The sequence below is a fragment of the Thamnophis elegans genome, chromosome 15 (genome assembly GCF_009769535.1).
Source record: "Thamnophis elegans isolate rThaEle1 chromosome 15, rThaEle1.pri, whole genome shotgun sequence".
Lineage (NCBI taxonomy): Eukaryota > Metazoa > Chordata > Lepidosauria > Squamata > Colubridae > Thamnophis > Thamnophis elegans.
The window spans coordinates 29,392,854-29,537,032 of NC_045555.1; the positions used below are offsets into that span (position 1 = coordinate 29,392,854).

At 40.5% G+C, this 144,179-nt stretch overlaps 4 protein-coding genes across 6 annotated transcripts in view; 1 reads left to right on the top strand and 3 right to left on the bottom strand.

The window, feature by feature from the left end:
• Positions 1–1,550: 1,550 nt before the first annotated feature.
• On the bottom strand, positions 1,551–5,058 carry CHCHD1 (coiled-coil-helix-coiled-coil-helix domain containing 1). The gene is made up of 3 exons (XM_032232330.1): positions 4,884–5,058; positions 3,407–3,525; positions 1,551–1,924 (listed from the first exon to the last, which is right to left on the bottom strand). Exons 1-3 carry the CDS (start codon positions 5,026–5,028, stop codon positions 1,820–1,822), a joined length of 369 nt encoding a protein of 122 aa, XP_032088221.1. The 5' UTR covers positions 5,029–5,058; the 3' UTR covers positions 1,551–1,819.
• A 3,707-nt stretch (positions 5,059–8,765) lies between these two features.
• On the bottom strand, positions 8,766–16,049 carry FUT11 (fucosyltransferase 11). 2 transcript variants are annotated; one of them, XM_032232312.1, is made up of 3 exons: positions 13,799–16,049; positions 10,466–11,094; positions 8,766–9,178 (listed from the first exon to the last, which is right to left on the bottom strand). In XM_032232312.1, exons 1-3 carry the CDS (start codon positions 14,522–14,524, stop codon positions 9,031–9,033), a joined length of 1,503 nt encoding a protein of 500 aa, XP_032088203.1. In that variant the 5' UTR covers positions 14,525–16,049; the 3' UTR covers positions 8,766–9,030. The 2 variants fall into 2 exon arrangements, with proteins under 2 accessions (XP_032088203.1, XP_032088204.1); XM_032232313.1 differs by having other exon boundaries at positions 10,469–11,094; positions 13,799–16,048.
• Positions 16,050–22,226: 6,177 nt separating this feature from the next.
• Positions 22,227–69,713, bottom strand: SEC24C (SEC24 homolog C, COPII coat complex component). 2 transcript variants are annotated; one of them, XM_032231672.1, is made up of 24 exons: positions 69,373–69,713; positions 58,507–58,710; positions 56,406–56,489; positions 53,527–53,671; positions 50,158–50,336; positions 47,475–47,939; positions 46,067–46,197; positions 43,045–43,156; positions 41,269–41,396; positions 40,851–40,989; positions 39,003–39,118; positions 38,102–38,226; positions 37,638–37,829; positions 34,573–34,666; positions 33,963–34,079; positions 31,807–31,977; positions 31,250–31,346; positions 28,121–28,266; positions 27,493–27,631; positions 27,041–27,159; positions 26,328–26,507; positions 24,945–25,136; positions 24,403–24,492; positions 22,227–24,195 (listed from the first exon to the last, which is right to left on the bottom strand). In XM_032231672.1, the coding sequence occupies exons 2-24, from the start codon at positions 58,679–58,681 to the stop codon at positions 24,055–24,057; spliced, it is 3,477 nt and encodes a 1,158-aa protein (XP_032087563.1). In that variant the 5' UTR covers positions 58,682–58,710; positions 69,373–69,713; the 3' UTR covers positions 22,227–24,054. The 2 variants fall into 2 exon arrangements, with proteins under 2 accessions (XP_032087563.1, XP_032087564.1); XM_032231673.1 differs by lacking the exon at positions 56,406–56,489 and having other exon boundaries at positions 69,373–69,712.
• An 18,848-nt stretch (positions 69,714–88,561) lies between these two features.
• SYNPO2L (synaptopodin 2 like) overlaps positions 88,562–144,179 on the top strand; it is a 64,659-nt gene continuing 9,041 nt past the window's right edge. The window contains exons 1-3 of the mRNA XM_032232258.1: positions 88,562–88,672; positions 117,656–117,807; positions 122,886–123,538. Of these exons, the coding sequence (XP_032088149.1) occupies positions 88,562–88,672; positions 117,656–117,807; positions 122,886–123,538 (916 nt within the window). The remainder of the gene's footprint in view (positions 88,673–117,655; positions 117,808–122,885; positions 123,539–144,179) is intronic.

Below are 144,179 nucleotides of genomic sequence, written 5' to 3' on the forward strand. Positions count from 1 at the left end.
TTAAGCAACTCCGTGGGCCGAATTCAGCTCATGGGTCTTGAGCTTGACATCCCTGTTCTAGAAGCCTGGCACTCTGACAAATCACCCATCAATAGACACATAGACATTAACAACATCTGTAGATTATGCAAGAGAGCCAATCAATTAGCCCAAGAGAACAAAGACTCCAGCATTTCTCCACCAGTAATTACCAAGATCAGCATAGATTAACTCCCAAGGATAACTTCAGACCAAAAATCAAGTAAGTGGTCCTCCAATCAAGAAACTGCCAAATAGCCATCAGTAAACAGACCAACCAAAGAATCTCTAAGACCGCTCCCACCCACACATGTGGCGCGTTTTCAGCCAGCAAAGTGCTGCAGGGGGATTTGAATGGACTGGATTACAATTATGTGGCCTCAAGTAAGTGCCTGATCTAATAGAAAACAAGCAACCTTCTATATATATATACTAATGCTACACTATACTACACTACAGTTTAATGCTGGGTTTTACATATTGTAGGTCCATTTAATCTTCAATCCACAATCTATACTTGACAGCCATTTCTATTTACTATCCTGGAAATTGGCCTCTGCTGTTAGATCTGGTATTATGTTACTTATGCTATTGTATTTTTATTATTAGTTGAATAAAAAAATACAATAGCATAAATAGCTTTTCTGCCTGGAAAAACAATTTATTATTAAACAGGGTATAAATTTAGAAACAAAAAGTTTAGTGGAGTATGAAGAATAAGTAATAAATGTTTGCCAGTAATATCTGGTAGAAGAAATAGGTAAATGCTTATAATAAAGAACCGTGGAAAGAAAGAAGGGGGAAAATGCATTTTGAGCCTGTGTCCAACACCCACTCCGGCCACGCCCACCCCCGGCCACAGACACAGACTGCTCCTCGGATGTCAAACATAGCCCTAATGCCCTCAATGACACCCCTGATCTAGATTATTTCATTTGGACAATTTTTCACTGGTTTAATTTGGTAAAAAGTAATATTATTGGTGCCAGTACTCATCACTTTCTACCATGACCCACACAGATCATGAGATGCCTATTATATTAAACATGCTTTTGGTTTGAATGGGTACTAGGATGCAGCATAAAGATCTTACCAAGGGCTTTTCCTGGGCTCTGGATATTATTAGGGAGAATCAAAGTGCCTCCATTCTCAAAGCCTCATTCCATAAATGTCAAGACACTCTTAGGACTTAGCAATGGGTAATTTTTGGAAGCAGGACTTATAAGAGCTGCTGGTTGAGAGTACTTTCAAGCAACAGCTCCTTGGGGACTGGATTCAACTGTCAGTCACATTCCCACTAGGAAAAACGAAGAGACAATCATGATCTAGAGAAGTGCTGCTCCCAAGAAAGATCCAGGAGAGAGAGGAGGGAATCTCATGGAGAGGATAAGCGGATTTATGGTAGTTATCTTCATCTAGTAGGCCAGAAACACACTTTTAGCCAGGGTTAAAAGAGAAAACTTCATTATCAAGAACTTGAATATACATGAAAAACTATATATTTAATTTATAATTTAATTTTAGTATCTATATAGCATGTTTCATTATAAGATTTTATTTCATATAACTCAATATGACAATAACTGAACAATCTATAAGGAAGTTTTTTGCTTGAAGAACCTTCACATCAGAGAAAATGTAAGTTTGGTCTTACTGGCAGCAGATCTTTTTAGACAAAGTCACTTATATCTGGCAATTCTGAAGATTATTTCTCCTCAGTTTTAACAAGTGGGGGTGGGGGAGTTTTCCAAACTTGATCTAATTTCAGGTTTTAATCAGATATTTACAGAAACAATTTTTGTTAATAATAGTGTGTAATATTTGGGAATCGTCCAAGTAATTTGTTGACTTGTTGTGAATTAAGAGTTCCCGAAGATTCTTCTGGAGTTGTCTCCTTTTTCTTTGCCTGAAAAAAGCACAAATAAATTTATGCAGTTATTGAACTGCACTGTAAATTCCCAGTGATTTTTCCAACGTTACTGATCCCAATCGTTAAATGACTAGAGTTAATTTTGACAAACTGAACTGGTATTGTCAAAAGTCTATTTCTTATTTATTACTCAAATTAACAATTAATTTTATGGCAAATGTAGAGTAGTTGAAATTTTAAAATCTATCCCTAGGAGTATGAGAAAAATATATTATTTTGGTCATACTTTGTGACTAGTTTGGTCTTAATCTTGTTAGTTGTTTTTTAAGAATCTATTATATTCTACAAATAAATGTAACAGAAAAAGAAGAATTAGCAATATGACTTTTATGATGCATTCTATATAAATTATTATGTCTTTCTATAACCACAAAGAAAACAATGAGAAGCAAATATGTAATGTATGGACCATTCGGCAATTATTTTTCTTTAAACAAGTTTCCTTTTTTACAAAGCATTATGACTACTTCCAATTTTAGGATTTAATGAAGCATAGGATACTTTCATGGTACCCTTAGTATGGGAATAAGACTTAAATGCAGTCTTCCAGATATCGAAAACCAATTTTGGGGATATGGCATACTTCCAACTTTTTCTCTCAATTTTATTTTGTAACAATAGTTAAACAATTAGGCATATGCTACCTCCATTTTTATTTATTTTGTTAGCAATAAAGTTAGCTGTTTGAGTATTGAGCATTGTCCCTCTGTGCTATTCTTCTCCTATCTCAAGGAGCACGCTCCCAATAACAGGGTCAATTTTAACTTGTTGGTTCTAGAAAAAGATGGCAGAAATCAATAGAGTTTCAAAAAAATGCAATTTGGACTATTTTTTAAGTTTCAAGCTTCAATTGGGATGTTCCAACATCACCAGAAGCAATGTGATCTCATCATGGCTCTATTCAGAGGTCAAAATAAGCATTCCCAATTGAGTCATTTCCAAGCTGAATCAACACAGAAGTATTTCAAAACTGCACCTCCCAGGGTTGTTCTGAGTTCAAAATAGTTTGCACAGTTCTTTGGCTTTTATAAAAAAGTGGTTCACGAGTGAGGATAACAAAGAGTTAAAGCAGACTCATTTCAGAAGAAATGACAATAGTGGTAGTGATGTTATCCTAGTCTTGTTTCTCATTTTAATAATGTAAATGCCAGTATTATGGAATCCAGCAGTATCACCACTGACTACTTTCCCTGGCTGACAAGTATTTTAAATCAATTCAAGAGCAATTTATTTAGGATTTCAGATGCTAGTACCAGCAGTTTGAAGCATCAATTGTCTTTACTTATATTTGCTAAATTATCATTGCTGCCCATTTTAATTAGATGAAAGTTTATTAAAGAAATTTTAAATAAAATGCAATGCAATTAAAACAATTGGTGATTCTAAGGCATTACAAACTCAATATATATGGAAAACAATTTCTTTATAGAATATTGGGAAAAAATAAAATGCAATTACTTCTGCTTTTGCTGCACATTCAAAAAATGTTGTAATCTCCTTAGCACAAACACTGTCACTGAACTCATTTGCCTTCCAACAAGCCATCATCAATGCCATCTCTGTAACACAACTTGCCTCTGTAAAATAAAAAGTAAGTCCCATTATCCAGGAGTATTTTATAGCTTCTACCAATCTATTGCAAAACACACAAAATGAGGAAGAACATACAGCAGACACTGATCACAGCATATTATTCCAAGAGGCTGTTACCTTCCATTGGAATTGAAAATTCTTAAATAGTATGTATAATGGGAAGGAGGATCAGGGGGAAAGTCACTGGTCAATGGAAAGACTTCAGATCAAGGTGGGCCAGATCCCTGTTGTATGTAATGCCTGGCACAAGAGAGATATTCGATCAGATAAATTTTAGCAGAATCGGGAGCAGCTGTGTGAACCAGTACATACATATAGAATGTCAGTACATATGTACATGGGGTAAGCTTCCCCCTCTAGCCCAGTGCTTCCCAAACTTGGCAACTTTAAGACTTGTGGACTTCAACTCCCAGAATTCTCCAGAGTCCGCAAGTCTTAAAGTTGCCAAGTTTGGGAACCACTGCTCTAGCCTATACCAAGGAATTATGGGAGTTGAAGTTTATATGCCTTAAAAGTTATGGAGGTTGAGAAATTACAGCGTACGCGGATAATTCTTTTCAAATATATATATACTTGTCATACGCCCTTCAAGGAGCCCACAGAAACGTAGGTGAAGTCAAGATGATCCGGACCACACCTAGAATCCTGCATCCAGTTTTAGTCACAACACTATAAAAATATGTTGAGACTTTAGAAAAAGTGCAGAGAAGAGCAACCAGGAGGATGAGGGGACTGGAGGCTAAAGCATACAATTAACGGTTGCAGGAACTGGGCAGGGCTAGTCTAGTGAAGAGAAGGACCAGGGGAGGCAGGATAGCAGTCTTCCAATATTTGAGGGGCTGCCACAGAGAAGAAGGACTCAAGCTATTCTCCAAGGCACCTGAAGGCCAGAGAAGGAATAATGCATGGAAACTGAACAAAGAAAGATTCAACCTGGAAATAAGGAGAAATTTTCTGACAGTGAGAACAATCAACCAATGGAACAGAAGTTCCCTTCGGAAGTTGTTGGGAGCTTCATCCCTGGAGGCTTTCAAGAAGAGACTGGACTGCCATCTGTCAGAAATGGTGTATGGTCTCCTGTTTGAGCGGGGTGGCGTTGGACTAGATGAACTCTAGGGTCCATTCCAATTCTGTTAATCTATTAATGTTACGGGCACGAAAGTGACTTGCCGCCTCCGCCTCCTTCCTGGCGGTTCCCCCTTTCCCAGCCATTACAGGCTCTGGACTTCGAAAACCACCTTCGGTTCCCTCCACGACCCACCACAAACCAAACGCCCGAAATAGGACGGAAAGGCGGGTTTGTTGCGCGGAGGACCGCTGGGCGCTGCCCGCCTCCGCCTACCTCCGAGCTTCAGAGTCCGGTTGGAGACGCGGTCGGCTAGCGCCAGAGGCAGTTTGGCCTTGATCGGGCGGCGCCTGCCCGGGACCTTCACGAAGTCGCCACAGTGGCTCCTCAAGAAGGAGATTCCGCCATGAGAGCCCGCCATGGCACACCGGAAGAGCGGTCGCCACGTGATTGCCCGCGTACCATAGAGCCGCACTTCCGGTGCTCAAGAGCGGCAGCCACTGAGATCCCCAGCGAGTGTGCGCCAAACTCTCCCGTTGGGCGGAGATGTCCAGCCGGGAAGCCGCGGACTTCTTGGAGCTGCTCCCGTGTTGGAGCGGCCGTGGTCGGCCGCGCAATCCCCGACATTCTGAACGCGGGGCTCCCCGCCAAAGTGACTCGGGAGGAGGAGGGTTAGAAAGAGTAGTGCAGGGGTGTCCAAACTTGGAAACTTTAAGACTTGTGGACTTAAACTCCCAGAATCAGTGTCACTGTTTAAAAGTTCAGTGTTTAAAATGACAATTTTTGGCTTGTTCAATGAAAGATATGGTTAGTTTTTTGAACTCTGTAACAATGAGATCGATGTAATTTAGTTCTGCATTAAGATCTGTAGGATCATGCTGTATTGGGGGCATATGATTAAAATCTTACCAATCCACTGTTCTTCCAGTTAAATGAGACTGTCTCTTATTTCACACTGTAAGAGTTCTGATCTTTGAAAAGAAAAGCTGGCATTTATTGATGCAGCCATTCAACATAATCAAGTCTCTTCCACAAACCATTTATTCATAGCTTAGTGATTTCATTTAAAGAGCTGCTAAAACTTATTTGAAGAGTCCCAGGATGCAGAACATTATACCAGAACATTATACGTAACTGCTTGAAATCAACTGAGGTGCAAAAAACAACCCAGAAAGATGATGATCTCATTTTAGCTATGAGAGTGGATATATAGCTTTATTCTTGCTTTCAATAGAAAATTTCTGTATTTACATTCCCCAGTAACATCCTGGTCTAAATACTTATTGAAATCTACATATGAACCCAATAATGTGTTTTAAAAATACCAATTTGCTACATTTATTCAGATTCTTTACTGATGGATTTATTCTGTTCCATCATAGAGTCATAGAGACTCAAGGGAACAATGGACCTGGGAACAAATTTAATGTGATTTCTCAGCTAATGTATTTTCCTTTCTGTAATATACAAAATGTAGTTGCTTAAGAAAATTAATTTTTGTTTTAGAGGAACCATGTGGCAGTTGCAGTCGGAGGTGAAACAATTTACTGATTCTGAAATTTGGCTTTGAAAATTTCTCCTTTCCTTTAATAAGTACGACATATGTAGCCAAGCCTGTTAAATGGCTTTGTAATGAGGATTTTAGAATTATAGGACTCTTTTGAACTTGCAAATTTAATGAATGCGAATAAAGTCAATTTCTCATTGTAGATATATTCTATTGATCTCCTTTTTATCAATGTATGCTTTTGCCAATCATGAATAATTTCTTACATGAAGGTACCTTTGGGTACCTTATTTTCAATACCTGTCTTTCTATCCATCCAACTGCACTGAATATTCCGACGAAAACTTTACAGTAACCAATTGTGGTTTCATGTCATTCAACAGATTAGTCTCACTATTTTTTTCTGGCTACCAGAGACCTCTTGGAGACAAATACCATTGGCTGCCATAAGGTTCTGCTAAGATGCTGGCTTGGGATTGATGGTTTCTATATTTTTGAAAGGGTTTGCACACCTGCAACAATTTCAGAATATGTCTAATGCAGCCTGAAACAATATTTGCAGTCCTGTCACTATTTTCCTGTTCAGTACTATATCTGTAATGTCCTTAGGCCTCCCAGTGCCAGGTATGACATAACGTCTGTCTCAAGCGTTTAATGAGCAGTATGGACCATCTTGGCTCAGCATCTGCATTCATTTTATGTCTGATAAATTATGATATATATGATGTTTTTTAAACAGCACCAGAAAGTCTTCCTCTGTAATTCTTCTTGAATTCTATTAGATTTAGTTATTAACAGGTGAAGGATACTTAAAATAATTGCTTTTCACATGGAAAAATAAGCCTATACATTAAAAAGATATGGCTAGGTATCCATTCACACTGGGGGGAAAAAACAGGAGGAGGAGGGAGTCAGGCAATGTGCCTCATGCTCACATTGGTAAGATGTAAAGCAAAGTAGTTGAATTTCTTATTGTTTTTGGAACATTACAATATTAAGACATTTTGACCTTTTTGTTTAAATTAATTATTTAAATTATATAAATAATGGCAGTGAATGTTACGCTCTGGATATTATATACCAAGTCTTAGCAAAAATTGGTAACAATTCTCACAATTCTCTTGCACATAAAACAGTTATGGTAAATTCCCTTTTTTCTAGCTAGCTATCACCTTTGTTATTCTTCCAGATTTCCCACTGTCTTTGGATTATACTTTTTTTTGTGCAGTGAATTGTCTCAAAACTAAAACATAGAATCAGGATTGAGAGGGACCTTGGAGGTCTTCTAGTCCAGTTCCCTACCCAGAGCAGGAATCGTCATACCATCCTGAACAAATGCCTGCCCAATCTTTTCTTGAAAACTTCTGTGATGAAGTATTCATGAGTTCAGGAGGCCGGCTTCCCCACAATTTAATAACTCATGTTAAGGAAATTCCGCCTTAGTCCATGTTTTTTCAGCGATCCCATGTAAACAGGAAACATGATTAGATGAGCTAATTCCACCCTATTTGAAGCTGTATTAGCAGAATTTTGCAAACTTCCTGCCACCATTTATAACTGAACAATTAGGGTGGGTTCTTCCTAAATTTCTTCCTTTGACTATTAATGAATCGGGGGCTCTTCTCTTGTCTGATCACTGCAGATGTTAAGTTAGCAAACGGTTGTTAAATGAATCTGGCTTCCAGTGGAGGGGTTCCTACCGATTCGGCCCAGTTTGGCCAAACCAGTAGTAGCTTGGGCAGCGACCCATGCCTGCCAGGCTCCCAAACTGGTTCTCTTGACAGCGCCATAGGGGCCACCATCTTGTTTTTTGCTTCTGTCCATAGCAATTTAAATTGTACTGTGCATGTGTGCACGCACGGCGCGTGCCTGAGTGAACCGGCAGTAGTCTGCTGGAACCCACCCCTGACTGTAACCATCATAAATATGAGTCAGTTGCCAAGTGTCGGAATTGTTTCTCTCGTCTTGCATGTGGGGGCACCTCTAGCAGATAGAGCCATCCTAAAAACATCTGTTCAGATTTTATGAGCTAAAATCAATAAAAATATTATAGCTGTATCAGAATTAAAGCAATAGCAGATTCTAGTACCTTCACTGTTTCAGCCCATTTCTGAATCATTCTAGGCTTTTTTTTACCACTCTTTTTTCTTTTGTTAAACTCTCTTTTCCGCTTATTAAAGCCCTTTAAATAAATAAGCCCAATGTAATTTTTACCTCTTTAAAAATGCACAAAGCCTGCTGGTTACCTAATAGCCCATGAACGGTTGTAATACTACATTCAGAGCATTTCAAATTAAAAGGGAAAAGGTTTCTCTCAGAGCCCCCAGTTTATCCACATACATTCCCTTGAATAATTTGGAGGCAGAAAATTTGAATTTATCTCTAATCTTAAGTAATTAGGCTCTGAAAAGTAGTTAATTAAAGATTTATTTGATTTGTATTCCACCCCACTTCCTGGCGCCCAAGGCAGCTTTACATGGGATCTGCCTTCATATTTATCCCCACAACAGCAGTCCTGTGAGGTAGGCTGGGCTGAGAGACTGGGCTGATTCAGTCAGGAAACGAATTTCCACCATTAAGGGATGACTTGATCCTAATTCTCCATGGTCCCAGAACAGCACATTAACATTAGTACACCGTTGCATTTTCAATTCTCAGTATATACAAAGGACTTTTATTTACATAATTAAAAAGTATATTTAATGAATTGCAGTAGTCACTTTTTAATAAAAATATTTTATAAAAACAATTGATTTGATTTAATTCTAATTAAAATCAGCAGAAATGTTATTGTCTTATTCCTGGATGGTATATCTGGTATCTGCCTGATTAACACATTCAGTTGTCATGTAAGGCAAGTTGGTAAGAGTACATATTCTGCCCATTGTTCATATAACATGAAAGAATCCTAATTGGTTAGTTATGCTGAGTTCTTTTCAAGAAGATTTTATGCATATAATCCCAAAACTTCCCTTGATGAGTTTCATTCTGATGAATCATAGCTGTGAGAGCTTCCCCTTGATCAAGACTCTGCCAGTAATCTTGAAGCCACATTTCTTTCCAGCTGAAACATAGAAGAAAAATATTCTTTAATTTTTTTGTCAGATAATAGATCATATGGTCAAAATAAAGCATGATTTTGCAACTAAATGGGAAGATAAAAACAAAGTAGGCTGTTACTCACTTGCCTAGATATTGGCCAACATTTTGGTATTAATCTGGAACTTCATGAAATATTTATTTCTAAAGTTAAACCACATATTTTCTACAGAAATTAATAGCCTTGTTGAAAGAAAAATCTGGAAACAACTTTAATATATATGGATCAGGTAATGTAGAAGTGATGATGAATAAGCTATTACAGTTATGATCTCAAACTATTTTTGCATACAGTAAAAATCAGTAAGACTAAACATAATTGTAATAGCAATTGTTTCATCCTACATATTTATGGTTATGTTGCCTCTATTGTATTATGCATCTAATCACCCGCCTATGTTCTACAAACTGCAACATTTTAGGAGAAGCAGATTTAAGACAAGAAAACCTCCTCCTCTTAGCTTTCCTGACTTTATTGATGAGTTAAGCTGCTTTCAAAATGAAAATCCCCCTTTCAGTAATTATGCAAAAGTAAATGAAATTGTTCCTTCCATTAAATTTGCAGTTTTAAATTTTATTAGAGCTTTTTGCTTATCATCAGTTTCATATTATAATACTGTAAGTTTTGTTTTCTTTGACATACAGCTTAAATGTAATTATTAAAAGTAGTATATTTTTTCTTCCCTAATACCCCAGTGAAATTATTATTTTTATTCAAGGGTTGGGTGTAACACAGATGCATGTTATTGTTTCAGGTGGTCATGAAACAATATCTGTATCTTGAGAACTCTTGTTTTAATTAGTGGAGGCTGCTGTGTGAGAGACAAATGTTGTAGCACGTTAACTCTTCATATTCTTCTATTAAAAGCACAAACACTGGGATTGGTTGAAAAGTTGGCATTCTATAGTTTACATATTCTGCAATCCTATGTGATGTCTGCATTGAGAGAATGATCAGAATTACCCATTCTTTTAAGCTTATTTTTATAGTGAGAATATTAACTACATAATTGTATTTAAAATTTAATTTAAATCTAGACATTCAGTGTAATACTAGGTTGTCCTAAAATGGCTCTAGAGTACAATGTATTTAATAATATAATTGGATCATGTCTTTCCAGTCCAGTTTCACTTATATGGTGCAATTTTGCAAACAGCTACGTAAGAATGCATTCTATAGTTTAGTTAACTCAAAAGATAAAATTTAAACACAACAATGAATTAACTTTATATCCTTAATAATAAATACAACTACCTGTCTCCATCAGGAATGTCTTCAATATTGCCATAACCAGGTGCTGGTGAAGGACATCCCATGTGTGTATTCTGTGCGATATGAACTTCTGGAGCTAGTGATTTCCCATGAGTTTTTTTGTGTTCTCTCTCTGCATTAAGTCTTGCATTTTCTCGGTCACAGACGAAGCACTCAAATCCATTTAGATAATTAGGTAGGGACATGTCATTTACCCCCCATTCACGCTTCCTCATGTTCTCAAGCAAGAACTGGTTTGTAATACCATGTGGACTCTTGTACTTCAGATATTTCAAATATTCATCTGAGTTCCTGTCCAAATAATCAATATATTCTGCAAGTTCTTTAGGGCTTCCAAAGTCATCAATAAGAATAATGGAATGATCAGCAGGCATCCAGTCTCGTACAGATGGTGAACCTCGATATACAGGGATAGCCCCTACATGCATTGGCCTCCAAAGTTTCTCTGTCATATAATCAGGACATATGGCATTCTCCATAGCCAGGTGAAATTTGTATTTAGAAATAAAATTCATGAATTCAGAGTCCTCTGTAGTGGCTGTAGAAGTGTCCATCAATCTCATATTGGGAAGTTTTTGGTTGTTCAGGCATCTACCATAAGAGTCTACCTAGAAGAGTGATGATAATAATTTGTTACATTTTTCCCCATCTTCTCTTCTTCCCTCCCCCAGTGCATCTTTGCTATAGAAGCAGCAGCTAGAAAATTTTAAATATTCTTTGTCTTTTTTCATTAATACCCAGCCATTAACCTATTATGTGACAATAACCTGAGGGGGGAAAAATCACATCTCGATAAACTAATAACTTCCTCAGATAAATTCTCTCCTAGTTATCTAACATAGACTTGTGTGGGAAGTGCACCCCAAAAAGACAGTGCCAGGAACCCCTGAAACAGTGCAGACAATAAAAACAGGCTTATCCTTTAGCAGAATAAAGACCAGGAGGGAAGCCCTCAGGAGATAACTGCACATCAGGGCAGACTGCCAAAAGCTATTACTAAAAATAACAAGGCAGACCTAGAAAATACTCAAACCTAAGCTAAAAATAAATCACCAAGCAAAACCAATACTCAAACCTAAGCTAAAAATAAATCACCAAGGCAAAATCAAAACTCCTTTTTTCCTGCTCTGATAGGATTAACCCATTATGGCAGGAAGACGGCTTCAACCAAAGACACAGATCAAAACCCATCAAACTGTTGGAGCTTCAAAGGAAAATCAAGTATAAGAAGGCATGGGTTTGCCAATCTGCTTGCAAGCCAGAATGCTTGAGCTGTGTCATGTCTGCTTCTTGCCTTCCTACATTAAAAGAATTCCGCTTTCTGGCAGCTGGCTCCTGAATCCATTTCTTCTCAGCATATGTGGCGTATCCTAGCTGAAGAACAAACCCAGGAGTTTTTCTTCCCACACTTGACACTCAAAGTTCAAAACATAATTATGACAAACAGGAACTTATCAAAAAATGTGGTAAACTGCTTGCCATAACTATTGGTAGGACCATCAGTTTAACCCAAACAAGCTTTTTTTTAGCAACTTGTCAGCTCTGAATCAAGAGCGACCGACTTACCTATCTATATGTCTCTGTCTGTCTATCTAACGTCTATCAATATCTATCTCATTCCTTTTTTTTGTTTTATTTATATCCTGACTTTACAGATAGTTCTCAACTTATAACCACAATTGAGCCCAAAATTTCTGTTAAGCAAGGCAGTTGTTTTACCCAATTTTACAATCCTTTTGCCACAATTCTTAAGCAAATCACTGCAGATGTTAAGTGAATCATGTAGTCGTTAAGCAAATCTGGCTTCCCCACTGACTTTTCTTGTTGGAAGCTCACTGGGAAGGTACAAATGGTGATTACATGAATCCAGGACAGTGCAACTATCATAAATATATGTCAGTTGCCAAGCACCTGAATTTTGATCATGTGACCTTGGTCTGCAACCGTTGTAGGTGTGAAAAATGGTCATACATTATTTTTTTAGAGCCACTGTAACTTTGAACATTCACTAAATAAATGGTTGTAAATTGAGGACTAATTGTATTATTTTGATAAAATAAAACTTAAAGTGGCAAACTTACTTAATATGCCTTCTCCCTATTTTCCTCTCAACAACGCTGTGAGGTCGATTGAGCTTAAAAAGAAGGATGCCCAAAGTCACCCAGCTGGCTTTCATGACAAAATAGGACTAGGCATCTCTCTCAGTGTGTGTACACATACACAAGACCGCTCCCCACATTCATTCATTTTCTCTTCTCATTCTTCAGCTATTTTGCTTTCAAGATGAGGAAAAGAGATGACTTCCTAACTTGGTGCCATACTTATAGATACAGCATGTGGACTACTGGTCAATGCTTTTCACATGAAGTAATTCTCAGATCATAGGGAAGAAGCAGGTTTCATACAATCAAATCTCAGTGAACTTTATTGAATGTCCTCCTAATCTATGCAGAACCACACAGTTCCACTGTGACTTGCGTGCAAATTGTAAGACATAACTTACAATATAAATGATTAAAAAAGAGGATAAGCAGTTATAAGATGCTGAATTCCAAAACAAAAGTTTATTGGTGAAGAATTGAGAAAGCAATGTAGTATGGTTAAACAATCTACGGGACCTAATAATATTTGAATATAAAACCACCAGGAAGTAAATTGGACACATGGACCTATTTATGTAGACACCGATATCAAACTCTAGTAATTATAAGCGACTAGTCTGGCAAAGAAAAACACTTCCTCTATTTAGAGTAAATCTGTTTTTTAATGTCAGGGAAAAAACCTAAGCAAGTTATTTAGCAAAAGGCTTTTAAAAAGCAGTGGCTGAAGTGCTGCACTAGGGACTTCCAGCCCAGTTCCGGGAAGGAAAGCCAACTTCCAATTCCTGGAAGACTTCGCTCTTCTCACGGTGATTTTGCGAGAAGAAATAGGTACAACGAAGGAAAGATTGGTGTGAATCTAATAAATAAAATAAGTTTGTTCTAGCTTTGGTATTCAACGACAGACCGTTATATGGAAGACCTTGAACCACTTGTTCACTAGGATGCGTGCGAATCCCGCCTTGAGCGCAGCTTCTCATTAGGGGCAATGGTGGCCCCGACATCAAAATAACAACTCCCGATGCAAAGTCCGGCGGCTCCGCGCCTGGCTCGCCTTCGTCTCTTGTGAATCGACCCACCAACCCTCTTCCCCACCATCGCCCTCTTTGCGCTATTTCAGCGCCGGCTCTCCAGCTCTCCGCTTCCCTTTCCCCAAGTGCCCCGAGGCCTGTCCGAGCCCAGCGACGCCCCGCCAAGACCGGAGCCCGCTTACCTGGATGTACTTCATGAGCTCCCGCACGTACCGGTCGCGGTCGGCGGGGACGTCGCAGTGAGATTGCAGGTAGAGCAGCGGGGCCAGACCGTCCCTGCGCAGGCGGTCTTTCTCGGGCAGGCCGCGCAGCGGCGGGTGGCGCAGGTAAGTCAGGTCGGGCAGCCACTGGAGGCTGAGCGGGAAGTCGGATTGGCGGCGGAAGGTGGCGGTGTGGTTGAAGAGGCGGATGCCGGCGCCGTGCGAGAGCAAGTAGTTGTTCATGGGCGACTCCTCGTGGAAGAGGGCCCAGGTCTGATGCGGCAGCCGCGGTAGTGGGGCCTCGTAGGCCCGGAAATCCGTGCCGTAGAAGAGCAGCGACCGCGTCCGCCGGTGGGCTCGCACGCGGCGCTGCTTGGTGGCCAGGCAGGAGCCCCGCGGGCAGTCGATGCGCGCCGTCTCGCCGGGGAAGTGCGGGAAGAGGCCGCCGCTCCACCATAACAGGATGGGCAGCTCCCGGTTGGCGCGCCGATCGCCGTTCCCGGGCCCGCGGAAGGACGGCGCGGCAGCCACCCTCAGTCCGGCATGCAGCTGCGCCGGCTGAAAGAAACGGGCCGCGTTAGCGGCGTCTCCCAACTCCTCCGAGGCCTCCCCGGGCCCCGGGGGGACTCCCGTGGCGCCGCTTCCCGCGTGCGGCGGGGCCAAGCAGCAGCACCAAGCGGCGAGCTGGGCCAGCCGGAGGAAAGCCATGGCCGCTTCGCCTCAGCGCGCCCCGGGGCGGCCGTCGTCTCCGGGGCGGGTCGCTGGCGGGGGGACATTTCCCCGCTCCGCCCCAGCGTGGAGAGAAGGTGGCTGGGGGCTTCCGCGCCCACTTCTTTCTTGGCGCTGAGGAGGCTCCTCCGTCTGATGTTCTCCCCTCAAATACGGCCAAGGGAGCCAGCGGCTCTGGGCCGGGCCCAAGAAGAATACCGGGAACCCCATTGTCCCGCTGCCCTGGGTCGCCTTGGCCCGGCCGGCCCAAATATTAAGGGAGAAGGCAAGACCATTCCGAGAGAGACAGAAAATCGCTCGGGTTTTTTGGGTGTGTGTGTGTGTGTGTGTGGATGAGAAGCAAAACATCTTCAAAGAAAAACCAGAAAGTCCAGTTGCCTCTTGAAAAAAAAAGCACCTTTTCAGAAAAAGATTATTTGCTATTAAGACCTGAGAAGATTTAAGAATTAAGAAATATTAAAGATTTAAGAACAACAAAACCATTGTTTTGTTCTATGGGGTATTACAACTCTACTCAAACGATATCCACTCTGTAGAAAAATACTGCAATTTGGAATCCTTCAACACATGCCAAAGCATCCAAATGATGTCAAAAAGTATTTTAATGGGACCATAAAACTTGATTGGGAGTAAACTGATCCAAAATGCAATATCTGTCTTAGTCCATGAACTTTAAAAAGATTTACAGTGTGGTCAGTAATGCCTAGGTCATGATCAGAAATATGATTTTAGGATGTTTTTAATTATACTGATTTTTTTGTCTTTGTTACTGTAATTCTCAAGAAGTCTTGCAATTGTGCCAGGCAGAAATTAAATAGAAAAAAACAAAAGTTTCTAGATGGTATTATCCCAAAATGTAAGTTTATCAAAATGAAAGTTTTGTTCTAGAGTTTGCCAGCTATACCTTGCAATCATAATTGTGTAACCACAGCTGAGTTTTGACTAAAAGAAAGAGCCATGCTTCTGCCATGATATTAAAAAGAATTGTAATTTCTAATTGTTTATAATGGCTTTTTATTTTTATCTATTTGATTAAATTATGTAGACCAATTTAGAGTAAATGACAATAAATCATTGTTTAAATAAAATCTCCAGGATTGTTTTTCCCAGAATATCTTTAATTATTTATCAGTCTGCTTAACATACATATTAACACAGGAAAATCTCTACATGTATCAGTTGTGAAGTAATTTTCTGTTTGATCTGATGGGAGAGGCATGTTCCAGATCCCATCTACTAGAAAATTCCATGGAAGCACCTAGGAAGAGCCTTTTTCCTGATATTAGTTTTGCCCCAATCCTATTGGCCTTTTGGAAACCTGGCTTTGCCATCTAACTGGGAGCACTGGCAGTATGGGTGAGCCTATTTTGTGGCTGATCTGAATGTGTGTTGTCATGAATATTATAGGTAGTTAGGTATAGGTTATTTATGTAGACTCCAGAAAGAGTGCAGAGAAGAGCAACAAAGATGATTAGGGGACGAGACGAGACTAAAATATGAAGAACGGTTGCAGGAACTGGATAGGTCTAGTTTAATGAAAAGAAGGACTAGGGCAGACATGATAGCAGTGTTCCAATATCTCAGGGGTTGCCACAAAGAAGAGGAAGTCAAAGTATTCTCCAAAGCACCTGAGGGTACAACAAGAAACAATGGGTGTAAACTAATCAAGGAGATGAGGAGAAATTTCCTGACAGAACAATTAATCAGTGGAACAGCTTGCCTCCAGAAGTTGTGAATGCTGGAAGTCTTTAAGATGTTGGATAGCCATTTGCCTGGAACTGTATAGGGTTTCCTGCCTAGGCAGGGGGTTGGACTAGAAGACCTCCAAGGTCCCTTCCAACTCTGCTATTGTATTGTATTGTATGTTACTGTTTTTTTTTTTTAAAAAAAAGTTGTCTTATCCTGCATTTGTTTTTAATGTTACGTATATGATATGTGGCCACATAAACTTGCTAAATAAAACAAATACATGAAAATTATGGTAAATCATTTGTCTTCTATAGGGGTTGTAATTTTGTAAACAAAACTCAATCTGGTAGAAGTTGGAAAAGAGAGTAGAAAAGATGGGGAAAAGTGAAGAAATACATCCAACATTGTAAGGAAAAATCTTAACTGAATTAAAAAGGCATGGCTGTTCCAGCCAGTAATTAAAGCAAAATGCCTCTAGAAATTTTGGCAGAATTGTTTAAAAATGGAATCCAAGAAAACTTGAATGTATTATCCCTGTGGGGCAAATCAGGCACCTAGCAAATGGTAAAATAATTCCTGTGAAAGATGAAATGTGAAATTTCCCAAAGCTGAAATTGTTAAACTATCAAATTTCATTTAGAGGTGAAGGTTAGGCAGAGATGTAAAGTTTCTACACTACATCTGTTCTTCAGAGTTTCCATTTACTATATTGGGGAACACTGAATTCTCTAGCTCAGTGGTTCTCAACTTTCCCAATGCCGTGACCCTTTAATACAGTTCCTCATGTGGTGGTGACCCTCAACCATAAAATTGGTGTCTCGGTTCCTTAGACCATCGAAAATATGTGTTTTCCGATGGGCTTAGGCGACCCCTGTGAAAGGGCCGTTCGATCCCCAAAGGGGTCCCAACCCACAGGTTGAGAACCACTGCTCTAGCTGCATTAGCATCTTCTCATACAACTTCTATTTCCTTTTTTGAGAGCTAGTTTGGGATATTGGCTAAGGCACCAGGCTAGAAATGTGGACATTGAGTTCTTAGTTTATTAAGGAATTAAGCCAGATAGGTTACCTTTGACCAGTCATTCACTCTTAGCCCTGGGAAGAAGGCAAATGGCAAAATCTTGCCAAGGAAATTAATGACTCGTCCAGGCAGTTGTCAGAAATCAACAATGATTCAAAGAAACAAAAAGAAAAATCCTTTTGTTATAATTTTTAAAGTTTTACAATTTGGTCAAGAAGTATTTGCCTTTTACTTGTGTTGCATGAAATTAAGGGACTCAGATATCGGAATCAAAAGAAGTGGCTTTATTAGTACCAGGTTCAGAGCAAATTAAGGCAAGACAGCCGTTTGAACATCTGAACAACAACTTACAGAAAAGGCAGTTCTTATATATCTTTCAAAAGCAGCAGAACACCAGAATATAACATGTTCCTGTTACTAAATATCTTGCGTAACTTGTTCCAGTATGGAAACAAGGCGGAGGCGGGCAGAATGGGAACTGGTATTTCCAGGGGGAAATAGATCACATAATCCTGTTGAGGATCGAATTGAGGGCCAAATTGGGAATCAGGGTGGCTGAAATGGCCGTGGGCACTTTTCATATGTCACCCCCCCCCCCCAAACGGGTAGTTCTTAGAGGGGGCAGAGGTGAGAAGGTGACTTTCTGTTGGAAGAGGTTGTGGGCAGAAGGAGAAATACTGCAGGTTAGTTTTATGTCCATAAGTGTCTCTCTAGGGCTAGGGTATACTTCTGGTGGACATTGCTCTTCTGCCAAGTGACTCCACAGGAATGCCAGGTTCCTGATATCGTTTGACACATAAGGAGGACGACCCTAGGACGTCCACACCAATGGCTATAGGACCAACAATGGGAAGTCAGCTCATCTCCAGCCTTTTTAATGCATTGTAAAAATCACCTTGTAACTTGGCTTCTGCCGTTTTGGTTCTCCATCTACCACCCTTCTCAAGGACCACTGTGCCCCTGGTCTTTACCCAAAGGTCTGGCTCTGCTGGAACAGCATTGTAGGATGAAGGGCAGCAGATAAGCGCAGCCAGCATTTCTGGCCTGGGTCAGGGTCTGACTGATTAATATGGCTTTTGACCCAATTCCAGTTTTTAACATATAGTTTCCTTTTCACAATTGTTGCAGGGGCCCATTCTCCTTTTGTTCTACCCCACATTTTAATGGAATTGTCAGGCGCTTGTCTTTAGGACTTGGGATTGGCTTAGGTTCAGGGTACCTTTCCCATGCATAGACGATGCACCTTTGGCGGGAGCGGGCCTTCCCAAAGCGTCCACACCCTGTGACCTGATCCTGCCCTGTTCTTTGGGGTTCTCAACATCCCCGGATCCTCCCTCAAAGGCAAGGGGGGGTGTCACAAGGGCATTCTCACAACATTGGGAACTACTGTTCAGGATGTTATCACTCAGTAGGCCCTTTGCCAATAACAGCCAAAGCTTTAAAAGCTCCTAATTGTCCCTTACACAGAACCTATCCAATCACAATTCCCTTAATCTACAAAATCACCACGTCAGGAAGAAGATTGGGGTTGTATATGATCTGGGAAAGGGCAATATCAGTCTTAGGTGTCCCACAGAACCAACCCTTATTTGTTAAATACAATGTCCATAGTCCCAGGACGAGTACTGCGCTACAAAGAGCCCACTCCCAGGTTTCCTCAAACATAAGCGTCTCCAGGAGTTTCCTACTGCCCTTTGTCACAGTCAGTGATTTTAGCCTCAGCACCTGTCTTTCTTGGGAGGGGGCAATTCCAGAAGAATGACTATCCAATACAACAAATCACAATAAGGGCAAGCACATTCACTAAAGCAATAGATTGTGCAGTTATGGCTATGTATGCTTGACTTTGCATGTCCTGACAGGTGGCCAGGTTTCCTAATACATGGAACGTTGTCTTCCTCTTCCAAATCTTCAGCCATATGTAGAGGGTCAACTTCCAGGGGGTGACTACCAGTAAGGCCTCTTCTGTCCCATATGTAGTCTACCCATTGCTGGTAGGACAGTTATAGGAGGTGCTTCTTCAAGCATACCACTAAAGGACGGGCTTCGTCCTGGTCTGCCTCCCAATACTTATCAGTAGCTGGCTTAACTCGAGTCCAGTGAATCCAAAACCTGGATTCCAACACTCTTACTGCAGGTGAGAACACATGACCACAGTATATGGGCCCTTCCACCTAGGTTTCAAATTCTCTCCTTTCCAGTGTTTTACCCATACTCTGTACCCCACCTGAATGTTACAAGTAGAGGTGTTCAGAAATGGTGGACTGAGGGACACACAATATTTTTGGATTTCTTATATTTGTTTTAATTCTCCCACCATTTGATTCACCCATGAGGTCCCTATTTGACCTAGGACCACTACATGAGTTTTCAAGTTAACACTTATAACGGGGTGGTGGTGGTGTCTTCCAAATATCATTTCAAAAGGAGATAACCTAATTCCCTTTCGAGGAGTGCATCGCACAGACCAAAATGCCAGTGACAATGCATTCACCCATTTAAGGTAAGTTTCAAGACACACCTTTGTCCTTGAGTAGGATTCTAGTCACTTCGTGTGCCTGTTTTGTCTTGGTGGGAAAACATTCAGGCCACCCAGTATAATTGCACACTATGACTAGCATTGCCTTATATAGCCCACAGTTGGGCATGTCTGTGAAATCAATAACTAATGAATCTATAGGGTAATATCCCTTGAGCTGACTTCCTGGTGGAAGACTAGGTCCTTGTCTTGGATTAACTTGAGCACATGTGTTACATCTCTCAGTTGCATGGGCACATAGTGAGTGAAGGGGATTGATGTACATGTTATGCTGAAAAGCTTTTGCTAATTCACTCTTGCCCATGTGAGTTGTTGACTGAGAGTCTTACTGGACAGGCTAAATTTTCTGGTACAGAAATTCTTCCATCTGGGAGCATACCATTCTCCCTGCTTATGTCCCTTTAAATCTACAGTTGCCTGGAGTCCCTCTGCTTTAGAATATCTGGGGTTCAGTTCCCTTGGCATTTCAAATGCTACATAAGCTGTCATGTCAGGGTAGCTCTGATCATCTCGGGTTGCTGACATTTAACATTTCCTGTTTTTATGCACATCTCAAAAACAGGTCTTTATTTCTTCTGTCATGTCTTACTTTTATATCCTGATTCACATTATGTCCTGCCTCACTTGTGGAGGTATTCTAGCTTTAATTTCTTTTTGAATCACAAAGCTTGTATGTAAACTTTTGTGTATGAAATACAGGAATCTTGGAATATGTTTATGGTAAAAGAACATAAGTTTACATTCTTTGCAGTAGTAATGAAAGCTGCAGTGATTTCTATTTTGGTGAGATTAGTATTAAGATATGCTATTTAGTGTAAGTGCCCATTTTCAGTGGCTGAAATCACTACAATTTAGACAGGCTCCTCACATCTCTAAATGCAAATTCAGTGCATGGAATAATATGGGTAAGCAAGCCAGTGAAGTAGCTGGGCTAATATATAAATACACTGCCGGAATTAGCAATAGCAATAGCAGTAGACTTATATACCGCTTCATAGGCCTTCAGGCCTCTCTAAGCGGTTTACAGAGAGTCAGCATATTGCCCCCAACAATCTGGGTCCTCATTTTACCCACCTCGGAAGGATGGAAGGCTGAGTCAACCCTGAGCCGGTGAGATTTGAACCGCTGACCTGCTGATCTAGCAGTAGCCTGCAGTGCTGCATTTAACCACTGCGCCACCTTGGCTCTTACAATTACTTCATCGATCAGCTGAGATTTGGGATAGAGAAGAAAAAAATGAATATATGTAGCAGCAGTGAACTTGGAAACCTTGGGAAGGGGGTGGTAGTTTTGGGAAAAATGACACTCACTGATAGAAGCCTGCATGAATCCCATTTTCTCTGGCTATGAATATATATCAGGGATCAGCATCCCGTGGTCTGGAGCCACATGTGGCTCTTTCATTCCTCTGCTGCAGCTCCCTGTTGCCAGTCAGCTCCACAATAGATAGGACTTTTGGTTAAGACAGGTAGAGGAAAAAGGATGCTGCACTAAGAGGAGGCTCTAGGGTAGGGTAACTGGACTTCCTGTTGGCTCCAGAATTGAACTTCCATTTAGGATCTTTGTGGCTCTTTGAGTGTTTTAGATTGCAAAAATCACAGTATAGAGGGAAAGAATGGAAGAGGGAAGGATTTACAGCATTCTACAGAGTTGGGAAGAAAAAATTTATCTAGACAGACTTCCAATCAGCCCAGCTTCCTCTCAACCCCACAAACAGTAATAAAAAAAATGCCCATAGTTGTTACCTGCATTTTAATTTTGTTTTAAATAGTTAATTTTTGGAATCTTCTCTCTGATCCTTATTTATGTTTCTTGTTTCTTTTCCAAGTTTTCTTTCCTGAAGAAAGCTTGTGCAGTGAATTTCTATCACGTTGCTTCCCCCACCCCACAAGTAATCATGATTTTGTGCCTACATGGAGCTAATTACTGCATCACTTTTTGATTGGGAAGAATAACAAAAATTACAATTATTATTTCTTCCATCTCAAACTGAGAAAACAAATTGTTTTAAGAAACAATCCTTCCATCCAGTAACACAGACCTGTTAAGAATATGCAATAACACAAAAATAGAAATAGATTTTAAGAAATTCAAAATAATGTATTCTAGATCACAGTATAAAAGTTCAATTTTACAGTAAGATTACCTAATCACGAAGAAGCTTTAGGAAGGGATGTTGTATTTCAAAATAGTGCTAGCATACTTTGACTTTTCATACGATTCTAGTTTTCCTTAGCAAGCACTAATGAAAAATTCAGATTAGATTAGATTAAATCAGATTAGAAAATGAAATGCTTTTGCAGATAAGAAAAAGTTTATAAGTATCTGATAGAATATTGTTGTAGGCCATTGCAAATTAGTTTATTTGCCATTGTGGTGCTTGATAGTCAACCTGCAAACCAGTTCATTCCCCTCCAAAGTACAGGCCTTGGAAAAAATAATTAGTATTTATTTGCTAACAATGACATAAAATACATCTTTATATAATTTTTTACAAATTAAAAGATGAATTGAAAAAAAGTGAAAATACACTTAACTTTTTGAAATTTAAATTCTAGAAATTAGAATTCTGAAAGTTTCATAGTTGACTCTTGTTTTGAGGATGGATGTTGTTTATTTGTTTCAAAGATTTCCAAATTTTGGTTGGGATAATATATTTGGCAAGAGGGAGAAGGGCAATCTCAAGCACACCTGAAATCTTTATGAATCTTTTGGAAAAAAAACCTTGAGAGCAAATTGTGTAGATTTCTTGGCTATATGATGAAAGGGAAAGCTGCAATAGATCAAACAAAATATTTACAATTTCTTTCACGCACGCACGCACATACACACAAACACAAAATAGATCATGGGATAAGAAACTATACTCCTGAATATTTAATCATTCATGTACATAAAACTTTCAATTTCAAATATTCAGTCTCAACTCACAATTTGCCTAGGCAAGCCTCTTCCTTTCTGTCCCCCCACCCTTTCTCAAAATTCCATGTTGCTATTTCCTTAATACATCCTGAACACTGCAAGACAATCTAACTGTAGCCTTTTTAAAAAAATAAGTAATCTCCTTCTACAAATAAATGAGCCTTTATATTGAGTCTGTGAAATGCATTCCATTTTTCTATCAGAATTCCTTTGGCCTATTTGAAGCCAGAGCAATGGTTTATCAATGGGAAGATTGCCTATCAACTAGGCCAAATTTAGGACTGAGCCTGAAGACTAAAATTCAGTTATGACTATCCTACACTAACGAACCAGTTTGTCATTTTACCAATGACCAAAATCATCTGGAGCTATTAAGAGCCTGAACATCAGTGGCATGATTTGAACTTTGCGGTATGAGCATTTCTTCTCTATGGAGACCTCAGATACTTCAGTGCTTCTTGGATACAACTCAACCTAGCCATCTCCAAGCATATTTATATGCCACTTTTTGACATCTTGTTATAAAACATTTCTTTTAAAGGAGAAATCATGGTCATCTTCTTCAAGATACTTAATTAAAACCTAGCATGCGAATAGGAAAAAAAGAGACAAAACAAGACACTGGCAAAAAGATGCTTCTTTTCTCAAAGGAGTAATGGCAATACCAGTTCACACCAACCAAAGAAAGATTTAACTTTCCTAGAGACAGGACCTGCTTGTTTCCATTTACTTATTTCAAGGCAAATTTGTGTAGCAACACAATTACAGAGTAAAGGCATGTCAATTTTTCCCCCAGCTCAAAATTTGGGATTTTTTTTTAAAGAAGACACCATTCTATAATTTGATTACAGTATATTGCATCCTCAAATTTTAAGAAGTTGCCACCCTATCTGACATCCACCTCCCAACTGGATAGGGCCGACCACCCATCTTTCTCTATTTGGCTCATTTTCTTTTCATAAAGACTATCACATACACAAACTTTGCATCACCATCTAATTTTGGAGAACAATTGCTTTTTCTTCTGATGCAGAATCACGTACATTAACTCAAAGGAACTCGAGTGTCAGGAGAAAAATGATGTAGATTTCTGCCAATCTTAGTAAGTGATGTAGGTTTAGGACCCAGAATCAATGTTTTTCATCACCCTAAGTAGATGTTTTGACTGTTCATGTCTCTCTCAAAGGTTTTGGGAGATGCTGAAACTTTATGAAGTATATTAAAATTATGGAATTATACAGGTTTTTCTATAGTCCTTCCAAAAGGAGATAGGGTCGCTTTATGAGGCAGTCAGTGAACCTACAGGTGTCAAGTGCTGGCATCCAGCATAATTCTGACTCTAGCTCAGCAATTGGCGAATTTCTTTGTGCATGTGACAGAGGAAGTCCACATATGAAGCCCCCCCATTCATGCTCTTATCTTCCACCAAGAAGTGTTTGAACAGCAGATCCAGTTTGTCTTCCTGCTTCACAATGATAAACTGAAAGCAAAAAAAAAAAGATATATAATTTGCAAATAAGTCTTTTGCCTTCTGCATTAACAGAACAATCCATGCCCAAGTTTGAACCACCATAAGTCCATTTAAGATGGCTACTGTTTCTTTTAAATCAGGTTTTTATATACTTTTTAATGCCTGGGTATCATAAAAGATAATTTTTGCTATAATCATAAAATCAAAACTAGTTACCTTCATGTAGCGTGATCTTTGAGCCTGGAATAAATCAATAGTGGATCGCACTCTTTTTGAAAAGGGATTGTCCAAAACTGGTAGTGTGCACTGTAACAAAGTTATGGCACATGAGATCAGGGATCATTTAATTCATTAATTAAATGAATTTTAAAAACATGGTAGTGTGCACTGTAACAAAGTTATGGCACATGAGATCAGGGATCATTTAATTCATTAATTAAATGAATTTTAAAAACATAGGTCAACATCAGTTACATTACACAAATCATATTACAAAGTTGGAAGATGCTTGAAACAGTCTGGAATGTTTCACAATATTGAAAATGAGGAAGGAGAACAGCAGAGCCTTAGTGAAAGCTAATATTTCCTCAATGCTCGCCTTTCATTCCCTTGATCATGATCCTGCCAAAATGTTGTTATTCATTTAAATACCTTTAAATTTTTAATGTTACTTTGTAGAAAATGGAGATATTCAAGGTCATGACATATGACATATTCTAAGATTAAGGCAATTTTCTCTATATCCAATCCTAGCTTACCATAGAGCTGTTGATCTGGCTGAAAGATGAGACTCCAAAGAGGTTTTGGATCAGCCCTTGTTGAACGTTTACTCCTACCCACAAAAATATATTCAGGCCATTTTCTAGTAGGTATATGTCACCCTTGGAGAGACGTTCTTCTGAGTTTCTGATTGCTATTGGTAAGGAGTCACTGCTGTAATCTATTTTGGTCTGTAGGACAGAATGGAAGTTACTATCTCCTGGGTATATATAAAACACACACATACACATTTCACAATAGCACTTACCCAGGAATAATCCTTAGCATGTAGCCATGCAACTTTTGAAAATTAGCTAAATAATTCTCAGGGGGCCCCATTTAAAATGTAAAAGACATTATAAGAATTAATTAATTGACAGTAGACTATTCCCGTGAATGAGGAGTGTGGAATATGCATCACACATACTTTTTGTTTTTTTACGTGGAATATTCTACATAAATTCAGATGCAAAACACAAAATGATTATTGGTCAGCTGCGCCTGATTTGGTTTGGCACCTCACAGTCATCTTGATATCAAAGGCCGGGGGGAGGATGAAAGGATAATAAAGCTGTATGTGTATGTGATGAGAAATTGGGAGGGGGGGAATGGCTGTGGGTGAAGCTTTTTTGTGTCTTGCAAGGCGCAGAAGAATTGAGAGCTGGCTTGACTTGACTGCAACCAACACCATTTGGTTAAAGCAAATTGAATCATAAGTCTTTTTTTCCTAAGTGATCAGTTTGGGGAAAGTCAGTCATTATTTGACTATATAATATATTCCAAGGGATATGTATAATTCTAATTTTCTTAATTCTGGACTCCAGTTTACCTCATGATGGTACTCTCTAAGGAAATATTATTCAGAACTAAATCATGAGGCTTTCATTTAAATTTATATTAAATGTCAATCAAGTATAATTTACATTTTAGCATAATTATACCATATAAAATGTTTGTGTTTTTAAAAAAAATAATGTTGTCTTTAGTTCACAGACTGACTCCTGTTGCCTATATACACTTACATAACAAATCTATAAAGAAATATTAGCATAAAAATGTCACCAGCCTCTTTGTGGACCATGTTTTTTCCCCAAAAGTTTTAAATTTTGGTGCTCCTCTGTGACTGTAAAATGTCATTTTAAAATCTTTTTTCAAGAGCATTCATCATAGGTGAGGTCAAGTTGCCAACTAGCGAAATAGTACATTCTGCCATTTGGCAAATAATTTGAATGAGAATTTTCCAAAATAACAGTAAAACAGCAATTTCCCCACATTTGTACTACCCCACCAAATTAAAATTCTATTGAATGACATTAATTTTTAGTTGAGTCTATACTTCAGACTTAGATAATTAAAACCCGTCTATATTTAGAAGCACTCACCAGTGGTAACAGTCTAGGATAAAAGAAAACATGAGTTTCTGCAACATCCATAGAGCTGATTAGCTGGCGGATGTAGGCGCGATCATCAGTGGTGACCTCGGACCCAGGCTGGAGCACATCACTTTTCAAAACACAGTTCAAATACACAGGGAGCAGTTTCATGCATTCAGGAAGAATCAGCTAAAAGTGGCAAGAAATTTTTAAAAAAATCATTCTTGGGGCAGAAAAAATTCAGTATATTAGTTTTAGTTTTGTACAAATTCACCCTCACCACTCATTTTGGATTAATATTTTTTTTTTAAAGCTACTATTCAATTCAATTCTAGCCTTGCAATTTATCTCAGACTGCAACTATCTCATAAGTCTGTATTTAGATTTTTTTGAGTGCTTAGCAATTCCTGCATTTACGGCTGTTTGCTGTGGTCATTTGACCATGATTTTTTTTTACTTTTTTTTTTTTTTTGCCAAAAACTGGGCATTTATTTTTGGTTTCTTGGAAAATAAAACCCACTGTAGATTTGCCTAAAAACTGCCATGTTCTCTTAATAACTGTGGCTTTTGCTTAATGACCATGGTGATTCAGTTAACAACTTTCATAAAAGAAGATTATAAAATTAGGTGCAGTCATGTGATGAACTGCTTAACAATTGACATGATGTACGACCAGTGCCCTGATTCAGGAGTAGTATCCATCACCAAGTTGCAGGAATTACCTGTCCAGCAGAAGAAGGGCTAGCACAGTTTTTTCGATAGCATGCTAAGATCTGGGCACACTGATTGATCAATGAATCTCTCACGGTTTTGACTGGGTTGTTCAGTACTCCACGATACGCTTCAGGAAAAAAAAGTCCCTGATTAGAAAAGCATTTAGCTAAGCTATTCATCTGTTAAAGGCAATTATTAATATTGAGTCATTGGATATGAAATAGGCAGCAAATAAATTTCATAATAAATAAATAAAATAATATGGGCAATCAGCTGTTTTCACACTGACATCCACTGCCAGTATGCTTATCTCTTAAAATCAATTATTTATTTACAATTCTATCTGCAGCACTGGAAGAATCCAGCAAGATTTATTTTTGCAGTCTGTCACTAAAAGCTTTTTGTGCTCTCAAAAGACCAAGATTTCCATCCCATGAAACAATTACAAGATTGCCCTTACCAAATTTAGCCAAAAAGTTGATAAGTGTGTCTGTCTCACAGTTCCTATAAAGATCAGCCAGCTGTGTGCAGCAGTTCAGGGAGAGATTGTGAATGCGCAGACGCCTCTGTCCTGCACAACTGGTATATAATACAGCACACTACATGAGAGAGATTTATAAGCAGAGCTATTAAAATGTGTACATCCATGATTTCAGTCAACATTTAGCTTCCCCATTACTATCTATGGATAGTACTGCTTTTATGAACAAACATTAGATGCCCATGGATTGAACTCTCCATCTCTAAGTAAAACGATGGGAGGAGGACAGCAATTCTTTTCCTATGTTCTTGGGTAGGCCAAGATCATACCAGTGATTTACAGATAGCTTTCAATAAGAACTGGTGTGCCTCAAATACGTTCAAATTATTTGGCAGGGGGAGGGCATATAGAACCAGGAAAAAGAGAGCCTAAGATCTTAAACTTACCCACTGAATGGACTATTGTTAGACCCTCACACCTGTCCGCCAAGAAAGAGTGTGAATTCTGTCCTAAATAAAGTTGATTTCCATTCGACTATAGAAAAGACTATATCCTCCCCAAGAACCACTGTCTGCATACCCAGCAGCATCCCTTACACAGGAATTACCTGAAGCAAGGCCCCACTCTCTTCTCTTAGCTTGTCATCATGTTTAAATTCCACAGTGATTGTTTTGTCACAGTCTAAGCCTGCCAATTCCACATCTGTTGTATTGCTCATACAGAAAGCACCAAAGAAGTCTGTTGCTCTAATACCTAAAGAATGAACAAACAAAAAAAAAACACATTATCCAAGATGAAATCTTTTAAAGACTGAATTTGCATATCACGTTGAAGTCAACATTGGGCTTAGGATGGTGGAGAATCCAGCAATTCTCACTGTGTACATTTTTGGGAAGATTTGAGGGATCAAATAGTACCCCTACAAGGAAAGCTACGCTCCTAAGCAATGAAGTACTTGGCTTTGATGTTACCTCTGTCTGGAGGACATTACGGAACGTTAACATTCGGAAAGTGGCAGGCCAGATAATATCCCTGGGCAAGTTCTTATGAAGTGTGCAGATGAATTGGCCGGTGTTTTTACAGATATTTTCAATCTTTCATTGCAGCAGGCAAGTGGTCCTTCCTGTTTTAAGATGGCAATTATTTTGTCAATGCCTAAGAAGTTTATGGGTCTTAATGATTATCTTTAGGTTGCACTTACATCCATAATTATGAAATGTTTTGAAAGGCTGATAAAGGATGTTATTGTATCCAGCCTCCCTCCAGTATTTGACTCACTTCAGTTTGCTTACTGGGCAATCACTCCACAGAGGATGCTATTTCCTCCCCCTGAGTTTGGTGCATTTAGAGCAGGGCTGTCAAACTCCCACCCAGCGGGCCAGATGCATCCCGTGCTGGCCACGCCCAGTTTAGTGAAGAGGAAACAGTCTGGATACATCATGTGATGCCACGAGTTTGACATCCCTGACTTAGGGGAAAGAAATACTCATGTGCGACTTTAGTTTGGCATTTAATATGATCATTCCTCAGCATTTAGTAGACAAATGCTGGGCCTGTTAGGCTTTAATACCTCTGTGCATCTGGATTCTTGATTTTGTCACTGATAAGCTCCAGTATGTACAAGTTGGAACTAATATTTTTAACACCATTTTCTTGAGCACATATTCCTCTCAGGGCTGTGCCCTAAGTCTACCGTTGTTCACCCTGTTGATCCATGACTGTTATGCTAGGTTTGGTACCAACCATATTTTGAAGTATGCAGATGATACCACATAGTGAGCCTTATACAGAATGACAAGGAAGGTGCTTACAGGTAGAAGGTAAAGGGTTTGGTGGACTCCTGTAATAAGAACAGCTTGGTCTTAAACGTAGGAAAAGCAAGAGATCATTGCTGATTTCAGAAAAGACCAGCACAGTCATACCCCTCTGTGTATGAACAATTTAACTGTGGAGGTGGTTGATTAGTAGTATCAAATTTCTGGATATGCAGCTAACGAGCAGATTAGCGTGGTCCCTCAACAGTAAGATAAAGGTGAAGCGGGCACAGCAGGGTCTGCATTTTCTGCATCATATGGGAAGAACACATAGTACTTCCTCTGTCTTTACCACTTTCCACAGAGGGACAACTGAAAGAATCCTGTCGTATTATATTACTGTTTGGTTTAGAAGTATTACTGTTTTGAACAGGAAGGCTGTGCAGCAAGCAGTGAGGATGGCGGAAAATATTACTGGAGGTTCACTTCCTTCTATGCAGGACATGGCATATAAGCGCTGCTTGACCAGGCCCACAATATTTTTAGACATATTTTTTTTTAGACATTTTATTAGTATTGTCAGAGACATTACACAATCTTCTTCATGATCAGTTTTCTTTGTTACCTTCTGGGAGGACGCTTGGAGGTATACGAAGCACAACTAGATTTTGTAATAACATATACCGCTAGAACCAACCTTAACTCTCAAGATTCTTTTTCCCACTATGTATTCAAAATGGACTGGAACGTGTGTTTGTGTGTGTATGTATGTGTGTATATGTATAATGTGTGTGTGTGTGTGTGTATATATGTGTGTGTGTGTGTGTGTATGTGTATATATATACACATACATACATACACACACACACACACACACATGTACATATACATATGTACATATGTATATCTTGCGAGCGGGCTCCCAAAGAGCCGGGCACAGCAGCCACCCGGCAAACCTCCTTTCCAGCCGTGCAGAGCGCCATTCACTGACCTAGGGATATCGCCAAGCCATGTGAAGGCCTGTTTGCCGCCGCCCAGCTCTCATGGCTTGGCACCTTCGAAATGCCAGTGAACGGCGCTCTGCATGGCTGGAGAAGGGGGTTACGCGAGCTGCTGTTCCGCTCCTGCTTGCACGCCTCCCAGCCTCACAAAGCCCTGGCCCAGCTCTCCCTGCAGAACCAGGGTATCTCCGCTGCCGCCATCCCAGCATGCTTTTTTGGCAGTTTTCAAACTGAGTCTTCCGGCAGTGGCCGCTCTGGGCATATGCTCTATGGTTGTGGGCTGGCTGTCGGCAGAGCGTAACCCTCCTCTCCAGCCGCGCAGAGCGCCATTCATTGGCATTTTGAAGGCGCCAAGCCGCAGGAGCCGGGCGATGGTGAACAGGCACTCACGCAGATTGACGATACTCCTAGGTCAGTGAATGGCGCTCTGCCCGGCTGGAAAGGGGGTTTTCCAGGTGGCTGCTCATAAGCATGGTCGCTTCATGGCTGTTGTGTTGCATTGCTGCGACAGCGCAACACAGCCATTCACCTATGAGGCTGTGCACGGCTCTTTGGGAGCCCGCTTGCAAGAGAGCAGCCGCCCGGCAACCCCAAAACAATAAACCCCCTCATAATAAGGCCCAAGCCATATTTTGCGTGTAAAAAGAAAATAAGACCCTGTCTTATTTTCGGGGAAACATTGTATGAGGGAATGACAGGAGGAAGAGACAGAGGCTAGACAATGGTCTGAAAAATGAAATCTGAGGCTGAAGGAGATGTGTGTGTAGAGAAAGCATTTCAAAATGGTCCCTCCCTATTTTTCAGAAGAGCAAATGTAAGGGAGGAGGAGAGGTACCTGCAGACTCATAAAATTCTGTTACTGTAACTTTACAATCAGGATAGCATTAGTATAACTGGTGTTTCTTGTCTGGATCACTTCAAGGGGCTGATTCAGTATTTACTGATTAGATATATGTTTTTGATATATAGATATGTGCTCACCTGTGCTAGTACGTACTCTCATCACAGCATCAAATCCAATTTCTTTTTGAACATCTCTACGTAAATCATTCAAGAAGCGTTCCTGATCTGTTTCCACCTAAAATATACAATCAACGTGCTTCATATGGTTGACACACAGGTGATTTCTAACAGAAGCTGAATAGTATGCCAACTAAGTCCACTGTCTTGTACCTCCAGTTTACGTAGGATCTAAACTCTAAATCACTTAGAAACTCAGAGAACACATTGTTGCTTTAAAAAAGAATCATCTGCAAGTCCAGAACTTTTATTTTTTCACTGCAAGGTGGCTAAACTATAGAAATCCACCTGAACCATTCAAAATTATGCTGTGAAAAATAATTAACTTCACTGTCCTTTACTTTTTAAACTTGCGTAGAAGCCAAGTGTATACTGATCTCCTATTGAACTAACCTGAGCTAGAACTGGCTCTAGCTGGCTCCTGTAATAGTTTTATTACTTGCCCTCTCCTTTAAGACCTTAATTGCAGCCATAAAGTAATACAAATGAACAGGTGTTAAAGCCAAGACCATCCATACCTGAAAATATGTGTATTTATAAACAGAGCCACCAGTCTGATACGGAACAACCCCCAAGGTAGCTACATCCAAATACTGATTTGGGAAAAGGAAAAGGTCCACACAGCAGCCTTGGGCTACACAATCCTTGGCTAAGTTGTTGTAGAAATTTGTTTGAGGCTGAAACAGAGTCTAAAACAGAGAAAAAGGGTAAACAGAGAGAGCAGAAAACAGGATAAATATTTTGGAAAATCCTAGTTTAGAATTATCTCGTTTGTCCTAAACATGTGAGCAAAAATAAAAGTAAAACCAATTAGGTAATATATTATGTCCTGCCTATGAAAGCCAGTTTGGTTTAGTGGTTAAAAGGCATCAAGCTACACAGCGGGAGATTGGGAGTTCTAGTCTTGCCTCAGGCATGAAAGCCAGTTGGGTGAGCTTGGGCCAGTCATTTCTCTCTCAACTCAATCCACCTCACAGGGTGGTTGCTGTTGTTGTTGTGGGGAAAATAAGACAAGGAAGGTGTGTTGAATATGTTTGAATGGATTATTTGTAAAAATAATAAAGGAGGTATACAAAATAAATATGTAGAGTTTCATATTTCAATATTACCATATTTCTTGGTTGAATTAGATTTAAATATAATGCCAGAATCTGCAAATTACAACTTGCATCAACAATCTCACAAATCATTTTTAGAAATTTCTTAAGAAAACCTTGCAAAATGATTTAATTTTTTCTAATATAGCTTTTTCTTTTAGAATTTTTGTTTCTTTAGTGGATAAGAAAGCGACAGTTATCTTCCAATAAGAAAAGCTTCGCATTTCTTATTTTTTTCTGAAAAGACTTACATAGAATGACCTCTAGGCAAAAAAAGCAGTGGAAATACCATAAAATAGTAGTTTATTATTTATTTTAATCACACCTGGCATACTCATTCAGAAAAAAAATGCAATTTAAAAACAGCACTGAAATATGAATAAAATACTATGTTGCAAACTGTGTCACTCTGATTTACTAAGCTCAGGTCTTGGGCAAATAGATTATTTGCTGAAAGCACAGTAAAGAAGATGATTGAAAAAAGGAACCAGATGGGCTTTCAAAGAGCAGAACTCAACCTAATATTCAAAGGACTGCAAATCAAAAGGACGCATATATTTGCTAGGAAAATTACATAGCAAATGGGGGGGGGGAGCAAAAAAACAGCCCGTTTTTCGCAAAAACGGGCCCCTTTTTTGTAAAAGAAATTGCATGCATAGCCTAATGGAGGCTTATAGAGTGCTGCTGGGGTCTGGGGGGACGGCCCATTTTGTTCTCATTTCTGCCCTCCCCAGCCCCCAGGAGTTCTCTGAAAGCCTCCATAAGGGTATGGTGGAGGGGAGGGGCTTCGGGAGGCAAAAAAATGCTGTATTCAGTGTACAAGACGCACCCAGATTTTCACCCTCTTTTTCGAGGGGAAAAGGTGCGTCTTATACTCCGAAAAATATGGTAAGGCCTTTAGTGGGTCTTCTGAATGCTTACATGACAATTTCTCTTCTCTGGTGTTCAATCCATGATTTGTATTTGACCATCAGATTGGGTTTCTTTATTTGGCTATAACAGCTGGAGGAACAAAAGGTTCTAAGATTTTCCTCTCTCAGGAATTTCATTCAGCAAATTTTATTTTTCCGTATGTTATGATGAGGGACTTTAATCAGTGAAGATTTCCAGGAAGAGAGCCTCCTCTGCTGGTTCCCTTTGGAAGCCTCTCCCGCCTCTCGATCCGGAGGTCAGGAAGGTACGAAAGGCTCTCCTGGCCTCTCAAGCACATTTAAAGGCCAGGCTCTGCCAACTCATTTAGGGCTCACAGAGGGCTCACTCGCAACCTGAAGACCCCCCCCCTCTTTTTAATTATCTAATATTCAATTTTACCTATCTTGCATGTATTTTAATATTTTAATATTCAGATTTTTAGGTCTTTCATTTGTTTGCAAACCACCCAGATTCTTTCTGTGAGGGAAATGAACAATTTCTAAATGTGATAATAAACCAACAAACCTGGTTCAGGTTGGGATGATGGACAGATCATAGGGAAGAGTTGGGGGGAGTGGGGGAGGCAAAAAGCAATTAAGGAGACACAAGAAATCATAATCACACTTCCTGCCTTGGCCTACTTCTGTTGGAAGATGATCATTTACCTTTTCTTTATCAGTGTTCACCAGTTTCTTGTCATCTCTGTTCTTCAGTTTTCCTGGAGCCTCTGCTATAGGCAGCGATGTGTGAAATATGAAAAGCTTGCCAGCACAGTCTGCAGCCTGTAAACAAACAGGGAAGGGTCCTTGAAATGACTATTTGAGACGCTTTGGTCTTTAAAAGACTTGCAGGCCCCTTCTCTACGCCACCATTTATATTAACATATAAAAGACTTTTCAATGAAAAGCAAATGTAGCTCCTTATCTTTTCAAGTGACCCATCTTTTACAACCGACACTTACATACTGATCTTACTCCCAACATGCTGCAAAAAAAAGTAAATTTAAAATATCCAAATATCAACTTATTTGAAGTGCTTAACTTATCCACATTGCTCAAGATCCTCTGCATTCACATTACAGATTTTTCTGCCTGATAAATACTACCTAGAATGATATAAAATTCAATATGGTTCAGTTACCACATAATAAATAAACTGGACTCAGTACTTGATGCAGACTGCTGCCGTCTTGGGAGGTTTACAGAATACCCCCCAAAAGGAAGAGACTGAGAAAAATCAAGTCAAATTAAGGTGATGAGGAGCATAAAAACTAACCTTTAGAGCTTCCATGCCAGCCTGAATCACTGGAGCAAAGACTGTTTCTGTTTCTCTTGTATCAGCAAACATTTCTGGGATTTGATCCAACAGGCTGCAAAATGATGAAAATCAAAATCAACGTTTAGGCAAATCTCTAGCATCGATGCTCAAGTTATTTCTTATCAATGAGCACAGATGCTTTAGAGATTTCAAGCCAATTAGAACTTCTGGAGGAAAAACCCATTTATTACGGGAGTAAGAGCGCTCTAGAAGCCTTTTAAAGACTATGCACGGCCATTTTTGCAAAAGGGGTGGGGTTTCGGGATGCTGTATTCAGTATGTAAGATGCACCCAGATTTTCACCCTCTTTTTTGGTGGGGGGAAGGTGCGTCTTATACTCCGAAAAACACAGTACATTTGTATGCTAGTTTGGCAGAAGCTGAAGCAAGGATGGGAGCTTACCACACTGTGTAGAGCTCAGGTCTCAAACCTACACTGCTGGCTTTCCAGTCAACAAATCCAGCATCTTACCTGTCAGCTACCACGCTGCCCTATTTCTGGAGCAAGTCAAGATTTTTATATTTTTGGTAACTGTCTAATTTTGATCTACAGGGTAGAAGGCCATTGCTTCAGTATTTAAATTTGCACTTTTGGTCTATCAAAAAAACTTCCTACTATAAAGCAAGGTAAGAAACAAGCATGGAAATAATTAAACAACTCAGACTGTATAAGCAGGAACTGATCAAAAGCAGCGGCACTTTCCTGCAATTCTCTTTTAAACCTCCTCCTCTTCCAATTCAGAGATTATTTACTTTTGCTTGGTGGGCTAACACTAAAAATGCTTTTAATTTTAAGAATAAATTCATTTTATTTCTCTCAATCCTGTTCAACTTCAAGTTAACAGAGTAGCCACTATTTCTATAGTTCTAACAGCCCACTTTATGCAAAAGGCTTATATCCCTTCCTGTTAATTCAGTTGAAAGCAACTGATTGAACAATTCAGAAGGCACTAGTGCAGCAGCAACAACAAATGGTCATACTTCTAGCAAAAACATAATAAAAATTAAACCCACGCGCTCAAAATGAGTGTGATTCTTAATCCTGGAGAGATGACAGCACATTCTTGAAGAATGACCATTCCTTGTAGGTGGAAGAACCGGGAGCGTCAACTCTGCCCCCTCTATAGGGAGTCAAAAACTCATCTTATAACATTTACCATATTTTTGGAGTATAAGACGCACCCTTTTCCCCTCAAAAAAGAGGCTGAAAATCTGGGGGCGTCTTATACATCGAACACAGCATTTTTTGCCTCCAGAAACCCCACTCCTTCACTAAAATGGCCATGCATAGCCTTTAGGAGGCTTTCAGAGAGCTCCTGGGGGGCTGGGGAGGGCAGAAATGAGCAAAAAATGGGCTGTTTTTGCCCCCCTAGCAGCATTCTATAAACCTCCTAAAGGCTATGCAAGCCCTTTTTTTGCTCATTTTTGCCCCATCCCACCCCTCAGGAGCACTCCTAAAGGTCTGCACTCTGCAGACAAAAAAACAGGCCCATTTTCGTGAAAAAACAGGCCATTTTGGGGAGGTCTGCAGAGTGCAAACCTTTTTTTTAATTTGCCTCTTCAAAATCTTGGTGCATCTTATACTCTGAAAAATACGGTACATGATTAAATATCTTGAAAGATCTGATCTCTTTTATGTGCAACTAATATTGTCAGATCAGTATGATTCATTCTCTCTGAACATAGAAAAGTTTTGTTACATTGTCTGTAAAATTAGGCAAATCTTGATCACCCACTGATAATTTCATCATCAATGGTAATATATTACAATGCTCTGATCCAGGGGTAGTCAAGCTTTTTATACCTACCGCCCACTTTTGGTAGTAGTAAAATTTTCTAACCGCCCACCAGTTCCACAGTAATGGTGATTTATAAAGTAGGGAAGTCAATTAAATTAAAAAAAGGAAAGTGCTTCAGTATTGGACAAAACCCCTACCGCCCACCATGAAAGCTGGAATGCCCACAAGTGGGCGGTAGGGATCAGGTTGACTACTACTGCTCTGATCTGTTCAGTTCTGTCAGTTTTGTTTTATTTTAATGTTTAATTTTTTTGTGCAGATCTGTGCACTGTGCAATAAAGATTGATTAATTGATTGAATCAACTAAGCAAGCATATTTGAATGCTAAATTACTTCCTCAATCCAAATTTTTATTCAGGAACAATGTTGTATATTGCATGCGATGTGGTTTGAAGGACAAGAAATTAATTCAAATTACCTACAGTAAAATAATCAATCTCACCAGTTAAAAACAAAGCGATGTTTGATATTTTCAGCATTTTCAATTATATGTGTTCCAGCTAGTCCTTCCCCTCTTATGTTATGTTATGTTATGACGGACTTCCCCAGCGCTATTTATGACCTGTTTCTAAACTTAAAATGGCTGCACCCCATGGTCATGTGGTCATTTTGGGTGCTCGGCAACTGGCTAACCTTTACGGCTGATTGCAGTGCTCCTTGGCCACCACTCCCTCATGAAAGCCTTTTTGTGACGGCAATGCTCATGCCTGAGATGGTTTAGAGACCATTAAAAGCCTGGTACTTTCAGGTCACTAAGAACAATGAGAAGATACAAATAACAAAATGTACAGGTAGTTCTCAACTTACAATCATTGCTTAGAGACCATTTGAAATCACAAGGGCACTGGAAAAAGTGTACTCACATTTGCAACTGTTGCAGTTTTCCCATGGTCATATGATCAAAATTTGGACACTTGCAACAGGCATGTATTTATGATAGTTGCCTTGTACTGGGGTCACATGATCACTATCTGCAACCTTCCCAGCCAGCCTCTGATAAGCAAAATCAATCAGGGAAGCTGAATTTACTTATGGACTGCATTGTCACTTAACAAATGCAGTGATTTGCTTAACAACCATGACTAAAAAATTGTAAAAAAGTGTGTGATTCACTTAGCAACTGACTTTCTTAGTAACAAAAATTCTGGTTCCAATTGTGGTCATAAGTCGGGAATTACCTGCATCAATTTGTTAATGCTCATAGTATAGGTTGAGTTTTGCTTACCTGGTAAAAACTGTGCGAGACTCATTCACTTTCACAAGAAAGCCATCAAGCAAAGGTACAAACATATCTGCTATATCCGAAACAACCATCATTTGCGGCTGTGCAAGGGAGCTCTTGACATTATAGAAATGTAGAACTTTATTGTAGGTGACAAAACCCACCCGGATGGCTGATTCTTCTGTAGTTCCTTCTCTGTTTAAAAAAAAAGATGTTCAATATAGCATAAAAAGGGCTTGCAAAATCAAACTGTAAAGCAGAAAGACAGCAGCATCAACAGATGATTGTACTTTAACATCTACTGACCAAATCCCAAGTTTGAGAATGCAGCTGGGAAGTCCTCTCATTTTATAGGATACTTAATTGAAAGACTGATTGGACTGTTTCACTGAAATAGGTTGATTATCATCAAAATTTAATATACAAAAAATGGTTCACTAGAACCACTATCTTATGTCAGCAGGTACCTCGGGAGGTAATCCAGGAGAGTCTTCAGTTCTTCACATATCAGTCTGACCAAGCCACTACGTACTGCATTGTATGACACATCAATCATGAAAATAAAAGCAGGAGGGTTGGGATACTTATTATTCTGCAAGAAAGGAACACAAGCACAATTATTCATTGCACACTACTGAATTATTTTCTCATCATCTTATGTCTTGAAAGAAACAAGCTTTAACAGTATTTCTGCCTAGACGAAAAGAAGCTGCAAATGCAACTCTTAGTTTTTCAGTACTGGCTATTAGCCTCATATCAACATTAATTAACTTTGGCAACTTTAACATATTGTGAACCAACTCTCAGAATTCCCCCATATGCTGGCCAAGAGAATTCTGGGAGTTGAAGTCTACCCATCTTAAAACTACCAAAGTGGAGAAACAGTTCCTGGCAGCCCTTAATTTTTAATATATTGCCCTCTAGATTCTGCAGATCTAATTTTATAGAAATAAACTCCTCCCACCCCCCTAAGAGCTAATTCAAATTCATCAGAGCAATATTTTGTGTTTCTTGGCATATTGTAGCTGGTTCTCTTCTGTCTGGAACCTGAACTAGTTTCTAATGAGGTTTACAATAATTTGATTAAAATTAGCCTCTCTGAAGGGATCTGTGACTCCTTAATCCTTAAAGACAATTGCTTATGAATGTTAGGGATGGATGGTCTCTCTGCCCATTTAACTAGAGTGCACCACTGGAAAGCCAATAGTGAGAAGTGGTGGCAAGATTGAGAAAGTGCGAAAGGAATGTTGGATGCTACCCAGAAATAAAGGAAGAGTTCATTAGTAATTGACATTTGTCAATTAGCCTACTGATCTCTCACTGTAAATAAAGTAAATAATAAGTACAAGCATTTATACTGCAAAATACCTTGCAGTAGTCAACAGTAGCTAGAAATTCATAGGAGCCCAGTGATAATTCAGGTCTGTCATAGTAGTCCACTCGCCTGCCTGTGTGATCCAAATGCTGGAAGTAATGAGATGGCACTGGGGGGAAAAAAGAAGGGAGTAAATTTCTTTCTGCTTATTTTATTTCTTCTCCCGGTCAGACCCGGAATCTGTGAGTTTCGACTGTGAAGATGGCTCCTCAGAGTTCAGAGCAAGGGGAACAACAGTGTTTAGCCTTTATAAATGCTTCATGTAAGCTGACAACAATGCCATTTTACAATGTACTGGATCCGTCTTCTCTCCCTTGAGACTGCCTTTGAATCGAAGGCTTCATAGCTGGAACATCTGATTTTCTTTTACTTCTGTATCTGCACCTTCCCTAGCTGTACTTTTTGTGACATCATTACGGAGAATCTGGAACATTCCTTGAGCTACTTGTGGATCCTTATAAAGATATCACCCATATGGATTTTGGATGTTTTATTTTCATAGATAGGGCTATAGATCAAATTTTATATTACTGAGTGAGGGAGTAATTACTGGGAGAGGTGGGCCGGGCGGAGGGGGCCCCCATAGCAACTGATTGCAGATGCTTCTGGTACATCTGATGGAACAGGCGGAGAGACTTCTGAGGACGTAGGCAGCTTGCCCGTCAGAGGTGGCGGCAAGAGCATTGTAGGGGGCATGCCTGGGGGGGAGGGTGCCCCATAACCCAGGTCAGGAACATGGGGCTTGGAAACAGGTCTCTCAGGGCATCAGCGGGCCAAAGCGTGGGCCTTCGCAGGTTGCAATAGTGACAAAGTCTGTGCACTGGGCAGGGTGATCGCGAGGCTTGGGGTCTGGCAGTTGCCAGCACGGCCACCCCACAAGAGGAGCGGTTTCCTTTGTTGCCTCCGAAGGTGGCGGGAAGGAGTGGGCACAGCTGCTGCGGATTTAAGTGGAGGGTGCTGGATCTGTTGCCTCCAAAACGTCCGTTATATTCCTCCCTGGGCTCCGTCTCCCAGCCAGGTGGAGCGAGAATTCAGGGCCAAGCCCATTGGCCACAGCCGCCATTTCCAAGAGCAGGCTGCTCAGCTCGCCCCCAAGGCAGTCTGGGAGAGCAAAGAGCCTTGGGAGGGCCTTGGGGGGGAGGAGGCTGTTTTTGATCTCCCCAGGCTCCTAGAAAGCCCCTGGAGACTGGGGAGGGTGAAAAACGGGCCTATCTCAGATCAGTGTGTGTGTGTGGGTCCTGTGTGCATGCATTGTGTGCGCACATACATGCACATGGGGTCATGCGCATAGCATTATGGGTGTGGGCATGCCCGCTCAAGACCCCCCTGCGCTCCCCCCGCTTTTGGCACACGATCCAAAAAAGGTTAGCCATCACTGTTCTAAGACATGTTAATAGTAGCCAATCAGTAATCAATAGTAATCTTCGTGTCATTAAAATTTAATTTCCAGGTGGTATTACCTTCCAACAAAAAATGCAAACCTACTGCCTTTTATTTTGCATTTATTTTTCTTACATTGCAATTTTTGCAGAAATGTTAAGCGAATAGCGAAAAGAGTGTGATCTGTTATGCTCTACTTTCTCATTTTTTTGAAAGAAACCTGAATATACATTTTTTAAAAATAAGGTTTTCTGCATATTGTATGTTTCATTTCAGTAAAGGCAGATTTCTTAATAAGCCAATTAATTGTAAGCAACTGCTGAAAATTTAAGAACAAAGGATGATGTATAGTTTTCAACATTTAAATATAAATCTGTTCTTGGATTTTCCCATGACGATTCCTGCCTGGTAGCAGATTGTCCTCACCCTCTACAAGGCCTCTTTTAATCAGAAGCTCTTACCTTCAGTAACACAGCTACAGAAGCAACACTGGAATCGTCTTCCTCCCTCAATGAACTGCATAAAAGGGCACATGTACGCCTTGCACCTATTGCACCGAATGGGACCTGATTCTCCATGGTCCACCAAATAAGGAGGGGTCTGGAAAGAAAAAACACTGGATATTGGTGCTGTTTACACTTCCCCTTTCTTTGCCAATGCATGATACTAAAGAGTGTGTTTTCTGCATCTTGCTCTAGTATTTATGTCCAGAGCATATAATTTCTTCTTTCTGTAGAGTGAAGCATCAAAGTTAACTCTTGGGATGGGGGAACTCACTGGGTAAATAAAAAACTCAAGGGAGGCTTTTGTTTTCTCCATTGTCCATTATCTTGTAACAATGTTGCTATTTTCTCTGATGATTCAGGCTATCAATCTTACCTCTTCTGAGGGAAGTGCAGCCAACGGTTTTATGACTGCAGCAAGAGGAACTTGAGATTGTTTAGCCATATCAGAAGTGCAGGGAATATTATAAGAAGTACATCTTATGTAGCGGGGACTTGCATTACCTTTAAAAGAAGAAATCAAAATTTTTATCTATATATTCTTCAATAGCTTTATTATACACACACACACACCACTGTCTTGCTATTTTTGAAGTGGAACTAGCATTATACCAAACAATTATAAAAAGCAACTAAGTAATACAAATAACACAAGCCTAACAGTTGATAACTAGATGGACATGTTCATATTGCCTTCTAATACAGAATCAGTTTGCTATTTATTGCTTTCCTCCTGGACATTTTCTCTTACTTCCCATTCTACCCTGCAGACCAGATATGCCACGGTTATTTCTCATCAAAATAGGCTTGCAGCCATGACGATTAACTCACCAATAATAAATCAAATAATGAGGCCCTTAACTCATTCTGAGCCCTAGACCTGGGTACAAAAGACAATTTTCAGAACTTTGTGAAAGGCCAAAAGGGTTAGGTATATTATAATCTTCAAGGGGAGAATATTTCATCAGGAAGGGGCTACAGCACAGAAAGCCCATCTTCCAGTTCCTGCCAGTCAACACACTTTGGTTGACAGGATATACAGCATGCCCAATCTGTTGGATCAGACCAGACAGCTAGAAACTCTTGGAGAAAGATGGTCCTTCAGGTGACCTGGCCCTAAGCCATGTAGGGTTTTAAAGATGACAACCAGCAGCTTGAATTGTACCTGGAAACACACCAGGAGCAGTGCAGTTCACAGAGGAGTGGTGTTACATGTGCCACATAGCTGGCACCATTTATTACCCATACAGCTACATTTTGCACTGGTTAAATTTTCTGAATGCTCTTTATGGGCAGCCCCATTACAGTAATCTAAGCAGGAGGCTACAAGGGCCTGGGCAACAGTAAGCAGGGCCTCCTGGTCCAGGGCTTGTGGTATAAATGTTTTAATAAGTCCACAAAAGCATGAGGCCATAGATGTCAACATTTGAACTGCCTGTTTACTTATCTGATTTGTATCCTGCCTTCCCTCAGAAACATCTTTCTAAAATTAAATTTTATTTTAAATCAAAAAGTCACTACTTTGATCTCCTGAGGGAAGATGGGATACAAATCAGATAAGTAAACAGGCAGTCCAAATTTTGACATTGCAAAGCAGTTTTCAGGAATATGTATTTGTGCACTGGTATGTGTAGGTATGAATATATGCTTATGTACACCTGTATCATCCATCTATCTATCTATCATCTATCTATCTATCTATCTATCTATCTATCTATCTATCTATCTATTATCTATCTATCTATCTATCTATCTATCTATCTATCTATCTATCTAACTAACTAACTAACTAACTAACTATCTATCTTCTTGCACAATAAAACTCATAGCATTCAAGCTTTGAATAGGACTGACTTAGCCCGTAGTGTTTTAATGCTTATCATTAATTCAAGGATCTGACCTCCCTGTTCTTTGTAGCTATGTATATTATTCTATGTAAAACAGTATTCAGAAATTTAGTGTGAAAATACAGCATGGGAAACTTTGTAGCTGAAGAGCACAATATGAATGCACAATGAAATTCTGAATAGAAAAACTGCAGTTCTTCACTATATAATACAATAAACATAATCCAAGTGTTTATGCTAAACACTTGCAAATTTATTTTTTGATGGCGAGTTAGTTATCCTTGCCTTCCTGGATGCTATTTTACCTTGATCTTTCACCAAGAAATTTGTAGTGACAAGAGGTGGGACTTGCCCACGTACTCCTGTGATGAATGGCTCTGACCCACGGTTATTTCTGTCATCTTCAATAACCTGAATCTAAAATGGGAAGCAACAAGTTAGCACTACAAAAGATTTTAGCAAAGGTTGTGATAATATAACTTATATTTCTAATCCCTAAAGGAGGATATCCATTTTACACTTCTGCTTGTTTTGCTAGGTTTGAAATCAACAGTCCAAAAGTAGTGGTGTAGCTAAACAAATTATACATTGCAAATGTCCACTTCAATAGATGCTGTCTATAAAATTTATAAAGTCATTGCTTACACTTCTTTCTTTTTACAACTGGACAGTCAAGTTATAGCTGAGAATTTTATACTGGACTATTCCAATAGCATTTTTGTTTAACAGGTGTTTCTTCTCGCTCTCAGTATTTAAATAAACTGCTTTAGGAGTTTCGATAATCAACACAAAGGCATTATGCTAAAAAATGTGGGGGGAAATCAGCTCTCATTGAGATATGCTAGGCTACCCTAAACCAGATTGCAAGAAGAAGTCATCCTGGAAACCAAAATAATCATCTGAAGAAACTAGTTGTCAGAGAAAAGGCAAGTTCAAAACTATTTTGTACCCTAGTTTTCTTCCATCTACTTCCCTCCCTGCTACATGCCTAGAGACAGTCTTTGTATTTTGGATGCAGCAATCCAATCCCTAAAAAAGAATTCCACATTTTTGTTGCTTTTTGAAACTTGTTTCTAAAAAATCTTAGGCCAGATTTTTCAAAACAACAATCTTTTTGGCTATCAGTATCCTGCTTCACCAGTATTGCTTCACTAATACTATTCCTTCACCATGGAATTCTGCTCCACTAAAGCTATTGCAAAATTTTCTTATAGGTTAAGAAAAGTAGTACTAATAATTTGTTAGTTAGTACTACCTGATAGGGATTCTACTCCTAGTCATTCAACGAAGAGCATTGCATGCAATGTACTACATAATTACTTTCTAATACTTGGGTTATAACTATATTCCTTATAATGTTATCCAAAATAATTTGAAAGTAACCTTTTAATTTATCATCCAATTCACCTTTCTAACTGGAATACTTCAACTTCCTATTATTAGATTATTTTAAACAATATCTCTTTGATGAAAATGACTATGTGTCCCTTGATCTGAAAGACATTTATAAAGAGATTGCACAGAAAATTGAAGTGACCACACCAAGAAGACTTTTTTTGGTTCCAGCTGTAAAAAACTAAGCGAAGTTGGTAACATCACCAAGCTCTTTTATGTGTTGTGACCAAATTCAGCCCATTCCCAAGACAAAACAATGTAGGAGCAATAGGCAAGTGACATTCTTTGTCTTCATAAAAACAATAATATGAACTGCTGCTTAATTAAAATGAATTAATTAAAAAGTAGCTGTTAAATTCATGCTACGGTAGGTATTCAATACATTACATGCCCAATTTATTCTTAAATATTAATCCCAAGTATATGCTAAGTATGTAATGATTTATCCCGGGGTTATTTGCTTACACAAGTCTAGAGTTGGAAGGAAAATATATAACCTGCTTATCTTTTGTGGTTTTAAATGCCAAGCTTCTATTGCCCCTTGATTTTTGAGGTACAGATGATTTCAACACTTGTGGTGTTTTATTCTGTTTATCGAAATGTGAGCAGAAAAAAAGGAAGAGGAAAGGTGATGGACTAACACCAGGGGTGGTTAACAAGGGGAAATATTTTGCGGATATACACAGGCAGCCACTGACATGCAGACAAGAGCAGACAGAGAGACAACGCACTTACTGGGCTAGGAATTGCATCAGGATCTATTCTGTGCCTGGGTTTCTGCTGAGGTGGCAGCTCATTGAGTTGCTTTTTTGTTTGTTTAAAAGAAAAAAAGAAGTAAAATTGCCACAAAAAAGGGAAAAGAGAGAGAGTAGTAAAATAAAAAGTACCAAGCAGTGTTACTCCTGTCTATCTTTATTTCTAGCACTGTTAAATATATTCATCAGGACAGTCTTCATGCAAAGGGGCGGGGCGGAGATAATACTTGGTAAGGTTTTCACATTTTATCTCCATGAAAGTACATTAGAGGGAATCCTCTCTTGATGAAATTGGCAATTCTCATGCTTAGTGTTTTCAGAAGAATTACAGATTGAGAGGTATGTTCAAGTTCTCTGAAAATGCCTTTAAAGGAAAAGCAGAAAAGAAAGCAGAGCTGCTAACCACTTTCTTGTTGGTAAACCTCAGCTTTGCAATATAGAAGGCTGTATTTCTTTTCATCAGCTAAATTGGCATTGCAAAGGCACTTTCAGGTACTCTGGGGAGAGCCATTGCAACTACCATCGGATATTTACAAAACCCAGAATACCATCATAACATTCATTGCATTGGAGAGGATAAGTTTGTAGTATTATGAGAGATTTGGGTCCTTTGAAACTGGTCACAGATTGAATCTGAATCTGGTCACAGATTCTTAGAATCCAGTCCATAGCACTGTAGGGTTTACAACATGCTGTTATGCTAGCCAGGGTCTCCTTAAAAAAAGCAGATAAATGTCAGTATGCCCCACTTTAGTAACTGTGAAACAGCCAATCACATGCCTAGCGTGATTACTGGCCCCTATTTCAAATATGCTTTCCATATATTCAAATAATCAGTCTAAGCTATCAAGATTATTCATGTGGACAAACATGGACTAAGCATGATAGTGTTCCTATTAGTTCCTGTAATCCTTTTTGAGCTCTGGCATGATCACAGGAAATGCAGTAGGCAAATTTGTGATAATCTAATCAATATGCTATTTCTTTAGAAGCACAACTCTGGAAGCAGTTAGACTGCTAAGACGGATAAGAAAAGTAGTGGGCAAAAAAATGCCCTTTGGCTGTAGGAAATGACTATGAATTAAGCAAATGCAGAGGAACCAAGAGTCTTGGTTTTCCTTCTGCACCACTTTCTAGAATAGGATGTTAAATTCCACAAGTGATCTGGCTCACTTACAGGGCTAGGAATGGAGTCCGGGTCAAGTCGTTTGGGCGGAGGTGGTGCTGCAGGCTGACTCCCATAATTTGCTGATCCAGGGAAAGCTGCACCATACACTGGTTGAGTTCCTCTATTTTGCCCAAAAGAACCTGAAAAAAATGATACAGCTTTACCTTTATTTGAATGCATAACAGAATTTAAAGGGTCCAGAATATTAATCTCTCTATTTCTTTTACTAAACTCAGATTCCGATTATACCACTCAATGCTTCAATTTTGAACAATTTTACTTAGAATTCTAAATTAAACCTTAATTGAATAATGCTTTTCAGAGGATCACCTCTGAAATTTAAGAAATTTAAGCTGTATTAATTACTTTAATACATCTTAACAATATTTCCACAGAAAAGCTTTGTAAAATTGGAATTTCAAATTGGGGCAGAAAAGTGGCATTCAGAATCACCCATATATTATAAAGAATATAGCAGCAGAAAAAGTTGTGTTGGAATATTTGTTTCTATCTGGATTTTCTGAACTTTTCCATATTTTATCACTATGTATATATCAGAGCTTCACAGCAAACAAATATCATTAGGTGTAACCTGTTAATTTTAATGAGATAACAAATAAGACGCTTTTTCTTGGGATTCATCCCACTGTGCTTTTTATTGAAAGATATCATATTCCTGTTTTAGAAGTTTCACATCTGGGAATAATTACTTTTAGCATCCATAAGATTTGAACATTTTTTTAAAAGTACAGTTCTCAATTGTTAAAAAAAATATTGCAAAAAGCTATATGAAAAATGCTACTGGAAAAATCTAGAGAAAAAGGCTACATGTACCACAGTAGAAATACTACACTTGGAATTGTTTTGCTTAGATTTAATGAAGAAATGGATATTTTATTATATGAAATTATTATTCAGAAACTTAAGAGAAAAAAGAGATACTACCGTTTCCCTGAAAATAAGCCCTCCCCGGATAATAAGCCCAATTGGGCTTTTGAGTGCATGGGCTAAAATAAGCCCTCCCCGAAAATATGGCAACACAGCAGCAGGCATGAGGTGTCCATGCTCATTTCCCCCTGCACCTCAAAAATAATAAGACGTCCCTGAAAATAAGGCCAAGCACTTATTTTGGGGGTCAAAAGAAAATAAGTCCCTATCTTATTTTCGGGGAAACACGGTAGTATCTATTATACAACTCAAATGAAATACTAAGATTCTACCAAGCACCACCCCATCCCTCAGTCCAAATCCAATTCAGAGGGTTAAGAGGAGCCTCTGAATCAAATGCTGCAGGATAAGAAGTGTAGAGAGAAGCTCACCCACATGAATATGTCCCAATAGTGTTTGGGTGCAGCCCATTGACCTTTCCTTAGATGAAAGCTGGGGACCAATGAACGGATCATTTTTTACAACATACCATTTTGCTGCAGTGCATATCCTTGTTGTGAAGGATGGACAGGAGGTGGTCCCTGCAATCCTGTTACTGGTGGCCCAGGAGGTGGTCCTGTCATAAGTGGTTGAGGTGGTGGTGAGGTCACATGATTTGGCTGGGAAGTGAGCAGTCTAGTAACTGGTTGTCCAGGCAACAATGCACCCTGCATTGTGGGAGGCCTTGAAATCCCCGCAGCAGCAGGATAACTGGATATTCCAACCCCAGCAGCTGAAGGTGGGGGAGCAAATAGGGGAGGTTGAGCAGACGTATGCAGGGCTGATGGACCCGATATAGGTGGCTGAGCTATTGGAAGACCCTGAGACAAGGTGGTAGGAGGCAATCCATGAGATATATTGGGAGGTGGTGGTCCTTGGCCTGAATATAACATATATTGCCCAGATCCAGGTGCAGTAAAACTTCCTGAGGCTGGTGTAACCGATGTTGGAGGACCTGAGGAGGAGATGCATCAAACAAAATTTAATAACTGTTTCCATTTTGATAGTTTTGGTTAACATACTGTATATTGATGACTGAATTTTGTAATGTTCCTTAACAAATAACTTGACCTATTTTGTATTCTAGAGTTACTTTCATTACACATGTATTTTCAATAACAAAGAAAATTCAGTACATGAGATTTCAGTACATATGAAACCATACTGATTACTTCAATTACCCATATCTCTTTAATATAAAAGACATATTTGAACTAGGGAACAGCTCTTAAATTGGACTAAAAATCAAAGACTGGCAATAATGCCAATCCATTAAAGTCCAGATCAATTTGAGGGGCCTGAATCAAAGCAACAGGACGTGTTCTCCAGAGGGTTTGCTGAAGAACCATCAGAGTCCTGCTGTGCCAGGGGTGCAATTAACTTTAATCCTATCATAGCTTTCCTGGGGGGGGACAGTGAAGAGGGGGGGGGGCAAGTGGGTGTGGTTCATATTTTCCAGGAAGTAAAATGTCTCAGGAATTTTTGCCAATGGCAAGCAAGTGTGCCACAAAAGAAAAACAGATCAATTAAGAATTCAATTCAGTCATACATAATAAAGAGGGGAGGCTTTCTATACTGTATGCAAGAAAATTATAGGCTCCTAGTTTCATTATTTGTATTTCTTAAATAACCTGACCAACCTTCAAACTAAGTGACTTCTGTGAAATGATATAAAGCAATAACAAAGTCTTGACACTGAAATTTAATTCCACTGATTGATAATGCATCATCTTAAAGTGCAATGTATTTAGTCTGGATTCAACAATTATTCTACACACCTATTCTACACACACACACACACACACACACACACAGACCTCTTTCAAATTCAAGTAATATATAAAGATGGAGAACCTATGGCACGTGTGCCAGAGGTGGCACGCAGAGCCCTCTCTGTGGGCAGGCGCATCGCCACCAGCTGCTCTTCTGGTTTTCGGTGTGCCAGCTAGTCTTTGCGGGCGCTGAAGAGCCAGAAAACGCCCCTGCAAAAGGATGTTTTTGGGCTGTTTTCTGGCCGTTTTTCCGACTGAAAAAACCGGCCTGAAAACAGCTCAAAAAAACCTGGCCTGAAATGACCGAAAAATTGCTAGAAAACAACCCAAAAATGCCCTGAAAATGCCCCCCAAAATGCCCTGAATAAACTGTCAAAAATGCCCCCAAATCAGGCATGCACGCACATTCTGGTTTGGGCACTCAGTGCCATCCCTGACCTATGCTGTACTATTTTAAATCAGGAGCAGGCAAACCACAGACCACATATGGATAAGACCACAAATACAGCCACAAATTTTAATACTTAAATTGATCTTTCTCAACATGGTACTCTGAACATAAATCATAATATATGTCATAACTATCATAACTGTTTCACATAATCCATGGAAGTATCACGAAGTCTCATTTTGGACCATGCGAGCAATATTTCTTTCCTTTTTTCAGCATTAGGCAGAATACTTTTTAATTACCCATTTTATGCCTCTTTCAGCACTGCTGTTAAACCTATCCCCTGCATGATTTATTTGGTTATAACTTTGCATGTTGTCCTGCACTGTACTGATACACACTACACAAGCTTTTATTCCACAAGTACAAAACCAATGAGAGTTTCAAACAAAAGCAATGGGTGTGATTTTAAACACTGTAGCAGGGGCAGGCAATTCATTTTCACAAGAGGCCACTTTTGGGACTGTTGTGGAGGTTCACTGCTGCTCCCCTGGGCCAGACAGGGATATGTGGCCAGAAAATGCTCAGGTTTGCTCTACAGATATATCATAATATATTAGCAGAAATGTCTGCTTCAAGATTGAAAGTGCCTTGAATCGTTCTAAAAACCAGCCGACAATGTGTGTTTCAAATCAAGATCAAATCTGGGTGACTTCAAGCTTTGCCCATGTCATTTTCTTGGCAACCAAAGATTGGTGATGGCCTTCTGGGATGTTGATTTCATTTTCCAACCTATAGTCTTGGCATCTCTTGGTGGACACATCTTCAATGCCAACCACTCCTTAGCTGGTCAGTGGTCTGTAATATTTACCAGCTGCAGGATACTTTTCTCTTCATAGTATTTGCAATATGAGAAGCCACTGAGTATGTGTATGTTTAGGAGGATAATCTTTCCTGAAGAAACTTCCAAACCAAACCACCCACAACATGCCAATGTTACCACTTCTCACCATAGCCCAGTCCAGCTGGGGATGGGACAGAGGAGGATCCTCTGCCTATCTGCATTTCTGCCACCTGACTAGTCAGCTGTTGGGTGCTAGTTGGAGGCAGTCCATATTGCTGGAAAGCAGGAGTGTGAGCCATAGAAGGAGGTGCTGGGCCCGCCATGAACTGTTGAGAAGCAGATGATCTGCAGGGAAGAGAATGCAGACAGCGCTTTATTAACATAGGTCACTTAGGTTACATCATTGCTTATACTTAACCCTGGAAAGAGACAAATCAGTTCTTGGATTGTGGTGGATCTAAAGTCCTTTTTCAATTCAGAACTGGAAATCTGAATAATTGTATACTTTATGTCACTTTCTGACAATATCATGTATGGACAATGGATAAGATAAAGCAAAAAAATAACTTTTAAAGTGTTTACATCTAAAGTGTTTAAATTTGGATATAAATGTCAGGAAGTGACTTTCATAGAGAACTTAATTAGACAGAAATAATCTGTCTTTTCAGACAATGTCAATTATGTTTGTACATATAAAAGGTGTGCAATACATGAATATGTATATTGCACACTTTTTATATGTACAAATAGATTGATAGAGGCTCTGTTTCTCTTCAGATCGTATAGAGGCATTTGTTGGCAGCTCCTTAAAGAAGCCACATCTTTTCTTGAGATCCCAAAGCTATGGCTTCTGATAGATGCAATGAAACAACCATGCAGCATTCAAATAGCATGTGTTGTTATTATTTATATTTAAAGACTAGATTAAAAAATGACTTTTGGTAAGATGGCAGAACTGTGGGAAGGAATCATATTCCTCTCAAATAATATTTCAAATGAAAAAATGGATTTCATTTCTTTAATACTTCCTCCTAGTTTCTTATTCTGTTATAATTTCATTGCCTTTATTTGTAATTTTCTTATCAGTTTGCAGTTTGAGGCACAGCCACTGGAAAGAAAGAAATTTCACTTTACTTGAACAACCTTATAGTGATATTAAAAGAGTGGATATAATAATTTGTGTTCAACTTTTGCTAGTCAGATATTTTCCTGCATTACTGTAGATGCAGCCGGAGAATCTGTGCAATCTTTTATTATTCCTTGCCAATACAAAGTCTATTACATATTGGTGACTGAATCACTGACCCTCTGCTGGTTTGTTATTCATGAGTCTCCTAGATTTGTACTCTCTGTAAAGACACTCATGGTAAAAAAAAAATAATATCCTAACAATGGGATATAATATTGTTAGTGCTTGCCAATCATTTTAAAGGATTTTAGAATACTCAGGTAAGCACTCTTATCAATAGAAGAGGATATATGCAGCTCAGGGTTGAACTGTGCTTAGTTGTTTGCTTACACTCATTTCATTATCCAATTAGATGACATCTTCCACACTAGAACTCCTCAGTGCACTGAAGAAGTTACCTAATCAGATGAAACATCTGCAAGCAAACAATGAAACTCAAACAGCACCAAGGACTTCACAAACCAACTGCATTGTTGGAATGCAGTTAGTCTTCGGGGCAAGATGGTCCCCAGGGATGCCAGGCCCCTTGCACTCACTGCTTCCTGTGAGCACGCCCGGGGGCGGGGACAACCTCTCATTGGTTTCAGGGTGGCCCCACAGATCTAAGGCTGACTGCATCACGAGGTTGTAGATCAGTGTCTGGTTGGCCTGGGCTGGGCCGAGATGCTGCAGGCCAGTCCTTTGCTGTTTCCAGGGCAGCCCTGTGGGCCAGATCTAACCACATTGCAGGCCACATTTGGCCCAGGGGTCTTGAGGTTAACACCCGTGCCTTAAAAGATGAGCATTACACAACTCTAAAAACTTTCTTTCCACTTTTTTCATGTAAGAGCATAGCAATAGCAATTAGACTTATATACTGCTTCACAGTGCTTTATAGCCTCTCTCTAAGTGGTTTACAGAGTCAGTCTATTGCTCCCACTTTTCCACTTTGGAAGGCTCAGTCAATGTTGAGCTGGTAAGAATTGAACTGCCGAAATGTTGGCATCCAGCAGTCAGCAAAAGTAGCCTGCTAATGGCACCACCATAACTTAACTATTGTTGTGGTGTTATACTTATGCATAACTATTGTCACACATTATTTGCCTGCCTTCACAGTTTTCTAGACAACCAGGGAATAATAAAAGTTATTACAATCCTAGATAAAACCACAAGCAATATACTGTAACTAACAACTGTTAGAAACAATAAAAATACAAAACTAAGACAAGTTTCCTTAAAATAATGAAATTACTTAGGTTACTATGACTAAGTGTCTAAGGGGATGGCAAAAAGAAGCTAAGCTGTTCCTTTTAATCTAAAGAGCCCTGAATGGCAGCTGGGGGCAGAGTCATAATCTGCACTCAATAATAGATTCCATTTCTAGACAACAGCAGAAGTCTGCACTTGCATTATAATGCCTCATCAGGATCAGGCTATAACAGATGGAAAAAGAACATGGGAAGGATGAGAAAATTAAAGGAAGAAGTAATTAAAACATCTATGACGACGGGAAAAATAAGCCCAAGAAACATGAAAAGCAGAGACCTATTGTCTCATACCTGCGTAAACTTCACTAAGCTGAAAGGGATTTAGTTTTAAGTATATGTACACCAGCCAGGATTATAGCTGCACAATGAAAAGAAGCTGTCAGAGGTCATTCCCATCTTTTTCAGGGAAACTTAAGTTAAAAAAAAAAGATATAGTGAGGGTAAAAGTACTTTCAACTGACACTACAGAGGTATAAAGAAGCATGTTTTTAAAGCCAACATCTCCCAATTTATTAAGAGCTATTTAAGACTATGAGAATACTTTCTGAATCAGAGGATACTGTATGCCCATTATCATTTTAAAATTATTGTTTAGCAGCTTCGCATACAGGGAAAACTTTATTTATTGATTTATGGAGTGCTTTTTGCAGTTTCTTTAATATAGCTAATGTTGCATATCCTTAAAAATATGAAACACTATATGAAAAAAAATCAATAAAACACCAGACTATAAAACTAATGAGTATGGAATGAATAATTCTAATTCATGCTTCTACTAGTAGCAGCACTATTCATTATAGATACAATCTCTCACTCTAGTGTCACAAAAGCTCTTTGGAGCATCCAAAACTTCTTAAATGTTAGGAGTGAGAATGCCAAACCTTTCTCATCAGTGCCTGTTGCACAAGAGCTCCTGCAGAAAATGCTTGCTTCCAAGTTCCCCATCATCTTTCACGTGAGATAGGAAATCTCCACAAGAATAATCTAGAGGCAAATCTACAGCTTACGGCAAAAATATGCCAAAATAGAATGCCATGTTTTTTGTCTTCCCATCCCATAAATATCAGGTTCACATCCTGAGTAGCCTTTTCTTAAATACCTTTGCACGGGAACTGTAGAAACAGATATCCCATTTCGTACATCTCCTTGTCCAAACTGACTATAGGCAGGTTGTTCAGAAGGGATTAATGTTCCAGATGTTGATGCAGATGCTCCAGATGAGGTGGGAGGAGCTCTTACAGGACCTGGAAGTATTGAATTCCATTATCAGGATTCCACATCAGTTATCAAAATTGTTGGCATGACCATTCATAAAAATAACATGAAATAGACCCACAGCATTAAATGTAATATATTATCCTTTCAGGTACATTTTCATGCTACACAAGAATTTTATTATGAGAAGAAGAAAATAAAAAATAAAGATTAGCTACATATAACACTTGGCAGAGGACCCACCAAGCAACAGGAGAAAATGCTCTTGTTTAAGAGAGAGAGAGAGAGAGGGAGGGAGGGAGGGAGGGAGGGAGATCGATCTATGTTAATGACAATTTAGTCATGAACAAAAGCATGCTGTTCTGTTCAAACTCTGCAATTCCTCATGCAGACAAATAAAGCCAGTAAACTATAACTAGCTCTTCAGATCGTTTATTCAGTGTGTCATGTGCATGAGGGATTCTAGCTTGTCCCTTTCACTGTTTTACCCTGATATAATGCAATGAAAAGTAAGGGAAAGGAAAACTAAGTCTTGTTACTTAGTAGAGGAACAAAGGCCAAAGTCCTTCAGCAGATTGGCACGTATTAAGATAAATCAATCTTTATGATTAATGAACAGATCAGCAACGCAAGTTAGAATACAATACAATAGCAGAGTTGGAAGGGACCTTGGAGGTCTTCTAGTCAAACCCCTGCCTAGGCAGGAAACCCTATACCATTTCAGACAAATGGCTATCCAACATCTTCTTAAAGACTTCCAGTGTTGGGGCATTCACAACTTCTGGAGGCAAGCTGTTCCACTGATTAATTGTTCTAACTGTCAGGAAATTTCTCCTCAGTTCTAAGTTACTTCTCTCCTTGATGAGTTTCCACCCATTGCTTCTTGTTCTGCCCTCAGGTGCTTTGGAGAATAGTTTGACTCCCTCTTTTTTGTGGCAACCCGAGATATTGGAACACTGCTATCATGTCTGCCCTAGTCCTTCTTTTCATTAAACTAGATATACCCAGTTCCTGCAACCGTTCCTCATATGTTTTAGCCTCCAGTCCCCTAATCATCTTAGTTGCTCTTCTCTGCACTCTTTCTAGAGTCTCTACATCTTTTCTACATCGTGGCGACCAAAACTGAATGCAGTATTCCAATTGTGGCCTTACCAAGGCATTATAAAGTGGTATTAACACTTCACGTGATCTTGATTCTATCCCTGTTTATGCAGCCTAGAACTGTGTTGGCTTTTTTGGCAGCCGCTGCTCACTGCTGGCTCATATTTAAATGGTTGCCCACTAGGATTCCAAGATCCCTCTCACAGTTACTACTATTGAGCAAGGTACCACCTATACTCCACCTATGCATTTTGTTTTCCTTGCCTAAATGTAGAACCTTACTTTTTTCACCATTGTATTTCATTTTGTTAGATAGTGTCCAATGTTCAAGTTTGTCAAGATCCTTCTGAATCTTAAGCTTATCTTCTGGAGTGTTGGCTATTCCTGCCATCTTGGTGTCATCTGCAAATTTGATGAGTTCCTCATTTATCCCCTCATCCAGATCATTGATGAAGATGTTGAAGAGTACTGGGCCTAAAACAGAGCCTTGGGGTACATGTAGCTGCAGTTCCATTGAGAACTACATGTAGAGTGTGGTTGGCCAGCTAGTTATGAATCCATCTGGTGGTGATGCTGTCTAACCCACATTTTTCTACCTTATCTAATAGTAGGTTAAGGTCTACTTTATTAAATGCCTTGCTGAAGTCCAAGTAAAATATATCAACCGCATTCCTTGGTCCGCTAATTTTGTCACTTTGTCGAAGAATGCAATAAGATTAGTCTGGCATGATCTGTTTTTGACAAACCCATGTTGGCTTTTGGCTTTTACTTTGTTTACTTCTAGGTGTTCACTAATTCGTTGCTTGATTATCTTTTCCAGAATCTTCCCTGGTATTGAGGTCAGGCTGATAGGTCTATAGTTTCCTGGATCTATTTTTCCCCCTTTTTTGAAAATGGGAACCACATCAGCTGTTTTCCAGTCCTCTGGAAGTTCCCCGGTGCTCCAGTATCTCTGAAAGATATAGTTCAGTGGTTCTGAGATCTCATCTGCCAGTTCCTTCAGAACCCTGGGGTGTAATCCATCCGGTCCTGGTGATTTGAACTCGTCTAGAGTAGACAGGTGCTCACTTATCATTTTCTTCCCTATTTCAACTTGTGTTCCTGATCTGATTTTTGTGATGCTGTTTTTGGTAGGTTGGACTGTTTTATCCCTTTGTGTAAAGACAGACACAAAAAATGAGTTAAATAGTTCTGCTTTCTCCCTGTTGCTTGTCATCTTCTTGCCATTTTGTCCCATCAATGGACCAATTGTTTCCTTAACTTTTTAGAGGTTCTAGTACACATGAATATTGTGCTTTTTTCAGATAAATTAAACAAAGGCCAGAATTAGAATTGAAAAAATATTGGCACTGTTTTCATAGCCCACTATTTCCTAGCTTTATTTTAACTATTAGGTTAAAATTTTCTTACATTTTAGTATTCCTACTATTTTTGTAAAACACTTTTGTTACTAGAAAGTATTTGTGATCCTATTAGGATTGTTCTTTGTTGCATAAAACCTTTGGCCTACTGTCATACATTTTATAGGAAATATATGCAAATGCCTTACAGGCATACTCATTTCTCTACACTACAATAGCTTAATAATATTCAGATGAAGTGTAATAGTTAAAGCAATGCATTAGAAAGACTTTTTTCACATGATAAATGGAAAGCATTTACCTAGGAAGTTAGGAGCAAAGGAAGCTTCAGAATCAAGAGAGACAGGAGGATTCTTAGAAGGAAACCCCAAGGAAGGATAGTAACCTAGAAAGGCAAAGGTATAATAATGTGTTTGTATGTGCCCATGAATATGTATTATGCCAGATGTCGAAAATGGAAAACAAATATATAAAACAAATATATGTACATACATTTGATGAATTATTTATTTTCCCTCCCACCTAACAGTCATGTGACTGAAAAGCAGCATAGACAACAATAAAGCCTAGCCAGAGGAGGGCTTTGTGGTATTGGAATTTAATGGCTTAGCAACATATTTATTTTAAAATAAAGTAGTCACAGGGGGAAGGGAAGGAACAGAGAAAGTTTGTTTTCAAAAGTGCTTCAACAAATCAATACACATTAAAATGTTCTACTAAGACACTGAACTCAAAGTCAAAACAATCCTTTATAGTTGAATGGAGACGTGAACACAGCACCTATCTGCAAGTCCCCAAAACAGTTGTCTCTTTCACCAGTGAATGTGTCCCAGGATAACGTTGCAGGGTCCAATGTGGGTCGATCACAGAGAGTAAAGCATTTGTCTTCTGAGTTTTTGAACTCATGCTAGAGCCCATCTTCAGATAACTTCTCTTCAGCAGTGTGTGGTGTGTCTTTTCTTAGGACTGTTGTTCAATTGCCCCAAGAGACATTTGATTGAAGGAAGTGCAGACAAATGCCACATTCATACTCCTGCATGCACTAGAGCACTTTCCACCTTTCTACCCAAAGCACTACAGAGCCTGGATTTCTACTAAGTGCATCTCAAGCATAAATGTAAAAACAAGTAATTGAATACCGTATGTACTGGCCACTTCTAAATAATCGTTAACAGTTACCATGATTATTGCTCAAAAATGTTCAGGAAGGCTATCACAAACTAGCTACAAAGTTTTATTTCTACTATACTTAATAGAAAGCTGACCTGTGTATAATATTTTGCTATATTTATTATTGCTATTGCTTTATATGGTTTAATATGAAACAGGTGCTGGATATCACAGTACAACAACTGAGAATGGAGTCAGGGCTCGTTTTGTTTAATCCCTGGTACCAATTTCTTGCCAGTTAGTTTCTGGTATTACATGGAAAGTAATTTAAATAATGAAAATGGATGAAAGTCCATATGCTAATTCTAACACTAACAACCAAGGGCATCAGCTGGAAGATCCTTGTTCTAGCATTTGAACTGATAATTCTTTAGGTTTCTGATTATCAAGGGCTCATTCTATCAATCTATCAATTAAGTGCTGAATAAACTTAAATTCCTACATTTTGCATCTAATCTCCTGTCAATGCATACGTCTACGTAACAATTTAAAAAATAATATTTTCAATTTTGTAGCTTTTCTTCTAAAAATATCAAAAGTTAAAAGCTCACATTTATTGGCCAGCAATAAATATTGTTTTTATAGAACAGTTTTTTTAAGTAACTTCTCATCAGGAATAGTACAAGATTTTCAAGTAATTAGTAGAATATAAAATTTCTACAAACTGAAGGTTTCTATTCCTTTTTGATGAATATAGCAAAAATTAAGTCATCTGCAAAGACGAGCTCGTCACCAAATTCCTGCTAATTCATATCCCCCATGCCTTAAAATCCCTAAAGCCCTGCATTATCTGGCAAGTATGCAAGTACGGCAAATGTGCCACTTTTGTCCACCATCCCTATTTCAAGAACAAAAACTACTCTTCCAATAGCAAAGAACTTAATCTCTATTCCTTCAAACAGCCTTCTAAAAACGTTTTCTTGCTGACAGGCGTAATTCCCCCTCCCCACACATACACACATTTCTTGACAGGACATATCCCTATACGATGCTTCCAGATATGCTTGTAATCTGTAATATATTATTTGCAACCTACCAAATTTCAGAGAGCAGTATTGCATAATATAGAGTTTTACATAAAAAAAAAGAAAGCCACCAGTATTTCACAATGAGAAGCTGTGTTGCAATCATGAAGATGAAAGTTATTAACTTAAGATCATTACTCCTTTCCAATTCTTCAAAGAGAATGAAGAAGCCCAATCCACCCGCTAAAGGCTATCCTCTCCTCCTACCTTGGGGAAGGCCTGCTTGTTGGTATCCTGTCCCTGGGCCATTGTGAGCACCGTACTGAGAGGCAGGAACACTTTGCATTTGCTGTCCTCCATAGTCAGGCTGCATGTAATTTGCATATCCAGGCTGTGATTGCCCATAAGGAGGCCCTGCGTGAGCTTGCTGGTTGACACTCATTATGTTCACATCCCCAGGCTACTCTTCACCTGCGGGAAGGAAAGAGAACCATTTAGAAATTACTCAGACTAATATTTCTAGGAAGAGGAAGGGCTGAAAAAAACAATTTGATATAACAATGCTTACAGAACTGGAGTTTGAATTTATTATTTCACGTTATATTATTCACTGCTGTCCAGTTTATTTCATATAAATAAGTTCTCATATACACCTAAAAGAGTACGATGACTTGCCACCATTAAAGAAGATTAAGGCATAGCATACTTAAACTTCAAATTTCAATTTTCATTCATATTAGGTTATAATTCCCACAAATTTATTTATTTATTTAAGGCTTTTGTATATCATCTTATTACAGATTCTCAGAGTGGCATTCAATATTTTTTTAAAAAATGAAGCAAGAAGTATAGTAAAATATAAAGATATTTATAAAACTACATGTCAGCAGAAATAAAATAACATAAAACCTTTTGGATTAAAAAGCCTACACAAAATAGCTATTGCCCCAACGGGCTACGTTGCAAAAAATCATGTTTACCTTTGACTGGGGTGTGTCACTTGAACTATCCAGAACCCATGTACATTTTATATAATAAAGCTAAAAAAAAAACCCCATAACAATATCATTCAGTTTGTTGGGAAATAGAACAGGTTCTTCCTCCTTTCACCTATACAAACCTTACATCTCTTAGCACCACCAACACACTAACAGTGGAATGCTAGCAATTCTGGAGCAACAATTTATAGATACATGAAATAAAAAGGGATGGCAACTTACAATCAGGCTGCCTCCCCAAATATCTATCTTTGTATGTACTATTCCATATATCAAGGTTGAAAGTAAAACATAAAAGGCATAGACAGTTCACTTCATTCAGGACAGTATGAGACTGAATTGAGGATGACTCCTCGCAGGAAAAACTAGCTTTTCACACTTATGACCATTTCAGCATCCCAATATGATCAAAATTCAGAAGTTTAGCAATTGACTCATATTTATGACAGTTGCAGTATCCTGGGGGCATTTGATCACCTTTGGCAACCTTCTGACAAGCAAAGTCAATGGGGAAGCCAGATTCATTTTACAACCATATTAACTGCAGTGATTCAGTTAACAAATGTGGCAAGAAAGGTTGTAAAATGGGGCAAAATTCACTTAACTGTCTCATTTAGCAACAAAAATTTTGGGCTCAATTGTGTTCATAAGTCGAGGACTATCTGTACCAGTTGAGCAAGATCCTTTGCATAAGATTCTGATTTAGATTTCTCAATGCATCAGTCTGGTTCACATGCATGTGAACAGCATCAGTAGTACCTCACAAGACAGAGAAGGGCCAAAGTACTTATTGGGAAAGGGAAATATTTGGGGAATGAAGGATGCTCAGAAGCAATCTATGATGCCTGCATGACTTTGCAGCCACATCAGAATTGAACAGCATTAGCTGCTAAATTAAGGATGTTAAATGATCCCTCCTAGGTGATCTTGCAACTGGATCAAGGCTACTGACATCACCTAAGGCCGGGATGGCAAACCTATGAGACGCGTGAGCCCTCTCTGTCAGCACACGTGCCGTCGCCAGTTGCTCTTCTGGTTTCCGGCACACCAGTTGGTCTTTGTGTGCGCCAAAGCACCGGAAATCCGAAGACCAGCTGCTCTTTGGGTTTCCGGCGCTCCGGTGTGCACGCATGCATGCGCCCACACGTTACAGTTTGGGCACTTGGTGTTGAAAAAGTTCCCCACCATTGAGCTAAGGATAGGTTATTTGAGAGCGGAATTGGTGAGTAGAGCAAGCATTTAGGCTGAATAATTTATCCAAGTTTTTTTTAAATGAATTATATTCAGCGATATTGGCAAATTAGCCTCCACCTATCCTTTCATATGCTGACATAGTAGCTACTCTATCTTTACCCCAGGAAGGCCCAACATAAATTCTGCAAGCATTAACAATCAGATTTTTACCAAGACACATAACATGCAAAGTTTGAAGATAAATAATATCCTCAATAAACAAGTCAAGTATTTTTCAATATCTCAAAGTTACTCTTTATTTCTCTTTAACATGGAATAATAAAATATATATCTACATCTGTGAATAAACCATGTCGAATACAATAGTTCAATTTGCCAACCGAAGGGTAAATAATTTTTCAGGGGGGGGGGAGCATAATCTTCATAAAGGAAAATACATGGAAATGAGTGTTTCAGAGTTAAATTTGAAAATCTGAGCTAATCCAGGCTAAATTTATAAGAGCAATGCTTTGTATGCTATGTATTCCAAATATGCTTTAGCATCTGAAAACAGGCAGAAAGGCACATGTGAGGCATTGCTAGTTATGATATGCAGCTGAAGTAAATTGCATGAAAGACTATCTCATACTCTTAATCCTAACAGACAGGTTCATTTCATCTTGGAAGAAAACCACAGCCACACATAATCACTGCCGTTTTCAATCCACTTTTTGCTCCAAAAACGTTAAGAGAAAAATACTCTAGAGATAAAAACACTACATGCTTGATTCTGATCTTGGGAGAGACTGAACTTTAGTATCCAATTATTAAATAGGCAATCTGGGCAGAGGGCCACTTACATCAGTCAGTTATTTTGCTGATATAGTGACTGTTCCACACAGTACAACACTCTCACAGGATATGAACAGGTGGCATTGCCATCTATAATACTGAAGGTAGCTACAATCACATTACTTTGCAAGTTCATCTTTGCTCCCATTTGGAAGGTTCAAGAGAACCAGTTCCACAGGTTTTGCTGCACTTTCCAGCTGATGTACCAGCTGTGGCATTCTACTATAATAATCTCCACTAGTATGACTGGAAGAGGAAAGACTGGATTTCTTGTTAATGGGTAACGCCTCCTGCACTCCTAAATTTCTAATTTTTGCTCAATGTCTTATTTTATTATTTCCAAAAATAATAATAATGTATTTTGTGCTCAAATGAACAATTAATATGTTTATATTTAGGACACAATTTTAGTAAGAAACTAGGAAGAAATGCACAGAGACCACTTTTCTAACAAGTCTTCAAGGCAACACTTGCAATGGAACAAATGCTTGTTCAATTCTAGTAAGATGGTTTTTTGACCAACAAATGAGAGTGCCCTTCCTTCCTTCCTTCCTTCTAATTTATAGCAACCATTTTACAATTTTAAGAGCATATAAGGACAACTTCATTTCTTCTTAGTTAGTTTCCTCCTCAGTGGCATATAACAATTTACAAAAAATATTTGGGTAAAATATTACATGAGATAACTTCTAGGTAAAAGGAAGCCAACTATGGTACAAGACTATGTCAATGTGAACCAATGTATTTCTCACAATTAATCGATTTTCTCAGTTTCTTCCAGAGGAGTAAGGGAAGGAGAGAAGATTCTATATGTGTGAAAATTTTGCTGAATTTCTGAAATTTTAATCTATGGATACAGAAATAAATTCCCATTGGTAACCATCAATCAATCAATCAATCAATCAAGCAACCAGAATAGAGCTAAAAGGGATATTGAAGGTCTTCTAGCCCAGCCCTCTTCTCAAGAAGACCTTATACCAGTGATGGCTAACCTTTTCTGGACCGAGTGCCCAAAGCCCATGTGCTCCCAAGTCCCCAAACTGCAATGTGTGCACGCCACCTACCCCCACCTGCACATTCCCCCTGTACATGCATCTCCCCACACACATGTGCACGCAGTCCCCGCACATGCGCAGCAGAGATCCGAAAATCAGCTGGCCAGCAGGTGTGCACACATTTGCGGCAAAGCTTAACTGGGCCGATGGCTCACGTGTCCACAGAGAGAGCACCGTGTGACACCTGTGCCATAGGTTCGCCATCACCATTTCAGACAAGTGACTGCCCAGTCTCTTAAAAACCTCTAGTGATGAAGCACCCACAACCTCTGAAGGCAAGCTGTTCCACTGGTTAATTGTCCTCACTGTTAGGAAGTTTCTCCTTCATTTCAGGTTGCTCCTCTCCTTGGTTAGTTTCCATCCATTGTTTCTTGCCTTGCCTTCTGGTGCTTTGGAAAATAAGTTGACCCCCTCCTCTCTGTGGAGCAGCCTCTCAAATCCTGGAACGCTATCATGTCGCCACTAGTCTTTCTTTTCTCTAGACTAGGCAAACCCAGATTCTGCAACCGTTCTTCATATGTTTTAGTCTCCATGCCTTTAATCATCTTAGTTGCTCTTCTTTGCACTTTTTCCAAAATCTGAGTATCTTTTTTCTAATGTGGTGACCAAAACTAGATGCAGTATTCCAGGTATGGCCTTACTAAGGATTTATAAAGCAGTATTAATACTTCATGTGATTTTGATTCTCTGCCTGTGTTTATGCAACCAAGAATTGTATAAGCTTTTTTGGCTGCTGCTGCACATTGCTGACTCATACGTCAATTCCATTTTTTGTGTCTCCTTATACAGGTAATCCTCGACTTGCAACAGTTCACTTAGTGATTGTTCAAAATTACAACCACACTGAAAAACCTGGCATGACAATTTCCCACAATTATTACTATTAGAACATCACATGACCAAAATTCAGATGCTTGGCAACTAATATTTCTGATGGCTGCAGCATCCCGGAGTCATGTGATCACCTTTTGCAATCTTCTGACAAGCAAAGTCAATGAGGAAGCCAGATTGACTTAACAACCGTATTACTAACTTAACAACTTCAGTGATTCACTTAACAACCAGGTCAAGAAAGATTGTAAGCTGGGGCAAAAACTCACTCAACAATTGTCTCATTTAGCAACAGAAAAATTGTGCTCAATTGTTGTTGTTAGTCAAGGATTACATGTACTTCTAAATATCTAAATTAATATAATTTGATAGTTAAATTGGCTCTTAATAGTTATTATGACAAAGTCCATTAATCAACTCCTTCCACTTCGAAACAGACCAAGCCTAGAAAAAGCAGAGCAACTGCAGCAATCCACTTATTTCCCAGTAGGAAGGAAAATATTGTTCCAGATCATGCGGATGTATTATCTCAAAGTCCTTAGGTCGTTAAGTACACCAAGAAGTAGAATTTGACTATTGATTATTGTGTTGTAAATTTGCCTTCTGAGTTTTTATTAGCATTTGTTAATCTGTTCAAAAAAAAAATTAAATCCATGCAATTCGGCTTGCCTTAAAATTGTCTGACTACCTATCCGTCTTGCTGGAATATGTCAGCATCTGGAATTGGGACAAATAGCACAAGGCTAGGAAAGTGATCTCCAAAGAAAAGGGATCCAGTCTACTGGAACAGTGTTCTTTTTTCTCTCTTTTAAACATTCTTTCAATTGTTTTTGTTTATTTGTTTATAATCTAAATTACCAAAATATGAAAGAAAATTAGGGAAATAATGGGGAAAAACAGTATGAGTGTGAGGCAATGGGAAAAAAGCAAGAAAAGGCATTGATTTCCATCTCCCTTTAGTGCAGTAGAATAAGATGATACAGGTAATAACCAAGTTAGGACAGTTCACTTAGCGACTATTCAAAGTTACGACCTAGCCCTCCCAAGTACTTATGACACAGTCCCAAAATTACGACTGTTGCATTACCACGGCAGTTGTTCACACTTACGAACGACTTCTGAGGCTCTGCAACATTTCCCCCAACCCGGGTCTCTACAGGCACTAGGCCTCTTCATCTTGTGAAAATCTAGGGTGGGTGCATCCATCTGGGCCTCTGCTTGCGTCGGCAAAGGCCTCCTCAAGCACTTTGTCAATGAGAATGGAACTTGAAGAACCCTTTGCTGATGAAAACAGAGGCCTGGAGGGATGCATGCAGCCTCCATTCTCATCGGCAAAGGGTTTTCGCAGAAACGACTGGAGCCTATAAGGAAGCAATCTCCATTATATTCATAATTCAAGGACTACCTATAGCATCAAATCTCAACTTTTTACTGTTACATAATTATATAAACTAGCCATTTCTATAACAACAAACCTATTAATTGATAAAACCCAAAAATCAAAGTTTCATTTTTTCCACTTCAAGCACAAAGTCCAGAAGTGGTTTCCAAGTAGAAACAGTATTCCTTTGAACAACTAGGTTGGAGTTTAGGAATAATTTGGACATGGTTTTGTTTATATGTCCAATAGAAGCCACTGTCAGAGGGTGTTTGCCCAGGCCATCTCTTACAGGTTTAATCTAGCCATACCTGGGTTTTCCAGACATTTAGCATGAATTATTGCAATACACTCTATTATCTGCTGTTGAAGTTTATGGAAACGTTGCATGGTTCAGATGCAGGCAACACTGAGTGCCCAAGTATTTAACACCTATTTTACAAAAACTGCATTGGTTACTAATTTGTTTTTGGGAAAATCTCTTGCCTAAAAAGAGAATATTTTCTGCATCATCAGCAAAAGCAGCTTCAATACAAGCAGCAGTGGCTTTAAATTACAAGGAAGTCAATTTTGGTCCAGCATCTGGATTTTTTGCCCACTATTAAAAGCTGTTCAATAATGGAACAGACTAGACGGAAACAGCCCTATCTCTGGATGCTACTGTAGTGGATTTCTGCATTGGTCAGAGGTGGCACTAGACAATCTCTTAGATCCTTTCCAATTCTTACATTTCTATGTCCTGTAAGTAATGTTACCAATCTTCAATGTAAAATATATAAGACCACTAAACTAGCAGCCAAGAGACAAAAATCTACAGTATAAAATTTTGCCACCATTTAATGGCAACTGGAGTTTTGCAGCCCAAATGTGGTATCTGTACTCTTAGGTTATTTATAAATAAGAGGTACTAAAGTACTTAGTACTACAAATTAAAATAGTTACATTTCAAAGGTTTATCTTAACTAGAGATGTGGCCATTCAAGAGCGTTGTTTTTTTACAATTACATTTATCTTACAATTCCTCAAACAACTTCGCAGTTTATTTATATAAACATTTAAACATGAAAACACTAACCATAGACTAAGTAAGTTAAACTCTGACATCATATAATAACAGGTTTCTGATTAATTCTTTTATCGATAAAATCTAAATATTAACAATGGTGGCAACATCACCATCTCTGAGAGAAACTGTTTTTTAAGAGTCTACTTTTGACCAAATGTGGAAGAGCCTCTTGGTGATAAGAAGTCTATACAGATTATGTGTTCTTTCTGATAAAATCACGATTTAATGTAAGATGTAATGTAAGAATAAGCCAAATAAGTTTTCCTTTTCTATTTATCCACACACACAAAAATGATTTCCACTATATCCCATCCCCTATTTCAGATTAAAGGAAGCCTAATTTTCTCCTGTCCTTATAAAACCCACCTTGTGGGTCCACCTGTCCATAATAAATATGTCAAATTAGTCTCCCTCTAGTGCACCAAAATGTGGTCACATCACCATGTCAGAGACCCTCCAACAATTAATGACTCTTTATGAGGCCTTTGTTACTTTGAATTGTCATAAACTGAGGATTCCTTGTATGGCTCAGAGACACATGGGGTAAGGGATGCCATGGGTAACTTTTTACCAACCAAGGAGGACTCCTACAGGCAATGAACCCAGCCAGGCAAAAATAAATGCTCTTCTAAATGTCAGTATTGTGATGGATAATAGGAAGCAGCACAAATAATTTCGGATGAATCCCCAGAATTGTAAGGCTTAAATTAGGGTTAAATTGGTTTGATTATGTCTCAGATATATTGCTTGAGAGCACTTCTGGCATTTTGTAAGCCTAATGAAAAGAGACTCTCCATTGAGAAACCCAAAGAGTACATTTTGTCAATAGATGGTCTAAGCTATGTTGATTTGAAGCAGCCTCTAAGGACCAAAGCAATGGGAAAGAAAATTAAGTTTACTCAAAAACTGAGGGACAGGAACCAAGCTCTAGCTTCCCAAATCCATCTGTAAATTGTAAGATGGTATTCTTAATACTTTGGACTGCAAGAGTAGCTCTAATAAACTTAGTCTTAATAACCTCAAGGGTACTCAGATTTGTAAAAGAGCAGATCCAAGTTCCATAAGTACAGTTGGTATCAGGAAGAAGGGAAAAACTCAGAATGCAAATAATAGAAGAGGGGCTTCTTTAAATATGCTATAATGCAACAGTTGATAGAACTAATAACTAACAAACAAATGCTAATAACTAACAAGCAAAAGGCAGAACTCCCCAACTCACAGTTTGAATCAGTCTTCAATTAAAAAAAAGTTTGAACAGGTAGTATTGACTTACAATCACTTGAAGTTATGGTAGTGTTCAATTAAGAAATTTAATTACAGCCAATGCTGCAGCCCTGTGGTCATTTGACCAAAATTTGGGGGCTTGGCAGCCCATCTGCACTTCTGACCACAGGGGCATTTCAATTTCCACCCACCCATCAATCCTCCCCCATCTATATCCTTTTGGGCCTCTGAATTCAACAGCTTTGCTCCCAAGATAGTTTCACTGTCTTTTTGCTCTCACTGCTGACCAAACATGCCTGGCCTGGCCCCTCATGAGGTCAAATGAGGCTTTCTTCCCAAGGTCACACATGAACGTTTCCTTGTGAAACCTGGGAAAGATGTCCAAGAATTGCTTCATGAAGGGCAAGGGCAGGCATTATCATCAGTGGAAGCAATAAGGTGACGTTCAGTGGCAGTGGTGGAGTGGCCAGAGCAACTGCAGGCTGGGCCAGCTGAGGTTTCCTGGGATGGCTGTGACTTTGCACTATGCTGTTGGAACTTCCTGGATTGCTATGAGTTTGCACTGGAAGCTGGAGCTTTGGGTTGAATTGCTAGGGCAGCTGAGACTTCCCAGGATGCTATAGTTTTAGACTGTTATCAACAGAACTCTAATTTGCATTTCATAAAAAGTGGGATATAAATAAATAAATGTAATGTATAAATTATATAAGAAGTTTTGCTGTATTCTCCTTTGGTCAGAAAAAGAGTGCTCTATGAAGTATACTGAAGGAGCTGGGCAGGAGTAGCCTTGAGAAAGGATGGATATAATAGTGAAATAATCATCTGGTAGAAAATAATTGTAAGAAAAAAAACACTGTAAATAATAACTTCAAAATAAATTGGCAGGGATTTATTTTATTCTCCTTCATCAGATGTGTTCAAATGGAGGTTAGCCAATTGTTACTTTGGAATTATTTTATTTTATTTTCTGCACTGTATCATTCTATAATGAATAGAGGTTTGGAGGCAATAGCCTGACTAGTCCATTCTAAATAGAGGTAGTCCTCAATTTACAACAACTGTAGACTAAATCCCTGTTGCTAAGTGAGATATTGTTAAGTGAATTTTGCCCCAGTTTATAACCTTTCTTGACACAGTTGTTAAGTAATCACTGAAGTTACATTAGTAACATTAAATGAATCTGGCTTCTCCATTGACTGCTTGTCGTAAGTTGCAAAAGGTGACCACGTGACCTGTGACACTGCAACTGTCATAAACCTGAGTCAATTGCCAAGCATCTGAATTTTGATCCCATGACCACGAGGAGGAGGCAATGGGTGTGTAAAAATGGCCATGTCACTTTTTTCAGTGCCATTGTAACTTTGGTCACTAAATGAACTCTTGTAAGTCTTGTAACTCTTGTAACTACCAATGACTAATATTAAAGTCTTGCTTAAGAAGTAACTGAGAGATAAAGGGTTTACTTAAAGTCAGCTATACCATAGTGATATTACTGAGAGAAGGGGAAAAAAGCATAGAAAGGTCAAAAAAGTAAAATAGGAGCACCTAGTAAACCAAAACAATTTTCCTGATGTTACCCTTAAGGAGAGACACATAATTATGGAAACTTTTAAGTTGCATTCCTATAAGTGAGTATGTATGCAATCAATAAAGATAATCCAAAACACCAAAAGGAAATGACTGATACCTGTAACTATCATAATAGACAATTACATTTCTTTTAAATACTTCCTTTTCTTATATTTTATGGATGGATTTATATACTGCGCTAAGTTAAAATGTCCTCTTTATTGCTTTAGTGGAGCAATCTAATGACTAAACCTATTTAACAAATTATGTTAATGCACAGACATAAGTACCATATCTTTATAAACATAACTGTTATAACACCTATTATCATATACCCACTAATTAGGTGCTGCATTTTGAAAAAAATATACATATGCAAAATGAAGTTTTAGTTTTAAAAACACTTCACAGGAAATTTTTTGAATTTTAGAAATTCAGGATGCAAGAGAAATTAATCAATAAAATATGGTTTATTATGGAATCAATTGTTGTGGGAGAAAATAAAAATACTCTTAACAATTCAAAACTCTACCCATTATATGTTTAGATTCTGATCTTATGATTTGGTTGTAAAGATCTATAATGTTCAGAATATGGAGCTATTATGGCTAAGTTGCCTGGTATACAGCCCAATGCACAGGTTTGAGTACAGCTTAAAAGTATTTAAATTTGTCCCTACAATCCGGGGATGGTTAAGCCGAGATGTAGCAGCCTGATCGCTATCGTGGATGTGGAGTTTGTTATTGTTGTTGTTGTTATAAATCGAGAAGTGATTTTTTTTAAAAGCGCCAGAAACAGACTAGGGTACAAGTGCCGAGGATTCAGGGTCCTCCGAGGGGAGGTTGGCTTTTGATTGAGGCGAGGAGCAGGACGTCCCATGAAGCCCAGGATGGGAAACTCTGAAGCACAAAACCGCCAGCCCCATACGCAGCCACTCCTCGTTTTATGGCATTTCGTCAGAGCCCAGAAGTCCCGCAGCACACTCACCCATCACGAACAGGCCCCGGACACGTGTGGAAGGGAGGCAGGAGCTGCCCTCAACTGCTCCCACCCAGAGCCCTCAGGGAAGGGGCCAAGGGGAAGATGTGACCCCTTCCTGCACGAGCCGGCGGGAAGGGCCCAGGCCAATCCGGAGCCCCGTCGAAGGCAGTGGGAGCCGGCCGGCAGATGCAAACGTGAGCCCGGGCCGGACGGCTAGGAAGCCGCAGCGGGGCCCCCTCTCTACGCCGACGGGCCGCCCGCGCCAGGAACCAGCACTCGGGCCCAGGACTCACCACAGCCAGCGGCCCCGGCGATGACCACTTCCGGTTCCTGGGCCGGGCGCTCCCCGGAAGTGCCCCTCCCAGCCCACTCCGCGATTCCTCCGAGCTGCCACGTCCTCACTCTATCTCCCGCCCATGAAGAGAAAACGGGAACAGGAAATGACGCGTGACCTTTTGAGCTCTCTCTCTCTCTCTCTCTCTCTCTCTCTCTCTCTCTCTCTCTCTCTCTCTCCCCCCGTGATTGATTGGTCCTGTTTCCGGTGTGTGGGGGGAATGTAACTTCCGGTTCCTTGGTCTTAGGTCCAGAGTCGTGTATTCTTCTTTTTTTTTTAATTTTAATTGAACAAAAACTCAAAAAAAAGAATCATCCTTGACTACATCTTGTAGAAAGCGTGCTCATTGGTTACAGATAACTTTCGTGCATTTCTTCCACAGTCATTACTTATAGTTCATATTAGATTATACACTTTAAATCAAAAATCTTTGTATATCTTACTATGAATGTACCCACAATTCTCATTTGACTACAATTATTTGAACATGCTTTTACCTCAAATCATTCATACAACCACATTATGGCATTCATTAGCAATTTCAAAAAATCCAATAACATTACACCTTTATAAGATTTTTTAAGTAAAAGTCAATTAATAAAGTTTCTAAACCTTCCTCCCCCTTTCCCCCCCCCCGACTCACTGTTTAGAATTTATATCCAAGTTACTTTTGCCAATACCATATCATGTATATATTGTTAAACAATGTCCATTGACATTTCCTTGTTATAATTGGCTAAAAATCATTTACTATTTATGTCCCCTCTCTTGTCAGACCCCACACCCCAAAAAAACCCTTACAAATTTATAACAAGATCTAAATAAAAATTTATTTATTTATTTATTTATTTATTTTATTTATTTGAAGTTTATTTATATGCCGCCCTTTTCCCTGGGGGGACTCAGGGCGGCTCACAACCCAAGGGGGAGGGGGAGACAAACTTTTAACATATAAGACAATACATAATTAAAAAACACAACATTCATACCATTCGGGCGGGTTACAGTCTTAGCCCCAGGCCTGATGGGATAGCCAGATTCTGAGGGCTGTGCGGAAGGTCTGAAATTTGTTAATAAAATTTTATAGGTCTTTTTCCCAAGTCACAATTTGCAATTTATATCCAAATTTCTTTTATTAGATTGCCAATACATGTATATATCAATAAGCTATATCCATTATCATTTCATTATTGTTATTATAGTTAGTTAATTGGTAGCGAATAAACATTTAATAACAATCTAAAACAATCTAGGAGTTACAAAATTTCTACTTATTAATCACCAATAATAAAAAAACTAATTTTTTATTACCAACTTTTATTGTCAACATGTATCTTTCCAGTAACAAAACAGTCTTATCTCTCTTGAGTTTTGAGTTTGAGTTTTATTTTATTTATATTCCGCCCTTTTCCCCCGAAGGGGACTCAGGGCGGCTTACAACTCAACCAGGGAAGGGGGGTATAAACAAGAATTTAAAACAACATAAAACAATGCATGATTAAAAACACAACAGTCATACCAATTCGAGACGGGGGCAACAGTTCTTTAGCCCCAGGCCTGTCGGAACAGCCAGGTTTTAAGGGCTTTGCGGAAGGCCTGGAGGGTGGTGAGGGTTCGAATCTCCACGGGGAGTTCGTTCCAGAGGGTCGGAGCAGCCACAGAGAAGGCTCTCCTCCAGGTAGTCGCCAGTCGACACTGGCCGGCGGATGGAATTCGGAGGAGGCCTAATCTGTGGGATCTAATCGGTCTAGTGGAGGTAATTGGCAGGAGGCGGTCTCTCAAGTACCCAGGTCCAATACCATGAAGGGCTTTATAAGTGACGACTAGCGCCTTGAAGCGTATCCGGAGACCAATAGGCAGCCAGTGCAGCTCGCGGAGGATAGGTGTTACGTGGGTGAACCGAGGCGCACCCACGATCTTGCCAATTGTGGTGTCAGTCTTCTTTTTATCTCCTTTATAAGGTTTTTATAGACTTCTCTCTGCACTTTGTTGCTTGAAGGATCTCTCAGATAATCTCGTTGCCCACTAGCTGCTACTAAAATTAGCTTGTCTTCAGTTGTCAATCTTGCTTCTGAAAAAAAATCTCTTCTTAAGTCCATCATCATTATTATTTTTTCTTCTTCTGTGTCCTGGTAGAGCACCAATTTGTTGAATTCCCTTTTCCATATTCCCTTCTTTCCACTTTCACCCACATTTGCGCCATTAATAAATTCATCTATTGTCTTATCTTTATCTTCTATATCTTCATTCTCCCCTTTAATTTTTGGGGCTCCAACCCCATAATTTTTTGCTGTGAGGAAGACTAGTATTTCCAACTTCTTCTCAATTCTCCCATATCCTTCCAATAGATTTTGAATTCCAGCCAAGATATTTCAGAATTTTAAGGTTTCCTCATCTGAATATTGATCCATGTTTCCAAAACAGAAGAAAGAAGAAAAAAAACTAATAGCCACTGCCACTCTAGCCTTCCAGGCTTCATTTATTTTTTATTTTAGATTGACTTGAACACAAGTTCTTTTATGCTCTTCAAAGGAGAAGGGTTCTGTTCCCCCCCTTTCTTTCCCCTGCCAAAATAGTTCTCAAAGGCACCTGTGAAAAACAATTCGTGCCCTTGGCTCTTTATCAGTTTCTGTAAACAAGTTGCAAACCCTTCAGCTACAAAGTCAGTGAAGTCAAAGAAGGGAAGAAAAGTGATATTTTGTTTCAAAAACCCCAGCCTCTGACCTCTAAATGGCAGTGTGCTACTTTTCACTTTCTAATACATATCTCTGGCTTATAGGAAACAAAGTTCTTTAGATTTCTTTTAGTGAAATTTAATAACAAGTAATAGGAAGAATTGTTAAAATAAGTAGGAAGGTTTTAATCCAGAAGTCAAAAAATAAAGCAACAAAAAGCAGAAGAAAAAAACTCAATTCGTTCACTTTAAGAGGAGAAATGAGAAATGTTGCGAGCACTTCAATCCACAAAGAAGAGTTACAAAGGAAAAAAAAAGCTTTCCACAGCAATCCAATTAGGGTTAGTTTCGCCACTCAGTTCTTTGCTTAAGGATCTAATTTGGCTTTAAAGAAAAATTTCTTTGGGCAGTCTTTCGCAAAATAGAAAAAAAATACCTCACCAGATGGACTCACTTTCTCTTTTCACTTCCTTCCATCCAGAGCATCCTGATTTCATCAGCCTGGGGGCTGCCTGTTTACCACCGGCTTGAAGTGCTTCCCTTGGGTCAATCAGGGACTTTGCGATGTCCCTGAGACCAGCAAGGCTTTGTCTTCCTAATCACTGCCTCTACGGGAAGGTTTAGGTCCCAATGGACCGTCCAGCAGCAAAAGTGTCAATGGCGGTCTTGGAGAATCGAGACCGCACATTGTGACATCGCAGTGTGGCTCCTCCTTCCCGGACTCGTGTTTTCATGCTGTCTCCATCAGATATGCATGGCTGCATTCAGTGTTACACGCGTCCGCAGTCCTCTCCGTAGCACATTCAAAACGGGCAAATCAATTATGGGCCACCTCTTTGACGCAGCGTAGCTTCTTCCTCAGATTGACTGTGTGGGCAAAATATATGGAGGACAACCATCTGAAACGGGTCCCCAAACTTGGGCACTTTAAGACTTGTGGACTTCAATTCCCAGAATTCTCCAGCCAGATATGCTGGCTGGAGAATTCTGGGAGTTGAAGTCCATAAGTCTTAAAGTGCTCAAGTTTGAAGACTTCTGTCTGAAACCTAAGCCGCAAAGCCTGCATTGGAAACACAGGTTTAAGTGGAGATGGCGGTCGGAAGGCCAGTCATTGGTAGCTGTTGTCAGGGTTGTACCATGGGCGTCAACTTCTGTTGTACAGGAGTCAAAATTGAAAAATGCTCTTAAAAAGTCAAAGGTGTGATGGAAGAAATGTCCTTCCGGATTCAGTTGCAAGTGGGGAAAAAGACACTGGAAACATGGAGGCTGTTTGGAAAGATAATTTTAATGGTGGACGGGACTGCATGGCTTGAGGTCCTGGCGGGAAAAGTGATCACTTGCTTCTAGATGCTGGGTGAAGAAGAAAAAGAGAAGAAAAGGGGCTTGCTGAGAGTTCCTGAGTTTTTTTTATACTGTTTGGCCCCACCTCTCTGTTTCCTGTTCCTGTGTAAGAAATGTATTCTGAGTGGTTGTCAAACTCCCATAGGGCCATGCAGGGGCAACTCTCTAGGTTGTGTTTTGAGTCCAAGTTTGGTTGAGAATTGCTTCTTCCCAGGTGCCCTGTGGTGAGATGGGTAAAGGGCTAATACCATCATGCCTTAAACTGCCACCCTGGAGCTGAAGAATAGACTGGCTCAGGCATTTTAATGGTCCATTGACAAAGGTGGGGGCTATTAAGAGTGAGTCTGTCTGTTTCCTGCTTAAAAACATGTTTCTCCATTTCTTATCTAGGAAAATATAATATTCTGCTTTTTCAATATTTCCCAGGCTATTTCATTTTTCTAGGAGAGGGGTGGGTTTTAACTACAGGTGTAATAACTAAATATTATTCCCAGACCCTCCCAAAAATCTTCTCAACAAACCTCTAGGAAGCTAATACATGCTGGATTGGATACAAAGATACTGCAGCAGCTAAGGTCCAGTTCAGGTCCAAGGTTTACTTGGAGAATTACATAAAAACATTCAAGCATTCACCATAGTATTCACTATAGTCCACTTGTGCCCAAAATCCAGTCCTGCAAGACTTATTTGGGAAAAATGTAAAACTCCCAAGTTTTTCCCTATTGTTCTAAACTGCTAGGAGATTGTTCAACTGTCCTGCTCTTCTCAAATTCCTACTCCTAATCCAGTGTGCGGTCATCCACAAACAGTGAACACCCCTTGAGGAAAAAAACAAGCAGATCATTCACTATTATATTGAATAAAAAATTATTCAAAACATGATCCAGAGGAATACCATGAGATATATCCCAAAATTGTAAATTGAATTCTGAATGGTAACTGGTTTGTTTTCTTTAAAAGAAGAAATTATCCTCCATAATAAACTCCCCCAAATTCCCCATTAATATAATTTACACAAAAACCCTCCTGCCATTCCACATCATATGTCTTTTCATGCTGTAATTGGCATACAGTAATTATTTTTATGCATCTTGGACAATGTTCCCTCTAATATTTTTTCAGTGTGAGCAGAAAAGTATAGTGTTTGAGCGGCATATTTTCATGCCTGAGCACCTGAATTTTTTCACAGATGTCACCTAAGACAACAACAAAATCAGTATTATTTGAAACTCAAAGTTATGTTTATTCAAGGTACCCGCTTAATTAAAAGTGTTATATAATATCAGTATCACTTAACAACGCTCCTGCTTAGCAACCAAAATGTTGGCTCAGAAAGTCTGGCATTTGAAGCACGCAAGTCTTAAAGCTGTTGTTACAAGACCCTTGCACCCCTAACCCTTTAGGGGAAAAAAAACCCAGGGGTCTTCAAACGTGACAGCTTTAAGACTTGTGGACTTCAACTCCCAGAATTCCTGGGAGAATTGTGTATTTGGACTGTTTCATAGTTACATTAGAGAACTACATTGTTAGAACTTAGCACAAAAGATACCTTTTATCTGAAAATCCAAATAGAGTAAACCTGCTATTATCCCAGAGCACTGTCATTTGTCCCAATCTGTTTTACGAGTCTGTATTAAAGTAGATTTTTACTAAATTTTATAGATCTATATTTCAGGAACCTATCAGAAGTTAGGGCAAGATAAAGAGTGGAAGAATGAATTTTGTTGCAGGTCATGGGGATTTTTTCAGCATCTTAAAAGTGGAGCGCATGTGCATTGAACTAGCAATACCCATTTAATAACAAAAGGAAATGGCTGAATTAAATTTGGTAAAGTTGCAAGCGAGCTGTAAAAAGCTTGTGGTTTTTAAAATCATAGAATCAGAAGGGATACTGGAGGTCTTCTAGTCCAGCCCCTTGTCCAAGGCAGGAGTCTTTATATCATCTGAGACAAATGGCTGTCCAGTCTTTTGAAAACCTGTAGCAAATGAATTAAGATTCCATTGATTTTAATTGTTCTTACTGTCAGATTTCTCCTTATTTCCAGCTTGAGTCTCCTTCTGACAAGTTTCCATTGCTTCTTGTCCTGTCCTCAGGTACTATTGCTGCCACCTCCTCCTCCTCCTCCAACAGCACCAACACATTTGCTGCCCAGCACTGCGGCTGAGGTGAAGCCGCCAAAGCTCCTGCTGGCGCCCCCGCAGTGTTGGGCAGAAATCCGGCAGTGCTGTTAGAGGAGGAGGAGGTGAACCACCCTGCCACCGCCGGCCACCGCCAGCCCCGCCGCTCTTCCCGCCCCCTTCCCAGCCCCACAGTCCAGCGGACGCAGCAGAAGCAGCCCCGGGTCTCCGCTGCCGCTCCCCGCATTTTCTGGACGGGGTCTCTCAGGAAGGAATCCCCCTTTGAAGAGCCGTGCTCTTCAAAACAAGTCTGGGGAGGTCCTTTGCAGGCGGCCAGTTGTAGCCGCCTGCAAAGAACTTCCCCACGTTTGCTTTTCAGAAATCTCTGCGCGGCAGTTAGAAACTGCTGCGCGGGGGTTTCTTTCCACGTGCGCGGCCGCGCAGCCACGCACCTTAGAGGGAACAGTGATCTTGGACACATGCCAGGTGAGACCAACAACACAAGATAAAAAACTATCCCATAGTCTGTTCTGCAGTCTTTCATCCCCTCTGCTATTCTATATAGATAATTCTTTTAATATGCTACTGGTGATTTTAGTGGTGCTACAGGACTGGTTTCTCCTGCTGTCAGTATCCTTTAAAGAACCCATTCAGTAAAGAAAAACTCCTTTATTTTTTAATAATGTTTAGTTTTTACTTACGAGATTGATATATTGCTTCAGTTTGTTTTATTATTTTTAAATAATGGTCTTTTGTGTCATCCTGATAATTTCCCAGAGTTCCCAGGCTTTTGCATTTAAGGGAAGATTGCCAAACATATTTTGGAACTAAATAATTCCAAACTATCCCCACTCAGCACAACTGCTCATCTGCCCATCTATATGCTTCCCTACGTCCACATGTCTTTAAGCAACCTATTTTAGCCTATTTTTATCAAGTCTAAGTCAATGTTCCAATAATCTCCTCAATATCATGCCATTCCACAAAATTTGGAGATTACAACCGCCATCATTTGTGACTCCCTGTCAGGGCTACCTCTGATTAATTTTTAGGAAAGAAAACCCTTAATTCCAGAGAAAAGGTACTTTTACTAAGAAGAACTGAATGCAGCAAAAGAAAGGCAAGGTCTGAAGCAAATGTGCAAAAAGGACAAATTCAAAATCACCCCAGAGTCCACCACCAGTGAGGCACAGCCCAATCAACATCCAGAAAGATGTTTTGGGAGTGTTTCTAGCTAAGGCGTTCTGCACTGCCTTCATGCATGCCATTCCCAGGACAGTTGGCCTTGAAGCTATGAAACAACCCAAGGTGACCACTGTCTTCTATGAATCTGATCCTCCCCATCAATTCCCAACATTTTCACTGACATCATTTGCACACTTCCCTTCCCAAATGCTCATTGCTCCCTCCCTCTCTGTTTCCATGGCATCTGGCAGCAAGCTTGAAGGAAAGCGTTAAAGCATCTGCCATTAAAAAAAAACAACTGGATATACCATAAGGTGAAATTGAATTGATTGAACTATTGAACCCAGCGAACTTACTTAGGAAATAATATACGTGGGGTCTTCAGAGCCTCTAGATTTTTATGATCAGTCATGCCTTGAATGGTGTTTTGGCTCCCTCTAGAAAATGCTGCCAGGTAAGCAGAGCGCACCATACTGCATACGCCTCCTCCCATGCTTAAGGTGACCAGATTTTCAGATTGGTAAAGAGGGACACGATTGACCCGGGGGGGGGGGGGGGGCTTGATTAAAAATTTATATTTTGTCAAAAGGTCACAAAAGGCGATTACATGCCCAGGACACTGAAACCATCATAAATACGAATCTGTTGCCAAACATCAAAATTTTGATCATGTGACCATGAGGATGCTGCAACGGTTGCTAAGTGTGAAAAATTGTCATCAGTCACTTTTTTCAATGCCATTGTAACTTTGGTCACTAAATGAACTGTTTGAAAGCTAAGGCTAGCTTGCATTATAATGCTTTATGCTAGCTTACATTTTCAAGAGAGAGAAGCTAAACTCCTTATTAGAATTGAAATAGAAATGACTAGAGTAGAGTAGAGTAGAATAGTTTATTAACCAAGTGTGACTGGACACACAAGGAATTTGTCTTTGGTGAATATGCTCTCAGTGCACATAAAGAAAAATAAAATAGAATACATTCATCAAGAATCATAAGCTACAACACTTAGTAATAGTCATAGGTTACTAATAAGCAATCAAATAATACTAGGAAACATATTTTTTGATTTTTAAATTATTGGATTTTCTTTCAAAGAAACTCAGTATGTACAATAGTTTGAAATGGATTGTGCATACAATTTTTAAAAATGGTTTATTTCAATTTATTTTGGATAGAATCTTTTTTTAAATAGTCAGGAGTGATTGACACTGAATTTGCACTTTTCATAATCAGGAAGTACATACTGAGTTTCTTTGAAAGAAAATCCAATAATAGTCTAAGACAATTTAAAAAAAGAATCCACACAGAATAAATTGAAGTAAAACATTTCAAACAATTCCACACAGAATAAATTGAAGTAAAACTATTTTTAAAAATTCTATGCACAATACATTTCAAAGTATTGTGCATAGAATTTTTAAAATGTAAGTCAAGGTCATATATCCACAAGATTCTGCAAATGGCTATAAATGTGGGTCAGTTATGGAGTGACTGCAGGGGAGACATGAGGCGTCAGAACTTTGAACCAGGTCATACCTTTTGGGAGGGAGGGAGGAGTCTGTCATAACTTTGAACAGTCACTCAGTTACCAGGCATAAGTCGAGGACTACCTGAGCAATCCTGCCTTCCAAATGCCAGGTAGCTCCATCAACAATCCTTTTCATCTTTTTGTAAGAAAAATATGATGGAAAAAGAAACAATAACTATTGTACTATTGTAACTATTCCAGGACATACACGAAGTCATAGGAATGGATCATGAATGAGAGCACATTTCCACCAATTAATCCAGAAAATAAAGCAGCAAGGGTCCCATTATCCCTGCACCTCCTCTTTCTCCCTCTCGTTCTCTTTTTGGGGGAAAGGAGGAGAAAGGACAAAAGGAGAAAGAGGGAGAAAGAGGAGGTGGTGGGGATAGTGGGATCCTTGCTTCACCAAGCTCAGAAAGCAGCAAGGATCCCACTATCCCCCCACCTCCTCTTTCTCCCTCTCGTTCTCTTTTGGGGGGGGAAGGAGGAGAAAGGACAAAAAGGAGAAAGAGGGAGAAAGAGGAGGTAGTGGGGATAGTGGGATCCTTGCTTCACCAAGCTCAGAAAGCAGCAAGGATCCCACTATCCCCCCACTTCCTCTTTCTCCCTCTTTCTCCTTTTTGTCCTTTCTCCTCCTTCCCCCCCAAAAGAGAATGAGAGGGAGAAAGAGGAGGTGGTGGGGATAGTAGGATCTTTGCTTCACCAAGCTCAGAAAGCTTGGTGGGAAGGCAGCCATCCAGCCTGCTCTTCCCGGCAGCGGCTGCTCCTGCTCCTCCCTCCCTTCACGCGGCCTCCTGCCTCTCTCCTGGCCAGAGCAGCGCCGTGCCCTGCCAAGAGCCACCACCGGGCAGCTTCACGCCCCAAACCTTCCCCCTTGCTGGGCGAGGAGGCTGCAGTGAGGTCGCCTAGCGGCCAGACTGGATGCGCGGCCGGAGAAGGGCCGGAGCAGCTGTCGGTGCCAGCAGGGCGATGCGCGTGGTGGGAAGGCAGCCATCCAGCCTGCTCTTCTCGGCGGCGGCTGCTCCTGCTCCTCCCTCCCTTCACGTGGTCTCCTGCCTCTCTCCTGGCCAGAGCAGCGCCGTGCCCTGCCAAGAGCCACCGCGGGGGAGGGAGGGAGGAAGGGGAGGTTGCGGAGGCGGCTGAGCGATGGGCAGCAGCGGCCGAAGGGGGGGAGGGAGAGCAAGGTTTTGGCGAGGCAGCCGCGAGAAGGACCGAGGTAGGAGGAGAGGACGGGGCTGCTTGGGAACGGAGAGGACCCGGGCGCGGAGGGAAAGAGCAGCGCGTGCCCAGCCGCCGCCACCACCTCCACTTCGGAAGGTTCCTCCGGCAGATCGTCTTCCCCGCGCCGCCCTCGCTCTGGGAAAGGAGCAGCGCTCCGGCGAGCCCCAAGAGATTCCCCTGTTCTCTCTCTCTCTCTCTCTCTCCCAGCCCTTCCAAGCCGAGGCGGCGGGGGCGGGAAGAGGAGCGCGAGGGGGAGGGAGGGAGGAAGGGGAGGCTGCGGCAGCGACTGAGCAATGGCCAGCAGCGGCCGAAGGGGGGGAGGGAGAGCAAGGTTTTGGCGAGGCAGCCGCGAGAAGGACCGAGGTAGGAGGAGAGGACGGGGCTGCTTGGGAACGGAGAGGACCCGGGCGCGGAGGGAAAGAGCAGCGCGTGCCCAGCCGCCGCCACCACCTCCACTTCGGAAGGTTCCTCCGGCAGATCGTCTTCCACGCGCCGCCCTCGCTCTGGGAAAGGAGCAGCGCTCCGGCGAGCCCCAAGAGATTCCCCTGTTCTCTCTCTCTCTCTCTCTCTCCCAGCCCTTCCAAGCCGAGGCGGCGGGGGCGGGAAGAGGAGCGCAAGGGGGAGGGAGGGAGGAAGGGGAGGCTGCGGCAGCGACTGAGCAATGGCCAGCAGCGGCTGAAGCGGGGGGAGGGAGAGCGAGGTTTTGGCGAGGTGGCCGCGGGAAGGACCGAGGGAGGAGGAGAGGACGGGGCTGCTTGGGAACGGAGAGGACCTGGGCGCGGAGGGAAAGAGCAGCGCGCGCCCAGTCGCCGCCGCCACCACCTCCACTTTGGAAGGTTCTTCCGGCGGATCGTCTTCCCCGTGCCGCCCTCGCTCTGGGAAAGGAGCAGAGCTCCAGCGAGCCCCCAGAGATTCCCCCGTTCACTCTTGCTCTCCCGGCCCTTCCAAGCCGAGGCGGCGGGGGCGGGAAGAGGAGTCCAAGGGGGAGGGAGGGAGGGAGGGGAGGCGGCGGCTGGGCGATGGCGGGATGGTGGGAAGTGAGGCGCCACCAGCGGTTGGAAGCGACCACGAGTCGAAAGAAGGGAAGCGACCACGAGGGAAAGAAGGCGGCGGGGGGACCGACAGCTCGGTGGGGGTCTCCTCATGGGACGGAACCCTCTCTCTCTCGCTCGCTCTCTCTCTCTCGCCGCCGCCCCATCCTGTGACTGCCACCATGGACGGGGAGAAGGAGGAGGTGGAGGAAGAAGAGGAGGAAGCGGAACGAATCCTTTTGAGAGGGGATGGCTGGGCGCGACCTGGGAGACACAGGGAAACTCCGCAAAGGGGGAGAAGGAGAGGAGGGCCGTCTTTTCCCCCCAGCGCCTCCCGATTCCCACCGGTAATGTTACCAGTTAAGCAGCAAGCAAAAGACGAAATGAAATGGAGCGTGCTAAACTAAGCGGACTCCAGTCAATCAGTGAGCTGGCTGGGATGTAAAATTTTAAGCACGCCGGGTGCTTAAAGTTTTCCATCCCCGCCAGCTCACTGATTGGCTGGAGTCCAGGCCAATCAGTGAGCGGCAGGCTGGGCTGGCTTAGATTTTTAGTGTAGAACGGAACGAGCAAGCGAGCTAGCAGCTGATGGGCGGGGGAGCGAGCGAGCTGCGAGCACCAAAATAAAGTGGGGGTTTTTGAGAACGGCCAGGGACGCAGAAAAAATTATGGGAAGGCGTGCCTGTCCCGCCAGATGCAGGACATCTGGTCACCCTACCATTACCTTGAATGTTTACTAAAGACAGTTTGAGCATGTGTATATATTAATATCCCAATAAAGACCAGTGTTTTACAATTGATAATGGGAATATAAGAATTACAGAGAGAGAGAGAGAGATACAGGCATTTTCACAGGGTGCAAATGTTGCAGACCCATTTCCTTGAAAAAAAAAATCAGGATATTTTTCATATATGATAGATGCCAGGTCTCTAAATGTCATTTAAGTAAGCAGTTCCTATGTTGTCACTGAGGGGGCTTTGGCATATCTTTTTTATTTGGTTTTTTACTTTTACTGTACACTGCTGAGAGTCTCTCTCTGAAGAGATGGGAAGTTTAAAAATAAAATAAAATAAAATGAATAAATAAATAAAAAACTACTATTTTGTAACCAGAGCAAGTTTACAGATGTGCAATAAAATGATCAGTTGATTAAAAAGCATGTTCTGAAAGAGACAAAGGCAGGAGTTGGCTTTGTAGCCTTCGGGAAAAAAAGGAGCGTAAGAGCTTCCTCACAGTGGAAATGATTACCCACAAAGGCCATGAGCTCCTCTTCTCTGGATGCTATAAACAGAGGGTGAATAATGGTTTGTTTTTGGGATTCTTGCTCTGAGGTGGGGGTAGACCTGATGGCTGTATTGCGTCTATTATACTGTACACTATCCAGAGCTGCTCCTTGAGGAAGATGGGCAGGCTAGAAATATGAAATATAAATAAACAAATTTTTTAAAAACTCTCTCCATGTAAAATAGAGTTCGATTGCCAGAATTGCTATATATGGGCTACAGAAATCCAAATGACCACTAGATGGCACCAGTTTTCTATTTAGATTTTTATAGTTGAAATATGGAACTATAAGACCATGGCTATTCATATTGAAGTGACAAATGTCTGAAAATATCTAATAAAATTAAAGCTATTCATGAGATGAATTTACGGAGCCTTTCCCACCTCCAGAATGAATTACATTTTCATTATGAGTACATTTGGACAAGAGAAACATATAAAACTTCTAATAATTACAGTTCAATCTATATATCAAATGCAGTAATATAATCCTATAGCTTTATAAATAAAACTGATTTGTTGGAAATAAAGAAATAATTCCCCCCTTAACATAATATTTTTAAAGGAAGGAATCCTTAAATGGATCTTAAATATTAATATCCTCCCAAAAACTTGATCCATCATAGTAATACTATCCAACTATCAAAGAGTATAACTAAAATTTATGCATTTTATTGTATCTCCAACATAAGGCCAATAATCAAGGTTTTTTGAGCATCTGTTGTGTCTAATAAATTTAGAATAACAGAGTTGGAAAGGACCTTGGATGTCTTCTCCAAGGAGGTCTTCTAGTCTAGCCCCCTGCTCTGGCAGGAGACCCCCATACCATTTCAGACAAGTGGCTGTCCAGTCTCTTCTTAAAAATCTCCCATGATGGAGCATCCACAACTTCTGAAGAGAAGCTGTTCCATTGATGAATTGTTCACACTCTCAGGAAATTATTTTGGAATTACAGTAATCCTATGTTTAGTCATAAGTAACATATAGGTAATCCTTGACTTACTATACATCCATTCATTTAGTGACCATTGTTTATCATCAATTTGATAAACAAATACTGCCACATCAATAAATTATAACCTTCATTTCTTAACAGCAATATTTAGTCTATTATGTTCGAATTATTTTAATCAGTTTGAATTTTGTCTCACCTTTTCAAGCACATGGTTCCAGTAGTTTTTTTTTGCAAATATTAAAGCATATTTTCTACAGTATATAAATTCCAGTGGACAATTATTTTAACTGTATTACGTTATTTGTACTCTGATTTTGCTACAGCCACTAATGAGATAAACTTTCATCCTTAATGATGATGACGATGATACTTACTTTGGGGCAGCATCTAAATCTAATGAAATTAAATAAACAAATATACTAAATGTTAGGATCAGGTTTAGGAGGACATGTTTCTCCCAATGATTTTGAAACAGACTTAATAAATGCTGAGGACTTTGCTATCTGGCCTAAGTTTTCTAAAAGGTGTTGGAATAGCTGAAGTCTCCCATTATTAATATGTGTCTTCTACAAATGTTATAATCTGGTCCAGGAAGAAATATGCAGATCTTCTACTGCCACAATAATATACGTAGTTGTTTCCCATTCTTAATATTCTTATCTAAACCCTGATGCTCAGCTTCCGTGATCAGTGCATATGTGTACACTTGATTCCCATATAAAACACTCTTCCTTGTGTCTGGACTATTTATTTTGAGTATGTTGTACCCTCCAGTCTGGCATTCCACTCATAAATTTCATCCCACCAGGTTTCAGGAACACCCATTAAATCATAGCTGTCTTCCGGCATTAAGATTTCTAATTCGTCCGGTTTGTTCCCCATACTCCATACATTTGTATTCTTTCCTGTTTTGAATGCTCATTATTGGGTGCCTCCACATCCTGTGTATGACTACTGTGTATCATTTCCATTCCAATATGCGGTATTGTATTTTTTTTCCAGAACCCTCTTCTCCTTCCCCCCAGAGGATTCAATCTAAAGCCCTCTGGATTACTTTTCTGAAGCACCTTCCAAACACATTTTCTCAGTTCTCAAGAGCTACATCCTCTCTATCTCCTGCCTGGAATCTTTCATTACAAAAATGAATCTCATGACGAAAGAACCCCATCTGTCCTGTGTTACCGTCTTCCTTCCTTTTGCTTCTCTGCCCTTCGATGGGATTCGGGGCCCTCTCTCCCCCAAACTCTTTTCCTAACCATTTCTCTTCTCTTTGGAAAAGATGCCATCCAGTGAGAACATGTAATCCTTGTTATCTGTTTGAGTGATGAATAATACAGGCCAGGGCTAGTGTTCGTCTACTTTATCTACTTATTTATTTATGTTCATTGCTTTATTTTCCTATGCTTATTTCAATAGTTTTATTTTCCTATGCTTTTTTTCCTATGCTGGGCTAGGGGAGGTAGATGTCTCTGGGACTTGTTCCTAAGTAACATTTCACAAAGTTTCCTCTCCAGCAGTTGCAGCCTTATCACAAACTGTCAAGTAATTCTTAGGAACCCTAGGAATGGTTAGGAATTTGAACTTAAATTTCATCACCCTTCAATTTGATTCACTACATGAAATTGATGCTCTCAGATATTGGGACCCACAAGCAAAGGATTCTTAAAATAATCCAAAATTGTAAGAAAGCCAAATTCTCCAAAAGAGTTAAGTACATTGCAACTGAAATTTCACATTCTCCAAATATGTATATTTCATCAACCTTCCTTCACTCTTCAGTGTCCTCTGCTCAGATTAGTTTATTTATTGACGTGTAGATGTTGCTTGGAAGCCCAAGTGTTTTTGGCTCAGAGCCTCGTTTCTCTGTCGGGTTGGTGAGAAAAAGGCAGGCAGGTCAAAGTTGTGTAAATCATTTCTCACCATTTTCTGGATTCTTCAGGGGTTGCAGAATGCATGTTTAGTGCATTTCATTCTAAAACTATTAGAAAATTATATTATGAGACTTATAACAACTTTGGATACCATCTTTTCTTTATTTGATTGTTGCCAGCAGTACAGTATTGTAGCTGAGAGACTTTAGTTTGGAGAAAGCACCTTCAATCTTTGGCTGTCGTTTTAGAAAGGCGACTTTGTGCCTGTCACTTTTTCTCATCCCTAGGAAGGAGCAATGGCAAACCACTTCTGAAAAACTTTGCCAAGAAAACCATAGGGAATTGTCCAGGCAGTCTCAGAAAATTGGACATGATTGAATTGAATGGAATGGAGAAAAAGTTAAATCCAGAGTTCACATAGACTAAGTAAGTAAAAAATGGGCAATTTTTCAGCTTGTGTATATGTTTTATATTTTGTCATATAATTCATGATAAATATAGACCTCCATGGTCCCTTCCAACTCTATTATTCTGAACACAAAATAATAGAGTTGGAAGGGACCATGGAGGTCTTCTAGTCCAACCCCCTGCTTAAGCAGGAGACCCTATACCACATTAGACAAATAGTTGTCCAGTCCCTTCTTAAAAGTCTCCACTGTTGGAACACTCGTAACTTCTGAAGGCAAGCTGTTCTTCTGTTTGATTGTTCTTACTGTGAGGAAACTTCTCTTTAGTTCTTGATTGCTTGATCTTTTTAGTTCTTGATTCAGTTTCCATTCATTGATTCTTGTCTTGCCTTCTGGTGCTTTAGAAAATAGGTTGACCCAGTGGTGGGATTCAATTTTTTTTTACTACTGGTTCTGTGGGCATGGCTAGGTGGGCGTGGCTTGGTGGGTGTGGCAGGGGAAGGGTACTGTAAAATCTCCATTTCCTCCCGATCAGCTGGGACTCAGGAGGCAGAGAATAGATGGGAGCAGTGTCAGTCAGAGGTGGTATTTACCGGTTGTCCGAACTACTCACAATTTCTGCTACCGGTTCTCCAGAACTGATCAGAACTTGCTGAATACCACCTCTAGGTTGACTCCTCTTTGTGGTAGCCCCTCAAATATTGGAACACTGCTATCATGTAACCCCCTAGTTCTTCTTTTTAACTAGACTAGTCATACCCAATTCCTGCAATCATTCTTCATATGTTTTAGCCTTCAGCCTCCCAATTTTCTTTGCCGCTCTTCTCTCCACTCATTCCAGAGTCTCAATATCTGTTTAATATTGTGATGACCGAACTTGAATATAGTATTGCAAGTGTGGTTTTACTAAGACATTATAAAGCTGCAATATCACTTCTCATGATCTTGATTCTATTCCTCTGTTGATGCAGCCAAGGATTGCATTGGCTTTTTTGGGCAGCTGCAGGACATTGTTGGCTCATATTTAAGTAATTCAGTAATCCACTAGGACTCAAAGATCCCTCACACAATTACTGCTGTTGAGCCAAGCTTCATCTAGTTTGTACCCGCACATTTGGTTTTCCTTTTCTTGTCTAAGTGTAAAACCTTACTTTTCTCTACATTGAATTTCATTTTGTTAGATAGGGCACAGTGTTAAGTCTGTCAAGATCCATCTGGATCTTGAGCCTATCTTCTCGGGTGTTGTCTATTCCTGCTAGTTTGGTGTCATCTGAAAATTTGATGAATTTTCCTTTTATTCCCTCATCTAGATTGTTTATGTAGAAAATAAAAAGTACTGGGCCTAAAACAGAATCTTGATGCACCCTGCTGCTTCCTTCCATGTAGATGTAGCACCATTAAGAACTACATGTTGAGAGCAATTTGTCAACCAGTTACAAATCCAGCTAGTGGTGATGTTGTCTATCTCATATTTTTCTAACTTACTAAGAAGTAGGTTGTAATCTACTTTGTCGAATATTTTTCTGAAATCTAAGTATACTGACTCAGCCTTCCATCCTTTCAAGGTCGGTAAAATGAGGAGGACCCATATTGTTGGGGGCAATATGTTGACTCTGCAAGCAGTAGGTGGAATCTGGGATGCTAACAAAGCAGGCCCAGACTGTGGAGACCTGGTCGGGCAGGATGGGTGGGGAAGCAATTGTTGGGACCCCAGGGAAGCATGAGGTATCTCAATGGATTGGGGAAGGACATGAATGGCCATCACTAGGCCCCACAGGCTCTTCCCCACTCTGAGATACCTAATGTACATTTGATTAACAAATGCATTGGGAAAAGCAGGGAGTGATTATGTTGATTTAACCTGATTCAATCAAACAAATCCTTGGGTTATGAATGTAATTGGCAGGTGCTATTACATTAGTAACTCAAGGATTTCCTGTATAATGAGAGTGAAGGAGGGTCTCCCAGAAGTCCTGCCTTAGCACTTGACCACCATAGGTTCTCCCCCAAGTCCCATGCCATGCCCACCATGCATGCCCCTCCCCTCCAAGGTTGAACACAATCCTCATGTGGCCCTCAATGAAATCAAGTTTGACATCCCTGCTTTAGAGTTTCCCCAGCTTCTTGGGTTGTTTTCCCTTTTAAGATACTCATCCACGGTGTCCTTCCCAAGCTCTCTCTAGGTTTGTTGAAATCAGATCATTTAAAGTCTAGGACTCTGGTGTGATTTTGCTCTATTGAGGGCTTCTGCATTATATTTAATTCCAATATGACATGGTCATTCTCCCCAAGGTTTCTGCAACTTTAACCCCCCTCTATCATTTCTTCTCTATTAGTAAGAATAAAATCCAGTGTAGTTTCCCTCTAGTTCCCTCCTCTACCTTTTGGATACCAAAGTTATTAGCTAGATTGATCTCCCACTTAATGCAAAGTTTATCTCCCATAATAACTGATAAACTAATTAATGCACTATTTCATTTTTTAAAAAGTAAAAATCATCTTGTTACTTTGTTCATGGATTGTTGCATAATACTACATTACTATATATAGAGTATGCACAACCATACTTGCGCATTACACTATCTGAAGGGAAAAGCTCTATGAGCCCTACTGAAATGACTGGCAAGTCCCACTCATTGTCGTGTGTTGCCCAGATAAGCTTCCCATTTCACTCATTGCCAGAAACAGAGGTGGCTTTGATGGCGGTGAAACAAAAGTAAACTAAGAAAAAAGATTTCTTTTGAGGGCAATAAGTAACAGCAGAGAAATCTTTCAGGAGCTTTTGTAATTCCAGGTTTTATTTCAGTGCTTAAATCAAGTCCTCCCCAGCTGGAAAAGAATGAGACAAAGCTCCAGAAAAACAGGAGGTGAGCTATTTTCAGCCACGAGTCTGGAGTGAGACATCCAGGATCTGTTTCGCCAGGAGGTGGAGAGCACAGAGAGTGAGATTGACAAGATACATGTGCAAATAACTCTGGCGTCTTACCAAAAGGGGTATGAAATGCCTAGCAATGGTCTGCTCAGCAGCTGGACATTTGGAAGAGTATCGGGTGTTGGGCTTTTCTGTGCCTGGGAAAAGGATGGGGGTGGGGCAGAGAGAATCAAACCTTGGGAGGGACTAGAGAAGGTAGATGCTACTTGCAGCAATGGACAAGTAGCAATGGACAAGTAGCTCCTCTAAGAGCTGGAGATTTATTTTGCAGTCAAGGTGTTTGTCACACACACAAAAGGGGTACTGAGGTGATGGGAGCCGAAGACAAAGAAGAGGTGCTTGTAACTCTCTCTGGAGGAGGCCCCTGGGGCTTCCGCTTACAGGGAGGCGCTGAACAGGACAGACCCCTCCAAGTATCCAAGGTAGGACGTTCTAGCTCTCTGCTGTAGACACAGACATTGGGGAAAGTGATGGGAATCTATTTGCTCCATTCCAAGTCATTTATTTTCAGGACTCTAACAGTCTTCCTTGGACTTTAAATATCCGTGCTTGTTGTACATGCAAATTATCCTAAATTTCAAATAAACACATTGTTGCCAAAGTCCGTATGATCTCTGCAGCCAGCATTTTTATTCCCATGCTACTAAGTTTTGTTAGGTGAAGAAGTACGTTTTAAAATTTAATCTTCGAAGACTGAAAGTAATGTGCTAAATAAGAACCAAAATGTACTGTTCCCCAAATGGATATTTCTAAATTTTATTGTACAATTTATTTAACTTTTCTCCTCCAATAACAGGTCAATTTAATTCCAAATACAGTACAACTTCTTTAAAAAGAAAAGGTAGATGGCAACAAAATCTTAAAGTATTTTACAATTTCTCTTATGCAGAGGTATTACCTCTTCCAAGTAGTGTCTACTGTAATGAGTACATCTTCCAAATCTATAATTCAAGATTTAAAGCATTATTTTTACCCATATACATTTTTCAACTCGAACTCAGCTGTTTAAGTTTTTGGGTTTTTAAAAATTGGGTCAGAAATACACAAACCATGTATGGTCATTAGGATCTGAAAAGTGTTGAAAACAAAAATGGAATTAAAAAAAAGACAGTGGCAATGTTGCTTGAATTCCAGAGTCCTTTGGTCCTCATCAGAACTCACTGAGTTTGTGCCCTGAAAGTTGTTTAGGAAAACGTTTCCCCTTGAGAACTTTTAAACTAGATCTGTATCTGCCAGAGAATCAAATTAATCTGTATGCATATACTTTATCCACATCATCCTAAAATTAAACCACTCGGAAACCAATGCAATATACAAATCTTGTCTTATAAAAGCAAATTGTTTCCAACAAAACCTATGGTGATGGCATAATATTAGTTATATCAGAGTTGCACTGTACTGTCTAATGTTTTCTGTGAAGTATCAGATGACTTATCAGAAATGAATATCTCGAATGCATTTTATTCCCATATTGCTTTTCTGTCTATGACTCTATAGAAGCTATAGCAGTTCTGTAGATCTATTTAAATTAATAATAAACATGCAAACAATCTATAACTGATACTAAAATCATTACCTGTAAGATTCGTAGGAAACCCACATTAAATGTTGTGGTAACACAAACATGTCTGTAATAACTGGCCAGATAATATTTCCACTACTGTTCTCTAATGGCACCTAATTTCAGAACTGAAATGAAGCCGAGTATAACTGTTCTCACCATTTTAGTTATGTGGATGTGATAGTCCTTTTCTTCAGAGAATTAGCAGCTCACTGAAAACTGGCAACCAATTAGAAGGTTCTTTTTTGAGGGCAAAAGGTGAGTGGAGATATTTTGGCCAATTTATAACCACTGCCAATAAATGAGGGCCTCATCACATCTCCCTAGTTTCAAGTCAAAAAACCCAGCACACACATTTTTCTCTCCACCATGAACAAAATCTGTAAAACAGATGTGAATCATCTCACGTATGTATGCATGCATGTATGTATGTATGGTATGTATCATCATCATAGTATGTATGACTTAGCTTAATCCCATTTTAGGTGTTCCTTCCTTCCATGGCAAGGCCATGATGATGAGAGAAATTAGAAAGCAGGATGAGTCGGGACTTACAGACTAAACTATTTACAGCTGTTGTCCTATTTCATTTATGAAATTTAAGTTAAAGTTATAATTGTTACTCCATTGTAAACGTCTTACTATGCTCTTTTTCCCATCGTATTTTTTTACTGCAGTAATTTTTAAAACTTTATTTGCATTAAGAACAGAAATAATGTAACCCTTTTTTGTGCAAATATGGATAGGAAATACACATTGTCCTATTTGCGTGTCAGGATTGAGGGCTGGGTGTTGTGAAGGTGTAATTCATCTGTAGGAGTTGTGAAGGCAATGTAGTGAAAGTCTCCTTGCAAAAGCCATTTGTTGCAACCATCAACCAGTCCAGAATTAACATCAGGAATAGTCAGGCTCTGTGAGGCAGGTCTGCAGGACAAAGGTAAGACTGGAGTCCAGGCAGAAAAGAATCCTCGGCAAAAAGGCCTGCCAGGCAATTAGGGTTCGGGGGACAAGAGCATTAAATTGCACACCTTAACAATGGGATGACTGCTCTCAAGCAAGCTGTACTGGAAGCTGCTGCTCTCTCATCTTCTCAACTGCAAAGGCAGATCCAGATGTCCTTTAGTTCCCTTCATGTCTTTCTCTTGGAACTGAGCACTTCAGCACTCAGCGGCCACCTGCTGTTGCTGCTGTTATCATCTGCTTAGTTGTTTCTTCTCCTCCTCCTCTGCTCAAGGGACCGATTCTGCCTCAAACTCAATGCTGGCCTGGTTTTTAGAGACAAGTTTTCCATAGAGTATTTCAGCCTCTCTTCCCATCTGAGGAGTCCTCCGTGATACTCAAGAGGTCATGGAAAGGAGAATGTTTCACATTACCTGGGCCTTGGGTTTGGCATAGTATGCTGATCCCAACAAGAAAGTTTTGCCCTTTTTTCTGAGCTTTGCATGACATGTGGGATTAATCAAACAGCAGAACAAATTAAACTGAAATATGGTTGGCTAATTTATGGCTTAGTGTTATGTGAAAATAGCCTGGCTTCATTTATACTCTAGGTTTGTCTCATGGTATTTTGTCAGCTCTTTTTTTTTTTTACCAAAATCTTTAAAGTATAAGCAAAAATGCTTCACTCTAACCTTAAACGTTTCCAGTATCTTATTATGTCTCTGCAGCCAATCACAAAATACCTTTTTCTGCAGAAATACATTCAGCATTTGCTCATTTTCAAACAGAGGTGAAGTTCAAACCACAGAACACAGATTTTCTCTTTTAAATCTATATTTTCCTGCTCTAAGAAATGAGAAATACTATGGGAAGAACCTGAATAGGAAGCAAAAGGGTAGATTAAAAACCAACCACAAATCCCTAGTAAAATTACCTTTCTCAAAAACACTATCTTTCACTCAAGGCCCTCTTTCTCTCTCCTACTATTTCATAGCCACAGAAAGACCTACTTGCCCTCTTTTGGGTTACCCCAAGGCATTGCTATTTGTAAGAAGTAGTCTCTGAGTGGAGTTCATTCATGGTCCATGGGGCCTTCCTGGCACTTGCTCTCTCCTTTCCTCTAGCTGAACTTTTTGTACAATGTGAAACTCTGTTAGACACCTGGATGGCATTTGGCATAATCCACTCTGTCTTGTGTTGCACCATATGATGGATATGCGTGAAGATCATATTTACTTTCTGGTGACAGGGCAAGAACTAAATTTCATGTTATTTACATTTCCTTAAACTTTAATATAGATATAATTATTACCAGGGTTAATAATAATAATTTCCCCTTCTGAAGAAGGCGGGGCTTAGCAGTGAGAAGATGGAATTTCAGGCTACTCCTGAAATTCCTCTATACCGAAGGATTTTTGGACGGGTTCTTTGAACTCTAGCTGTCCCGGAGACGACAGTGAAGGTGAGGAGAGACCCAGGACCTCAGAGACACCCGCAAGTCTCTGGGGGGGGGTATTAACTCCTCGTGCCAATTCCTTTCTGGATTAGCTGCGTGCTAACTGAAACTGCAGGTTGCCCCTAAGAATGGTAGAAGTGATGTCATCTGGTAAGCTGATTTTGTTATCCAAGAGAGACTGTCCGCGTTAAAAGCTTAAGATAACTGAAACCAAAGAATAGGGAAATTTAGCGGCGAATTGGTTTTTTTTAATGGATTTATGGCTGGTGGCTACTTTACTTCTTAAATGCTTCAAGAAACTCCTCGACATCCTCCCCCCTCCGACTCTCCCTAAGTGGATCGTAAAATTTATTTTCTACTAATTAGCCCGTCACGATTCGACATTTTTATTACTTTATTACTTGGCTCTGTTTACGATCAGATAAGATTGCACAGCCTGCAAGAGACTAAGAAAAGTGCTTCGAAGTCTGTGGAAAAAAAAAAGAGCTTGCAATTTTTAACTGCGACACATCATGGCGTCTCAAAATACCTCTAAGATTTCATTTCAGATTCTTTTTTCCGCATATAGAGAGCTTTTTGATTCTTATCAGAGGCTGGAAAGAAAATTGGATCATCTGATTTTAAAATATGAAGTAAAAACTGAGATCGTTGAATGTTTAAATGTTCCTGAAATACAAATGGAAAATGTGAGAAATGGTGTCTGGTCTATCTCAGAGGAAGAAAGGAGGGGGGGAGCTATAAAGAAGACTCATTTAAAGAGACAGAGTGCAGGAGGAATGGAAAATCTACCCTTGAGAATTAAAGTTAATTTGGAAAATTTTACAAGCCCAGGACAACATTATTATTTCATCATTGACATTCAGAGTCCAAAGGTGCGAAGATATCTTTGTCTGGATTTGCTTATGAAAACATTTGGTAAATTTATCCAACGCGTGGCAATTGGTTTGAGAAGATTTTGCTATTGGAGAGACACCGGCTGACAGATGGAAGAACGCAATTTAAAATTAGCTAAATCTGATTACCTTAATGTGTAATAGATATAGCTGAACAATGACTGATATGGATAGTAATATATATAATTTGGAACTGGCTGATAGATTGAAGAATACAATTTAAAACTAGCTAAACCTAATTGCTCTTTTTTGTAACAGATATAGTTGAATAATAATTGATATTGATAGTAATGTATATAATGTAGAGTTGATATGATAACTAACAATTGGATATGAGAAAACATTTTTAGATTATACATAAAGAGTATTAACTACAATAATTATCACTATTAAAAAAACTAAATAAAATACATACAACCAAATGTTAATCAATACTGGGAAAATGTTATGATATATGATATAATTAAATATTATGGATGTTCAGCTAAAATAGGACATGAGGATTTGATGATAATAGAGGATTTTACAAATAAGTAAATGAATTGTCAGCATGTGTTATGGATTAATTCTTTGGCATAGTTAAGGATGAAGGATGTTTAAATAACCATAGGTAATTAAAACTGGAGGTATAATGATGTTGATATGGTAAATATTCGAGTTACGATATTTGAATTAATGTGAGTTAATGGAAGAGAAGCACCAAAGCATGTTGTAACCAGTTGATATACTTCTTTTTTTTTATATAATAGACACCTGTGTTTTGTTTTGTTTTCCTGCCTTGTCTCTTGTCGTTTTTGTCTTTTTTTGTATTATTTTTATTTTTTATTTTTTACTTTAATTTTTATTTTTATTTGCCCTTTTTTTTATTTTTTCTTTTCCCACCAGTGTGGGCAGGTACTGTTCAAGATTATTACTTTTATTAATATTTCTAAATAATAATTACAGTTAAATGAAAATGGATATATAATAATGCTTGAGTTAATATGAGTTATGTTGGTTGACTGCGGAGGAGATGTACCAAAACTTATCTGTAATTGATTGACACATTTTCTACAGATGTAAAGAAAGATGCTGTACCTGTTTTAAATTAAAATTAAAAAACATTTATTAAAAAAAATTTTTTTCCCTTCTATATTTGACTTGAATCTTTCTGAGGGGCATAAATTCTCAGCTTTTCAGCCTTTTCAGCATCTCACAGTTGTCTTATGATTCTGATCATTATTAAGCTAATGTTCAACATGCGAAAACTGCCCTCTCTTATTGCAATATATAGAACATAAGAAAACAGAACATGGCCTTCTTCCCTAGGGCACTTCATCAGGCACCCGAGAAGTGCTAACAGCTCTTTGGACCATCCTTTTGAATCAAGGATGGACTCATCCAAGACTAATACAGGTCTTTCACGCCCCTTGATGCTCTGAGGTTTCCAAAAGGCTGTGCATGTTGAGCTGATTAATTTTATCCCTGTTTCAAAAAGAAGGAAGAAAGAAGACCCAGTAACTACAAATTGGTTAATCCGATGCTGATAACATTGTGAACATTTTAAAAAGAAAACATTCCGTAGCCGAAGCCAGCATGGATTTAACAAGAACAACCCCTGCAAGGCAACTTTAAACAATTATTTAATTTAAAATAAATATTACAATTAACATTTCTTCAAAAACATTGGTTATTTGTTTTTTGGACAATATATTTAAAGTCCCTGCATAATAAGGGGACTAGCAAATATGATACAGGACTGGATCAAGATTGAGGAGGATTTTAACAAGCTGGGACCAACAAGATGAACTATACATCAGTGGGTTAAGAAAAATCAAAGGAACAAGAGTATAAGACCAAAAGAAAAAGGAACTACACTGGGCAGCCATACTTACAAAAGGATGTGGATGACTTAGACGAATCACAAATGGAACGTGAGCATGTGTGATGCAGCTGAAAAAAATGGCACTTCCAGGCTTCAGGGAAATCTTTGGCCACAGTTGAGCCCAAAATTTCCATTGGTAAACAAGGTAGCTGCTCACTGAATTTTGCCCTATTTTACAACCTGTTTTGCAACAGTTAAATGAATTACTGCAGTTGTTAAGTGAACCATGCAGTCGTTAAGTGGGTCTGGCTTCCTCTATTGACTTTCCTTGTCAGAAGCTGGCTGGAAAGCTTACAAATTTTGATCACATGGGCCCAGAACAATGCAACTGTCATAAATATATACCTGTTGCTAAGCTCCCAAATTCTGATCCCGTGGTCACTGGGATCCTACAACAATTGTAAGTGTGAAAACTGATCATGTCACTTTTTTCAGTGCCATTGGAACAGGGGTGGGATTCACAATTTTTTACTACCAATTCTGTGGGTGTGGCAAGGATACTGTAAAACCTCAATTCCCTCCTGATCAGCTGGGACTCGAGAGGCAGAGAATAGATGGCGGCGGGGCCAGTCAGAGGTGGTATTTACTGGTTCTCCGAACGACTCAAAATTTCCGTTAACGGTTCTCCAGAACTGGTCAGAACCTGCTGAATACCACCCCTGCATTGTAACTTCAAATGGTTACTAAGCAAATGGTTGTAAGCAGTGGGGGAATTCAAATAATTTAACAACTAGTTCACCCAGGGTCAGGTTGGCTGTTGTGGGAGGCATGGCCCACCCCTGTCCTCCAACTCTGCCACACGTGAGGTGATCCTCCCACAATGGCAAACCTGACCCTGGGCTAACAGATTGTTAAATTACCTTCCTCTATCAAAGTGGATCTTGGGCGCTGCGCTGCATTGCAATGGAAAAATGGGCAAACAGAGTGGCTGGCATGAGGGAAGGAGGAGGGAAAGCGGCCTTCTCCTTCTCTTACACCGGTTGCTCCATTGCCCGTTTCTCTATTGCAGTGCAGCATCCAGGATGCGTGTGCATGTGCGAAGGAACATGTCTGCCGAGCTTATCGCTCCGGCATCCGTACGGGAAAACAGCCAAAAAAAGAGAAATTGGCCTCAGAAATCGAGCTGGAGAGAGGCCAGGGCATGAGCGATTTCTTCAGGGGTTTGGTGCTGGCAGCGGACTGGAGAGACATCGCTCTCCAAGGCTGCCTTTTAAGAAAGACGCCGACACCGTTCGGGAGCTGCTCGGAAGACGCCGCGGCCCAGCTGGTCTGGAGAAGCGTTTTAAGACGCCGCCCGGGTGCCGTTTGGAAGGCGCCACGACCCAGCTTGGTTGGAGACGTTTGGGTGATACCGTTTGGGAGTTTTTACGATCCAGCTGGCCTGAGAGAGCTTCGACTCTTCTCTAACTGCTGGCTGAGAGAATCTCGCCCCCCCTACTGCTGCTTTGTCTGCCACGACTGCCGCTGTGCCTCTGGTTTGCTGAGGCCGTTTTGAAAACGCCGCGGCTCAGCTTTAGAGGACGCCATGGCCTAGCTGCAGAGGGGGCTTGGTCTCCTCGCGACTACCATTCTGGCTTGGTGACTATGACCATTGCAGGGCTGCTGTTGGCTTGTTAGACCTTGGCTTGCTGATGCAACTGGGAGAACGCTGTGGCTAAGTTCTTTGGAGGACACCGCCCCCCCCCCCATTGTTGACTGCTATGACTGCCGCCCGGACTATCTTAATCACTGTTATGCTGATGTTGGCTGCTGCTGGCTTGCTGTTCTATTGGCTCGCCAAAGCCACCCGGAAAACGCCCCGGCTTAGCCGTCTGGTCTGTTTTGTCAGCGTGGAACGGGTGAAGGGGTGGCTAGTCTGGATGGGTGGGTTAGGGCCTAGGGTGATCGAGTGGCTAGTCTGTAGCCGCCATTACGGCCCTTCTGAACTTTCCCCCCATCCAGTGCCTTTCAATCTACAACAGCCGTTTTTCCATCTTATTGGGCGTGCAAGGCTCCCCCGGTTTGCCCTCCTTTGTGGCTGGGGGATGGCTTTCTTGTTTACCATCCTTACCATCTACCCTAACTGGCTCCTCCAACTACGTTTCATCTTTATGGACTTAGCCCGCTGGACTTTTAGTTCTGCATCTCTCCCCCCGGACTGTGTCTATTACCGTGGCTATCATCGTCCACTATTACCTCAGAAACTTTACCCCAGCCATCTCGACTATTATTCTTTTTACACTAAACCTTTAGAGAAAGAGGCCTTTTTAGCTCCCTCATATCGTGCCGGCTTTGACCGGTTTATTGTGCTGTTGCTCTATGGACTTTATATCTTTATGTACGGACTGCTCGCTTATTTTATCACCTTTTTTATACCTGCACAATTTTTCTTTGTAAGTAGTGTGGATGTGTATGATTGTAAGTGAATGATCCCACTTTTTTAAACTTGTGTAATTCCCTTTTATATTATATTGTTGTATTTTAAAACTTTTGTGGGGGTGTGAGTGAGTGAGTGAGTGTTTGGGTGTGTAAGTGAGATTGGGATGGGAACCGGGTTCCCCCACACTGAGTGCTTCGCAGAAGTGTTGGGGGGATCTGGGCCTACTCCAATCTCAGGATGACTGATTCAAAGGGCCTGTCGGGAAATGCGGGGGCTATGGGGGTGGGTGGAGGGACTACGGACACGGGAGTGGGCCGGAGCATTATGGTCTTAACAGGGAGGGGCAGATATGGCGGGGACTTTAGGGCTGGCCATTACCGGGGAAGGAGGGCTCGCTACATTATAGAGATCCCTCCTTCCGGCCCTATGAGTCCCACTCCAAGGCCAGATGGCGCGAGTAATCAGGACCCTGGTCTCAGGCTGCTGTCGCTAAATGCCAGGTCTATAGTTCACAAGGCTCCCCTCGTTCAGGACTTAATTTTAGACAAGAGGGCAGACCTGGCATGTATTACTGAAACCTGGCTGGGCCCGGAGGGAGGAGTCCCCCTCATAGAGATGTGCCCAGAGGGCTTTCAGGTGCTTCATCAGCCGAGGGCCCAGGGAAGGGGTGGGGGTGTGGCCATTGTTATCCGAGAGTCTCTAGTACCTCGTAGGATCCCTGCTCCGGAGCTTGCCGGGTGTGAGTCCCTGCTGGTGAAGTTGGACCTCAAGGGTCAAGTGGGCTTGCTGTTAACGTACCTGCCTCCCAACAGCATTGCAGCAGCCCTCCCCTCGCTCCTCAAGTCGGTAGCCGAGCTGGCAATTGAGTTCCCCAGGCTTATGGTTCTGGGGGATTTCAATTTGCCTTCGCTCGGTGAACACTCTGATGGAGTGCAGGAGTTCATGGCTTCCATGACAGCCATGGGCTTGACCCAAGTAATCCGGGGCCCAACTCACTCGGCGGGTCACATGCTCAACCTCGTATTTCTCTCGGAGCAGTGGAGTTGTGACCTTGGTCTGAGGGGTAGTAAGATCTTGCCCCTGTCATGGTCGGACCACTACCTACTGAGGCTTGACTTTCAGAGACCAAACCCCCACTGTAGGGAGGAGGAACCGACCAGGTGGTTCCGCCCCAGGCGACTTATGGACCCGTCGGGTTTTCAGATGGAGCTTGGGGTTATTCCTGATACTCTCGCCCGCAGTCCGGCAGAGACTCTGGTTGCTGCTTGGAATTCAGCAGTGACAGAGGCTCTTAACCGGATTGCGCCTTTACGGCCGATCCGAGGCAGTGGATCTAGGAGGGCCCCTTGGTTTACTGAGGAACTCCGGGAGATGAAGCGCCGAAAGAGACGCCTAGAGCACCGATGGAGATCCAGCAAGTCTGAGTCGGACCGAGCACTTTTAACATCCAGCATCAGAGTCTACATCCAGGCAATTAGGACGTCAAAAAGAACACACATTGCCTCTCTGACTGCTTCCGCTGAGTCGCGCCCAGCCGCCTTGTTCAGGATAACCCGTTCCCTCCTAAATAGGAGGGATACGAGCGATCCTTTGCAGGGCAGAGCTGAGGACTACGTCCAATTCCTCGCGGATAAAGTTGCTCGGTTTCGGGCGGACCTGGACTCCAACCACGCAGAACCAGCTGAGGCACCAAGGGATAATCTGGTAGGACATCACTGGATTGATTTTCAAGCTGTTACCCCTAAGGACGTGGACAAGGCCATGAGAGCTGTAAGTGCCTCCACATGTGTACTGGACCCGTGCCCCTCCTGGCTGGTTGTTAACAGCAGGGAGGTGACACGGGGCTGGATCCAGGCGGTTGTTACCGCCTCCCTTCGGGAGGGGGTCTTTCCCCCCGCATTAAAGGCGGCGGTGGTGAGACCCCTCCTGAAGAAACCATCTTTGGATCCAGCCGTCCTAAACAACTATCGTCCAGTCTCCAACCTCCCCTTTGTGGGGAAGGTTGTTGAGAAGGTGGTGGCCTTTCAGCTCCAGCGGTCCTTGGAGGAAACCAGTTATCTAGATCCCTTCCAGTCGGGTTTCAGGCCTGGCTACAGCACGGAAACCGCTTTGGTCGCATTGATCGATGATCTCTGGAGAGCCAGGGATGGAGGTCATGCCTCCATCCTAGTACTCCTTGACCTCTCGGCGGCTTTCGATACCATCGACCATGGTATCCTTCTGCGACGACTGCGGGAGGTGGGGGTGGGAGGCACAGTTTTACGGTGGTTCTCCTCTTACCTCTCGGACAGGTCGCAGTCGGTGTTGGTCGGAGGGCAGAGATCAACCCCTAGGCCCCTAACGTATGGGGTGCCGCAGGGTTCGGTCCTTTCCCCCCTCCTCTTTAATATCTACTTGAAACCGCTGGGTGAGATCATTCGACGGCACGGGATAAAATACCACCAGTATGCGGACGATACACAGCTGTATCTGTCCGCCCCGTGCCAACTCAATGAAGCGATGGACATGATGTGCCAGGGCCTCGAGGCTGTTAGGGACTGGATGGGGGTTAACAAGCTTGTACTCAATCCAGATAAGACCGAGTGGCTGCTGTGCTTCCCTCCTACTAATTGGCCAAGTGTTCCACCTCTCAGGCTAGGGGGTCAAATAGTACGCCCCTCAGATAGGGTCTGCAACTTGGGAGTCCTCCTGGACCCACAGCTGACTTTTGAACACCATTTGTCAGCTGTGACCAGGGGGGCATTTGCCTAGGTTCGCCTGGTGCACCAGTTGCGTCCCTACCTGAACCGGGAGGCTCTCACAACAGTCACTCGTGCCCTTGTGACCTCCAGACTGGAATACTGCAACGTGCTCTACATGGGGCTGCCCTTGAAGAGTATTCGGCGACTTCAGCTTGTCCAGAATGCAGCCGCGCGAGCGATCGTGGGTGCGCCTTGGTTCACCCACGTAACACCTATCCTCCGCGAGCTGCACTGGCTGCCTGTTGATCTCCGGGTACGCTTCAAGGTGCTAGTTGTCACCTACAAAGCCCTTCATGGTATTGGATCTGGGTACTTGAGAGACCGCCTACTGCCAATTACCTCCACTAGACCAATTAGATCCCACAGACTAGGCCTCCTACGAATTCCATCAGCCGGCCAGTGTCGACTGGCGACTACCCGGAGGAGGGCCTTCTCTGTGGCTGCTCCGACCCTCTGGAACGAACTCCCCGTGGAGATTCGTACCCTCACCACCCTCCAGGCCTTCCGCATAGCCCTTAAAACCTGGCTGTTCCGACAGGCCTGGGGCTAAAGACTCGCTGCCCCACTTCGAATGGTATGATTGTTGTGTTTTTTTTAACTATGTATGGTTTCTATGTTTTTTGTAACTTTGTTTGTTTTTTTTCCCTCCCTTTGAGTTGTGAGCCGCCCTGAGTCCCTTTCAGGGAAAAGGGTGGCATACAAATAAAATTAAAATGAAAAAAAAAATGAAATGAAATGAAGGATCCACTTTGATAGCGGTGGGTGGGCAATTTAACAACCGATTTGGCTGAACCAGTGCGAACCGCCCCAATTCCACCACTGGTTGTACGTCAAGTACTTACAATGTATTGGCAGAAGTACATGGTCAAGATCTGTAGAAATCATTGTTCTTCTATATTCATGTTGGTTAGGCTATACCTCAAATGCTCTGTCCATTTCTGGACAAACTGGAGCACCTCCAGAGGAGAACAAAAATTACAAGGCAGTGGTGAAATTCAATTTTTTTACTACCGGTTCTGTGGGTGTGCTTGTTGGGCATGGCAGGGGAAGGTTACTGCAAAATCTCCATTCCCTCCACACTCCAGGGGAAGGATACTGCAAGATCCCCATTCCCATCCTCCTCTGGGGCCCGCCAGAGGTGGTATTTTCCAGTTCTCCAAAGTACTCAAGTTCTGGTCAGAACCAGCTGAATGTCAACCCTGTTACAAGGGATCTAGGAATAGATCCCTTATATATGTGTATGTGTATGTGTATGTGTATGTGTATGTGTGTATAAATTAGGACCAAATGGGAGTGTCGCATATATCTACCCTTCAGGAAATCAAGACCTTCCTCCCATACTTGGGCATACCAGGGGTTGTGACTTTAAGTATATATATATATATATATATATATATATATATATATATATATATATATATATATATATATATATATATATATTTGTATAACATAAGGAAACTGGATGTAAATTTTAAACAGTGATTTGGAAAGGAGGATTAGAAAACTTTGTTATTAAATATTATCGATGTTTAGCTAGAACAGGACATTTAGTGAGTGGAGGATTTTAGAAATAGTAATTGAAAGGCAAGTATGTGATGTATTAAATTTTGGTATATTTTATGATGAAGGACGCTTAAACAATTATAGTTAAATGAAAATGGAGATATGATGATGGTGACATGTATAAATATTTGAGTTAAAATGCTTGAGTTAATATAAATTATGTTTGTTGACTGTGGAAGAGATGCACAAAAGTCTTTTTGTAACCAACTGATACACTTTCTACAGCATGTAAAGAAGGATGTTGTGTTTGTTTTAAATTAAAAATAAAAAAAATATTTTAAAAAGTTACCTCTTCAAAATCATGGTGCATCTTATACTCTTATAGTCCAAAAAATACAGTATATCAAAGAGATTGTATCAAAGATTTATATCAAAAATATTCTTTTCTTGACAATCATATCAAGAAATTTTATGTTCTGGGCTCCATTTATTTGGGTGCAGTCAAGCTATCAATCCCAAGAAACTCCCTTGCCTGGGGATGCACATGCTGTCTGGCTTTGGGGCATTTGGGTTTTAATCAATCCCATTCCTGACATAGCCATAGGGCACTCTTGCCTCGCCTTCCCCATTTCATACTTTTGAGGCCTGGATGCTCTTCTCAGAAAGTTAGGAAGAAAGGAACAAAAAGGCGGAAGGATTTGTAGTTGGGTAAGGCCAGGAGGAGAGCTGCTTGCTCTGCTGCTTGATCTATGGTTTCATGTTCTCATTCCACATTTGTTTTAAAATGTTAAAGGCAGGGGAAGGGCAAAGACTGAGAAAGGCCAGGGTGATGGCACTTGTGCTAATAGATGCAGCAAATGGAATGGGATACGGCTATTTTAAGATTGCAGCAGGAGCTGGACCTCAGAGACTGATCAAAGTCCAACAAATTCCTAGCCAGGTCATAGCTCCCAAAACAGATACTTCCCCTTTCTTCTTGTCTCCCTTTCAAACTGATAAGAACAGATATTACACTTTTGCTGTAGAGACACTCAGGACTGTGCCAGATGTGAAGCTAAACTTTTAAGGAGCCAATTGCCTTCCATTTAAACTGTGTGGGTGGCAATTTTTAATAGGGATTACTGTGTGGGTGGTGTAATCTACATTGCTGGTCCTGCAATCCAAATTACAATTACTCCAAGTTGTTATTAATTAAAGAAAGTTGAAAGTCTTAATGGCTCTCGGCATCTTTAATTATTTTTAACTTGATTGATTAATACTTTCCAGTCCTACTGTGTCAATTGTGGTTTCTTTATTATACTTCCTAATCAGAATACAGGTTTTGAAGGTACTCTGGAAGTCTTCTTGTCCAACCCCCTATTTGAATAGGATGCTCTATACCACTCTAGAATAAACAGTTGTCCAATTTCTTCTGAAAAATCTTCAGTGATAGAGTACCCAGAACTTCTGGAGGCAAGCTGTTCCACTGATTAATTCTTCTTTCATGAAATTTCTCCTTAATTCTAGATTAGAACTTGTTAAGTTTCCATCCATTCTGTCTTGTCTTGCCCTCAGGTACCTTGAAGAATGGGTTGCCCCTTCTTCTTTCTGGCAGCCTCTCAAACATTGGAAGAGTGCTATCATGTTACCCCAAGTCTTTCTCTTCCTTAGACTAGCATACCAAGTGCCTGCAACCATTCATCATATGTTTCAGCCTCCAGTCCCCTAAATTATCTTTGTTGCTCTTCTCTGCATTCTTTCCAGAGCTTCAGCCTCTTTTCTGCATTGTGGTGACCAGAGCTGGATGCCGTATTCCATGTGTGGCCTCACTAGTGCAATATAAAATGCGAACTTGAAATTATCCCTTTGGTGATGTAGTCTAGAGATGCATTGGCTTTTTTGGCACACTGCTGGCTCATACTTGTGGTGCAGGGGTGGGTTGCTGCCGGCATTACTGCCGGTTCGCTGCGGGTGCACTTTGTGCTTTACAACAGTTTAGTGACCATTCAAAGTTACAGTGGCACTGAAAAAAGTGACTTATGATTGTTTTTCACACTTATGACCATTGCAGCATCTCCATGGTCACGAGAGGCCGGGCGAAACTAAGCACCCCTTGATGTGAGTGACATCAAGTTGGCCACACCCACTCACTCACATGACCACCCAGCCATGCCTACCCAGCCAGTCATTAGGGCAGGGAACCAGTTGTTAATTTATTTGAAGCCCACTACTGATCTTGAGTCTATCTTCTAAAGTTTTGGTTATTCTCTCCAACTTAGTGTTGTCTGTAAATTTGATGAGTTCAACATTTGTAATTTGTGCTTTTAACCTTCCTTCAGCCAACAGCCTTTCTAAAGGCTTTTGTCAGCATCCCTCCATTATATAATTAGGAAAGAAAGACCAAGAGATTCCATGTGTTGGAAATCAAAAGTACTTTTACTAATTACAAATGGTTAGCGAGCAGTTGCGAAGCGAAGTCTGTTTAATTAGGCGCGAAAGCAATTGATATATAGAATAGTCCATTCCCCACCCCTTGGGATCATAGCCTGTCGCCGAGGAGGGCTCAACCGAGCTCTCTCAGAGATCTGGTCTGTATATCTAAATAAGATCATAGATATTACCCCTTTTTGGCTATAAAGGGGCAGGGAGTAGCTCTGTGGTTAGGGTCTATTCGTAATTCACAGCCTTTCTCTTTTTTTTTTGGCTGTGGACAGAGATTAGATCCAGCGTGAGCGGAGCTTTTATCTCCAGCCAGTTCTTCTCAGCTGCCTTTTTTTGCAGCCCTAGACAGGCGATCCCCCCCCCCCCCCAGGACAAAGCAAAGTTGTTTGAAGCTAGGATTAATACGGGCGGGTCCCACTCCTGTGAGATTTATGCTTTTATTACTATCTTAAATACCAGCACCATTTGTCTTAGAGGCTTCTTTGTTTAAACGGACTTCAAAATGGCGATTTCTCTCCGTTGGTGACTGATAGGGGATGTACGTAGCCGGTTTTACCTTCCTGCAGACCGCTCCTTAACAAAATAACTTTTTTTGTTTTTTTTGGAAACAGAGGGGAGCGAAAGCGCTGTTTATTTGTTTATTTATAATGGCACCCAGGTCAAAATCGAAGCGTCTCTCTACAAATGTGCCTAAAGAATCTGTGAATGAGCTTAAAGAATTTACACTGGAATCGCAGCCCTTGTCTCCTACGCCCTCTACTGGAGAATTCTTAACACAGGAATTTTTTTTTAAAATGTTTAATGATTTTAAACAAGAAATTAAGGAATTTGTATTGGAGCTATATGGTGATTTAAAGTCTAAAATTGACCAAATGAAGGCGAATACGTTTGCAGCCGTGTCTGCCCTGTCAGATTATACCGCTGAAATAGAGAATAAATTGGAAAGTTTGGAGGAGGCTAATTCTAATTTGACTACTAATATTCAAATATTACAACAAAAAATTAGAGACACCCAAGAACAGCTCGTTATGATAAACTTTAATAAGAAGGCATTCGCAATAAGAGTCAGAGGATTCCGCGAAAAGGAGCGAGAGAATCTGAAACAGACCTTTGTTGAAGCCCTCAGCCATGCGGTGGGAAGCCCGGGACTTAACTTTGATTGGCAGATTCGGAAAATCTATCGCCAGAATTCGTTGGTAGCGGAACAGCGACAGCTCCCGAGGGACATAATCATATATTTCTCCACAAAAGAATCCAGAAACGCGATCATGCAAAAATTTTACAATAATAGATTGAGAGTTGATGGCCAGGACTTGACTGTCTTCAAAGAAATACCTTTCCAGATGTTAAAGGCAAGAAGGGACTATACCTTTTTAACTAAAGAGCTTAGAAATCATCAGATTCAATATAAATGGGAGGCCCCAGCCGGCATTATGGTCACATTTGAGAATCAAAGACTTCGTCTCAATTCTGTTTCGGAGGCTCGAGATTTCTATTACAAGACTTTGAAGGCGGGACTTCCTGATTCACTTGGAAAAGAGGAGAGACAAGCCGAAGGAGAAGGCAAGCAACAGACCACATGGCTGCAAGATGGAGGGGGTAGCTCCCCCTCCCTCGGAGAAGCAGAAAAGCGGAGTTTGAGGATTTAGACATTCTAAAATATTCACCAAAGTTGTGGATTGAATGGGGGTTTGCGACCTCTCTCCGGCAGAAAAAGCGGAATGTATTGGTGGGGTGATACTGAATGTATATATGTAAAATGCATGCAGAATGATTTACGTTGTTTAAATCTTGTTAGAAGGGAAAGTTTGAAGAGATTATTTTAAAATAGAAGGTAAGCTGATTCTTGTTGAAACTATTATTTGAATATGTGGAATGATCTATGCTATTTAATTTTTATTAGAAGGGAAAGCTTGGTGAAATTATTTTGAGCTAGATTTTAAACTAATGTTTGTATAAATTTGATAGTGGCAAATATTAGAGAAGCAAGGGATGAGGGTAAAATGCATGCGGAATGATTTACGTATATTGGTGGGGTGATACTGAATGTATATATGTAAAATGAATGCAGAATGATTTATGTTGTTTAAATTCTGTTAGAAGGGAAAGCTGGATGACATAATTTTAAAACGGAAGGTAAACTGATTCTTGTTGAAAGTATTATTTGAATATGTGGAATGATCTATGCTATTTAATTTTTATTAGAAGGGAAAGCTTGGTGAAATTATTTTGAGCTAAATTTTAAACTAATGTCTGCATAAATTTGATAGTGGTAAATATCAGAGAAGCAAGGGATGAGGGCAAAATGCATGCGGAATGATTTTCGTTGTTTAAATCCTATTAGAAGGGAAAGCTGGTCGGGATCATTTCAAGATAGAATGCAAACTGATTTTTGTGTAAAGTAATACTTGATCCACGCTGCTTAAACTTTACTAAGAAGGGAAAGTTTGGTCAGATTATTTTGAATTATTGTTTGAAATTAAGGTTAAGAAAGGGAAAGTTTGATTATTCTTCTATAAAGTAATATTTGAATATGTGGAATGATCCACGCTGCTTAAATTTTACTAGAAGGGATTATTTTTGAGTTAGATTGTATATTGATGTCTATACAAATTTGGATAAATGTTTATCTGAATACAAGGTTAAGGAAGAGGAATGGGAGAGTCTACAGGAGGTCGGGGTAAATAACAAAGAAGCAAGAGACGAGAATAAAATATAGATAGAATGACTTACACTATTTAAGCATAGATAAAGATGGGGGGCTGAGATCAACACAAAGAGTTTCTTTTTTTTTTTTTTTTGGTTTTTTTTTTTCCTTTAATATATTGCTTTTATTTTTAATCCATACGAACATAAGATACTTTAGATAGAAGGCAGTGCCAGGTGTGGGCCCTGGGAAGTCGGGAGGAGTAGGGATGGGGATTTATGGGGGGTGGGTGGGTGGGTGTTAACATAGTCTCAATAAGAACAAGAATGCACTTATATACGGTTGTTCTTTTTTTTTCCTTTTTTTTTCTCTTTTCTTTCTTTAAATTTTTTTTTCCTTGGTTTATTTTACTTTTTATTAGATTATAATAAACAACACTTGAATAAAGGAATACACCAAGGAGGGAGGTAGAGGGAAAGAGGAGGGAGGAGTAAGGAAGGAGTAAGGGGAATGTAAGGAGGGCGTGTTGGGAGTAAGGGGAGAAGGAAGGTTTGAGGGGAAAGGGAAGTAGGAGGGGAGCGTTAGAGGGAGGAAAGGAAAGTTGGAGGGGGTAGATGGGGTGTATGGAGGATGGAAGTGTCAGGTGGGGTTGTGAATGATGAGTTGTGTTTTCTTTTTTATTTTTTTTTATTTTTTTTTATATTTTTTTTATTTTTTTTTTCTTATAGCAAATACCCTGTATATAAGTGATTGTAAAATGGAATGTGAAAATGAATAAAATATATTAAAAAAAAAAAAGTGTCAGGTGTGAGATAACTTCAAAAGGCATCACGAAGATGGAATGTCGGGGCCGTTGGTCCAGGCGGGAAGCACCCACGCATGCGTAGTCCAACCATCCAGTAAATACTAGAACATTCCTCCAGCACATCGAATAACCCCTCCCAAATACCAAACCCTCCCTTCCCGTTTCATGACAGCTGAAGCAGTAGCAAGGCAGAAGCTGACATCCGGCCATCCCCCGGAAAAAGGCTGTCAGGCCTAGAAAAAAAAACAAATGAACAGACAAACAACAAAACAGAAAAAGAAGAAGGGAGGGGGTGAGAGAAAGTTAAGGCTTGTCAGGGTATGCAGCATAAAACTTCCGAAGCAGTCTGGGAGCACGAACATGGGATTTATCAACCCATTCCGTGTGGGAGGGAGGAAAATGCTTCCAAGCCACCAGGTATTGGATGCGATTACGACGTTTGCGGGAATCAAGAATTTCACGAACTTCAAAGTGACGTTCCCCATCGACGAGCAAAGGAGCAGGCGGAGGGTCACCAGGGGGACGCAAGTGGGAAACACGAACAGGCTTTATGAGGTTAATGTGGAACACCGGGTGGACCCGGTTGAGGTGTTTGGGCAATTGCAAACGAACAGAGACAGGATTGATGACCTTCACTATGGGGAACGGCCCCACATATTTGGGCCCCAACTTCTTTGACCTCTGCGTTGTGTGGAGGAACTTTGTCGACAAATAAACCAAATCACCAGTCCGGTATTCATAGGGGTGAGAGCATTTCTTATCCGCCTGTTTCTTATGGGCCCGATGCGCAGCGTCCAAAGTGGAGAGGGTCAATGGCCAAACACGACTGAGACGCTCACTCCAGTCCGCGACTGACGGAACTTGTGGCTGGTCATGAGGTAATTCAGGGATAGGAACAAAATCCTGACCATAAACGACCCGGAAAGGGGTGAAACCCGTGCTGGAATGGACAGAGTTGTTGTAGGCCACCTCAGCGTGTGGCAACAAGTCGACCCAATCATCCTGTTGATAATTGATGAAACAACGTAAATATTGTTCAAGAACAGAATTAGTCCGTTCACAGACGCCATTAGTCTGAGGATGGTAGGCGGAGCTAAGGCCCTGGGCGGAGCCAATACGTTTGAGAAATTCTTTCCAGAAAACAGATGTGAATTGGACACCACGATCGGAGATGATGCGATCGGGCACCCCATGCAAGCGGTAAATGTGGGAAATGAAGAGTTTAGCCAGCGCCTTAGCAGAAGGAATTTTGTGGCAAGGCACAAAATGAACTTGCTTGGAGAACAAGTCAGTGACAACCCATATGACAGTGTGCCCCTGGCTTTCGGGGAGCTCAACAATAAAATCCATAGAAATCTCCTTCCAAGGGGCAACCGGGCGAGTGACAGACTGGAGCAGCCCTTGTGGTTTCCCTGGTGGCCGTTTAGCGGTCGCACAAACCGGGCAACTGGCCACATAAAGTTCAATGTCCTTCTTTAAAGAGGGCCACCAGAATTGCCTCTTCACTAGATGCAAAGTTTTCACGAATCCAAAATGACCCGCCAATCTGGAGTCATGTGCGCGACGAAGGACCACCAGGCGTAGGGAGGCGGGGATGTACAATTTGGCGCCGATCCACGGCAGATCATCCCTCATAGTGCACTTGTCCCGATGGTTCAGGAACCAGTCGTCATGAGGAAGCGCTAGCTTGAGGTCAGAAAGAAGATCTTGAGGCACATCCTTTTTGGCGCGGGTCTGTTGGCGCGTGACCACTGGAGCCGCTAGGAGCGGTTGGATGATGCTCAGTTTAGAACAATTATATTGAGGCAGTCTGGACAAGGCATCTGCCATGAAATTCTTTCCACCCGGGATATATTTAAGTGTGAAATTGAAACGGTTGAAATATTGGGCCCACCGCATTTGTTTGGGGGAGAGACGGCGTGGCGTTCTCAAAGCTTCCAAATTCTTGTGGTCAGTCCACACCTCAAACGGGTGCTTAGCGCCCTCCAGGAAATGGCGCCACGTGGTCAGGGCCCAACGGACCGCGAAAGCCTCTTTCTCCCAAACTGCCCAACGTCTCTCTGTGTCTGTGAGCTTCCGGGAGGTGTACGCGCAAGGTTGTAGGTTACCTTGGTCGTTGGCTTGCAACAAGATGGCCCCAACGGCGACGTCGCTGGCGTCAGCCTGGACGACGAAAGGCCTGTCCAGGTCAGGATGCTTTAGCACCGGCTCAGCGGCAAACAGACGTTTAAGCTTTTTGAAAGCCGCCTGGCATTCCATGGTCCAGTCCAGAGGCTTGTAAGGTTTAGGTTTCGGCTCCCCCTTGGATTTGAGCAAATTAGTTATAGGAAGTGCAATTTTAGCAAAAGAAGGAATGAACTGACGGTAGAAATTAGCAAAGCCCAAAAATTTTTGTAACTGTTTACGAGTTTTGGGCGCGTCCCATTCAGTGACCGCCCTCACCTTCTCAGGGTCCATCTCAATGCCGGCAGGAGAGATGCGATATCCAAGGTAGTCAATTTTAGTTTGGTGAAATTCACACTTAGACAATTTGGCATAAAGATCAGCGGCTTGGAGTTTTTTCAAAACAGTGCGCACAAAAGCGACGTGTTGGTCATAAGTGCGAGTATAGATAAGGATATCGTCCAAATATACGATAACTCCTTTGTAGAGATGGTCATGCAAAATCTCATTGATTAATTGCATGAAGACTGCAGGGGCCCCCTGCAGGCCAAAAGGCATGACCCGGAACTGGAAGCAACCAAGAGGGCAGTTGAAAGCAGTCTTCCATTCGTCTCCCTCCTTTATGCGGACCCTATAATAAGCTTCCCTGAGGTCCAATTTAGTAAAAATGCGGCCCTTCCCCAGCGGGGCCAACATGTCCTTCATCAACGGGAGCGGGTAGACATTCTGAGCTGATATCGCGTTCAAGTTTTTAAAATTCACACATAATCGAAGACAGCCATCTTTCTTTTCACGGAAAAGCACAGGGGTGGCCACTTTGGGGTGAGCAGGTTCAATGAATCCACATTCCAAATTTTTATCAATGAAAGTCCGCATTTCCTCCATCTCCCTGGTTGACATGGAATATATTTGGGGTTTTGGTAGCTTAACCCCGGGTAAGATGTCAATGGAGCAGTCAGTAGGCCTGTGGGGTGGCAGTTTGTCGGAAGACTTTTCGCTGAAAACCTCCTTAAGGTCCCAATACTCTTTAGGAATTTTTTCCTCTCCATCAATCCTCTCCTGCCCTCTAGCGGCCACTTCAGGAGTGTCAGTCACAGTTTGCCCAGGAGTGCCCTCTCCCTCCGGAGGCTCCTTTGTGCGAATGCGCAAGCGGCCTGTTCACCAATTTATGTGAGGGTTCCACTTCCGGAGCCAAGGGAGGCCTAAAGTTAGTGGCCTGTCCATGCCAGGCGCAACTACAAAAGAAATTAGTTCAGTGTGGGAACCCATCTTCATCTCCAAGGGCTCCGTAAAAAAATAGGCGGGTCCCCCCCCCGCAATGGATCCATCTATCTGGCAAAACACAATGGGGGTTTTCAAAGTACGCAATTTGAGACCCAATTTTTCCACCATGGCCGGGTTGATCATGGATCGGGAGCAGCCCGAATCGAGCAAGGCGTGAAAGGTTGCTGGTTGCCCCTCAGGGGGAACTTTTAACTCTATGGGGATTAGCAGGGGCCCTTTGTTTGAACTCACCCAGTGAGGCGATGTGTCGTCATCGGAGTCCTCAGAAGAGGAGTGGGTGGCTGCGTCTGCGTCTCCCTCCAAAGCCTGGCCGAAAAGGGGGGGCCTGGAGTCCACAGCGAAGGCAGCTTCTTTCTTCCTCTTGTCAGAGGCTCTGCCAGACTTCTCCTCTCGCTTGGGTGGGGGTTGGGCGGTGATGGGCAATTTAGCACGGCAGTCGGGGGCGCGATGCCCTAATTTCCCGCAACGGAAGCAAGTTACGGGTCTGGAGTTCACTGAGGGGGCCCCTCTCCCCTCGCCGCTCCCTCTGAACTGGGCTTTGCAGCCTGGAGGGGGGGTGCTTTTTGCAGCTTTCTCCTTTTTCTTTCTTTCCTCCTTGGCACAACGAAGCCTGTTTAAGTCGAGTTCAGCGTCAGCTGCGTGTTCAAACCAAGTGGTCAAATGTCTGGGCAGATTGCGATTGACACACTGCTGATAAATGTCTTCATCTAAGCCCAAAGCAAATTTGTCCAAAAGGGCGTCCTCGCCCCACCCTCTCATGTATTGGGACAGGCGCTGAAAGTCCTGGATATATTGGGCTACAGGGCTATTGTCCTGCTCGAGGGTTATAAATTTCAATTTGCTTCGCTTCTCAGTCAAGGGGTCATCAAAGCGCCATCTGAAAGCCTCCATAAACCGATTGAAATTCCTCAGGAGGGGGGAAGCAGACATATGCAATGCAGTTGACCAGGTAGCCGCTTCGCCGTCTAAGGATAGGAGAACCATCCTCACTCTCATAGTGTCCGTCTCAAAATCACGGCCATAAATCTCCATGTAATTGAAGACTTGCATAATAAAAGAGGCCAGGCTGGCAGAATCTCCATTGTATCTCACAGGCAGGGGAGGGATTTTGGCCATTCTGTGCCTTCGGGGAGGTGGGGCCCCCGGTCCGGCAAAACCCACAGCCGCAGGGGGTGAAGCAGGCCGAGGGGGGGGTGAAGCAGCGCGTGGGTACTCTCGCTCCCAGCCCTCCAGTCTTCCTCATCTTCCCCACCTCTTTCCCCAAAATACCTTTGTCCCCCGTAATCAGGCAAATCTCTCCTCTGGGGTTTTCTTACGGCTCCCGTCTCCAGCGGTCTTTGTCGGGGTTGCCTTCGGGTAACCCCTGCATCCCAGCTTGCCCCTTCTTCTCTTTGTCCTACCGAAGTGGACCATCGTGGGGGGGTGGGGGGGTCAGGCTGGCTGGATATCTGCAGTTGAAACAAATCTTCATGAAGCGAGAGGTCGGGAGGTCCGGCCTCATGAAGCGAAAGTTCGGGGGGGGCGGCCTCGCTGGGATCCACATCACAAGCGGCCTCCTCTTCTTCTCTGACCGGTGAAGACATTTTCTCCCTTCACGGTAGACGTAGGTCTCCTGGAAAGGGTTTTAGAGAGACTTCGCTTCTTGTCAGCATCCCTCCATTATATAATTAGGAAAGAAAGACCAAGAGATTCCATGTGTTGGAAATCAAAAGTACTTTTACTAATTACAAATGGTTAGCGAGCAGTTGCGAAGTGAAGTCTGTTTAATTAGGCGCGAAAGCAATTGATATATAGAATAGTCCATTCCCCACCCCTTGGGATCATAGCCTCAGGCCAATCATAAGTCCTTCAAGTGTCAGGTGTGAGATAACTTCAAAAGGCATCACGAAGATGGAATGTCGGGGCCGTTGGTCCAGGCGGGAAGCACCCACGCATGCGTAGTCCAACCATCCAGTAAATACTAGAACATTCCTCCAGCACATCGAATAACCCCTCCCAAATACCAAACCCTCCCTTCCCGTTTCATGACAGCTGAAGCAGTAGCAAGGCAGAAGCTGACACTTTTGTTAATAGCATAACTTAGAAATTGTGGTCAGTGCTTCTATTGGTGCATAGCATTTTGGAGGTGTAGATTTGGGGATCTCCCAACATTAGCTCAACAATGTCTGGGCTGCAGAAATCCACTAGATAATGGCAAAGCTTTAGAGATTTCCCTATCCTTATGCTGCTCTGTACAGGTAAAGGGACGTTGCCCAAATATTTTGCTAGATTGCCCTGTCTCAAATGGTCAGACCATCAGAGTTCACTCTCTCAGGATGTTCTCTAACGACATGACTCTGATTAGGTACTGTATTTTTCAGAGTATAAGATGCACCAAGATTTTGAAGAGGCAAATTTTAAAAAAAAAGTTTTTGCACTCTGCAGACCTCCCAAAAATGGCCCATTTTTTGCAAAAACAGGCCCGTTTGTGTTCAAAAAAAGGACACGCATAGCCTTTAAGAAACGTATAGAGTGCTTCTGGGGGCTGGGAGGGCCTCCCCAGCCCCCAGGAGCACTCTGGAAGCTTCCTAAAGGCTATGGACATTCATTTTTGCAAAGGGGGCAGGGTTTTGGTTGGCCCAAAAATGCTGCATTCAGTGTATAAGACACACCCAGATTTTCACCCTCTTTTTTGAGGGAAAAGGGTGTGGCTTATACTCCAAAAAATATGGTAGGTCTCCCCTAGCAAAAAAGCACCATGCCTTATTCATTCCAGAATTCCAGGTTAGAAATTAGGAAACTGTGAGTTTTAATCCTGCTTTAGACATAAAAGTCAATTGGATGATCTTGGACCAGCTGCTATTTCTTAGCGCAATCCACCACACAGGATTGTTGTGTGCAAAATAGGAAAAAGTTTGATATGTTCACCACCTTAAATTATTTATAAAAATAATTAAAGCAGGATTTTTAAAAAAAATCCAAAAAAACTGTTGGGGCCCTATGCCATGGCAGATTCTGGGGGATTGATTCAGCAAAACCTAAAACATCAGCCGATTCTGTATAAACCTAAACACAAAGTGCAAAAATGGTATTATTTAGAAAGTATTTTGCTTTCAGTGCAGCTATTTAAAAAGTGTTGTCAATCTTGTACAGCTTCTTTCAGTTTTCTTATTCTCTGGCTGGTGTTGGCTTTGATGGTGTCTGGGTTTTTTGGTGACCTTGTTTCCTTTTAGCTCTGACCATTCTCAGCAGAACTGCCTTTTCCAATGAGTTTGATTGTGTGACATGGCTGAAATAAATAAGGCGGAATTTTGTGATTTTGCCTTTGGGCAATATGTCTGGTTTTATATGCTCCAGTAGTTCCTTGTTTGTCATCTTTAATGTCCAAGGAATGTGCAGGAACCTTCTCCAACACCACAGCTCTAATGAGTCCATTTTCCTCCTGCCTTTTAAAAAGCACTTCAGGGCAAAAGCAGAGACATATCAAATGAGAAGGTTGTTTATTTGGCTTTGATCATGTCTTTCAGCTCTGGGGGCATCATTGTCTTTGATTGTATGGCTTTACTACTTCATAAATCTACTATGCCCCCTCAGCATGGAAATTGGAGTATTTTATGGGTTTATTTTACTTAGGAACAAGAGTATATGTAGGCCCATCTTGTTACCACGAATGACTGCCCATCACATTCTTCAGTGTGAATGCCTCTTCTTGCAAGCAGCAGGAATATCTAACTATCAAGCGTCTCATACCTGTAACCTTTAATTGGGCATCATAGGGCAACAGTTTTTGAACTAGAATACCTCAAGTGGACCAACTTACAGAACGCATCAATGACTCAGTGGATCCATGACTCCAGGGGAATTAAAAGTTAGCAAATTTTATAAAACATTTTTAAAATATCACAAAAGAGTTAATGACATAATACAAATCTCATAAATCATACCCTCTGGTCAGGGGAGGGCTTCAAAAATTTTAGCAAGGGATTCTCTGCCAGGTTGCTGGGTGTGTGTGGCCATGGTAAGCATGGCTTACTTGGCCTCCTGCACCATGGTGGGGTTGTTTTTGCCCTCACCGGGCTCCAGAGGTTTTATTCGAGCCTCCGGGAGGGCGAAAATGGCCTCCCCAGATTCCAGAGCCTCTGCAGAGGCCAGAAACTGTAGGCAGGCCCGTTTTTTGCCCTCCCCAAGCCTCTACGCGCACCCTGAACTTACCTGCACCCAAAACAGGCCTTGTGGGGACTCCGGGTAGGGGATGGGTGGGTGGGGCAAGCCAGGAGTGGGATTTGGGGGTTCTCTGAACTGCACAGAATCTTAGTTAGAGGTTCTCCCAAACCTCTGCAAACCCCCAGCAGCCCACCCCTGTCTTTGGTCAACTTGTTAAACCCCTGGTTTTGACTGTTCAACTTTCAATATAGATACATCTCTGAAAATCTCTGAATTCAAATTCTATTTGAATTGAATCTGTAGATGGGTGAGGGAAAGGAAGAAACACAATTTGCAAGGTCATAATTATTGAAAGTTTGAATGACTACTATAGTGAGAACAGTCCATTAAAAAAAAGACATTTAATAAAACCGGACAATATTTGATTTTAATATTATGCCTGATGGATGACATGTCCTCTTTTGCTGGCAATCTTTGGTAACCCTACAAATGCCTTAGCTGTTCAGTGTATTGCATGCGTTGATGGGTGAATTTGAATCTGTGTCCTTGAAAGCTTTCAAGGCTTTTAACCTCCTCATAAAACCCTTTTAGATGTGCTAAATGCTAGATGTGCTCTGTGCTAGATTCTTTAATGTAGCTACAGACTTAAAAACTAGAATTGGGAAGTTTGCTTATTGTAGTCCTCTGGTCTTGCCTGGGTTGTTCCTGATCTTACGAAAGCATCTGAAGACAGGACAAGAAGCAATGGATGGAAACTAATCAAGGAGAGAAGCAACCTGGAACTAAGGAGAAATTTCCTGACAGTGAGAACAATTAATCAGTGGAACAAATTGCCTTCAGAAGTTGTGAATGGTCCAACACTGGAAGTTTTAAAGAAGAAATTGAACAACCATTCGTCTGAAATGGTATAGGGTTTCCTGCTTGAGCCGGGAGCAGGAAGGAGACTAGATCTCCAAGGTCCCTTCCAACTCTGTTATTCTGTTATTTCGTTACCTATGGCACACAGACGTATGTACTTACCAGTTTCTTAAAGAGGTTAAAACAAAAGGCATTTATGGGCACAACATTTAGCCTTGGATTTATGTCCTTTGGCTGAGGCGTATTGTTATTGATTATGTGAGTGGCAATAACGCTTAAAGCCTCTGAAAAGGGGGACCTTGCATGGGCAAACACTCTTTTTCTCACAATAGGGTGCAAATTAATTTATTTAAAATAATCAGCGCACCCTCTTCTAGCAAAACCTCTAGAACATAAGCTCCATTACTAAAGTAGCAATAGGTGAAACATCTTAAGCCCACAAAAACAGAATATTCAGGACAGACACCTTCCTAATTCACAAGAATATAAAAAAGGGTAAGAGGTTCAACCCAATCAGATCTGCAATATTCTATTATCATTGCCAATCTCAGTAACAGTATTCTTTCCCTTCCTGGGGAGTTGATTTCCTGATCTGTAAGACTGTGTAGGAGGTATCACCCAGCCTTCTCCCAGAAAAATGAAATATCCTAGGAAATATTGAAAAGGCAGAATATTTCTCTGGATGTGAAAAGGAAGAAACATGTTTTAAAAGACAGAATAGCTCCCTGTAGCTTCCTGCCCATCCCCACTTTGTCAATGGGCCATTAAGAAGGCCAAGCTAGTCCACTTTACATAATAAAGAGTTCTCCCCTTCAGCTCCAGGGGGATGGGATTAAGGCATGATAATATTGGCCCTTTACCCAACTCGCCACATGGCATCTGAGAACTCAACCAAACCTGGATTCAAAACGCAGCCTAGATAGTTGCCCCTGCATGGCCTCATGGGAGTCTGACAACCAATCAGAATACAAGATCAAGATCAAAGGCCAGAGGGGGATAAAACCAGGGACTTAATTCTCTTCTGCCCTTCACTTTTTCTCCACCAACATTGAAGCATGTGATCACCTTTTCTGTTCAGAACTCAAGCCATGTGGTCCTGTCCACCATTAAAACCATCTTTCCAAGCAGCCTCCGTGTCTCCAGTGTCTTTTTCCCCACTTGGAGCCGAACCCAGAAGGACATTTCTTCCAACAACTGACAAACTCTCAACGAGACAACTTGTGTGGGCAAGAGTTATCTTACTGCCAAATGACTTCTGTTTGCATTTCTCTGTTAGCTCTCACTGTCTCTCCTGTGAAACCTTTCTCAAGGCAATGAATGACCAGTAACATTTTTGCCTACTCAGCTTCTATTTGTGATTTTTTTTTATCTGAGTACTTGTTAATGATAACTTTTATATGTTATGTTTTAAAATATTTTAATAGTTAAAATAGCTTACCACCAGCAACAGTATTTAGGACATTGTGTTACTGGCAACACCTAGACATTATACAACTACTTATTTATTTATATTAAAAAGGGGGGTCAGAAATGATCATGAGGGTGGCCGTGAGGCTGTGAGGGAAACTATATTACACATTTAAAAATGGGTAGAGCTTGCACCACACCATCATGGCCACCATATTGATTTTACTTTTATCATACCCAGTAGATATGACTAACTGGACTTCTGCCCAAGACTCACTCACTCCTTGTTGAAAAGTTGAGTAAGTGATGGGGAGCACTTCTGGACTGCTGATCCTTACTTCACTTTCCTTTTTTTTAGATTCGCAAGAGAAGTAAAGCGTGTCGTGGAGGCCTAAGGGAAAACGATGAACTTTTATCTGTTAATGGAAAGCCATGTGCTGGCCTCTCCCATGCCACCACCATGCAGATCATTGATTCTTCCAGTAACACCCTCAACATTGTTGTTACAAGGTAAGAAAACCACTGGTGGGGCTGAGCGAAAGATTGATTACTCCAAACCATTTGGATGAATTCCATATTTTTAACTGCAGTAGCACCATTGAATGCTTTCCATAAAGTTCTAGTGGAACCATATCTGATTTCACAAATATTATCAATTATCTCTCTCCTCCACTCAGGCAAAAGGCATACATAGAAAGATCACAGTACAAAGCAATGCCAGGTTTGGCTCTGATATTTATTGTGTATATTTTGTGGAAATGTTCATACCAGAATGAGATCTATGAGACTCTAATGCACAAGCATTTAGACCAGGCTGAAGCCCACTTAGCCAATTCATAGCATTTTGATAGTCTCTTCTAAGCAGGATGTCAGACTTGTTGTATCAGCTTTCTATGCAAATTTCAAAATAACACCCGGAGTGTCTTTTAAAATCTTGTTGCTAGTATTGTACATGCCAGAATATCCGGGATGTAGGGCCCTTTATATTGTGGATATTATGCCTGAACTGTAATTCCATGATATACAGTAGATTCAATGCAATATATTGTCTATATTCACTCTAGATTTCTTACCTTAGAAATGTTGTTAAACTAATACTTTTTTTAAAAAAATTGGTGTAACTGCATTGGGATATGGACTTCAGGATCAAGTGAGACTCTGTGTGTGTGTGTGTGTGTGTGTTTGTGTGTGTGTAGTATTAGTTTAACATTTAACATTTCTAAGAAATCTAGAAGATAAAAACTTTGAATATACTATGTGTAATGTGTAATGTGTAATATATATATATATAATATATAATATATAATATATAATATATATATATATATATATATATATATATATATATATATATATATATATATATATATATATATATATATATATATATATATATATATATGATTTCTTTTACAACCCCCGGTATGCCCAAATATGGGAGGAAGTTCACACTTCCACTCTCTGTCCTTCAGCTCGTCACAAGAGACCATCCAGGCAGAAACCCAATATTTTTACTGTTGCCTTTTTGTTACATTTGTTTTTTATTTATGCTGATAAATAAATAAAGGGAGACTAGTATAGATCTATTTCAAGCTATTTAGCTCTCATCAGCTAGCCATACCCTTATTGGGATTTGAACCTGGGCTATATAGCATACTAGGCAGACTTCTTAGCCATTAGGCCACAGGCTCTTATCCGTTATCAGCGAAGCCAGGGTGAAAGGTATCTATTAGATTTCTTTTACAACCCCCGGTATGTATATATCTTACAAATTAGTATGTTCTCTCAATGTTCTGTCTCAGCAAATTGCTAAAAATCTTGGAGATGAAGATATGTTACATAATCTTATAAATATCCTGAATGTTACTTTTAAAAAATATTTGATAAAGTCCACACTAAAAGCTCTTAAAGAAAGTTAGCAATCATAGGGAAAGAATCCTTGCAGATGATACAGGTGGCTTAAGTGATTGAGTTAGAAACAAATAAGGAGCGAGATGAGCTGTGATGTCATTCAAACCGGCAGCTGCTAATGTAAAATTGGTACAACTAGAGAGTCTCAGGGATTCCCAGCAGCTAAGCTGCGAAGAGCAATTCTATTTCAAACAAGTTCTGTTATAGCCACACATTCTTTGTTTCTCTCTCCCCCCTCCCCCAAGTCCCATGGAAGATCCATGGCAGCATTACAGATGTCTGTAAATCATGGTATGGCATGTTACCAGTTCTGCAATAGTAGCTATGCTGGAAGGAGGTACAATATTGCATGGAAGCTAATGAAAAGCAGTAGAGAAGCTTTCCCAAATATAAAATAATAGAATTTGAAGGCCATCTTGCCCAACAGGCTTTGAGTACAGTATCAGTATCAGTTCAGGGTAGGATGAACCTACCCTGAAAGGATTCCAGACAGAAGGCTAAAGAGCTCCCATTGTCTTTCTGAGTAATTGAACAAGCAGGAGCCTTTTCCTAACTATCACTTGGAACCTACCTTTCTGCAATCCAAGCCTCTTGTCCTGCCCTCTGGAATGAGAGAGGTCTGCTTTGACCTTCTTCTGTCTGATGTTCTGAGGTGCTGACATCTGGCTTCTTTGAAGAGTTCTATCCTACTTTCCCTACAAGATTCTTCCAGTTCAAGACCTCTGCAGGATTTGTATGACACCATAATGTGTGAGTCCCTTGGACTACAAGGCGATCAAACTGGTCAGCCCTAGAGGAGATCAACCCTGACTGCTCTTTAGAAGGCCAGTGTCAGGCATGCCTCCTTCAGAAACCAAGGAAGAAAACTCCCAACTCCATTGTTTGTGGAATTAAAAAAAGTACTTTTACCGGTTATGAAAAGATAGCAGTGAAAGTAAAGCAAGATCTGAGTCAGAAAGGCACGAACACATACATGTCAAACGATTACCCAACCCCCTCCCTTTAACAATCCCCACCCCAGTGTCCAATCTGCAACTCCCTAAGGTGTCATGTGGGTTGCATTCCAGACAACATCATCACGTTGGTATGCAAGACAGTTGGCCTTGATCAGGTCCAAACACTGACCATCAGCATGCGCAGAAGATGCTGAGAAGAAAACTCACTTTGCCATATCACCTCCAGTACCAATTATTCCCATCCCAAATACCATGCCCCCACCCTCCCCATTTCTATGGCAGCTGATAGCAAGTAAGCAAAACAGAGGCTGACAGCCAGATCCTGAAGATGAAACTTAAATACTCTGGTCACCTAATGGGAAGGAAGGACTCACTGGAGAATGCTGGGAAAGATGGAGGGCAAAAGAAGAAGGAGATGACAGAGAATGAGGTGGCTGGATGGAATCACAAAAACAGTCGGTGTGAGCCTGAATGGACTCCAGAGGATGGTAGAGGACAGGAAGGCAGGGAGGAACATTGTCCATGGGGTTGCGATGGGTTGGGTGCGACTTTGCAACTAACAACAAGAACATAATGCGTGAGGCTTTCAGTCATCTTTATACATAGAGATGATTAACATTGGAATTTAATCAGATCCAATGCTGCTCCTGAGGGGGGAGATGGGTCAGTTTGCTGCATTGCCTCTCCATCGGAGGTTCTCCATTGGTGAGAATTGCATCCACTTCATTGCCCTCATGGCATCCACTCCCTGGAGTCTCCCATTTTTTTCCACAAGGGAAGGCACGGGGGTGTGTGTGTAGAGGGCACTAGTTAATTACAGTTTTATTGCCCCATTAACCATCTGGAGGGAATGCTGGCCTATTTGGGAAGGAGAAAGATTAGGACACTCATGAAAATTTGAGCTGAAAATGAAGCCAGTCCTCAGAGCCTCCCTCCACTTCAGAATGATGGTTTGGCATTCTGTCTGGTCTATGCTTAACATGCTCCTCCATTGGTGAGTGTCCTGCTTCCTTGTCACCTTTTCCCTGCCAGGAAAGCCAGCAGCAACCCCTTTCTGGGGTTGAGGATTTGAGATTTCCATAGGTAGACCTTTCATATGTGCACTCTTGCTTTTGACGTTTCCCCATCTGCTGGTGGACGAGTTAAAATGAAGAGGGAGTGGGGGGGAGCCCAGTTTTGCCCATCTTTCTGTGACTTGGCTGGAAAAGAAACTGGCAGAATTGTCAACTTTTGCCTACAAAACAGTGAGCATAGGAATCAAAACAACACTTTGTGCCATCATAAGGCAGATAGCTCTATTTTTTACGTGTAGTGCAAAACGATGGGCAGAGTATATGCATGTTTTCAGTGGACTGGAGGTGAGTAAAGATGATGTAGTGTGTTCTTCTCCTTGAGAAGTGGTTAGTAGACTGGGACAAAGGGAAATCCTGAAGCGGGTACAACAAATGGTACAGCAAAAAGTCACAAAAAAGATTGGGAAGAAAAGATATATAAATAGTAGAAAGAGAAAGAAGAAGTTCAGAGATTGGGATATAAGATTATTTAAAAATAAATGGAAATAAGGGAAAATAAAAATTGGTAGATGAGAGGAAGAAAGGAAATATGTACATAGATAATAATAATTAGGGGAGAAGATGGAGAACGTTTGTAAGGCATATTCTATTGTGAACTTTAATTAACACTGAAATGTAATATGTATGTATGGTATAGAAAGGATTGCAAGTAAAAATGAATTAAAGATAGATTAATTAAGGTGAATAAAGATAGTAGGCCAGTTGATATGTATTAATAGTGGAATGTGAAATGTTTACAAATAAGAAAAATATTGTTGGGAAAGTTACCAGAGGAGAGAAAAAAATGGAAGGGGAATTTGGAAATATGCCTAACAATATATATTTAAAGTTACAACATGAGACCAAAAATATGGGCGCTTAATGATGTATAACTATGTAACAGTATTATGAGAATAGCTGGAAACTTAAATCCATCTTGAACTTCAGCCAAAAAAGAGGTTTTTTTGGGGGGGGGGAGAGGAAACAAATGGAATTCGTATAAAGGTATACTTTTAAAAGAAGAATAGGAATATGGGAAATAGGTTTTTTTCTTTTTTTCCTTTCGGAATATAATTATTAATGCCACTGATATTAAATGGGTTTGCTAAAAGGCAGAAATACATAACGTAAAATAGAGAATGGAAGGGAGATAAAGAGAGGGAAAGAGAGAGAGAGGAGACAGGAGAGAGGGAAGTAGAAGGGAGGAAAAGAGTAGGAGAAAGGGAAGGTGTGGAAAGAGGGGAGAGGAGAGGGAGAGAGCAAGGGGAAGTAGAGAGGGGAGAGATGATAGAGGGAAGAAAGGAGGTAGGGAGGAGGAGAGAGGGAAAGGAGAACGGTTGAAGATGAAATAGACTATAATATGGTGTATGGAAAGCAGAAGAGCAAATAAAAATTGACGAGGCTTGATGGCAAGAGGAATTGATATATTATTGAATATTCAAAAAATGTTAATTAAGATGTAATGGTATACTTTGGATTATATTGTATGTATGCTAAAAAGATAAAAAACATTTGGCAGAAAAAAAAGGTGGAATGTCAAAAAAGGGAATCCTCACAGTTTCATCCCAGTGGCCAGTAGGATGAACAAATACAAAAAGTAATGGTTCAGAAGTGGATCTTGTAACCTACATAGCTGACTAAAGTTCTCTTCCTTTTCTGATCTCTCCAGGGCAACGACCAGAGACATGTCTGGGGCAAGATTGCTGCGCTCCCCTTCTCCTAAGCAATTGCAAGCTGCCTCACTTGCTTCTCCACTAAACCGAGCCTCCCAGGGACACAGTTCTGAAACAGGAGAGCCCCAAGGTGCCCCAGAAGCTGAGCCATCCCAGAGGCAGCAGCTCCTGGAGAACGTGACCTCCCCGCCAAACAGTGAAGCATACTATGCTGAGACAGACAGTGATGCTGATAACATCACCCAAGAAAAGCATCGGAGAGCTCGCAAGAAGACTCCCCGTTCCCCCCCAGGGGCACCAAATAACAAAGCGGGTGAGCCCCAGGATGAAGTCTCTGAGCAAAGTGGCTATGACAGCACACCTGAAGTGGTGGCACAAGGTGGAGAAGGAAGAGGGCTTGGCGGAGTGGCTAAGAGGGAGATTGTTTTTCACCCAGAAAACTACACAGATGCAGCTTTCTCACAGAGTGAAGTTTTGCTACATCCATCCTTACCTGAAGAGATGGAGGTTCCCCCTGAAGCTATGCTCCTTCCACATGCAACTAGGACAATTCGAGCAGAGCGGCACTTGATCCCCATGATAGGTCCTGTGGAGCATCCTGTCGATGAAGATCTGACTACCAGCTATGCAGAGAAAGCAAAGCAAGCCAGTAGGTCTTCTGTAATGATGTTCTTTTCCCCTACTAATGCTTTTCGTAAAATTTCATTTTAACTGGTGTAGAGTTTCCATTTCCTGAATCATGTTGCTTTGTGACATCCTGACCCAGTGAGCAAGGGGTGTGAACTGCACGGAAAATATACTTTTGTTTGGTAATGAAGAAATATCCCCAAAGTCAGATGCAGTCTAAATGTAGATTGACTTTTAGCTATACATCTTCCTAGTAAATAGCAAATTTTGAAGCTCCAGGTAAAGAAGATTAATTTTAGGATGAGTAACCACAGTTTGCATGTTGGAGGTTCCTAAAGGAATGCTGGGAAACTCTACATTTTAAATAACATTTGAGGGAGGGGTGCAGAATAGCCCTTCTCTGATTGAGGCTTTAGAGACCTTGCACCAATCAAAACATTTTTGGTGAAGCAATGGATCAACACTGACAGGGTAAGCCACTAGTACATGAAAATAAGAGCAGACTCCACTCCCTTCTAGTACTGATGATGTTAGCTAGTTTGGTAATGAAACATCCACAAGAAAACCATCAAGTTCAGAGAGCACCAAGGACCCCACAGTTCAACTCTGAGCTACAAATATTCTCTTCTATTGATAAACACTTTTTGGTTAGAGGCACTCAGAGCCTGCCTTATATGAGATGGTTCCCAGTGGATTTCATTCTAAATTTTGGTATGATTTCTTTAAATAAGGAATGTAGAATTATAATGGCTGAGTCTTTGATCCTTCATACATAAAAAAAATACAAAGCTAAAGGGTAAACAAATAAAGAACAGATTTGAAAAAAGAAAAGGCTCAGGAAAGAAAAATAGTGAAAGTGTAAGAAAAAAGAGGAAAAGAAGGAAAACTGAAAAAGAATGACTTCCAACTTTCTTTGGTAAAGATATAAGTAAAAAATATATCAAACTCTTATTCTAAGATTAACATTTTACATTATTTCCATAATCCCATATCTAATCATCAAAGCCCCAGATCAACTTTTAATTTCAGTTTCTCACAAAAAGTTCATATCGGTTTAATCACTATTTGTTAAGGAAAGCACAACTCATTTATTTAATTTCACCAAACTCTAAATAAAACAGGAATGGAAAATCCTAAACTCTAGTCTAGACCCATGCTTCTCAACTTTGGCAACTTTAGGGTGCATGGACTTCATTTCCCAGAATTCCCCAGGCAGCATGAAGTTTGCCCATCTTAAACTTGCCAAGAAAGTTTGAGAAAGGCTGATCTACAGATAGGGATTTTTCCATTCCTCGTTCACTGGTTCTTGCTTACTTATAAGCAATCATAATGCAACATCCTCACTCCAACTCCACCCTAGAGAAATCATAATAGCAATAGCACTTAGACTTATATTCTGATTTACAGTGCTTTACAGCCCTCTTTAAGCAGTTTACAGAGTTAGCATATTGCTCCCAACAATTTGGGTCCTCATTTTACTCACCTTGGAAGGATGGAAGGCTGAGTCAACCTTGGGCCTGGTGAGATTTGAACTGCCAAATTGCAGGCAACTGGCAGGCAACAGAAGTAGCCTGCAGTATTGCATTCTAACCACTGCACCACATTTCCTTAAATGTGCTCCTCCACAAACAGATAGGAAATGCAACATGGGTATTGATGATCAAAACTGATTTCTCTCTATTCCACTGATGATCTTGATAATTCTAGGATGATAGCTAAGAATGTAAGTCACTGAATTCTCGTACTATTCTTCAGCATCTATCTGTCCAAGCCGCAATGGCTACTGGTGTTAAATGTTGAGAATACACAAACTCACCACATGCACAGAACAATAAATCTCAACAATAATTGACATTTTGGGACATTGTAATATTAAAATGAAATAAGGAAACAGTATCCAAAATACATAGAATTCTAGTATAATTCAGTCTTCAAAATGAATTATTAATTAATCTTTTGTTTATCTGTGTTATATAATAAGAGGAAGAAAAACAGAGACAAACTAGCTATTCTGTAGCTATTATGTAATTTTGAATGCTTGCAATCAAATAACTCCCAGAGCTCATTGATGGAACTTATCAACCAAGCAGAATGCTCAAAGGTTGGCTTTGACCTTGGAGTACTTTGTGATGCCTAAAGCCTGCTGGTATGAATGAACAGATGTTTACACCCCCTCCCTTTAAAAAAAAAAATCCTTCCTATTGCAATTAATCAGCATGAGGAAAGTATTTAGACTAGACAAATTGCTAAGGGATTATCTCAATTCCCTCTTGAAATGGGATGTAGTTGAGTTGGGTGGGTGAGAATCCTTAGTTCCTCCTCCTCGATTGGCTACTTCATTGTTATCATGCCCCTCTTGGGGCTTTCTAGAAAAAGATTTTTGGACCTCAGACTCAGCCTTAAAATGTAGTGCTTAAGGCACTAGGTGAGAAACGAAAGACCCAGCGTTCTAGTCCTGCCTTAGGCACCAAGGTAGCTTACCTTGGGTAGGCCAGTCATTCTCCTAGAAGGAGGCAGTGACAAGCCATTTTTGAAAAACCTTGCCAATAAAACTGCAGGGTCTAATCCAGGTAGTTCCTAGGAATCAAGATTGACTTGAAGGTACAAACAATTTACATTTATTTGCTCTATGGGCTTTTCTCGCATTTGTTCATCATGACTTGGAAATCTTATTGACTGTTCTTATGGAACATGATCTAATGATACAGCTTAATAGAAGGAACCCAATTAATTTTGGTTGGGTGAGCAAAAACAGCTAGAGACAGATAATCCCTAGCTGTTTTTGCTCACCCAACCAGAACTTAACAACCCACTTTGTGCCATGTAGGGCTTTATAGATGAGCTAGAATTTGCTAAGTTCCTTTCACTGGCTGAGGCTGGTGCTGGGCCAAATAGCATATTAAAAGTTTTCATCTATTTCTGCCAACAACGGCTTTTCCATGGCTTTGCTTTCTACTGTTGGTATTACTTGGGCAGAAAGACAGTGCTAGGTTGCCTACTCTGATTTACTTAAGTACTTATTTATATAAACATTTTCTATATTTACCTGTCTCACTACTATGACTCAGAATGGTGAACAGGAATGTAAAACAAAACCAAACAAATAGAATAAAAAATAGGTGCAATAATAATATACAGGTAGTCCACGGGTTACTACTATAATTGAAGCCAAATTTTATGTTGCTAAGTGAAACATTTGTCAAGTGAATTTTGCACATTTTACAACTTTTCTTGCTACAATTGTTAAGTGAATCATTGCATTGTTAAGTTAGTGACATGGTTCTTAAGTGAATCCGGATTCACCATTGGCTTCATTTGTCAGAAGTAGCAGAAGCTGATCACATGACCCCAGGACACTGCAACGATTATAAATATGAACCAGTTGCCAAGCACTTGGATTTTGATCATGTCACCATGAGGATGCTACAATGGTTAGAAGTAATTCACAATTACTTCTTTTCATAATTTACTTTATTCAGTGCTGTTGTAACTTTGAACAGCTGCTAAATTAACTGTTATAAGTCAAGGACTATCTGTATGCCAGAGGTCTAATCAAATGGATTGTTCCATTTTACAATCAGTAAAAAACAACAGCCAGAAAAATAAACCAACCAGCAAAGTGTTGTTGGAAGAAATACATCTGGTTCAGTTCCATGTGGGGAGAAAGACACTGGAAACATGGAGGCTGTTTGGAAAAATGGTTTATTGATGGGCAGGACCATGTGGGTTTGAGGTCCTGGGCAACTGAACATATGGAGTGGAGAGTGAAGGTTATTTATACCCTCTCTTGGGCTTTACCCTTGAGCTTCCTGTTCCTGTGGCAAGAGCATGTATTCTATCGGTTGCTGTCAGACTCCCATGAGGCTACGCAGGGGTCATAGATGAGGTTATCTGAGTTCCCAGGTTTGGTTGAAGCTTGGGATGATGCAATGAAGGAATTTGTTGTGCAGTTCCTAGTGTGGCTGAATGGCTTTGCCCTGAAGGATGATCCCATCATCCTGGAGCTGAAAGTCTTTTGTTTTGTAGATAGGCTGGGCCAGTCTTCTTAATGGGCACCAAATATCTGCTGGAGGCAGGGAGCTATTTTCTGTCTTAAAAACATGTTTCTTCTTTTATCATCCAGGGAAATATAATATTCTGCCTTTTTAAATATTTCCTAAAAGATTTCACTCTTCTAGGAGATGGGTGGGTGCTAACTTTCTACAGTATTAACACATACTTACTTCTGGGTTCAGCTTATATTAATTCACTGGACAACCGCCACGGGCAGCTGCCACACTAAAATCACTTTCAACTGAACACAGAGGCACAACTGGTTCTTTAGAACACACAGAGACCCAGGGAATTTAAAAGAATAGCAAACTTTATGGAATGGAAGCCAAGTCTGGGTCCTAAGAGGATTCAGGGAATGGGCAGGCTTGAGGATCCCTTTTATTCCCCCAAATTCTTGCTTTGTTTTGGTACAACAATACTATGTTATATACCAGAGGTCTGATCCAAAGGATCATTCCATTTTACAATCAGTAAAAAACAACAGCCATAAAAATAAACCAACTAACAAAAGTTACCAAATCTCCCATGGAAGTGCTTAAGGGAATAAGCAATATTTAGCCAATAAGGTCAGCAGGAGAAGGTACTGTGGAAGAAAAGGCACAGCTTCTGCATTGCTCACTAGAAGATACCTGTCAGTTCTGATAGGGTGAACCAAAACAGCTGGTGACAGGTGACCAAAGGGTTGTCACAGATAAACTCTAGGCCATTTAGAACTTTATGGATCATAACCAGCACCTTAAATTGTGCCCAGAAGCTTCCTGGAAGTCTGGGGAATGTGCAAAACAATGAACGTATTGTGGAATGCTCCAAACTGTTTATATTACTCCATTCTGGGCAGCTGCAGCTTCTGAATGCTCTTTATAGGCAGCACATTATAGCAGTGGTTCCCAAACTTGGCAACTTTAAGACTTGTGGACTTCAACTCCCAGAAATCTCCAGCCAGCTCTGCTGGCTTGAGAATTCTGGGAGTTGAAGTCCACAAGTCTTAAAGTTGCCAAGTTTGGGAACCACTGCATTATAGTAATAAAATCAGGTGAGTGATTGTAAGTAGAGTGCAGTTGGTATACAAAATGAACCTCTGGAAATGCTGTGAGACTCAGGACCTGCAAATTATACACTGTCTCTATTTGGTGAATTCAATCTGACTCAGAGGTAAAAATGGAAAGTCTCCCAATCTACTGGGCCTCAAAACTCACCCAGTGTTTCTAGGATTGAAGTGAAGTCTGCTCTTCTCCATCCAGAGTCCTATACCTCCTACTTCCCCCAGACAATGGGAAAGAGCCTTGATGGCATAACTTGATTTGACCAGGATAGATATGTATGGTTGGGTACCAACAGTATATTGATAATGACACTCCATGTTGGTGACAACCATACCAAGTGGCTTTATGAAGACATTAAATAAGAATAGGGAGAGAATAGAGTTCAGAGACACCATGCAAACCAGGAATGCTAAAGGCTGAACAAAACTAGCCCAGCTGATCGGTCAGTTAGGCTGAAGAACAGAAAGGATGAAGTAGAGGGAGATCTCTCAAATGTCATGTTAATTCCTTCTGGTTCAGCCCACATCCCTTTTCCAACCCAGGGATCTCTCAGCTGGACTTGATTTAGACACAGATTTATCCATTTTCCAATAAGACCAGTAGACTCATCTTCTTACTTAAGTGACAATTGATCAGTGCAGAGGCTACACCTAACTTCTACCCTTTGTCAATCCCATCAGACTTTAAATACAATGATGGGTCATAGTTGGTTTTATTTTGCCCCGGCCCTTTGGAACGAGCTCCCCGTGGAGATTCGGACCCTCTCCACCCTTCAGGCCTTCCGGACGGCCGTGAAGACCTGGCTGTCCCAGCAAGCCTGGGGTTGAGTTCCCCCCCACTACTCGAATTTGCTGTGTCTGTTGTGCTTTTAAACTGTTTGTATTGTTTGTTTGTCTTTGTCTCACTTTTTGTAATTTCCCCTCCCTTGGCTTTGTTCAGCCGCCCTGAGTCCCTTCGGGGAATAGGGCAGCCTACAAATTGAATAAAATCCAAATCCAAATCCAAATTTTGGCTTGCTGACACTAGATGGCAGGAGAACAAAGTCAAGAGAATCTATCAATTGCTGCCCTTATATTGTCTTCCAGCAATGATCTAAGGACAGGACAGCTTACAAACCTTGGTAGATTATACGTTGGCAGTCAAAGGACTACAAATCACCAGCATATTTTTCTAGCAATTCAAGAAGGAATATTGATTAATACAATTGTGAGGCACATCCTCATAATTTCCCTCCCCTCCAATTTATTGATGTGAGGAGTGTAGATTTGGAATACATGTTGTTAAAGTGGACTGTGGACAGTGAAAGATTTGCTAACTCTGCTTTACTAAAAATAGTAAAGATTATCTGAAAGAGCTTAATACAGGAAATGAGGGTAATGTCTGAACCGAAAGGATTTTGGTGTGGTAGTGTTATGTGCTGTTAAAGATAACATTAAGGTTTTGTTTAAGTACTGTATTTCCTAACAATGGGAAAATATAGAAGGAATTCCTGCCTGTTACTGGTGAGACATTTCACTTCAGATTCAGGAGCTGCACTTAAAAATTGGCAATATGATGGACTGAGTACCACAGTGCCATTATTTTGAATCTCTGTGTGACATTAGGTTTGGAACCATTTTAGATTTCAGGGATATTTTATGCAATGTCTCAGCACAGACAGCGAAGGAAGCCGGGAGCACGATTGATGTTATTCTAACTCTCTGTTTAGGACCTATTCTGCAAGCATACACATTCAGCATTGACATGCAAGTATCAGACCTAGCAAAAAGGAAGAAAAGTGAAAACAAGGACATAAACAGAGAATGCTGGCGTCTTTTACTTGCTAGGTCAATGCAAAGGAGGTGGGAGATTCCAAAGAGCATTTTATACAGAAAAATTCTCACACCTAATTTCCATCTTATATTCTGTGGATCTTGATACCTCTGCTGATCTTTGCCTCAAGTATTAGTTCACATTTTGTGCTGCCGGATGAATGTTCACTTTGATGCTTTCATTTCTTTTCTTAAAGTCTTGTTTACCATTCCTGCCCTTGAGATCATGATAAATACTTTCGTTAGTTTTTTTATATTTAACAGCTCTAAATGGGTTAGGTCCAGTGGTGGGATTCAAATAATTTAACAAGTGGTTCGCCCAGGGTCAGGTTGGCTGTCATGGCACATCCCAGCCACATATGCGGGATGAGCCTCCTGTGACAGTCACCCTGTTGTTAAATTATGCCCCACCCCCACCCCCAGCTATCAAAGTGGATCCTGGGTGTTGCGCTGAAATGGATAAATGGCAAACAGAGTCGCTGGCACAAAGGAAAGAGGAGGAGCAGGGAGAAGAAACAGGGAAAGCGGCCTTCTTCCCTCATGCCGGCCGCTCCGTTGTCCATTTCTCCATTGCCACGCAGTGCCCAGGATCCACTTTGATAAGGGGGGTTAATTTAACATTCAGTTTTTTCCAAAACTGGTGGGAACCAGCTGGTTTAATCTCTACTCTGTATTTTCTTACCTTGTTAGCTCCTCCCTCCTTTTTCTGGTAATGCAAGGGTACCATACAATAGAGAAGAAAATTGTTAAAGAGCAAGAAAATAAAGATACATAAAAATAATGTATATCACTTGCCAATCTTCACACACATACAAAAACACACATCACGATTAACAGCGCTGCCTGGATTCCTTTCCTTAAGAGAAGTCAACTGAGTTTTATTGCATTTCTCTATAAAAGATTTATTTACATAAATAATCAATAGCTTACTCTTTAGAGGAATATTTTCAAGGAACAAGAAACCACTTTGGTAAAAAAAAAAGATTAAGAATAAGAATGAAAGTGAGGTTAGAATTCATATGGTCCCTAGATTATATAGTTTGTTAGCTGCAAGTAAGGAAGATTTAAAGAACTCATTAAGGAAGTAAAAATGAAAATTCATAAATTAATTTATTAATTTATTAATAAACAGGTTAATGTTAAATATTAAGACTGAGGGAATGTTATTTTGCCCACTTTGTGAACTCAGAGCTGATGGCAAAGAAATGAAAGTAGTACAAAGTTTTGTGTTTTTGGACTGCGAAGTAGGTAAAAACAGATAGTATGCTGTAGAACTAGAGAGGATATGAATGCTAGAAAAAAAGCAGTGACAGAAAAAATAATCAGCTACGGTCAGTGTTAAAGTGTTAAAGCAATGATCTTTCCAGTGGTAATTTATAACTCTGAAACCTAGTCATTAAGAAACAATGAAAGAAAGAAGATAAACACTTCTGGATTTGGACATGGTTACTAAGGATACAAGAACATTAAATAAAAACTGATTTTTCTGTTTTGGTAATGATTAGCCAGCAAAACCCTGCATACTTTGAGCTCATTATATGAACAAATGTTGGAATAGAAAAAAATAATGTATTTGGCAAGTTTCAGGGAAGTAAAAGATGAAGAATCCACTGGATAAAGTAGATCAGAGGTGGGTTGCCAATTTTTCTAGTACCAGTTCGGGTGTGCTCCCCTGCGTGCTCCCCTGCCACTTCTGTCCATGAGCAGAAGCAGGGACGTGCAGTCAGGGAAGGCAGGGGAGGCAGAGCCTCACCACTGTCATCATGAAAAGAAAAAAAAATGTAAAAGGAAAAAGGCAAGAGCTGAGGTCAGGCTGAGCTAGTTGCTGCCAGAGTCATTGTGGATGACTCTGCTTAGTGCTTAACTGTTTTAAAAAGCCTCTAAAAAAGTGCCCTCTACAGGAGGAGGCAGGAGAACGACGTGCCTCATCTAGTCTGGCATTTTATGATCACTCAAGCAGAGTTAAGCAAGGGTTAAAAGCCGAAAAATTCCTGACGTAGATGAGGCAATTGTTCTCCTGCCTCCTCCTGTAGAGGGCACTTTTTTAGAGGTATTTATTTATTTATTTATTTATTTATTTATTTATTTATTTATTTATTTATTTATTTATTTGTCTTGTATGCCACCCACTCCTGGAGGACTCCGGGCGGTTCACAAAACAGTTAAACAGTTAAACAGTTAAGCACTAAGCAGAGTCATCCACAGTGACTCTGATAGCAATTAGCTCAGCCTGACCTCAGCTCTTGCCTTTTTCCTTTTACATTTTTTTTCTTTTCATGATGGCAGGCAAGAGCAGAGTTGAAATCCTCTCCGAAACAGCTGGAAAAGGTATGTGTGGGTTAGAGGGAGGGGGAGGAATTCAAACTTCATCCTCAAGTGTAGATCCCTCCCCAAGTGTAGTTTGATTGCAGGCAGAGCCACGTTGCCTTTACACACACACACACACACACACACACACACACACACACACCTGGATAAAACTATATAAGCCCAGCTTCACTGATTACAAGTTTGAAAAGGCAATGTGGCTCCGCCTGCAATCAAAGGCTCGGATCGGCTGCAATCCAACTTCTGTGTTTGTGTTTGTTTGAGAGAGAGTGAGTGAGAGAGGGAAGGAGATAGTCCAACCCAACTTCTCTATGTGTGTGTGTCTGTTTGAGAGAGGGGGGAGGGAGGGAGAGAAGGAGGAAGGAGAGGTAGGGAGAAGAAAAAAAATGAAGGAAACTTTTTTACAAAGGAGAAAAACAAATGCTGTCACTTTAAATCGGAACTGAGCATGCCTGGCTGTGGAATTCTGGGAGTTGAAGTCCACAAGTCTAAAAATATTTGAAACCCCTTTGTCAGTGCCTCACCAGCCATGAACCTCACCGCACGTCACTGCTGAAGAAGTGTCCGGGTGGGTGGGCGGAGCCTCCCGCCGTCACTACTACCGATTCGCCTGATCCGGGCCAAACTGGGAGCAACCCACCTTTGAAGTAGATGGAAGTAAAGGAACAAAAATCCGTCTGGTTCAGTTCCAAGCCAGGAGAAAGGCTCTGGAAATAAAATGGAGGCTGATTGGAAAGAAGGGTTCTGTTTATTGATGAGCAGAACCACCAACAGCCTATTGTTCTGGGGCAGCTGACTGAGTGGCTGAATGAGAGGATGGATCTTTATAGGTTTTGTTTTTGAAATGCTTCCGGGTGCGTGCAATGTAGTGAGTCTGGTCTTTAGAATTTTGAGGAAGGGGGGTACAAATTTTAATCCTAATATTTGGAGCTGAAGGTATTTTGTTTATGAATAGATTGGCCCAGTCTTTCTTATTGGGCACAAAATATCCATCTCCAAAGACTTCAAACATCTGCTTTACTATAATATAATAATTATGTTATGATATTATTATGTTATGTTATATTTTTATAAATATAATATTCTACCTCTTTTAATATTCCCCAAAATATTTCATTCTCTAGAATGAATCCCCCTCGCCCCGGAGCTTCCCACTGAAGTATAATGGAAGTTTGTTAAAACAATCTCAAATTATTGCCAGGAACAGGTCAAATGTGAGTGCTTGAGAGGCTGTGGCACCTAAGTAACAATATGCAGAAATTGTATGTAAGATGCCAGGCCACATTATTAATAGCTTAATAATTTTCCCTTGAGATTTATATACATTTATGCAAACTATTCTGGATAAGCAAAAGCAATATTATGCAAAGCACAGAAAAAACAAGAAATACTGAGCAAAATCTAAAGGCAGGAAATATGAGAAAATAAAATATAATTAAAATCAAGTTTATACCAAAAACATTCATTATGCCCATCCATACCTTTCTGTTTTGCAAACTATCTTCTTTCCACTGTGCTCATGTATTGATTCCTACATATTTTTTTTATTTTTGAAACTTCTTACCTTTTCCTTTTTGAAGATTCATCCAACCATGACTTTCCTGAACATCTTCTTTACCTATTACTTTTCCTTCATGCATTTGTTTTGCAATTCAACCTACATTCTTTTTTTTTCTATATGACCAAATCACCCAACAGGATCCTTCTGTTTGCTATTCATTCTGCAATATTTATTGTTTTTAAGTTTCTCATTCTCGCAGCATTCGACTTTTACATGCTTTCTGAGATGCCTAACTTTCACTTCCAATTCATATAACAAAGCAGTCAGAAGTATTTTTTTTCTGTTGACCAAAAAAAAAAATCATTCTTGACAGACTACATATTACTGCTGTCTTTCTAACAGTGTTAACGTGTCATTTTTTCATCAGATTTCAAGGGTGACCAGTGATGGCAGGGATTGCAGTCACAAAGCCTCGCTGTCTTTTTGTCAAATTTCAGAAGCAACTGTTTAAAACAACTGGCTAAGCCATCCCTCTCCCTTTAGGACAAAAGGATGCCATCTTCCATTCTTAACATATGTTCAGGCATGTCCCAGTCATAGCATATTCCTACCTTGGTGGGATGGAATGGAGTTGAGGGAATCAAATTGCCTCTAATTCTTTTACCTTTGTTTGTATTGTGTGCAGAAGTAACCCAAATGCAGCACAAGAGAAGAAACCCTACACTTATCACACAGATTGGATTCATACAACATAGTTGGATATCATGTGGTTGGATTTATAGTTTAGTGTGTTACATGAATAGAACCAACAAAGCGAGAGCCAGCGTATTTAGCGATGAAGATTTTAAACCAAGATAAGAGATCTATGTTGAAATGTATTCCCAGCCATGAGAGTTCTCTGAGGGACTCTGGAATAATTCCTCTATCTCAGACCAGGAGCATAGAGCCTAAGATTTTAGTCCACTCTGGGCTAATTTTGCATCTATCCTTTCCTCTCGGTCCAATTTATCTCCTAGAGATGTTGGTGTGGGGGGAAAACAAACAAACAAGAGCGGAACTGTTTTGAGCTCCTGGAAGAAATACATCAAACAACTAAATACTGTATATACTCGAGTATAAGCCTAGTTTTTCAGCCCACTTTTTGGGCTGAAAAAAGCCGCCTCGGCTTATACTCGAGTCAGTGAAAAATTTGCCCGAAATGGAGGAGAAAAAGGGGCGGGGCCATGCCGCTGGGTACACTCGTGAATGGCCCAGTGCCCCTGTGAGTTTCCCCTCCCTCTGTGTCAGTTTGCCGTGCAGCGCGCACCGCACCATCCCCCCTCCTCACGTTCTAATGTAATGCAGGGCTGTCTTACGATTCCCCTTCCTCCCCCTCCTGCCGCTCTGCAACGATGTCCCACCTCCTCCTTGTTATGGCAAGCAGCCACATAGCGATGTCCCACCTCCTCTGGTACAGTGATCCAATGATAGGAATCACTGTGCCGTGTGTCATAGGAGGCGGGACATCGCTCCCGCGGCTGCACGGGACATCATCATCACAGCGGGACATCAGCATCATGAGGTGAGTGAAGTATTTCATTGAATACACCGCTAGTTTACTCTTTTTCTTTGAAATAAATATTCAAAAACATTATTGGTATCTATTTTTATTTTTGAAATTTACCGGTAGCTGCTGCATTTCCCACCCTAGGCTTATACTCGAGTCAATAACTTTTCCAGTTTTTTGTGGTAAAATTAGGTGCCTCGGCTTATATTCGGGTCGGCCTATACTCGAGTATATACGGTATCTCTTTCTAGTCAGGGACTTAATGAAATGAACTGTTGGTGTTTGTGGAAATCTTTATAAAAATTACTTTTTTTGAAATATTTTTAAAATGTTAATCAGAGAAATCACTTAGGGAATGCAGAATGTCCTTTCCTGATTGAATGTTTCCAAGTAAAGTTTGGACAAATGTCAACACGGAAACTTTGAAGAGAGAAAGTTTATCTTAGCAAAGAAATGCCTAGTGTATGTTACTCCTAAGTTGATGAGAAATGCTGAATTATTAAAATAAGCTTACATTGTACTTCAGAGTTTAAAAGTGATTAAAAAGAAATGAAAATGAGTTAAAATTAGAGCCGAGTGATTTAATTTCCTGATAGCTTGCCAGGAGTTTCAATTACTTTCAAGTGAGTCTATTTATCTCTTTTGAATAATGTACAGCCATGACATGAATGTTGGGCAAGGCATGTTCAGCTGTTCTCTTCCATCTGATTGTCCTAGAGGGGTGAGCCATGTTCTGCATCATAACTTATTTTCATAAGTCGAGTCAGTACAGTGAGATGTACCTCAGAAAAGCCAGATAAATCATATGTGGCATTTCTAAGGATACAGAAGAAGTATTCGGGACTGTGGGGCATTCAAAAGCTGCATGTTGATTTTAACTGCTATAACTATGACCTGCTTCAAAAATGTTTTTTTTTCTGAAAAACAAGCATCTAGAACTTATTATATAAATTAAAATTTGAATAGATAAGCAGATGACAGCCAACTCACAATCTATGTGTAAAACAAAAAAATTCTAGGCTGATCTTTATAATAATATAATGAGCAGGCAAAACTATTATTACCAACTCTGCACAAAAAGGCACATAAGTTAGGAGAGAAGAAACATAAAAATTAAAAAAAAGTTTGAAACAGTCTGTATATTCAATTGTAACCTGGAAATATGTGCAGTTTGAATAGGACCAGTTTAGATACAATATTTAAATGGTTGCGGAAATGTTATTGACACCAATATAAAATGGCTGCCCTGAATCACAAGCATACATTACAAAGACTGGAAAACTACAGTTTTCTGCTGTAAATGAAACTCATTTCAGAGAAGGTAGTCCACTAAGGATAGATGGCTTTGCCCAAGATTCTGTGTCAGAACTGTGACTGAATCTCACCCCTATTCTTCTCTCCTTCAGGATCACCTAGCCCATCTTCCCCTCCTTTCCTTAATTTCCCAGATATGATCTCCAATTACAAGATGCGGGATTATAGTTGGGGCCATCAGAGAAATGAGAAAAACTTCCTTCCGCTTTCCCACTCTGGGAGTCTGCTGTTGTCTTTTTTCTGTATTATATTCAGCTTTATATTTTGCTACCATGCATTATTGACAGAGCAAAGGGTGGGGGGGGATAGCAGATATGAATATGCCCACATGCATCCTGCAAGCCCACCTTAGGTCAGATCCTGAATAATCAAACCCATTTCATTTGCAACACATTCAAAATTTGAAATTAGTATGTCTCTTTCACTTCTTGGCCTTTTGGCCAAGATCAAATGTTGTGTATGCATGTATCCCTTTTCCCCAACAAGAAGCAGCCATTAAGCGGGAGAGCTTTCATCCAAATCAAGTACTTATTTTTGTGAAGAAAGAGATACGGTCAATTGTAACAAGATTTAATTAAATATTATTTATTTGTATCAATTGTATCTTCGACTTGTTAAAAAAACTCACAATTTAGCAATAATATTGATAAAACGGTTAACAAATGACCAATCAAACACCACTAAAATCAATAAAACTAGTAAGAACAGGGTAAGCAACATCATCCATCTTGTTAGACCTGGAAGAGCTCAGCAATTTATAAATCCATGATGAACAAGCAGGTATTAGCCGGCCTTTTATGGTGGGGGATATGCCCTATTTGGGGCAGCTCATAGAGGCTGTGTGTTTAGTGTACATCTTCTAATGTGGCCTCCTCAGCATTTAAGGATGTTAAAGGAAGAGTTACAGATAGTCCTCAACTTACGAGCACAATGGAGCCCAACATTTATTCATCTTAAGTGAGAAATTTGTTAAGTGAATTTTGCCCCATTTTTTTACTTTTTTGCCACATTTGTTAAATTAGTAGCATGGTTGTTAAGTGAATCTGGTTTCCCGATTGCTTTTGCTTGCCAGAAGGCTGCAAAAGGTGATCGTGTGAGCCCTGCAACCGTCATAAGTTATTGTCAAGCATCTGAATGTCAATCATGTGACCAAGAGCTTGCTCCAATGGTCATAAGTCACAAAGTACCATTGTAACTTTGAAAGTCACTAAACAAACTGTTGTAAGTTGAAGATTACCCAGATTCGTAGGTCAACATTATTATCTTGAGTGTTGCTTGGCATCTAACCAATACAGTTAACCATTACAGCTGTTTCAAAATAGGGTTACATGATTCTTGATAACTGTCCCTAGCAGCATCATGGCAGTCACAATTGTATTTTCGATTACATTTTCAAGGGCAATCCTACATAAAACACATTGAAAAGATCCTAAAAAGTTATTAACAGCACTTGCTAGAGTATTTCTGCTCAGTAATGGCTACAGTGAGTACAACAGCAGAGCTAGAACAATGCTGACACATCTGGACTTTCAATGAGATCAGGAAATAACCCTCAAATTATTTACCTGCTCATTCAATCACAGAGCAAAAATAGATTGCCTTCTCTCCTAAATCAGAGAATGTTCTATGTGCTGAGTCATCAGCATGCAAGTAGAATCTTGCCTCATATTGGGCACTGTTCCTTCCTAATAGCTTTTTATCAGTTTGAAACAAATGCATTCCCTAGCGGAAATTCATAAGATCCCATGGCATACTTGTAAATAGGATCAAGCAGAAGTGACATTTTAATCAAACAGGCCTACAGGGTTTTTTCAGTAGCATAAAAAACTATAAACAAGTCTAGAGTAATCAATAAGAGTACATTTCCTTGGTCTCTATTTTTCTAAAATAGGCCATTTTTCTAAACTTGGGATTAAAGCTATTATTTTAAAACTGAGAATGCATGGAATATTGCTTAATATAAAAAGGAGAATTAAGTAGGCTTTTCAAAATTATTTTGGGCTCAGTTGAAATTCTGTCCTTTATTTCTAAATTTGAGGAACCACCCCAAAGCCCAAGAACCTTCACTGTTCCAACTATTTCATTCTGCAATGGCAAACAAAAATGTGGGAACTCTTGAAGGAGGAGGTAACGTCACGACAACATGAATGTGCGGTCTTGATGCTCTGAGACTGCAGCCGATACTTTTGCCACTGGGTGATCCAATCGGACCTAAACTGTCCCGAAGAGATGGTGAACAGGAAAAATACATCTTGCTGACCTCAGGAACATCGCAAAGTCCCTGATCGATGCAAGAGAAGTTCTTCAAGCTGGTGACAAAAAATCCAGCCAAGGCTGACGAAGTCGGGGTGGCTCCAAAATGGAAGGATACAGAAAGAGAAAGTTTTTCCAGCTGGTGAGGAACTTTTACTGTTTTAAAAAGAGACTGCCTATAAAAAACTTAAAATTAATTTAAATTGGAGAACAGAAGAATCAAGCAGCAGAATTAAATTTGGGATGGTTTTGGACAGTGGTTATTTTACTTTTTAAATGCTATCTTCACGGATGGAATTTATGCAAGCCTTTTGAAACGGATGGATTAAGTTTTCTTCTTCTATTTTTTCTTTTATTGTTCTCTGTAACCTATGGACTAAAGTTTTCCTCTTTCATTGCTGTGGGTGTTTAACACATTTAAAGATTGGATAGTTTTTTCTAACTTGAAATACAAAAAAGATACAAAAGAAATAAGGAAATTTGCAAAGGTAATACTGAGGCTGGAAGGTTTGTGTATTGGAGTTTGTGTATTGGAATTGGAACACTTTTTTTTCTTTGCTGATTGTTTTGGCTTGGCACTGCAAGGTCTTACTGCTTGGTTATAGCGAGTGATAAGAAGGGAAGCATACAGATGTCCCTTTGAAGTATATTTTTAACCAGAGAAAAGTGAAAACAAACATTTTTGTGAATCTATGTTTAATTTTATTAACTTTCCAAGCTAGAGCAGCTGTGTTTGTTAGCTGGAGAGAATGGCACAATTTCAAAAGCAAACAGAAATCTCAAGCTTGCAAAAGATACTCTCAGAAATACAGAAATTATCAAATACATATGAGAGGATAAAGAGGAAGCTGGAAGACTTAAAGCATAAAACAGCAAAATATGATGAGGATGATTATCAAATGCAAAATATGGTGGTTAAAACTCAAAAAATCGAAATGGAAAGTGAATATAAAGAGTTTAAATTTGCTGATGTTTATGGTGATTGGTTGGTCTCTGACAATGGAAAGAAAGAGGAATTAAAGGGAGGGGGAATTTATCCCAGAGGGCAAGATACAGAAGAAGAAAAAAACCAAAGAATCTATGGATTTAAAGAGAGAAATTTTATTAGCAATAGCATTGATAACACTACTGACAATCAAAGTTAAGCTGACTAAGGAAATAGAAGAAGGGCATCAAGATTACGTGAGAGATCTTATAAGCAAGGAGTTGCTAAGAGGAGTCCATACAAAGTTGATCAAGGAGATGATTAGAGGACTGGCATCACAAATGATAGAAGATATGAGACTGTTTTGCTATTGGAAAGATACAGGTTGATAGATGGAAGAATATAATTTAAAACTAGTTAAACTTAGTGAATTTTATTGACAATAGATATAGTTTAAATAAATAATTGATAATTTTACTAATGTATACAATGTGTAGTGTTATGATGAGTATAATTGGATATGAATATTGAATGGTACCTGTTGTGGGGGTCAGAACAGGTACCCATATAAGAAAGATTGGAAATCCTTTTGGATTACACATAAAGGTTAATAAAAAAGGAACCAATTTAGATACAGTTAAAGTTTTGATTATTAGGGGGAAAATGTTATGATACAGGATATAGTCAAATAAAGGAGGGATAAGAATAACAATGTGTGTGTGTGTGTGTGTGTGTGTAATATAAGGAAACTGGATGTAAGTTTTAAACAGTGATTTCGAAAGGAGGATTAGAAAACCTTGTTATTAAATATTATGGATGTTTAGCTAGAACAGGACATAAGGATTCAGTGTTAGTGGAGGATTTTAGAAATAGTAATTGAAAGGCCAGTATGTGGTTATGTATTAAATTTTGGTATATTTTATGATGAAGGATGCTTAAACAATTATAGTCAAATGAAAATGGAGATGTGATGATATTGACATATAAATATTTGAGTTAAAATGCTTGAGTTAATATGAATTATGTTTGTTGACTGTGGAAGATATGCACGAAAGTCTTTTTGTATAACCAACTGATACACTTTCTACAGCATGTAAAGAAGGATATTGTGTTTTTTTTAAATAAAAAATAAAAAAAATATTTAAAAAATGTGGGAACTCTTACTCTGAGATTACCCTAAGAGACTGGCTATTTTGGTTATTGCAATCTTGGGGATGAGTAACTATTTTCCAAATCTCAATAATATTTGTATGCATTTATATAAATTGAATTTGGTCCATACAATATATAATTTGTGCCCTCATATGCTGCATATCCATGTCCTTTCTCAGAATTTCCTCCTAATGTCACTTGGTACAACAAATGTTGAGGCTGATCTCTCCCTTTGTCCTTTTGCCAAGAAAGTTCTTGCCAAGAACTAGAGCAAGGGTCGGCAACCTTAAACACTCAAAGAGCCATTTGGACCCGTTTCACACAGAAAAGAAAACACTGGGAGTCACAAAACCCTTCTGTTGCCTGACTATTTCCTGAGTGGCCAGAAAACTAGCATATGTAGTTGGATTAAATGTTCTGTTTTCTTCTGAAACTTTTCTTGGATTTATCCATGGTTGACCTACCGGGGGTCAAATAGCTCAATAAATCACATGCTGGTGAGTGTCGCACATTGGCAATTGTGATGCATATTTTGAGTGATATGGAGCCATAGCAGAGGAAAGAAAGAGCCACATGTGGCTCCTGAGCCGCAGGTTGCTGACTCCTGAACTAGAGGATAGATATGAAACTTGAAGACAGGTATAGGGTGCCTTCTATAACATATCTGCTAAAGAAGAAAATGGTCATAAAGAACTTTGCAGTATCTTATTTAGATAGATATCATAAATATAAGGTGACCAGACATAACGCTTTTGGCGGGACACCCCCGCTTTTTTATGCATTTTCCCGCATCCCGCCCGCTTTTTTAAAAGGCACGCTTTTTTTGGCGATCGCAGCTCCCGCCCATCAGCTGCTGGGCTGGCTCATCGTTCTGTTCTATGCTACCTACAAATTTAAGCCAGCCCAGCCTGCCGCTCACTGATTTGATTGGCTGGACTCCAGCCAATCAGTGAGCTGGCCAACCAGCTCACTGATTGGCTGGACTCCTTAGCTGAGGACGCATGTGCGAGTCTCCATTTTATTTTGTCTTTCTTGTTGGGGTTGCAGCTGCGCTTACTGGTGGTGAGTAAAATAAATCATGTTTTGTAAAAAATTTTACTTGGGAGTAAATTTTACTTACTCCCGAGTAAAAATTTTACTCGGGAGTAAAAAGCGGCTGCCGGTCGCGCAGAGAACTTCCACGTGGTTCCATCCAGACTTGCCGCCCGTGCTGGCTGTGAACTCCGCAAAGCCAAAGGGGGAGAAGGCAGGGGGCTGTCTCCTCCTCCCAGCCCAGCAAACAGTCCTTTTTTCAGCTGTGCAGACAACTTCCACGTGGCTCTCGCAGCCGGGCAGAAGCATTTTTTCGGGGGAGGGCTCTGCCTTAAGCAAGAATTGCATTAAAGACCAGAGCAACAGGTATTTCCTTATTTGCCTGGAGACAAATAATTCCTAGGGATACTTGCCATGTTCTTTCATCACCATGACGATCTTATTTTTTTGAGCTAAATGTATTTTTCCAGTTTGAATTGGGCATAATCTTTTTTTATTGATCCACTGTCAGGAAGAGGGATTATAATTTAAAACAGATGATTTCAGTGGCATCTTTTTTATTAATTTAAATTTCTTTCCGTTCTCCATACCCATCTTCTTGTATCAAATAATAGCTGTGGATTCATTGGTATTAAGTGTATATGTTTGAAGCAGTGCAGGAAATCTTGAAAACTTATGAATTTCTCTCCCCTCTGTGGCATTAGGCCTTAGTATCTGATTTGCTATATAACTTAGCAGTAGTTATTAGCACTCTTGGTGAATGATTCCCTTTTCTCAAATTATCTTGAACAATAGTTTGCAGTGTTTTCATATCTTGCACCCAGCTTTTTAAATTTATTATTAAATAATTTGTATTCTATCAGGGGCTTTCAGCAGTTTACAGCAACAAAAATGCCAAATAAAATTATATTATTATAAAATCATTGTAACAATTCCACAAAAACAATAAAAAGAAAATCCAGTGATAAAACCATATTAAATCCCAATGGCTCTAGAAGACAGAATAATTTGTACAGCCTTCCTGAATGGACAGCAGGTTAGGGCTCCCTGCTCTGGAGGAGGTTTCCAAAGGATGGGCACCAGCTGAGACCTTCCTCCTGAGAAAGCCCTACCTTTGTCATGAATGGGATTACAGGGCCTCCCCAGAAGATATTTAAAGCTCTGGTAAGATAGCTTTGAGGGGGGTGGTCTTTAAATATTTGGACTTTAAGCTGATTTTGGAACATCTGTAAATTTGAAAGCACAAAAAATGCTATTGGCTTGTTTCCAGATGAGTCATTTACTGTAAGGAGTATAGGCTCAATGTATTTTAAAATAATATTTTATTTATTGTGCATATGATTTTTTAAAATAGTGGTATTCTGTGTTGATTCTTTTTTTAAATTGTCTTAGACTATTTAAAAAAAGATTCTATCCAAAATAAATTGAAACAAGCCATTTTTAAAATTTCTATGCACAATACTTTGAAATGGACTCAGGAGTCATGATTGACACTGAGTGAATTTGCACTTTTAATAATCAGGAAGATACAATGGCATTGAAAAAAGTGACTGATGACCATTTTTCACACTTAGCGACCATTTTCACACTTAGCGACCGTTGTGGCATCCTCATGGTTACGCGATCAAAATGTTGATGTTTGGCAACGGATTCGTATTTCTGATGATAGTTTGAAATGGTGACAGTATAAATTATTGCTGGTGTA

Bases quoted from the DNA above. Each gene is read 5' to 3' on its own strand.
- CHCHD1 (XM_032232330.1), bottom strand. From the start codon at position 5,028: ATGGCGGGCTCTCATGGCGGAATCTCCTTCTTGAGGAGCCACTGTGGC. The intron at 3,526-4,883 runs GTAGGCGGAGGC...TTTATTTTACAG, and splicing joins CCGGACTCTGAAGCTCGGAG to AGGCAAGTTGTGTTACAGAG. The intron at 1,925-3,406 runs GTAATTGCATTT...TGCTTTTTTCAG, and splicing joins AATGTGCAGCAAAAGCAGAA to GCAAAGAAAAAGGAGACAAC.
- FUT11 (XM_032232312.1), bottom strand. From the start codon at position 14,524: ATGGCTTTCCTCCGGCTGGCCCAGCTCGCCGCTTGGTGCTGCTGCTTG. The intron at 11,095-13,798 runs GTAAGCGGGCTC...TCACTCTTCTAG, and splicing joins AGCTCATGAAGTACATCCAG to GTAGACTCTTATGGTAGATG. The intron at 9,179-10,465 runs GTTGTATTTATT...TCTATGTTTCAG, and splicing joins ATTCCTGATGGAGACAGGTA to CTGGAAAGAAATGTGGCTTC.
- SEC24C (XM_032231672.1), bottom strand. From the start codon at position 58,681: ATGAGTGTCAACCAGCAAGCTCACGCAGGGCCTCCTTATGGGCAATCA. The intron at 50,337-53,526 runs GTATTTAAGAAA...TCTTCCCTGCAG, and splicing joins TCTACAGTTCCCGTGCAAAG to ATCATCTGCTTCTCAACAGT. The intron at 38,227-39,002 runs GTATTTTGCAGT...CCTTTCTTGCAG, and splicing joins CTACTGTTGACTACTGCAAG to AATAATAAGTATCCCAACCC.